We start from the raw sequence: 144,179 nt of genomic DNA on the forward strand, positions 1-144,179 counted from the left end.
CCAGGAGTGCAGGAAGATGTTAAGGCAAAGGAGGAACATCTGGGCAGAGATCTGGCCTCTGCTGAACTCAGTGGCAAAGTGCTTAACTGGCTCTTGAAAGACCAGAATTTCAGCCCTGATGAAGGAGTGTTTTCAGGAACAGGATGAAAAGTACATCTGTGTGGAAGAAGTGGCTGAACTGTTTGAAGATCTTGAATAGTTGTAGCCAAGGACCTTTTATCTTGCATATGGTTGTAGAAATAGACTGAACGTAAGCAAAGAGACCTTTGCATTTTTTGAAGTGCTCTGAGTGTGGAGATCTACAGAAAGAATAGCTACACCCATTAAAACTCTACAGGATGTGGACTTGTCTCTTCATGGCACATATATGTAAGCTATGGAAGATTCCAGAGCAGTAATTAAGGAAGAAAAAGCTTCCTCACAAAGGGTGGAGACAGACAGATGAAGATGCCTCAGAAGGGTCTTAAACATGTTAGGTTTTGCCTGCTCTAAGTACTGATAAAGTAGCAATAGGCAGATGAAAGGCAGACTTCTGAGAGTACTGTAGGAACATAATTAATATCAGAGGAGGAGATGCGTAAATGAGAGCAGAATTCAGTGCAAGTGCCTGAGAACACTGTAATCAAGCAGTATCTACTCTAGAGGTTATAAGATATGCTGTTTCTGAAGCATATGTTAGCTCCAGACTTCTGATGAAACAGCACAGGAAGAGCTAACATCAATCCCGCGCATGTGCTGGAGGCAGGAATCTCCCTTGGGTGTGCACTCAACAATTATGCTTCCGTCCCACAGCGAAGGTCAGGTGAGATGTAGAAACCAAGTGAGAGATACTGCCTCTTAGAAACACAAGAAGCTGTTGACCAGGACAAGGGACAAATGCTTTCTGTGCAGTGTACTCCCTGTGCTTAGCCAGCCCATGACCAGGTCATTATACCAGCGCAAAAAGTAAATCATACCTTCAGATATTGACTTCTAACTGTGCTGCTCTCAGGTTAGTCAACGATTACTCAGGTCTTGGACTCAATTTCGTTATCAGTTTCAGAAATCTACCTCTCATGTACTTCAGTTTTCCAGGAAAAAAAAATAGAGTGGAATTTGGCTGCTTCAGTCCCAGAAAGGCTAACTCGTCTCTGCCCTGACAGTACAAAAGGCATTAAAGCTAGTCATTAATTATACTTCCATGTAATTTAGGTGGCCGTGGCCTAAGTGGTAATCTATCTCTGTCTGTACTTTCTGGATGGCAAATTGGTTGTGCTCAAGAATTTCCATCATTTAGAGGTTGACAAAAGAAAATGTTTGAGAAATCTAGAAATAACTGCAGACGATGAAATTACATTGTGGTTTAAGTTACGTAATAGTCAACTATCTGCGACCACTATGAAAATAACACCATTAGGACCTACAGTCTTTGAATACATCTATAGACCTCTTTGGAAAGAAGAGATGAAGTAGGTTTACAAGAACAATCAATCAGCTATGAAACACCTAATTTTTTCCATTCTAAATTCACACAGTGTAAAGTATTTTATTTCAGCACTCGTCAGGACTTAACTTATATTCCTGCAGTTAAAAGGGCAAAATCATTTAAAGAGTTTATTTTGAACTCCACTGACTACTGATTGCACACCACATTTATAAAGCCAGGGGGTGCATAAATCTGTCTTTCAGTACCTGAGTCTTTTCAGATGCTGCAAAAATCCTACTGCTTCAACAAAATTTATCCCAGAGGAAGTGGTGTAAAGCCTGATGTGATAAAACACATTTGTCTCAGTATACACATTCATTAGTCTGTGCAGAAGCACCCCTCATGGGTCAATACTGAGGACATGTTTACAGGCTGTCTCAAACATCATCTTGTACCAGTTAGTGATTTTTACAAGAGGACTGCCTATAGGATCATGAAGACAAATGAGTGGTGGGTAGCTTTGTTGTACATGTAATTGGCTGATCAACATCAATGAGTTAAGAGCTGGGAAGAAAGAGCAAGAAAATAAGTCCAAGCAGAAAACAATTATGGGATGGCATAGCTTGCGCTGGTGGTATGCAAGAGCTCTGCAAGAAATGCTGTTGCAGTGGGTAGAGGGATTGTGCCTGAGATATTTCACTCAGGGCAAGGAAAGACTTGCGCCCTGCACAAAAGCACATCTTTCATGCTGATAACAGGTCCACAGAAAAAGCTGGCAGCCTTGGAAAGGCATTTTGAGAAGAAGCACCCTATGGCATAGCTTGAGAGGAAAATTGGAAATCACTTCTCTGTTCTGGGAGTAATAAGTAATTATCTCTGTGGTATGAGGTACATATAGATAAGCAATGGGAATGTATTTCTTACACAGTTTTTACTGTTTACAACTGCACAACAAGACAGAAAAAATCTGCCTTAAGAAAATAGAAGGATATGAGCCTGGAATTCAGATAACCTCATATATTTTTGCCCTGAGAATATTTGAGTTTTTTGCTGAGCTGAAGCAGGGACCACACACAGACTTTTCTGGGGAACGGCCATCCATTAAGAACTGGCTGTGCTAGTCTAATTTGATGAGAGACAAGAGAAATCAGGTATTTCTTATCCCAAACACAGACTGGGGTGTGCTCAGGGCCTAAGGGACAGGCAATAAAACCTTTGGAAATAAGATGAATTATACATTCTGTGGGTTAATTTATGTTCCATTGCATCACAGTCTCATCCAATTAAAATCTTGATGAAACTGACCCCTTGTAAATAAAAATTAGGATTCCATGACATCTGAGCTATAATCAAGATCACTGTAATAGTTACTTCTTTTTCAGCTTCTCTTCATCAGCAGAGAAGTATTGAGGCTGCAGAAATCCACTGCAGCTGCTCATGGCCATTGTTCCAAGGCTTCTTGGCACTTTCCTGGATGCAGCATTGGCCTTTGGAGGCCCTTTGGGATAGTTTTTGTGCTGTGCTCTGCTAACTGCAGTCTTGAGCCAACTCTATAAACCTTATTCTAAAATAAAACAGGAACACGCAACAGTTGCGAGAAAGGAAGCAAAGTGGGTTGGACTGAGAAATCCCTGGTACACTTCTCATTGTCTGTGATTTTCATCTGTTCCTTGGCAAGTCACAAAATAAAATATGTATGGAGGTAGAGAAGAATAATCTAGCTGGTTTGCTTAGTAGAAAAGGTGTGGAGGATATCAGTCCCATTCCTGGCCCCGTGGAGGAGGGTTACCCAAGACATCCCCCTCCCAGCTTCCCTCCAAGCAGAACACAGTTTGTCCTTCTTTCTTTCTGCTTCTCCCCATTCCATGTCTGCCTACTCCACCATCTCTGGGACAGTCACTTAACATGACATTGCATGAAATATGTCATAGCAAACATTATCTTTCTTTAGGAAGTTACCTGCAGGCCAACCATATCTCCATGAAGCCTCATACTCACAAATGAAACCTCACAGTGGCTCTCTGGTCTCAGTAGCACCATTCCCTGCTAGAGCAGCTCCAAAAGGCAATTCTGGCCCAAGAACAGTGGTCGGGATTTTGCCCCAGGCATGGTTATTGGGCTGATATATCTTTCTGGGTGCCCTCCAACTTTTTTTAAGGTTCTAAGTTCTACTGGGGGCTGCAGGAAAAACTTGCCCATGGGAATGGTCCTAAACACTATTCCTTCACCCTATCACAAATGCCTGCAGTGCAGTGCTGCAGCTCTTGTTTCAAGCAACTTAGTTCTTGCTATGCTAAGGTAACTTTTCCTTTTGTAGTTACCCTCTGTGCATTTGTCAAGGACGCATTTGTTGTGAAATTCTAAAAGTTAAGTGGCTCTCTCTTTAAGCCTTTGTTTTTTCCTGTAGGGTTGTTTTTGTATTTTTTTTTAAATGTAATAATCTCCAATAAAGACACATTTTTAAATTCTTCGTATGTACCAATGTCATTGCAAGTGATTGTTTTTTTAGGCTGCAGTTGCTTTCCAATTAATGACGCCAGAGCAAGAGTGACAGAAAAAAAGAAATTAGTATCTGTAAATAACTTTTCTAAAGCTGCTATTATTATCATAAAAGAAACGGACAGGAAATACAGTAAGTAGTATCTAATGCACTTTTCTTGTAAAACACAAAATGCCCAGTATTTCAGAATATCATTCCACTTACTCAGCAGTCTATTAGATGAGCAATGCAATAACTATACTGGTAAGTGTTGTCTTGACTTTTAGAACTAGATAGAAGGTTTTATTCTGACCAAAAATTCCAGGGGAAAAAATATGTTTCCAAAAGGCACCCTTTGGAAGGTTCTGCAGGCCAGTACAAAGAGAAATAAAGGATATAACCCAAAGCTTGTGGATCTGACTTTAGCTACAAGAGATTTTTAGGGGAAAACTTTGTTACTTATGTCTGTAGCTGGTGCAAATTGCATGCAAGATGTATTTCAAATGACAAATATCAGGCTTCAAAAATGTGAGACAAACCCTTTTTCTTCTGTACAGTGAAGCCTATTTGTGAAGTTCACAAAGTTTCTGTTTTCTGCTGTTAGCCATACACACCCAAACTCACTTGGCTTATTGAAATAATTGCCTGGAGCATACATCAAGATCAGTATAGAAAAAACATACGCGTGTCTTTCTCTCATTCTCTCCTCTTGTCTAAAATAATCTTTTCTGCTATTTCCCAGTGAAAGCAACAGAGAGTTTTCCTTGAGTGCTTCCCCTGTGGTCACTTGTGGGTGGGCATAAATTAAGTGATTACGCTGCTACATAAATCTCTTGAGGGAGGGATTAAGTCAGACTTGAAATGCAGGGGAGGTCAAGAAAAGGAAAATGTAGCACCTGTACCTTAACTAGAAGTGCATGCTGACCTCCCAGTTGCCTCATGTAAAGTGTCAAACACCAGCTGCACTTTGCAGGCAAAAACTCTTGTTCTCCAGCACTATTCAGCAAAGGGGGATTTAGAATTAGAATGGGATTTTTCTTCCAGTTACTTTTTGCCTCGTTGTGCAATGCAGTACTTAGTCCTATAGACTCACAGCCGGCTGTTTTCAAATTCTGTAATTCAAGGTAAGTCAAAAAATGGTTGCTGGAGAGGAAAATCATCACAAATAGATGTTCTGTTTCGACATGCATATGTGGGCAGTGGTTTTCAAGAGGAAGGGTGTGAATAATTAAAGCAAACCCCAAAATTAATCAAAATTCAGATATTAGGATTCAGCTTTCTGTGCTAAAGTTTTCCTTTACACAGGGATGAAGCAAGATCACTGCAATCAAGCCCTCTCAGATTCTCAGACATAATGAACATTTGAGTCAGTCATGACCTTTCTGGCCCCTGCCAAATTAATAAAGCCATTGTTAATAGCCTATTAATAAACCTATTACTGCTTCTACATCTCAGTGTAGCTAGAAATCATACAATCGTAGACTGGCTTAGGTTGGAGGGGCCTTAAAGATCATCTAGCGCCAACCCTCTGCCATGGGCACCATTGCCACCCACCAGCTCAGGCTGCCCAGGGTCCCATCCAACCTGGCATTGAACATCTCCAGGGATGGAGCAACTACAGCTTCTCTGGGTAGCCCGTGCCAGTGCCTCACCACCCTTTGAGTAAAAAAAAAAAAAAAAAAAAAAAACCAACTTCTTCCTAACATCTAACCTAAATCTCAGCTCTTTTAGCTTAAAGCCATCCCCCCTTGTCCTGTCACTATCAGACTGTGTAAAAAGTCAGTAGAAAGCCAGATTCTCCACAGCCTCCCTAGATCGTAAATGCAGTCTTGTGCTCATCCTTTCTCCTCACCTTTGTCAAGATGGGAAGATGTTAAAGGATCACTTTTAGTAGCTAGAATATGGTGCTTTGTTATTGATAATTCAATTCCCAGTATATTAGTGACTGCGGTATGACAAACTACTTTAATATCTCAAAGCCTCATTCTGCAGTGCTTTCCATATTGTACAGAAACTCCTTTTGAGGCTGGTGAAAAGTACCCAGATCACTACCTTTTATACTCATTACTCTCATAAATGGCATGTCTAGGTGTTGAATAAGGGATATTCAGGACCTGCTGTATGGACACAGTATTTTCTTGATCTTGTTCAGGTTGCAAGATGAAACAGTATATACAGATTGTCAATGACTCAACTTCCTCACATCTTCAAATAAAAATAAAATAATATACATCCAGGATGGATCTTACCCTGTCACTGGACTTTCTCTTCTCTTTCTAACACCATAATCCTGTTGCATTATACCAAATCAGTACACAATTAGCTGGATGAACGGTGCCAGCCTTCTTAATCTCACATTTCAAAGAGTTACTTTCAGGGGGAGACAAACATAGCTGGCTTTAAACACCAGCTATGAATTTAAACTGAAAAGGAATGCAAAAGGATCACCTTGTCATCTGACAACTTGAATTGATTCTTATCTTGCTGGCAAAGGGTGCATTGTTTCTGAGAGTGCATGTGTGCATTTTAAAGCAGGTAATTCTGCTTTTTAAGGAGAGAGGGGGAGTAAACACTATTTTCATTCATGGGGCTATCACCGGCCACTTTACAGATGGAATCAGATCATCTCTGGAAGACCTTTGTGCCAAAACACTTTACTCTTTTCTCTACCGTAAACAGGTTTCACTTCTGTATTCAGCAGAGCTAGAGACAGATCTAATCTTTGACATCATTAAAGTGCCTGTAGAGCTAAATTTTAATACCCTACAGGACATTAATATATGTATATTTTATAAGACGATATCCATAAACATCAGCACATAAAACTAACTCCATAAAAACATATTTTGAAGAACTATTTTCTTAGACACTAAATCAGGTGAACGTGATTTGATATGGTGTGTAAAATAGATCCCTTTGTTAGAAAAGACTTGAGCCGCTTAGCTCAGATCCAGGTTGGAATCCAAACAGTCCAAAGTACAAGGCACTTGGGTTTAGTCCAAGTCAAAATTCCTCCAAATTTCTCAGGAGCATGAGTAACTTGCCTCCCCCTTTGCCTTGGTGTGGGCAGTTCAGACTCCCATCGGTAGGCCCCTCCACAGAGCACTGTAGCTCTACCTCATATCTCATGCTTGTGGCCACAAGCAGCTGAGTTGTACTTCTTGATCTGCCTGAAATTTACACATAATGCCTGCCTTTCTCACCACAGTCTTGACAGCTCTTCAGCCCTGTCAGGCAGATTGCCCACAAAAAACTTCCCCACCACTCAAGTCCCATTTCTATCTGCAGATTACTGCAGAGTGGGTCTGGGCCAGGCTACTGTTGAACACGCTAGGATTTTCTCTTTGATCCAACCTGTGGAGAACAATGGGACTTGGAAACTAAAAGGTTCAAATCCCAGTTTCTCTGACTGTGTAACTGAAGATCATACTTTCTACAAAAGGAACTTTTGTTACTCTCTCCAGTGCCCAGAGGTGGTAGTATTCCAGTTACTTGGCATGGTAACAAAATCAGACAGTGTTAGCTGAAATAAAATGATGCCAGTCTATGGCTGAGCAGCAGAGAAAGCAAAGCTGCCTTCTGATTCTGAGTGATTGACAAGATGTAGTAAAATCTCTCTTTAGCTCACATGGTGCTCTGTAGAGGCTTCACCACCCTGCAAGTACACAATGGCTGATTTTCAGAGAGTAGACTTGAGTTGTCTTGGTGAAGGAATAAGGCACCACATGCTCATTAGCAGCATTTGAAATGCCCTAGCTAACTCCTAGGTTGGACATGAACCTCCATAGCTTGTGCTTAGCAGACGCCATAGCTAGCCATCCCATTCTGCATGCAAGAGTGAACCCAGCAAAATAGGAATTGCTGTAACTCTGGTGCAACACTGTGAACGTGGCATTATGGATGAGCCTCACAGTAGTACCTGAGCACCTAAAGGACGCTTCTCCTGCATAGCAATGATTTCCTTCCTCCTCTTTCACCCACGCTTTTGATTATCCTGCTTGATTCCCTGTAGTGAAGACCACCACATATGATATTCCGTTCAGAACTTGTCACCCTGCCCGCAAGGACTACTTTCTGTCCCCGGTCACCTCGTCGCATTTACACATCAGTATGATGAGCGGCAAAATGGCGTTTATTGTTAAAAGCTACAAAACTATATAGTATATCTTATCTTTTACTAGACTGTTCCAGAAGCTTACGCAGGCCCCTGGCCAATCATATTGAATATTCCGCTCTGGCCACTCTCTTCCGAAAGGCCATACACGGAGTTGTTGTACACCTTGTTATGAAAACAAAGAAGGACAGCCTCTCCTTCTTACGACACGGGTTCAAGTAAAGTAGGTGAACCAATAGCAAGCATATGAGGAAGGACCTTCAGCGTTACAGCCCGAGTACTCAGTAACATGCCTACTACAATTCCCAGAACTCATCTGATGAAGAATCTCTCCCCTTATCAATTACAAGTCACTTCTGCTTGTATTTCCAACCACTTGCTCATGATCCCTTTCACTCAGCAAGGCTTTTAAAGAGGTGGGAACTAGACATTCCCCTCTGGCATCAACAAGGGCAGAGTCCAGCAACAAGCCACTCCTGCTCTGTCAGCAGTTTGCAGAGTATCAGCTATGCAATTAACATAATGCCAGAAATGATAATATGCCCAGCCCTTGCCTGTTCCACCCATGTTTTGCTCCCAATGAAGTGTCATAGAATTCATTGCTAAGTAGTTTACTGAACCTTCATTTGATCCTTACTCTTAGCTGAGGATTTGTCATACACAGTTGTCTTCATGTCATCTTGGATTCACAGTAAAAATTAATTATATGAACCAAGATAAGAGACTAGGATAAGTGGCATAATACAGCTGACATGATTTGATACTGATAGGTGTTCCTGCTCTGGCAGGGGGCTAGATGATCTTTGGAGGTACCTTCCAATCCCTAACATTCGGTGATTCTATGATACCTGTGTTGCCTTCTCAGGTTATAACTGGAACTTCCTTTTTAGAGGTCCATTAGCTAGTTCTCCTTTCACAGTGTCTTTCCAACAGTTTTCCTTATGGGCTCTTTCATTCTGTGCAAAAACCTCTGAAGAAGGAAATAAAGAAGAGCAGCGGTCCAGGTGTGGGTGTTGCACGATAGGAAGGCAATCCACAGCAGCAGTAACGGCCATACGGACACACAAAATGTCTTTGATGTTGTCCAAGGAATCCAGCCTTCTTCCTGCTCCTTCTCTCTCTTTGCTCTTTCTGCCCTGAGGAGCATTTCCAAGTGTTATCAGTGCTTTTCAGGACTGACTACCCAGGGATCGCGAGGTGATGTGCACACAGTAAATAACTGTGTCTTCCTCTCCAGTCCCAAATGCTATCAAAGATGCATGGGATCAACACCATTGCTTTAATCCGTGAAAAACCTACGAGGATCCAAACAGTCCATCCAAATGAATGAGGGTACTTCAACTCTAAGTGACTCATACAAATCTGAATCTAGCTAAGAGAAATATGTGAAGATGCCATTTAAAAGAAAAGTGGAATACACCCACCAAGAACATTTTAAAAGTGTTCCACAAATATCCTTTTCAGCAGTAAGTATGAAATTCTGAAGTGATAGTTCAGGAGGGAATGAACATTCACAAAGCTGAGATGGAAAACTCATAATCCCTGTTTATTACAGGCAAAAGTTCAGATACTTTTTGCTTTTTACTTAGCATCAATGAGAAGATCACAGAGTACACAAAAATAATTATCACGCCGCTGGAGAGTTTGCAAGTTAAATTGTAAATAAGTGCACCCACAGCACTGATATGGGAAATCCATACTTAATTTCCATAGACAGTGCCTTTGTACTGGATCTAACTTTCAAGTTCCAGCATCTCCTAATGCACATGACATTAATGGTCACTACTGGAAGGGTTTTCCCTGTGCCTCAACAGAACACTTTTCTGCTGATGCAAGAACAGCTCTGTGGAAGGGTAGAAGGATTCTGAGCACGTAGGCCCTGTAGGGAAAGACATATTTGCATTTCATTATTTCAAATGGAGCTCTGAATATAACTGTATTATCAGATGACTGGTTAGACAAAAAATGAAGTTATTCATTTTACCTCTTAGAAAAACTAAGATTAGGCAAAACTCTGCACAAAGAATGATTCCAAATTGGAAAGCAGGAACATGATGAAACTAGGGAAAATGAGTACATGGGCTTCATTTTAAAAAGTTCTCCTGCTCTCTATTCCCAAAAACACCAAACCAAAGCAAAACAAAAACTACCATCATCATTTAACATGTTTTATTATCTAGCTTTGGTCACATTGAATCTGGCTATTTTTCTGTCTGAAAAATTAAATTTCTTCTTCTGGTACGTGGTTTGTTTTTTTTTTTTAAGTTTTGTTTGTTTATATGTTTGCTAGTTGTTTTGTTTGTCTAGACTCATTTTGAATAAGCTTTTAAAGTATTAGATTCTCGTAATCCCTTCTGAGAATACAGATATTTTTATCCTTGGTTTTAGAGTGAGAAGGAAAGGGAGACCACAAAGAGAGGGTTTAAAGCCAGCATCCAATTTCTTTTCGTTCATTCATCTAAGTAATATTTTCCTATTTCTAGCTTGTGGCTCTCGCCTCTTATATTATTCTTAATATATTCAGCAGAACAAAACCAAACTCTTCTGCTGTGTATCTCGAGTCTGGAAATGTCCAGAGCAGCTGCCTGCACTCCTGCCATCCTAAAAATCCAACAGTTCATTCTTGCTACGGACTGAACAAAGACAGCCATCTTTGAAAACAGATACTTTCCAACTGCATCTATTTGCCTAGAAGAAAAAACTATGAATTATTCTGTGTAATCATGCTCCCGTATTATGGCTCCTGTCAGCTTATATTATATGTGAATAACAAACCAATCTCAGTCCAACAAATTTTAAAGGAGAAAAAACCCCATGAACTCATCTAGTAAGGAGAAAACCACACTTGTTCTAGGGAAAAGGACTGTATTCTGCCTGAATAGGAAAGAAAATTTACATAATTTATAATACCAAATAAAAAAAGCATCAGCCCCAGTGCAGAGGGGAAAAAGACAGTACTTCAGAGAAACCTCAAAGGATAAAGTCGTCACTCAAAAAAAATCCTATGAATATTAGTCCCCGACAACAGTTTTCCACTTGTCACTTTTATATTTTTCACATTAATTTGATGTTTCTGTGGTTCAGTCTGATTGTATACCCTGTACATTAGGGCTCCATAAAACATCCCGTGGCAAATCTTGACGTAGAAGTTTGAGACAATGCCACCTCCAGATGTCTGCCCACCACCTCTGCTGCAGGCACAACCCAGCAGCAGACACGTCCTCACCAGCAGGCTCCCTGCTAGGTGTATAACTGTATAATCATATTACATGCACAATGATGAGTTCTCTTAGTTCACAAGCTAACTCAGCCACTGAGAGAGCAGAAAATGGAACTGGCTTAAAACTTTTTCTCCCTAGGTTTGTCTTCATATGGATCTTCTCTCCAGCTGGATGGATAAGCAGTTCTGCTGGCATAAGGGAATAGATGTACAGGAGGGAGACGAGCAGCCATGCTCTACAAGACAGAGAAACATTAGTTACCTCTTCAAAGCCCACACTCTGAGTGGAAACTCATGATGCACAGCCTTTGCAAAGGTTTAGTGAAGTTGTGTTAGATACATTAGACAATACTATAGTAACCAAGGCTCAGACCAGAATAACACAGCATCTTTATGCTTTCTCCTGCTCTAGTCTAGACGTCACTCTGAGCTATTCTCTAAGGATAGGTCAGATCTTCCTGTAGGGCCATTTCCTTGCTGCATGCAATTTCACTTCTTCTGTTTATTCTGTATTTATTCTTAGCCTTCTGTCCTTCTCTCTTAAAAAGTAGCCAAGAGGATGCTTTTTTTCCACCACAATCATTTTTGCTTTCAAAGGAAGGGACAATTTGAAGGTTTAATAGCTTAAATACAACTAATGACTAAGATTCAAGTGCAACAAAAACAAATATCTTCAAAAACAGGCCACTATCATTTCTGGACTCCTTGACTAGATTTACAAGTCATTTACAAGTTAAACCATTTCCATCAAGTGCTAAACATGACTAGGGAGACCAAGGAAGAAGAGTTCATTCTTCAGTGAAGCTTAACACTTTCCAGTATTACATCTTCATTTAGTATGAAAATGAGAAGTGATCCAAAACCATGATAATCTTTACCAATCAGCCTCCTGTGAAAGAGCTGAAAACTTGAAGTGCGAGACCACATCAACAGAACCTTACTTCTCTCCTCTTCTGCCTTTTCTCCTGCCACCAGTTCTCTAACAGCCATTTGTCCCTTCAGCTTGAAGATAGCACCTGTGTCAGTGGCATTTTCAATAGCTGCGTGGAGCAGCAGTTTAGTTTGGAAGGGAGATGCGTCAGCAAATCAGGAAAAGTTTACAAGGAGCATGCACAAGATTTCATTCAATAATTTTGTCAGGGTTTCTCACAGCAAGCCTTCTAGTCAGCTCTGAGCAAGATGCACTGATGTCTTCTGACAAGGACATGGGCTTTTGATTCTTGGAAAAGAGAAAAAAAAAAGGCACAGTCATCAGGTCTAAGCTCTTTCACTAGAATTTCTCACTTCCCTGTTTTTGTTGCCAGGCATGTTTTTGCTATCAAACAATCAAGTCTCAGTGGACAACAAGAAGGTTTTTGTTTTTCCACTGAATTTAAGTCTTTTGTGAACTCCAAATAGCTCAGCAATAACCAAGGTTATACAGGATTTTCCACTTTCAAAATGCTGGTGAAGGCTTTCTTTCAAGCAACAACGCTACCATTGCAGTAATCAAACTGACTGAAGGCATACATATGCTGTGCTATAAAGAGAGGGCCGGCATCCGCACTCCATTTATATTAAATTGATATTTGATTTACTATGAATAGTCTTCTGAAAAAAAATGAAATGACAAATCCTGTATATTGGTCTCAGAATTGCATGTTTCTCATACAATGTGCTGCAATATTTGTACAGCACACACAGAAAGGACAGATGCAAATCTGTACCCATATCCCCTTGTCTGCTTCAGACAACGCAGTATGAGAGTTCATTAACGTGATCAAAAGCAGAAGTCCTTTTTCTTCCCAACCCATTAGGGAGATACAGATTCAAACTGGCAGAGAACCTGCTCTGTACCTGCTGAAACAGCCCTCTAAATCACATCCTCTTCAGTGGCACTAAGCCATGGAGCCCGACTGCAGTTCCTATAATGCCAGTTTGTTTTCCAGACATTGCTAAACTCATCCTTCAGCCCCTAGGGTGCTTCTGCTCCAGAAGGCTGGAGGATAGCTGCTGCTGCAACACAACCTAGGCTCACCTCATGCAGGGGACATGGTTGGAGTTAAGAGTTAATCCTCCTGAAGCCTGAAGTGCATTGTGCCTTATCAATCCCTTAGAAAACCCCTATCAGTCCCATAGAAAACCCTAAGCTGCTCCTTAGGCTTTACTTTTTTCAGAAGTTTCTGAAGAAGACGAGGAAAGTAATCTGAAGCATCCAAAACACTGGGGAGCTGCCACACCTCTCAAAGGATGCAAATGGTCTCTGTGAGACAGAGGAGTGGGGGCTGCCAGTTGCTGTTCTGTGCAGAGACCTGGCCCCCAGCTGAGGGAGAAGGGAGGATACCTGGCCCTGAGCCAGAGCTGGGGACAACTGAGCAGGGACAAGAAGGGGCCACACAATGCCACGGGCAGGAGAGATGTGCAGTCATATCAGACTGCAAAGTGCTTGACTGCATCCCAGGTTTTCTTGGATGGAGGGACTAGCCAGGACATTCCTCCAGCTGTGGTTGAGTAGAACCACTCAATCCACAACACCCCTGGAGGAGGAAACTGCTCTGTTCTTCCCCAGCTAGCCAAAAGAGAATAACCTCTTAGTGGGCCCTTTTATTTACTATGGACACACCACAGGAAGGTGCTACATTTTGCAAAATGCTTGTGAGTGCATGGCAGAACAGAAGCCACCTCCCCAGAAAATTAACAGCACTGTAAGCAAAAGTGGCTACAGTTGTACTAGCAAACTGAAATTATCCAGGACATGGATCTGATCACTGGCATGTGAGTAGCTGTGCTATTTCACTGTTGGTGTGCTTACTGGCACAGTTTTGGCCTATGCTAGCTGTCCCAAACAGTGGCAAGGCATGTTTCAGGGCACAGCATGGGCTAGGGATTTTTCACAACAGGCAGTACTGCTGAGGCTCCTCTGGTAGGGGAGAAAAGGCTACCTACATGACTGCAATCTGTGCCATGTGTCCTTAGGGCCAGAGGAGCCCTGATCTGGTCTATATGCTACTACAGACACATTCACTGAGGCCAAAACTGCCTGCAAAATGTTGTAATTACTGTTTTTGTATTTTCAGTGAAAAGCTATAGCTGCTACTAAGAAAAGCAAATGCAACGTACTAAAAAACACATTCAGACATTAATTAAATTGGTGAAAGAATAAATCAGATATATTTGATGCTGTATAGCATGTATTAGTCTTCATGCTAAAAATACCTGCCAGAGGCTAAATCAGGTAGTTTATAAATCTGTGATTCTCTGACTTTACACATTTTATTTTCTTGTCTGTCAGGCTCTGGAAGAAGATAGGCTGTTCCTGATATAGGGCAAGCAACATTTAACATCATAGGAATCAGCAGTGATCAAAGCTGCTTCAGCTGAAAGTTTGTTTTTGTCTGTGATACCAAGTCTAATTTGCCACAGAGCACACTGGCTGCATATGATCCTTTCCTCTGACGGGCTAAGTCCTCAGCAAGATACACAGCATGGAACATGTCAACTTTCTTTGTTGTTTATGATATCTGCTCTGAGAAGTGGCTCTACTGGCAGAAGAAATGCTGCCAGGGGCAAGATGAGTTCCTTAAAATGTCAAATTTATCATTACTCTCCCTTCAAAGACCTACTTCAGACAAATCACTAGGAAGCTCACCCTTTTGTGAGGATCCTTCCTGTCAGAAGACTCAATTCCTCTCTCTCCCACACCACAAGTCCCTTCCCATAGCTTCACATGACACTCCTGTGACATCCTCCACTCTGTGAGCCACCACAGTGCAACAGGAGGAGAATCTTAGAAACACTAAGACAACATAGAATCATAGAATCATAGAATGGCTTGGGTTGAAAAGGACCTCAAAGATCATCGAGTCTCAACCCCCCTGCCAAGTGCAGGGTCGCCAACCACTAGACCAGGCTGCCCAGAGCCACGTCCAGTCTGGCCTTGAATGCCTCCAGGGACGGGGCATCCACAACCTCCCTGGGCAACCTGTTCCAGTGCATCACCACCCTCTGAGTGAAAAACTTCCTCCTAATATCTAACCTAAATTTCCCCTGTCTCAGCTTAAAACCATTCCCCCTTGTCCTATCGCTATCCACCCTTACAAACAATCGATCCCCCTCCAGTTTATACGCTCCCTTCAAGTACTGGAAGGCCACAATGAGGTCTCCCCGGAGCCTTCTCTTCTCCAAACTAAACAAGCTCAGTTCCCTCAACCTTTGCTCATAGGAGAGGTGCTCCAGCCCTCTGATCATCTTGGTCGCCCTCCTCTGCACTCGTTCCAAGAGCTCCACGTCCTTCTTGTGCTGGGGGAACATATTTCTTTCCTCTTTAAGTTCTTCCCTGTGAATTTTAATCACTCTTTAAAGGATCTGCCTGCTGTGGTGCTTACAAAAAACAACCCAAAACACCATCAATGTGAAGGTTTGGTGAGCTGAGATGAGCATTTGTCCAGTTACTCTGACTCCACCAGACCGGGTGTCCTTCCAAAGGCCTCCCTCAGGGCAGTCTCCTCCATGCCTGAAGTCTGATTTTCAGAGTACTCATAAAAATGCTCCCCTGCACCCCCCATCAGCAGAGTCCTGTGAGATGAGTCTCTTTGGGTCAGAGCTTCTCTTGGGGAGTTCTTCTCTCGTTTCCCCCCCACCCTATTTCCTCTCACCTAACAGTGTTTGAATTCCTCAGCAGGCTGCAAATAGAAATCAACAGGAAGGGCAGACAGGGTTGATCAGCTTTGCACACAGCAGGAGGTGCTACCGCAATCATCAAGAATTATCACATGAGTTTCAGCCCTGCGACAGCGGCGGCAAGGATGGTGCACCACACAGGCAAATACACAAAGAAAGTTTCATCTTAGCAACACTAAAAAGACTCCAAGAAGCAAGGTTTGGGAACAGGTAGCACACTGCCTTCAAACCAACCATTTCAGATTTACACCTGATCTACCCTATGCATCCTTTCTTCTAGAGGAAGCATTCTAGCCTTGGATAAGTGATTCCTGTTAAGAAAAATAGAGTGATATCGACAGATCACAATCGCCTGCAAATCATTTGGAAAAGAGCTCCTTAACAACTTATATAAAATCATGAAATAAATTCAACATGTTAATTATTCGCTACAAAGATAAGCAACTCATGTATTCATTTGGGGGTATTCTGTGATAACAGAAGCCAATTTTCTCCATTTTTGCTGACAACATTACAGTCCAGGGAGGCTTTTCATTGACTTGTTTGTTTTCATCTGTCCCAAATAGTCAAAGAACAATTGAAAACAATGCAGCACAGCAGTGACACAATGGAGTAATTCTGAAGGCAGATTTTACAGACATTAACATCGATAAAGGTTGTTTGGTGATTTTTTTTTCCAAGCACTGTACAAACTTCCTTCCATCAAGTGTTTCCAAAGGCAAGCTCTTGGGGCTTGTGTTGGATGTCTCGACTGTAAGTTTTGCAAACGTGTGTGGAAATCTGATGGGTTATTTATAAAGGCCTCCTATGTAAATATTGATGAGCCAACTGTTAAGCTAATTTACTCAGCATAGATTTACTGTATGTGTGAGCCAGAAACACAAAAAACTTACCAATAATTAAAATGTCTGGATATGGACAGATACTCTGAGTTCTGCAAAATTCATAGTTGTAGTACCCTAGCAGGAGCAGTTATCAATATGTCAAGACAGCTAATTTCAGTGCTCAGTTCTTTCTTTCCTACAAGGATATTTCAAACCTTCCTTACACAAGTATTTGATATTACAAAACATAAAATATAAACATATTTGATTGTTCACATTGTTTACTTTCCCCTAGAAAACTTGATCTTTGCCTGCTGTGATCCAGGAATGCTCTTTCAAGACTCAATACCGCTAAACTTTAGGTTTTTCTCATAAGCCCACCTGCAAATGGACCACAGTCCACTTGCTTGTATCCTGTCCATAGAAATCAAATATAAGCAAGTCATACCCAGGATATGTTGTGCAAAGGCCTCTTATTTTAGTCACAGCTCTTACGTCACTGGCAAATAAAGGAATAGAGAAAGAAAAAAGGGAGTTTGTGGCCCAAGGAGGAAGCTAAAGAGCTAAAGAGTTCCTTTCATTCACATTGTCTTACCTGGCTTCTGGCCAGCGTGCTTCTTCCACTGATGTAGCCTCCAACACACATTTCTTTCTCTTCCGAAGCAGAATCATTTTCTTCACCTTCCGTTGTCCTTTTCTTCTATCTATTTTTTGCTTGTATGTAGTTGTTTGTCTGTTTTCCATAGCAGAAATCATTCTCTAAGATTTCTACCATACATGCTCCTAACGTTTACTGCCTTCTTTTTTTATGAAAGTGTAAAAGCAAAACAATTCCTCATCTGCCTGATGATGCCACTAACCTTATTCAATTTTCTCACCATTGTGTTGCAGCCATGTGAAGTGATTTCATGATAAAATAGGCATTTGGCCCTAGTTTCATAACAGCCTGATGTTAGGACCTAACAAGAACTACTCGAATGCCTCAAACACTTTCTCTTTCCTCTCCTCCTCCCTCTCCAGCTAGCCTAACCCATGATCACAGTAAAAGGTGTGCTATGCCTTTCATTTTCCTTCTGCTTGCTTATTCCTTCCACTATGGAGGGCTCTTCTGCAAATTACAGTGTTTTATGACTGCTACCACATTTCATAAACCATATATCAAAGTTAGTATTAATTGTCTACAAGCCTTACTGGGCTTGTAACTGGTACTTGATCTTCAGCCCTTCAGTGACACTCTACCTAACAAAGCAGAGAGCAAGCCCAGCATCTACCCTGCTTTTTTTCTACAGTATCTTTGTTTTTTCCTTTACAGTGGTTTGAGTGATCCAACTGTCACACACCAGCTCATCCTCCCACCTTCTTTCATATGCACATAACGGTAGTTTTATCCTTCCCTTTAACTCTGTGTTCTCTGAGCACCTGTCTGCCTTGACACTGGCTATGCCTTCTGATTTTCCTTATGAGGCAGCTGCTTCCCTATTAGCTTCACCTGGGATAGCAAAGACCTACTCAACAGGCTGGCTATTTTGTAGCGTGTAGAAGACTTCCATCTCCTAATTGTGTAGCACTATGCTGGGCAACTTCCCATCATATTATTTTAATTAGCCTCTTTAACAAAACTGCACTAAAGATATTGGGATAACTTTTGTCCAGAGATTCAGGAAATGCATTGCATTTCCTTTGGTGGAAACTTTGGCTTATCACAACAAACTCAAATCCTTTGGGTCTTCATTGCAGTAGTCCTGCTGGTGAGAGTTGAGCAATAAGACCCCAAACAAATAACAGTTTAATACACTACACAACAAGTAAGCAGGCATTGCCAAGATACAGAAGGCAGAATGCTGACCAAAGGGTATTTTTCCTCTGAAATAGAAGATTAGATGTAAATGCTGAATGGCAGAACCTTAAAACCTAGATATGAGATTGTCAAAAGACTTAGTTGCTGTTGTGCTCTTACTTGTTCTGGGCTTAAGAGGAAAAAAGTCACTTATCATGTAAATGAATACAAAATGTCCTACTGACAATTGATCAATAAATGGTGGATGTTGTCTTAGAAAAGATGTTAAGTTGTATAGATTTCATTCCTGTCTTGGTAAACTCCTTCTGTTTGGATCCATAAATATCTGACATTGATCTGCAGAAATTAAGCAAGGATGCTCGTTTGCTAGACGGGATGACATCATGTTTTCAGACTACAACCTCATTTCCTCTTGGTCCTCTCCCAGACAGGGCACGCACTGAGCCTCTGCATTGTTAAGCTATGCTTGGCGCTCTGGCAAGCAAGCCAGCCAGAGACCAGGAGAAATTCCTATTTTCAGTTTGTCTTCTTAAAAAGAGGCTGCCACACTGACATAAATAAGCACAAATATTTCCAGAAGGCTGCATTTCCAGGGTTTCTTTCTCTAATGCAAACAGCAGCAAGCTATTATTCAGTCAATGAGCAAACAAGAACACCCACAACCATTTGGTTGAAGCAGCTCCCTGCCACCATCACGCAGAACACGCTCAAAATGACGGCTGTGCTCGGTGACATACATGCATAATGAAAAAGAAGAGAGCAATCAGCCTGCAACTCCCCTCCTGGAGATCAGTCAGGAGGGCAGTGGGTATCTCCCTCCTGACACCTTGCTAATTTGAGCAAATTTGCTAATTTGAGTTTTGCTTGCTGGAAGAGATATAGGAAGGAAGAGTTAGCAAATTCTTCTGAATCTCCACTGCGCCAGAAATTCTCCTAGAAGACTTTATGTCACATACTCTCCTTTATAGTGGTCATTTAAGAAAGAAAAGAAAGAAATAAAGAAACAAACAAAAAAAAACCCAACAACCAACCAACCAACCAAAAAAAACAACAAACACCCTATGTAACAAGTACAATCAAACTTAGTACAGTGAAACTACATGTGGAGAAACTATTCTGCAGATGCGAACTAATATGCATTCTTTGGCACACTTTAAGTTTTGTGAGAAGGGAGGAAAATTAATTCCAGAAATATGAAACTATATTTGTTGTGATCACCAAATATGTTGTAATCAGCCAGTGCCAGTCCAGTCTATCCCAGTGCACGTGTTTTGGCAGTGTGGCTTTCCTTCCTCACAGAAGGACGGGATAACAGAAAATTCGTATCTGGGAAATAAAGAGCAGAAGGAGCCAACGCTTGTGTCTGACAGGAATTTCTGCAGCAGCAGAGAGAGCCTCATTAGAATTTTTCCCATGACACACCACAAAAGATGGCTGGAGAAAACAAAGTGAGATGCTGGAGCTCAGTATATTTCTTTGTCCTTGAGAAGCCCAGTCCTGCTGAATCTCACGGGCTAATGCATGCATAATTTGGGGCAGCTGATTAAGTTTATTGTGTCCCTGACTAAACCAGGAGGAGGGAGGGAGGGAGGGAGGGAGGCAGAGAAGAAACAAAGTTGGCTTTAATTAAAGCTTTGCAATTGTCTTTTAATATTTACATTATGCAATATCATAATTGCCCCTGATTGGAGACATAAGATGACAGAAGAAAATGACACACTGGAAGTCCCCAGCTGAGGAAAAAAAAAAAAAAAGACACTCCCCCTCCTCCACTGTCCCCTGAAACCAAATCAAAAGCTCTTGAAAAGGAACTGTGTAGGGGCTCAGCAAAATGGCAGGCCCCGCAGTGGGCTCAGGTGGGCTCAGCACACTCCACTAGGCTGCGGGCAGGCAGCTGCACCTCAGAGGCTGTGATGCTTGCTGGCTTCGCACAGGGAGCATGCTGTGGAAGGCTGCTGTGCCTGGTGCCCCTTCAAACTGAAGAGAGTAGTTGCCCGGGGAAGGAGGTCATGAGCTGCTTGGAAGGAAAAGGAGTGTAATCCTTTCCTCACAGTCACACCACAGATCTGCTGGTGTCTGAGGACAGGGGCTTGTAACCATTTGTGCTTGCAGCACGGGCAGCTCCCAAAGAGGCGTTCTAAGCATCTGTGTGAGCTCCCTCTGGATTTGAGATGGTGGATATTTTGTTGGTAATTACATGCGAAAGCAGGTTCCATTCTGATTGCAGTGCTGCTGCAACCACTTGGGAGGAAAAATATTCCTTGCAGTCTCCCCCATGGAAAACTGTTCTGTTTTCTCTGTTCGAATTTCCTGATAGAAACAATAAATAAACACATTTTATGTTCTTTTTGTGAAAAGAAGTATATCAAGGTTGCTGTTGATAAAGAGAATTTCATCATCTGGGAGCAATAATAAAGTTTCCATGACAATGGACACGTCCCTTCACTTTGTAACAGGCCACAGTGGCTTGTGAACATAAGGTTTTGTCTGCATGTTTTTCTCAGACACTTAAGATCTGTATATAACAGAACCACAACTGGATCAATGAGTGCAGATTGCACAGGTCCAATCTGTACCCACAAGGTCTTTCACAGGTTCCCCTGATAAGAAAATGCTGATTTATTTTCATGATCTAGTCTTAGAAATGTCATCATTGAAATTTTGCTACAGAAATTTTCCTAACAACAATGGAAAATCATCATTTCATAAGCTCAAAAAGTACATAATTCACATTTAATTGTCAGAGAAGCCAATAAGTCCATCTTCTTGATCCAGAGTGGAAGGACTCCAAATATGTCTCTTGTAACTCTTAAGCCACAGCACTCTTTTGCTTTAGCAGTTGTTTGCAGCTGAGCTGCAGCGAACCTAATAGAGTTTTTCTTTTACCATCTGGAGCTAGGCAATAGGTGACACATTTGGTTCCCAATGAAAAGGGGACAATTCTGTACTCTTTTCAGATCTCCCACCAGCTTCCTTGAGAGCACTAACACGAGGAAGACCAAAATTATCAGGGCGCTGCATCTTTACATCTGCTTCCTTTGCAGTGACAGGTTCCTGGTGTCTCCACATAAGCAGTCTTCAGTCATCTTGTGCTGAACAGCCAACAGTCAAGATATGGAGGCAGAGGAGAGGGTTGATCCATCACTTCAGCCAGCACCTTTGTTTTCCTGGCAGAGAGCCTGTGCAATGCCTTTTTGTTGGATTGCTGATTATAGCAATTTTTCTATCAATGGTATGTAAACAATAGCAATGAAGCAGCCAGAACATACCACTATCAACCACTGTTGGAGCACTAGGATTAAAGTACAGTAATTCAATTTACTTTTCAGCACTAACTTATTTTTTCATATGGACATCAGCATATCTACTTTCAGACTTTGATTTTATGTTTTGTATTGGTTTGGTTTAATTTTCTAAGTAATGCAGGACAGAAAAAATGTGTGTCTGTCCCTCCCTTCAGAGCACAGCTATGACTCATGAATTTTGTGCATTGACTTGGAAATATGGTGCTGCATCATTCTCACTATGTAACAGCAATAACACACAGAAAACACACTGATGCTCTAGGCACCAAATAACCTATTTACTGGCAAGGAGTGCTTATATATGCAGTGTTTTCACCAGCTCCTGAGTCAGAATACAGTAGGGACTACTAGCAGACTTGGGAACTACTTCCATGTTTATAATACTGGTCCAATCCATTACATATATTATTTTCTCTTCAATATAAAAATGACAATGCTAAAAAGTGCATTACCATCATTAGATATGTAATACACCATGAAATGCCTGGGAGACCATTTACAACATCCCTCAAGATCCTGTACTATGGTCATTGTGACAGTATTCAAAAAGTACAGTTGCTTGTACCAGCAAGAACTTTCTTCCAGTAACCATAGACCTTGTAGAAACGAATGCTGGTAGAAAAAGATAAGTTTTCCAAGACACCAGTATTGCTGAAATTCAAGAATCAATCATTGCTTTTTCCTTTTCCATTATTCCATGTGAAATAGTCAGGCTTAGGCTTTTCTCCATGTGGTCACCTTTTTGCCTATAACATAACCTGACAGAAAGATATCTTGACTGGAATGTGAGCAACATTTCACCAGAAAACTCAAGTGAGGCACAAAGAACAGTGTGGAAAGAGCACCTCTATCCTAACCTACACTATTGATTTTGAAAAAGAAAGGTGTACCATTTCAAGCATCTGCCTGGGCATGTGCTTTAGTCCAGGCCTGGGTACCAACTCAATTTTGCAAAGGAAAAAGGTAATGACTGGCTAGAAACCATGCTGTAGGTAATAGTCAAACTGTCAGTGGGATAATAGCCAAACTTTTTGTGGCAAGTAGTTTGTTTCATCCTAGCTGTTTTTGTGTGGATTGCATTTCCAGACAAATAAGAGTGATATAGGAATAAGGCAGCTGAACAGGTAGTCCTCTTTAGATCTCTTTTCTATTTAGGTGGTATTTCAAAGTGGAGATGAGTATGGAGAACTGGTTGAGGTAGAATCTCTTGCTGTAACTCACCATCTGCCATCGCACAGTGCATTACGACATTTATTGGCTTTACTTAACTGTTAATGAAAATCTACCATCAACAGCTGCCATCACTCCCACTACAGATTGTAATAAATAATAGTCTGTTTGGCACACAGACCTCTTTCTCATGCTCTACAGAAATAAGAGCTAGAGAGTCTGTGAAGATTCAGAGGAACTGGGGTCAAGAAAAGATGGTTAGAACATTCTAATCAGTTTGACCTATTGGAAGTTTGTTTTGCTCAATCTTGACAACCATTTAAAAATACGCATATGTTTATAAAAAGGTAATTAAGAGGATCCCCATTCTGTTTTTCCCCAGGGTCTTTTGCATTGATTGCAGTGGGAACAGGGATAAACCACTGGCCTATTACAGAAAATCCACTGGTCTGTTAAAAATGTAACCATTCATAATTGGCTATGCACTCAATCCATGACACAAGAATTTTGTCTTGTTTTGATGGTTTTTTTTTTTTTTTTCAGAAATCAGCTATATTTTACCTCTCTTTTAAGAAATCATCTGTTTCTTCATCTTGGGGGTTTATTGACTAGATTTTCAAAAGACCTCTCCTTCTCTTCACATGTTTCAAAGAAATTACTAGGACCTCAAGGGTTCTCCAAAATGGCTACTGGAAGTTTGGCTGACCTATATCAATTTGGCTGGTCTCATTTTCAGACTAAGGAAATCCAACTTTTGAAAATTTGTCTCGAAATATCTGCTTGTGGGCATTGTTTACAATCCTGATCTGGAATCTTTTGTTATTCACACTTAGAACAGTAATGCAAGTATGTCACTGTCAGTGTGTTAAAGTAATAGCGTTTAGTTGTATGTGAAATCACTGTAAGATTAGCAATACAGACACATTTGCAGCTCGACATCTCCTCCAAGTGAAAAAATCCACCCATGTTATTCACAGATCAGTGAAAAGATTAAAGACTGGGTTACAGGAAGAACCAATTGTAAAGTAACATGCATGTAAGTATAAATTCCAATAGAGATACAGACACAAAGTATGGAGCTGTCTGGTACCCTGTAGTAGGAACATACTGTCTTACTCAGACTCCACTCAGACCTCCCTTAACTAAGAAACTGTTGAGAGAAGTGCACTATGAATTCATCCAGTAAATGGCCAACCTAAGAATAAGTTGAGAGATACAGAAAATGAGTCATTCTCAGATCTATTTTGGAACAGGTGGCTATTTTAGGGCTTGCCTTGTTTTCTTTATCTATCAAGCATATTTCTAAATCAAGTACATTTCCACTTTCCACTTTGAGAAATCCACACCAGGTATTTCCAAACAATTACCTATATTGGGAAGTAGGAAAAAAAAGGATTTTTCACTTTGATTTTCATGGTTCTTGACACTGTAAGATGAGAGCAATATCTAAACAGAGGAGGAGTGAGCAGATGAACAATTTTATCAGTGTATGCGAGACTGGCAAGACCAATGCTGGAATACCATAGACAAATCTGTTATCTAAGTTGTGAAAAAGATACTTAAAATTGAAAGATAGGCAGAAAGGAGAGAGAAACATTTTCTATGGCCAGAGAAAATGTGCTACAGTGGGAGAACGATGGAGTTCAGACTGCTTAGAACAAGGAATTCAAGATAATGTGACAAAATATATACACAGAAATGTTTTTCCAGAGATAAAAAAAGCAGCTAGCAATATTGTTGACTGAATGGCCAAACACTGAATTTACACCATTTCAAAGGTACAAATAAACATTATTTTCTCTCCTTCCTCCTGCTGAGCTCATCCCCATCCCCTCTAGCAAGAGAGATTAACTCATGGAATAAACTACCAACAGCAATGGTATTTTTGTGGCAGAGAACTGGAATACTTCCCACATTTCCCCTTTTATCTTTTCAATAGAGACAGATTATCTCTTCCTTCGTCATTTCCCGTTAAGTTCCTAAAACGTATACTTGATCAAATCACAATGACAGAAGATGTAAAGAGCTAAACACCACACACTCTCCTCCCTAAACTGGCCACTCTGTATGATCTGCTTTTCTGGGAGTTTATGAACCAGGAATCAGCTTATAGGTATGAGGCTGAGTATGTCTGATGTCCCAAGACTAGCGCTGAATTTGCTGCTCAGCTGCAAAACAAGAAGCTGAGGCAAGAGAGGTCTCACAGCCCAGAGTCTGGTGTGTCAGGACCCTGATGGTTGCCCAAGGGCCCTTCAGGCTGGCATTGCACAGATCAGGTGGCTTCTGAGATATGTGCACTCCAAGAGAAATGCCCAGATTCCTATGTAGTAGTCATATCCATGTCATCTCAGAAGTGATCAAGTACAACTCTAAGAAAATAAAAGGGATGCCTAGAAAGACAATAGTGACGTAATTTTTTACCCATGTGAGAATCGAGTTTCAAAGTTGTGCCTACAAATTTCAAACAGTCAAAATTCCCTAACAGTCAAAATTCTCTCTGATCTCTTGTCCCCTACTTCACTGATTACCTTTGAAGACAAGGCATGTGTAAGTTGTCCTGTAATAGGAAAGCCATCTTTAACACAGCACAACCCTTAATTTGGTACTAGCTGTACATGAAGAACCTAAATCAATGACCATTTCAGCTGCCTGAGGACTTATCCCTGCCTGTAAGGCACCTCAGTTCCCACATCTCTTCTCAAGCTGAATGCCTGCACTAACCCCACGGCAGATCCCCTCCAGCCTAGAGAGCTGCAGGCTCCCCAGTTGTATGGAGGGGAGCACAGGCATTGTGGGCTGACATATTTTGGGCACAAAGATATCTCCATTTGATATAAATCTGGAGAAAATCAGTTAAAGTTAATATATTTTCCTTTCTGTGCAAAGACAATGGAAATGGAAATAGTGGAATAAAAAATAGCAGAGCACTAGTTCTAGTACTAATGCTATTTAACTAAAAAACATGCACTTTGTAATACAGTGATTGATGTTTTTATTAGCAACTTCAAACAAATATTCCCCTCTTACTGTGATCAAAAGCTTCAAAATAATAATTATTATTTTGTATCCTCTCTGTTTTAATTATAATGCACTTTGCACTTCTTTAGCAGTTTTCATCTGAAATCTTAAATTGCTTTGCAAGCATGAATTCATTAAACCTTACAACGCCCCTCTGAGGAAGCTGTTTAATTAATAAACCCAAGTTATGGGGAGAAAATTCAGGCTCACAGACAGTAAGTACTTTTCCCAAAGTCACAGAGTAAATCATTGAAAAGAACAGAAAGATAATTTAAGGACCGCATGCTGCTAGGCCACATGGAGATGAAGACGGAAAGGAATCTGTAAAGGTAACACAGAGCTTGCAGGTTTCCACTGATCAGAAACCAGTACAAGGTCTCCTGCTTCCCTGGTGCCAGACCATAGACTCCTGTGTCAACTCTGATTCCTTCAACCAATTTGGGGTCAAAGACGCCTGGGATAACCGTAGCATGGTATCACTGAGGAGGTGGCGCTGACCAGAGAAGAATAGGGCTAAGTGACAATAGGAATGAATTGTGACTGCCAAAGCCTCTGTCCCCAGCGGATACACTGCCACTACACGATCATCTGGTATGGTGGTATGTTTCGGGGGCATTTCTTCTGCTCAGAGCTCTTTGCATTTTAGGAATGGAGCTCTGCAAGCCAGGCAGCAATGCAGGTGGCAGTGCCTGAGCAGCATCACAAGTGCTGCACGTGTGGAGCCACTCTGGTGCATGCAGCTGAGATATCCTGCACACACAGCTCTGGTTGAGATGAATGGGTCCTAAAGGTGCCTAGTATCTCTTCAAACCAAACACTGTCCTCTAAAAGCTTCAAAAATAATTGCGGTCATGTTAACAAGGTTCCAAGTGCTTTCAGGGTTGGACTCATTCTCAGTTTTGAATCCTATTTTCAATTAAAATCATATATTTACCTCACCCCAATCCTCCCTTGTCCTTTTTTTTCCTCCCAATTTTCCTCTTAAATGCTACAGAAATTGCTTTCCTGGGACATGAAAACTAATGTATGCAAATTGTTACACAGCATTACTACTGCTGTGGTGCCACTATATTGCTGAGATAGTTAATTACCAGGATAATGCAGTTTGTCTGTTCTCTATACCCTTGTGCTGCTCCTAACAGGAAACAAAGGAAACAACATCAGACAGACAAAAAGGGAGAGAATTCAGTCCCCTATTAATAACTGCCATAAAGGAAATCAGGATTAAAGGCTACTTGCAGCACACATGGCACACAGCTTTGAACTGCACAGATGCCAAAGAGGGTCTTGGAACTGGGTCTGCACCTGGTCATATTATTCACCAAGAGGTGACCCTTGAGACCCTTCCTTAATTTACATTGAACTACTTCTATGCCGAAAGGAATTTCACAGAAATAAGATCCAAGAGAAAAGCAAGGCAAGTGGCAGGAGGGTTGCTTGATTTGCACTACTCCTCTTCCAGTCTCAGTTCTGCCACTTCTGTCCAGTCATCACAATAGCAGGTGAGTTGCTGTTGCCTTCTTTGTAAAAGCAGAGACAACTTTCTCCCGCAGACAGTATTCTGGGATTTACCCTAGAGCTGAAATTCTACTTCCATAGTGCCTTCCACCAGGGCAATACGTTCTCTGCAGCTGAGAAACAAGGTCCTCACAAGAAGTAAGCGATGCTGTAATCATCAGGTTTTTCATGGTCACTGCAATCATTGCTGACTTTTCTGAAAGCCCGTGACAGAAGGTGGTCCCGAATTAAAATGACATGATTTGGCCTCAGGAAGCATATAGAGATTTAGCAAAATAAAAATCAAGAAATCTTATAGATTATGCTGTTCACATCATGTTTAGAGCTGTTCTGTGGGATTTAATAGCAGTTTTAAAAGGATGGTTAATATTGCCATATTGAACACACAATCGTTTATTGTGCTTAAAGATTTTTTTTATTTTTAAATTGTTTCTATTGATCCCATGTAATCTCTTTCTGATTGCATTTGTGCCGTCCCTCCCAGGTTCTATATGATGCATCCATAAAGGGGGGCTGTCCCTATAGATGACATCCATTAAAAGGATCAGCTGGTTTGGAAGAAAGAGGAAGAGATAATGAGAAAATTCAGCTCTCACCATGTGGGTAGGCAATAATTCCCCACCTTCAGTTATCTCCAGCCAATAACACTACGTGGCAATGAGGTAATGCTTGCATTTGGTATCCTATGGCAGTGCTTGAGTGGTTTGCAATTCCTGTTAAACCAGACAAAACTGGGAGGCTCCTCTCTCTGTTGTGCTGGTACAGATCAGCATCCGAATTCAGATCTTCACAGTTACAGGGAAGGGGGTGGCAGGGAAGTGTGCCAGTGCTCCAGCTTCTCTCCCCCTCCCTCTTTTGTAACACATAAGCAAGCTGAAGTGTTTTATGCACACAAGTTAAAGGCAATCTAAATGGGTGTTTTGATTCATGATGCTGTCAAATCCCATGATAGGCTGGTTCTGGAGGCTTCCAAATTTATTTAGAAAACTGCCCTTTATTCATACTTGCAAACCACCTTACTGTCCTCTCATCATTCTAATGCAACCAGGGAAAGAAAAAAAGATTTTGTGACTCAGCAGTGGGAGAAAGGACCAGAGACATGGCTTTGTTTTCCTCTGCTAGTGTATCCTGTGTGCGTTTCAGTCATGCCTGTATATTGTCTTTGACATAAGGACTAGCTTCTATCAGGGCCAGTGCTGCTGGGACAGCAGTCAGTAGGTGGGGACTCCTCCAACAACACAGCATTGTCCACTATAAACCTTAAAAGCAGATAATTGCCTGTTATTGGCAGCACCTTGAGAGGGTGAAGATGATTTCTTTATTCACTCCCAGACCCAGATTACCTCTGCAGAATTTACAAGGCAGGAGAAGAGCCTTGTTACTGAGTGCATATGGTGGGAAGTCACAGTGAGGAAAAGAATGGCTGTGCATAGCAAGCCTAGTCCAGATATCAAAGAAGTCTCTCTGCCTGCACCCAGAGCACAAGCTAGCCTGGTCGCATTTCAGAGTTGCTCTCCTGACTGCAGGAGCAATTTAAAATGGATTAACTGCCCTCTGTACTTGTGCATCACCGGCTGGATAATTGTCCTCGGCTGGCCGAACATTTTTAAGTGCTTATTTTTCTGCTAGAAAAAGTATATCTCCTTTCAATCAAGCACAATTACCCCAACCATCTCTTTTAATTGTTGTCTTTCCAGAAGATATACTCCTTAGGGGCTTTCTTGCCAATACCAGCGGACGTTTTATTAGGGAATTATATTGAGCTGATGGAGCTGGTGCCCATCTTTCATCAGCAGCAAGCTAGTGTTAAAAATGTATGGACACAGATACAGGGATGGCTTGTGGGCATGGGGGGATGGGGCAGAATTGGAAACCTAGGCACACACATGTGAGTAGCAGTCATGCCTCTTGAATTAGAGCCAAATCTCCACTGTTGCCCAGCTGGGAGAGTCCAGATGGAGCCTCTGGGGCTGGGAGCCATGAGATGTTACTTACTTCTGAGATGTCTTCCAGTTTTAATTGCTGAAGTAGCCCCTTTTCTTTATCCCAACAGGACTGACAGTGGGAGACTAGAGATGCACAGCTTGGCTGTTTTTCTAGTAAAAATTCACCCTGACAAGAGCAGTGGGAAATCAAAATCCACAGCCCTTTACACAACTCTCAGCTTCAGTCCAGTCAGGAAGAAACAAAAGGAGAAATGGAAGCATGTTCCCTATTTGCAGTGCATCTGCTTCAGTGGACCAAGAAACACAGATGTAAGTATGGTGAGAAGAATGCAGTGAACATAAAGAAATCTAACCCAAAATGTAGAATCAGTGACCCTCCTTAAAGGCAGGAGATACACTAGTTTTGTACAGCATGTTGGAAGAAGATTCAAACACAAGAGACAATAAAGCCTTTATAAAGCAAAAAAAAAAAAAAAAAAAAAAAAGGAAAAAAAAAAAAAAAAAAACAATATTATATTCAATCAACCTTGAAAAGTGATTTAGAACTTCTCTTTTTTTTTATCATACTTACATTACAGAAGGCATTTTAATGTCTGTCTTCTTTCTATTGTAAGTAGAAGAAAATACGTCATTGTCATTGTTTGCACAGGAGTTTCTCCTTTTCCTCCTTTGCCTCTTCCCTCTCCCCCCAGCCAATAGAAAAGGCATTTTGAAGAGATCTCCTCACTTCTTTCCACAGCAGTTGTTTTGCAACATGAATGCAGCACTACTCTTGGCAGTGACGACTTGCTGTAACTCCACAAAACAGCACAGAATGGATGTGCAAAGATGTGATGAGGATGCTCTTCAATATGTTCATGGTTATCTAAGTAGTATAATTCCATACTGGTGAGAATACTTGTCCATCTACTCCGTATGGCCCTGTAATACTAAAGGATTCTGCGTTTGTGTTGAATACTGTCTCTGCAGATGCTGCCAGTTGCTAGTTCAGGACTGCTGTAGCCTGTTTGAGCTCATGTGAAGCTGCCTGAAAGATAGCAACTACTGGAGAGTATAAGAGCTACAATTGCCTTGATGCAGAAAGAAGTTGGGAAATTTGATATACAAAAGAGCATCCTCATGTCTGAAAACACAACTTTATGCTAGGCTGCACAGCTTCTAGAAATGGAACTATGGAGGAGTTGAAGAGCTGTGTGCATGCAGGGGATGGCATGGGAAGGAATCACCAAAATTTTTTACAGGGGAGTGTCATGCCCCCTCTCTGGAAGCATTCAAGGCCAGGCTGGATGGCGCTTTGAGCAACCTGGTCTAGAGGGAAATATCCCTGCCGATAGCAGGGGGATTGGAACTGGGTGATCTTAAAGGTCCCTTCCTACACAAACCATTCTGTGATTCTATGACTCTGATTCTATTAGGCCATTGACAGGGAGACTAAGGGTATCACAGGGAGAGGGAGGAATAACACACATAATCCTAGATGTCAGGTGCTTGGTGCATGAGTGTTAGGATGCTGTAGTGCCTCCCCCACACATTGTGAAAAGTATCTCTCTCACTAGACATGGCCCCACATGCCTGCTACGTGTGGTGGCAACAGCCAAACCTCATCTCAGCTCTATCACAGCAGCAATCAACAACAGCTCTCTAAAAAGTGTTCTACAGTGTCATAATTTGGAACTGAGCTACAAAAAAAGCTAAGCATTTTAGTTCTATGTTTACAGCATAGTATCCTGTTGTCCTTATTCTATATAATTTCTTTTGCCACTGATAAGAATATTTTGTCTTTCTCCATACCCCTTCATCCTCCAAGTGCTAATTTAAACAAAACTCTTCAGAGTCTGTTCATTAAGTGCTAAACTATGTGTGTGCCTTTCCCTCAGCAAAACAATCTAATTTCTGAGATCCTTTGCTCTGCAGGGTGATTCTTATGTCCTTGAAAGATGAGGAGATAACACTATGAGAAAAGCTAACAAGCAACAAGGGGAAACTCGGTGACCACAGAAACTGGACGACTGTAATGAGATACAAACTGAAAATGAGACGGCACTGACATCGTGTTCTTCTACACACAGAGACAACATCATTCACCTTGCCTAATGAGCAGTGCCACAAAAATGGCAGAAACTGGGATTCAGCTGCACTGCATGATCTCTAGGGCAAGCTGAACTAATAGATAAGCATCATCTGGAGGTGGGTGAACATGCTCAGCAATAACAGCAATTACCATACGAGAGGGGAAAAAAATCAAAATGCATTTATATAAAGGGACACAGACAAAGAGCCTTTCAAAATTTTAAAAATAATTATCTCTTTGCTATTTTTACAAGTCACTTCATGGAAGATGGAGACCGGAGCATGGTTCCCTAATAACATCTCTGCTCCGCACTGCAAAGCTTGCTTTGCACTCCACATTGCTTGCTGGGCTGTGTCAGTACTGATCACTTCACGATCAGGGGTTACATTTGTGTTTTGCACCAGCTTGCGAAATACAACAATTACATTTATCTTCCTACTTTTATAGTACTGAGCTGCACATCTATGGTACCTTTCATACCAAACCTCTGAAATGAAACAAGTCTAAGTACAAGAGCTTCAAATCCTTCCATGTGTCTCACCGCCAGGCATTTCAGCAGGAGTTAGGTGTATACTTCTGCCCTACTCTGGAGGGAATTTGTGCCATTTTGCCCTGCTAAAAATCAGCAGGAATCCTGGATGTGCAGCAGCGTACCAGAAGATCAAACTCCCATTAATGTTGATGAAAAGGCTTTTATTAGCTTCAGTAGTTTGGCCAGGGTGCTAGCTTATTCACAAAACAGTATTTTAAGCATTTTGGCACAAAGGCTAGTTTATACACAGGCTGCTGAATGACTGAAATGCATCCTTGATAAGAATAATATGGTTTGCAGTAGCAGAGAGAAAAGGTGTTTTTGGCAAAAAAATGATGAAACAAATAGCTACTCCCATGCACAATGTCAGGAAATGCTCTGTGAGTGCATGGGGTTGGGAGATCCTTGATGCCAAAACCAGCATCCAGAGGACACCTGCACCATGCAGCACCTGGTGCACTTCAGCTTCCACAGGAAGAAGGGAGGCTGAGTCACAGAAACGCAGGGCGTCATGTTCTGAAAATAGCTCCTGCCTGCTGGTATGCCCCCTGCGTGTGCTAGAAGGAAATAAAGGGGAGACAAGCTTGGAAGAAACCCAGATGCAGATTTGAGATCGCGGAGCCAATATTGGTAGCCCTTAAGGGACCCTGATATGTAGTGCATAATACAAGGACAGAGATTGCCTCCTTCTTAACAAGAATTGCATTACTCTTATCAGAAATGATTTTTATATTTATCAAAAAAAGAAGAAAGCTTTCAGCTCCCAATTCCTCAGCACTAGTGTTGCTCACAAGACTCTTAGCTCCAGCAGTGACGTTGCTGCTCAACTCCCTCACACCTCTGGGTCAGCACTTCTACAAAAGGAGAAGTGTGTGTGGGTGGAGAGGGATTTCTGGCTTGTGTGAGGGCTATGTACCATTTACACAGCCCTTCTGCTCTCCTGCGGTGTATTTCACAGAAAAGAAGCAGCAGGACTGTGTGGAGACCACGCAGTATGAGTAAAGAGGTTTGATTTTCCAGGTTATCTTTGAAGGACAAAGCAGAGAACAGGAAGAATGGCTTCAAAGTAGAGAACGAATTCCTAACATCATTTAAATGAAACAAGTTTCTCCTCATTTATGCTGTTAGGATATTAATGGCTTTTAAAATAGGATAATCTAAGAAGTAACCAAGTGAAAAGAGAGGACAGACACTGATGATACTCCTTTTATACCTCTATTTCTGTCTCTCTGACTACAAGCCATTTCCTCCCAGCTGGAGGAGACATGGTAGCTGGTGCTGGCCCCTGACTCATGCCTGCGATGGGCTGGGCAAGACCTTGGTGGCCTCAGAGACCAAGTTAACATTCTTCCATCACAAAAGAGGAAAGGAACAGGCAGACAGCCCTAACCAAGGCACTGCTCCACCCTTCCCCTGCTGAAATAACACTGGGGACAAACCCAAGGGAAATAGAAGAAGCCTTGAGGATCTCTTGGCAGAAAACTTGCCTTGGGATTGTTCACTGAAGGGGATGAGGCCTTCTTGTGTGCAATGTGGATGGGTGGAACTGGAAAAAGATTGGCACAAGCATTGGGAAGAAGGGGATGCTGAAGGCCCACAAAGCTCCTTCCCAGGCTCAGAAGGACTCCTCAGAAACATGTACGCAGGGCAGGGTATGCAGGGCAGCACAGAGAGAAGGCAGCTGTCACAGGACAGTCACTTGGCAAAAAAGTATCAGGAGTTCATCACAAACAGCACCCCAACCAAGGAGGTCTTTTGGAAAAGGCTCTCTGCTTTAAGAATTCAACTGAGGAATAACAAAAACCCAATAATTTCCATCTTACATCAGATTGGGATAAACCTTGGGAGCAAAATATTTTGTATATGCACAAGTATTTATATATGCATCCTGCAGGTGACTGCCTTCTTACCCAGCTGGTAATCCTTCCCAGTTAGAAAGCCACTCATTCTCCAGACTTGAAGGCCAGACTGACAGAGTCTAATGTCTGCTTGCCACATCTGAGACCCCCCTTTTTTTGCCAGAGGCCCTCAGCCTCAGTTTATACAAAAATATTTTAAAATATTTTTTGGCATTTAAAAAATAGAGATCAGTTCACTACTAGAGAAGTAGTATTTGCACACATATAAATGTGTCAGCCAACTTGCTTTGCTTCATTTTCTTCTACTTTCAGAATTTAAATCTTTGGAAAATATTGGCAACTCTTACTTGAAATTTGAGTTAAAAAAAAAAAGGAAAAAATCCAACACACCCAACAGTGATCTTGATAATAGGATGATTATTGTGTGACTCACCCCTGTAAGCACAACAACTGAGAACTTATAAAGTATGCACTTGGGCTCTGGGCTGCCCACCTACACTCAATTTCCTCTGACTGTGGAATGTCCTTTGGCAGCTTTGCAGCTAACCGATACCCAGGAGTCTAAGGAAAACACTACAACTTGTACAGTATTATTGGTCTAAATGCTGTGTGCTCATATTTCAGCCAGCCAGAGCAAGGTTACTTGTAAAACACAACCATTCCTTCTGAGACCCAAGGATTCATATACTGGAAATTCTGTACTCTGTTAGTAGAGAGATAAATATATTAAAACTGCCAGGTAGAGATGACACCAAAAGGTGTCTGCAAATTTCTCCCTTTCTACCACAGCCTTTTGGCTCACAAGCCAAGCCATGTGCTAGCTAAAGAGGAATGGCTATACATTCTGTACACAGTGACTTATGAGTGCTAATGGAAACACAGCTCCTTAACACAGCCACCCTGTGGATCTGCATCACTCAAGTGCCACGCTTAATGCACATCCATTGCTCCTATATCATGCTCCACAGTAGAGCTGTGACCACCCCTGTAGAAATCCCTTGCTGGACATTCAACACGCTTCTGTTGCATGGTAAGCTTCCTGCGAGAGCAAGCGAAGGCTGATGTAACAGTATTTTCCTTCACTTCTGACATCTTTCATTATTCAGTGGTGCACACACCATCCTAGAGAATAGACCTGTGTTTAGCCTGCTCTCAGCCCTCCTGAGCTTAGAGGTGGATCACGGCTGGACTGGCCTGAACCTAGAAGAATCCTGTAAATCCACAGGGACAACATCTCAGAAAAGACACACAGTAATATCAGCATGAAGAAATCTAAACTAGGACTGTTGAAAAGCCAGAACAAGCAATTTGTAGAAACTGCAGCAGAGTACTCCAGCACTGGAGAGTTTGGAGGTGAGCATCATCCATCTGGCACACACAGTGCCACAGTTGCCTTTAAGGAAAGACAAAGGTTCGTTTATAAATTTGAATGTTTTAAAGCACTGAGTGATACCACAGTTAGACAGTCATTGGTTTTCAATTCTTTCTCAGCCATTAACAAATAAAATCTCAGTTGTTATTTTAATTTTTCCTTATTAAAAAAGAAAAAGAAAAGGACAGAATGAATATGATCCCAATACCGGTTTTGCTCCCAAAGTACTTATAACCATAAAGGTCTGTCTGGAAAACATCCTGACTGCTGTGGCCCACAAGCAGATGGTATGATGGGAATGAGCGGGCTTGGTTGACTGTTCTGCTGCTGCTTCTTGCTTCTCCCCTTTGTCCTCTGTAGAAGGGCAGGGAGCAGGAGGCATTGCTCTGAGGTTGTAGAGCAGCTGGGGAACTTTTTGCTGAAGAGCTGTGATCTCTAAGCTAACAACTTCAACCCCCAACCGTCTGCTCCGCAGAGAGTAGAGCCCCATGTTAAAGCCGTTGCATGCATGCTGCGAAGGAACCTGTATCATTATGGGGTATGGTTAGGGCATGCCTCTGCTCCCATGGTGCAGCTGGCTCTGAAGGAGCCTCACTCAGCAGGATGCCCTGTTCCTGCCTGGAGTCCAGTTTCCACAGGGCAGTGTCCCTGCCACTTCCTCTGCACAAATTCCTTTGCTGAAATAAACTCAAAAGTAGTGTGTGCACATAAATACTACACTGCTGGGTGCACCTATTCACTTCACCATGTTATCATTTGTACTGCAGCTGTGCAGCTACAACATGTTGGGTGCTACAACACAGAGGAGAAACTGGTGCTTCTCCCGAGCAGCCAGCCTTAGGCAACAGCGCAGCATTCACTCAAAGCAACAGGTAAGGACCAGCAACACAGGCAATCAGATGGGGCTGATGCAAAATCCTGTGAAAGCAGAGGAAAGATGATGTGCTGCACACTGCACATTTCCCTTCTCCAGAACCCAAATGTCTAACAGCTTGGCAAATGCAGTAATGGCCTTGACATAGGACCAATGACATGGGGATGGAGGACTCAACAGGAACACAATAGATCACATTCTCCTGTCCTGACAGCTGTCTGAGCAGTGAGCTGCGCTGAAGCTAGCCACACTTGTTCCAGAACAAACAACACAATTTTGCACAGGGATTACTTTCTCAAGGGCATTAAATGCTGGGGAAAAATAAATAAGTCCTGGAATCACCTGCAAAAAAGACCACCCTCATAATCCAGGAGCTGCCTTCCCACTTCATATAAAAAAAAAAAAAGTATTTTTTCATTTTTCAAAAATAGAACAGCACTGAATGTATGTCATGCAGGTGTCTATGTAAACACTTATATGTGTGCACATGCACATGCTGCAGGTACCCCAGGATCACGTGCAGGATGATTCAGCCGTGGGGTATACAGTGCAGTGCAAGCCATAACAAATCCTGCAGCATGACGGGAAGCCCATCTGACTGGCAATGACGTGAGAAGCCAAGCAGTTCTCAGAAGCCTTTTGCCTCCTGGAAGGCTGTAAATAAAGCAGGAACTATCATCTTTTGCCTAAAGATTGTGGTGTTGTGATAAACAGAAAGTCTAATTAATCAGGAGCATTATGTCTGATTTGTGCAAACTTGTGGCTGTGCAGCTACAAATTATATCACCATATTCAATTACTGGAAACAACATTTCCTGCATAAACCAACCTCTGCAGTCTGTAGGGAGATCTCCCAATTTGAGATGTATATTTGTTAATCACTGCCTTAAATTTTCACTTGGAAGGAAAGAATAGAATCTGTGCACAGCAGGAAGTTCAAAAAGTCTTTTAATCTGGAGTGTTAAACCTTTTGAGTATCAGGATATCTAAGTTCAAAATGAGAATTGCACAATTTAAACAGGCATCTTAAAGATACCAAACTAATGGGAATATTTTCAGTTAAACCCATTCCATAAGAGTGCTAATAAAGTCAAAGCCAAAATATTTCACCAAGATACACCAATTTTGATGGATTTTTTAACTGAAGCTCTGAGGTGGACTCTGGCCATTTCTTGAGTGACAACCTGAAGTGAAAATCTGATCTATTCCATTGAAAAATTTTGAAGTTATTCCATAATAGAATGCAAATAGAATTTAACACTTCAAATGTTATTCCAAAAATTTGAAATCTTGTAGTTCAACAGTGCACTGCTGTTCACTAGTGTCGAAGTTCACCTTCAATGTATATTACCACCAGGAATTCACTTAGGATCGTATATACAGACACACACATATGTCAGCGAGGGAAATCTTTGGCCTAGTTGAAAGAAGCCAAATGGACACTCCTGAGACTACTTTATAAACCATCCTATTACATATCTGGCCAACAACTGAAGAACATCATTACACTACAGGCGAAATCTTAGTTAAAAGCAAGAACTGACTGGATTGCAAGTTAACACCTCAATACAATCAGTGCTCCAAAAGGTACCAGCAGATTCAGGAAAATCAGGTACCTGAAAGTTGATGCTGTCACATATCTCTGCATTTACCCCTGTACATTTGGTTTTACTAAATGCTGATGTGAGCATCTCTGCATTGTGTCTTGCTGTATGGCACTGCATGAGCCTTTGCTTCAACTCCACTTCTCTCACCCCAGAGCAGCAGAGTCCTCTCTTTAACTTTCCAGCACTTAATTGGTATTCATAGCACTACAGCAAGGCAAGTGAGACAACACAGGCAATGGACAAGTGGTTATGGCAAAGATTTTGTGAACAGGAGAGTCCTAAATCTCTTTCTTGTCTCATGACATTTGCTCTATCCGTAACCCCGGTGATTTATATCAACTTCAGCTGGCATGACAACAGTAAATCGTAGTTGATTCTCTTGGTTTAACTCCCAGGAGTTAAAAAACTTACTGCCCTTGCCTACTTTCAATTTCTTTTCTTCCAACTTCCTACCACCGTATCTTCAGCACTGGCAAGAAGAAAAAGTAGGGTAGAGAAGACAGTTGCTGCTATTATATTACCAAAAGCCACCTTGAACAAGAGTATGAGCAGAGGTGGCTGAAAAGCTGGCAGAACTTGTGCTTTCATTATTGCTGCCACCAGAACAGATTTTATAGCAGTGAGCTTCAGTGGTCAGACTCCTCAAGCTTTCATCTGAAGAAGAGTTGTCATAACACAGAGTCTGGGCAGAGAGGTGGAGTTAGCTAATCCATGCTCAGAGAAGCACCCAGACATCTGGCGCTTTGAAGTCTGAAAGCACTGAGTTGATCTTTAATGCCTGTACCACAGTCACTGCTTTTAAGATAATCTTAAGATTTTCTGCAAAACTGTGTGGGAATGGGCAAACCATTGGGAAGTGAAAAAAAAGCAACAGGACAGATTGCTTTCAGCAATGTCCAAGAAATGACATGCTCAGCAGAGGGAGTCCCCTTGTTCCTCAGGCAGCTCTGGACTTGAGCACTCTTACAAATGGCACTTAAAAGGGGAGTACTCACTGGGTCAAACAACAGCCACGCTTCCTCACAATGTTTAGGGCAGAGTACCATTGGGAAGGACATACCTTGCTGGCGCTTCTCTTCAGTTTCTGGGATATTTTTCTGTTATTTTTCGTTAGCCCTGCCATGGCTGACACATTCAGCCAATGTTAAATAAAATACTGGCAATAAACTAGATAGCTATGTAAATAAATAACACTTTAGCAAACCAAGCAAAATTTCAAATACTGTCAGGGAATGACTGCAACTGCAGTGAAGCTATCATTAGGCATTTATTAAATAAGCCCTCTGCCAAATACTAACAGCAGCAGCTAGGACTGAGTTCAAAGCACCTTTTTTTTTTCCCCTCTCTGGTAAGCAATGACACTGGATCAAATGCCCACACAAAATGTCCAGGGCCAGGCAGAATTCACAGATGATGCTCTCCCTAGTCCAAGCTCTGGGACTGTATATGATAAAGGAATAAAATTACCGGGAGATGGAAAGATCTCAGCAGTATCTTAAGAAAATGCATGAACAATGTATATACAGGGTTGATACATGCAGCTCTGTCTACTGATTCCAGTCATCTTTGGCAGTCATCTGTTTGCACATTTCCCTGCATATCGATACAAAATCCAACAAGCAGATATGTCCCTACTAAGTGTTCCTCCCTTTGTAAGTCTTCTCAGAGCTTGGTAATGACAGCACCTACCTTGCAACTGTCATCTCTGGAGGAAGTCTAGGTAGGAAAGACATTACCCCTAGTTTCAGCAAAGATCCACCCATCTCCCATTGACTAGTCCTTCTAGGACCAAGTCTCTCAAGCCTCCTGCTTCTTGTCAAGTCTGACGTCTTCCTCTCACCTCTCCCTGAGTATCTCATCCTTATCCATACACAAAGCTTAGATGCTAAGATGGTCTTCTTTCACTATTCTTTGATTATTTCTCTTTCCTCTCTCAAGCCCACAGCTATCTGCTATGGAAAAAATCTCATTTATCTGAAGTCTGCTCTGCACCAAGTAGGATTTGTGAGCATTAGTAGCAGATTTAGTTTTAAAATATAAGTATATATTCAGCTTTCTACATCAAGCTTCCTTTCCCGTACAACTGTCAGCAGAAATTCAAGTCACTCAACAAAGTAACAAATTCATCCATGAATATAATTTTTTTTATATCTCATCTGCAGCTTCTCTCACAGTCCATTTTGTTTTGTCCATCATTACACTCTCTATGCCCTTTTTGATCCCCATTTTGCTTAAATCATAGTTCTGGTAATATGTCTGTAGGAAAAAGTAAACATGAAGAAAGCTCCTTGACCTTTTTTTTTTCCATTAGAACTTCTGTAGTACCTGAATGCTGTGTCATAGCTTTGGATCAAGACTCCTATCTAGAGCCTGAAGGAAAAATGCTCTCTGAAGAATTTTATTATTATTATTAGTATTACAATTTTCTTAACGTAGGCTACAGCATCCATTTGCATCCACTTTGCAGATTCAGCCAAGGGCAGGTCTAGGTTTTGTCTCTTATCCAAGGCTAAGCCTAGCCCTAAACAGTGACTTCGGCAGAGCCTTAGCTCAAGACTCTCAACTACAAACCACAGAAGAAAAGCTCGAAGTGAAAATTTCTGCAGCTTATGCCACCCTTAGGCAATCCCTTTGCAGATTCACACCCCTGCAGCTCTAGGCTTTCTCTCTTACTCAGTGTTATCCCTAGGCATTTGGCATTTGCCTGGGCCTTGGAAGCCCTATCCAAAGACATTTATCCAGAGAACACAAAAAAAAGCTCCAAAGGGAGACTTTTCTTTTGCAGTCTACACCATGCTTTGGCAGCTCCCTCCAGCCTCACACCTGATGCAATTATAGGCCTTGTTTCTCACTAACACTAGGCCTTTGCCTAGGCTTCATCTCATAGAGGGTGACTGTGCTCAAGGAAGTGAGGAACAGATCAATAACTGGAGTGAAATGTCTCATCTAACACAGATGTAGGAAATGAGGCTTTAGCTATACCAAGAAAAAAAATGCTCAATAAATAACTCCGTTTACAATTCTATCACATTTTTTTTCTGAATATTCTGAGATCTACCCACAGATCTTCAGAGAAGTAAGCAACTATATAGAGGGACTTGTTATGGGTAATGAGCACCTCACTCTTTGCTGCTGTGCTGCCCTTCCCAGAGTGTCCCTCATTAAGCAGACCAGGCTCTGCAATAATGCACCTGAGTGCTGGCACTCTCCTGTTCTGTCAGTCCCATCCACAGCTTGGAAATAGAGAGAACAATTGACAACATTAGGGGAGATGATGCAATACACCAGGAATGAGAAAATAACCAGGAAGCAGGATGGTTACGCAGATTTCAGCTTCCTAGTTGCACTCTTCAGCCTGGGCAGATGCTTAGAGCAGACTCCTTCCCACATATACTTCTTCAAAAGAGCAGCTATGGCGCCTGCCTTGTGCTGAAGCTACAGAAGATTTGCTGGAATAACTTGTTGAGTGCAGCCAGACTGCAATATGATCTTCTTTCAGTCACAACTGAAGGTCAGGATGACCCTTTCTGGGGCTCCAGCTGACTGCTGTGTGGCACCAGTGATCGTTACACAAATACTCTCTATTACAAATGAGTGCTTGATGGGCTCTTATACAAGGTGCTCAGATATGTGGAAAGAGACAGCTGGAATTAGCCTGTCGTGTTGATGACTGCATATGACAAGCATGACTTTAACTCTGGTACACAGAGGACTTCTTTTATCAAGCCCCACACAGCCTTACAATTTGGGGATGAAAAGACAGAGTTGCCCTGTAAGCTTCAGCCCTCAGTAGCCTCAGTAGGAGATTTCTTTATGAAGGGAATACTTGCTACAGCTGTATGTCTATAAGAAGAAAAAAGACCACAGAAACTTGAGAAACAAAGTCACAAGACCTGCCCTGGGAAACAGCCTGGGACACAAGACAAGATGGGAAGCTCCATTTTCAGTTGACCTCCAAGACAAAAATGAAAGGCCTTTAAACTATTAGTTAGCATAATTAATAATTATCATTAATTATAATTACTTCAATTATTATAATATTTAATTATAAATACTGTAGTCTTTAAGGTGAGAGCCTCAACATGGAGCTGGAGCTACATGGCTTTGATGGGGGCAATGCAGAGTTTGGCAGCATCTTTTACATCCCATTATAAACTAACCTTCCCTCTCTTCAGAAAATGTCAGGCTAGAAGCAGAGGCAATGGATAGGTTTTCTGGTTATTTATGCCTTTTGCTTCAGATATTTGTATTTAGAGCTGCCTGTGATTTGCCTGACGACTGCTGACAGGTATGACAGAGTGGCTCTGATTACAGGAACATTATCAGTTGAAGCACTGCCATCAAATGCTGCACAATAAGTGCCTACATCCGGGTGCCCTTCTAAGACTCTCTGTCTCTTATTTCTCTCCCTTTCTCTTTCAGTCATTTACCTTTCAAGCTGATTTCAGCATCACTGTTCCTCCCTTTTCTTCCCTGAAAAGGATATTTTGGAATGTATAGCTGATCGCTGTCAGCTGTAATTGCTCAAAAATGTAAATGTGCTTCAGAAAAGAGGAAATACGTTATCTGTGACTCATCCACACTTCAGGCAAACTCTAGTTCAAGGGGAAATTGAAAAGACTGGCCTTAAAAAAAAAAAAGGCAGGAGGCAGGAACAACAAAGTTAAACAGGAAGAGATACTGAATACAGTCAACAGGCCTTAGAAGTAGCAAACTTTAGATCCAAAAGAAAGCAACAGTAGGCTGAGAGATTAATTATACCAGATTCCCCATCTATCCTGCACACCAGTAGAACACCAGACTCCTTCTCACAGGAACACAGACTATCTCAGTTTGCATAAGAAGAGACTGGCTCATGACACAGGCATCACATACAGCTCCTAACCCCAAGCAGCTCCACCGACGCACATGTGAGCCCAGGTACCAGCACCTGGCTCTCCACCAAAAATCTGCTTGCTTGGAAAACAATTGTGTCATGCTCTGGCATTTCCTTTCCCTTCTGCTGTTATCCCTCATGTTGAGTCACTGAGGTCACAGATGATTGCTTTAAAGGGACACACACTGTGTGACAAAGGAGTGGGACAAGCCTTTGTCATCCTTCCGTTACTGCTCATGACCATGACTTTCGGTCAGATGAAACAATGCTGCTGTGTCCCTGCCAGCCGTGCGGTGACAGCTCGTGCGCTTCGCTCCCTGTTCCCGGTGTCCCAAGGGCGGCAGTTCAAGCAGTACGCTCACTCCAAGCTTCTGGGCAGCTGCTGACAATGCCTGGGGTGGCCACTGTGCTGTGTTATGCAGCATGTAGTGCTGTTCTACATGAAAGAGATCAATTATTAAACTCAGGGTTCAGGTAGATGAATCTACCTGCTGTTGCATAAACAAACTCTCAAGTGATATAGAGGAATTTATGCCAGATTTCACTGGCATAAACAAGACTGATGGCAGACAAATCTCAGAGCAATGCAGTACTTGTTTCATGTTTCATGTATCAACGCATGCATCTGCAATCCATGTTTTAACATCTCTGTGATGACCTAATGAAAGCACAGTTGCTGGTGGGCTGGAAGTGTTTCCATGGAAGATTGGCTTTGCAACAAAAAAGCATAATAGGTGGTTGCCCAGGGCAGCAAAATATTAGGAGCTGCAAAATGTCAGTGCAGCGTGTGAATGGCAGCAGGTCCAGACAGTCTGGATGTTTTCCAGTAACAACGCTGACCTCAGCATTGGATGCTCCACTTGTACACACCTCTCCTCAGTCCAAAAGGTGCAGGGTCACCAATGAGCCATTGCAGCAAAAATATGGCCAGTAAGTACACAGAAGATCCCAGATCACTGAGCTTTGACATGCTTAAGGTGGAGCTGTTGCTTTAACAGATATGCAAGAATAATTTTTTCTAGACAACTGAAAAAGGCCTGTCCCCAGGGCACACTGCCACCGTCCCTTCCACTGAGCACTGAGTGCCTGAATAGTGCATTACTTAAATAAAATTGATTTACTGCAGAGAAAAATTCAAGTCACAAAGTTCACATCTGCATTTAGATGCAAGTTTTCACACTGTGTTCTGATCTAATGCTCATTGTGCTCCCTTAAGGCAGATGCCATTTTAAGCATCTCAAATCTTCCCAAATTATTGCCCAGGCCTGGTGTGTTTGTTTTCAATATAAATCCAACTCCAGTTTTTGCATTACTATTGAATGTTATATTTTATTTTTCCCTGGAAGAAGTGCAAACGTGATCTCCTAGTACTGTGAATTTTATAGCCAAGTATCCTGTGCTTGGGGAATTCAGAGAAGAGCTGACATACTGAAATCGTGAAGGAAGAGGCTTCTTCCCAGTGCCTGATCCCAATGTCTTTCACATCACTGCTGTTATGACACAAAGCACTCTCTGCTGAGTCATGGCCTTGGTCTGCCACTGGGGATTACTGTGCTGCAGAAAATCCCCAAACTTGAGGAACATCACTAAGCGTGCTTCCAGACAAGCACAGGGATTGTCTGCGCCTCGGCATAGATCCTCCCACATTATTCCAAAAATGCACGGTGTCCTTTGTTCTTCTTTGTTCCTCATAGCTCTGTTGGCTGAACTAGAAGTACTGAAGAAACCTGCTATTTTGGTTCACTTGGAAAGACTCCCATTGCCCTCAAAGGGCACCGGGTGGCAGTCTTTGTACTTTGTGCATAAATGAGCACGGCTTTACTCCTCATCTTCCTTTTCATGAAAGGCAAATCAGGCAATTTATGTAGCGGGAACAAAAGGCTTGAGGATTTCTGCCCTCCATTCCCCGCCAGCACTGTGGAACTGTCAGCAAAACCTCTTCCTCCACGAAACACAGGCAATGGTACAAGCTGGGGAAACCCAGCACCCTGTATAATGCTGCAGCAGTGCTACCACAGACAGCAGGATATACACATATGGATATACTCATGCATATATTACACATTTTACACACAGATATTTATATGTATACGTATGCATATGTGTGCGTGTGCACAGTAATAGCACAATATTACTGCAATACTCAGGACTGGTGATGTTTGCATGTATTCCCCTACTGGTAGAAGGGGAACTGAGTAGAGAGCTGTCCATAACCAGTGACTCTGCAAGGAAATTGACTTGAAGTGACTGTTTCTTACCCAGATTTTAAGAAGACTGTTTGCCATGTAAAGCAGTGTCCAAAAAGGCACCGTTTGCTGCAATACAATCTACTTGAATAGCTAGCTGAGGCAGCAGATTACGCCCACTTTGGCTGATAACTTAATGTAAAGATTTACTCTTTGAGGTGGTGTTTGGGAGTTGGTTAGCATCTCAGTTTCCCGTCCGGACTCTCAGTATAGTTACTGACACCTTTCCAAACAGGTTGCAAAATCCTTCTGGGAAGCAAAAGGGTAGCAATTTTTATCTCATTTCCCCATGGACTGTTGTAGGTAGATGAAAAGCCTAACTGGAGAAATAGCCCTTTGGGTGAAATACATGTAAGCTGTCTACACAGCAGAACCCTTCACAAAGATGATGTAGCAGTAATTGGACTGCATTTTGCTTTTCAGCACTAATACCCTGAGAATGCTGATGGTAGAGAAACCCATCACCAATTCTGCTAGCTACACTTGCTATGTATTACAAGAAAAAAAATTTAAAAGGACAATCAGCTACAAATATGCAGACAGACAGCTCACTGGACAGGCAATAGTGCTTGAAGATGAGATCAACTGAGGGCTATCGAAGAGCCACACCTTTCCATCAGATTCAGGAAACTAACCTGAAAACAACTACATACTGAAAAAATACATAACAGGTGCATTACATTCTCTTGCCTCCACCTTATTTCTTCCCACGTCTCTTTCTATGACACAGTCAGAAACCAGACAGTGGGGCAGAGGGACCCTTGGCCTGACCTGATACAGCTGTCCTTATGTCCTTACTTTGGTGCATCAATTGTGCAGTGAACATTCATTTAATAACCCAGCTGGAGAAGGCACTCATCAGAGATACATGGGGACACCCATTTCTCAATATGAAATGGGGATAAAACACCATTCTTCTAATTCACAAAAGCAGAAGTGATGGAGCAGGTCGTGCGGGATTCTGCTCTCACTCCTGGAAATCTGCTGACACTCACAAATTGCTCCGCTAGGAGATCAGAAATGAGGCTGAAGGTACAAGGAATTGTCAGATTAAACCCAGAGGGTTTCTGAATTACTTGTTCTGCTTCATTCCTACACTTTCCTGTTTGGCAAATTCATTCCAGTTTTGAAAGGTCGAGAAGTCTTGCAATGTTATGTTTGACTAATTGACCACATAAATTTGTGTTCAGCCTCCTGAATTGCTTGGACATGGTCAGGAGTGTCAGGCTGATTTCTGGTAACTGGAACATGATGTCCAGATTTGAGGGGAGGGTTGTAGCTACTTTTAGAGCTGGAGAGCAACAGGCTGGCCTGGCTGTTCTCAAACAGAAATGTTTGTTTCCAGGCTGCACTGGTGGTAGTTGTGCCTCGTTTGCTAAAATAAGTATTTAATATCACAGATGGTTCTTAAAACTTCTTTGCTTCCTGCTGCTTCTTTCTGGGGACAGGTTTTCCTTATTTCTCTTCAAGGACAGCCTCTCTTCAGTCTGCCCAAGCAGAGTCAGACCTGGGTAACTCCAGGAATGCTGAAGTGCCCTCTGGCCCTACCGCCCTTCCAGGTCTCTGCTCCCACAAGAAGCCAGTTTTCCTCTCACACTGTACCTCCACGCTGCTGCTCCTTACCCATTGCTGGGAAGGGTGGGTTATAAAAACAGCCATGCCACCAGAACACTTTCTGGAAAGGTTGGTTTGTTGCATGTATTTTTTTTTTTATCTGAAAAAAGAAATTCTCAGCTGATGGATGCTCATCTCTCTCTAGCTTTCACGCTATTTGGCATTTTTACAAAGTCTCAGTTTCTAGAATTTTGTACAAGGATTGCAGCTCTCATATAAAAAATGACAGTTAGCTGTTATCCTCCTAACTATAAAAAGAGAAGCTTGTAGCTCTAAAACCAGGTGGCAAATGACAACTTACAGTTTTGATTCTTGAAATCTTGAAGAAAAAAATGATGATGTTATCAGTTGCAGCAACTATTCTTGTTATAATTTTGAATATTCAGAAATCCTAGGACTGTCTTTGTGATTTCATGAGCACAGGGAATGGAGGACACTGAAAAATTGTTTCAAACAGCCTGGGGCTGAAAGCAGTACAGCCTCTCCTTCAGCTCATCCGCTGCTAGAACAGAATCCTCCTGCATGAAAAGGCACCCCCCTGCGAATAGCATACATTGAACCTAAGTATTTAGTTTTCACACGAAACAACCACCAGAATGCATATTGCATAATAAGCCTCCCAGAAAGTTAACAAGAAACAAGCATTTTACTGAAAGCCTAAGCAGGACAGGGGACTAAACTGGAAATCCTGGGTTACTGAGTTCAGTCTGACGGTTGTCACAGAATCATAGAATTTATCTGGGCACTTTCTGAGTCACAGAAAGTGACTCAGGGCACTTTCTCAACAGGCACCCCAGAATGTCATTCCTCTCTCATGGTTTGACAGCCTACTTTCATGCAGCTCTATTCAACTGCAGCTACCTTGTAGCTATTTGATTTTACACCATCTTTGTCCTTTAACCTACGCAAATCTCCTTCTGCAGTGTGTTTATTTGTAGATTTATTTGTAGATAGCTTCTCATCCTTCGTTTTGCTTTCTTTGTTTCTTCCTACCTAGCAGATTCTCCTCCCCCACCCCCTTATCTTGCCTCTTTCTTCAGTATGGTTGTCTGGGATTGCATGTGATGTCTCCAAAAGAGGTTTTGTGTTGTTTTTTTCTTTGTCTGTGATGACATCAGTACTATTCGAATTGAGCATGATAAGTTCTTTAGGAAGGAAGAGTAATTCCAGTTCACAACGTTAAAATATATGACAGCTCAGCTCTTAGATCTGAAGTAGTCTAACAAAACAAAAGAGAAGCAGCTCTCATTTAAGTGCAAGTAATCCAGTCTTAAAAGGACATCAGGAACCTTTAAAACCTTATTGCCATACCATGGCCAATGAGGTTTATGGATAATTGAGCACAGTCAATGTAAACCATGATAGTGTCTGATTTTACACAGTGCCTTCCAGAGCAAGAGACTCTTATACTGCTTTAAATAGTGTCACTTTCCAGATGGCTGCATTTAGTAGATTACACCTATATTTAGCAGTAAGAGGTTAGAGAATGCTTCCCATAGCATCTATCTCCTCAGAGGGACTGCACCCAAGCTGTACCCAAGTATCCTGAGATGTACCTAATACAACTGTGTAGGACTGGCAACCAGAAACAGCTGGTATTCCTTCTTTCTTCAGGGATTCCTGCCTATTTCTCTCACCTTCTGCAAGCAGGGAAGATGTGCCTGTCTTTATACGCAATTCACACAGTCCCAGTAATATACTTCAGCTTTCAAAGGGTGCCAAAACAGGCAAGACAAAAAACAACAACAAACAACACAAAAAACACAGATTAATTCCATACAAGCAGTAATGGTCAGCTACTTTGAATGGGCCTAGACTCACTGACTTTAGTGAAGGTACGTCGGTTTACATTAGTATAGATCTGACCTCTGAGACTGAAACATTAGATTTTTCTTCTCTTATTACAAACTTACTGGAATCTCTAAGATTACAGTCTAACAACAGTGCTTGCACTTAGACCATAGGAACTTATCAGTTAGCCATATAGCTTCCCATTGATTAGCTTTTAAGAGGAACAGAGAGGAAGTGCCATGTATGATTGTACATTCAGTGATGCTCAACCCACGTAACTCAAATTCATTGTATCTACCACATTCCATATCATGAATGCTCCAAATATGTTGTGCAGGTCTGTGCACATGGACTTTCTAGGTAATTAGTAACAATTCACACTGGGGTATCTGAGTAAACATTAGAGAATTACTGCAGCATGTAATTCCCAGAAGGCTTCCATAGAATGGTTTATCTTGGAGGGGACCTTAAAGATCATCTAGATCCAACACCCTCTGCCATGGGCAGGGTTGCCATTCACCAGATCAGTCTGCCCAGCGCCCCATCCAACCTGGCCTTGAAAGCCTCCAGGGATGGGGCAACCACAGCTTCTCTGGGAAATATACATATTTAATATATAGAGATATTAATATATTTGTATTTGGCATTTATATTGTGGGATGTATTTTATTTGCTTATGAAATAATCCTAGGTATCTCCTTTACTAGAAGATTTGGATAAAATAAACCTTGAATATGGATGAGTGTAATTATTTATAGAAGAGTGACACTTTGTTTTGTGGGTAACCAAGGATAACCAGAAGCCATACAATAAATTATTCCCTTTAGTACTGGACATTAAACACTCCCCTGAGTGTTGAAATTCTCCATTTGGAGGAAACAAACAAATATGTTCACCTTGTTCCAGTGGTGACTTGCCTATGAATCAGTAAAACTCCATAGCTGCCTAGGCAGGCAAGACTGCCCAATGCAATAGATACAAAGATCCTTTGTCTTTATCTGTTCTTACAGATGGAACGTTTGGATAAGGACGTATTTGAGACAGCATTACTTTCATTCCCATTCCAAATATGTCCTGTGTCCTCAACGTCTAAGTGAGAACAGGATGGTGCTCTGCCAAGCCATTGGTGTCCAGCTTCAGGACTCAGACCATGTTAGGTTTCCTCCAGCCAAAGTACCTTTTGCTTTATATGGGGGCTGGGCCTTCAATGCTTGGAAATGAATGGCGCATTTGCGTAGTGCCTCTTCTGCTGCAGAAGAACTCCTCAAAATGAGTGCTGCAACTCCCAGCAGTTCTCCTGGAAGGTGGCTACATGGTGCACATGCATGGTGACACTTGAAAGACAAAATGGTGAAGAAAACAAAGGACATGAGGATAACCACCATATGCCAAGGAGGAAAAGAGACATGCGTTACCTGTTTTAACGTGCTTCTTGTCAAAGGCTGGATTGCAGGGAGCCTGAGTATGTTTTCAGTGAAGAAAAGATTGCTTTTCTAAGGCACCTCTCAGTGCACAGTCCTAAGAGGACTTTGTGAGAGTTTTCTTAAATTTGGTTTTCCTGATGAGAAGTGATAAATCATGCTTAAACAAACAAAAATCAAATCCTTTTTTTTTTTTCCTGGATGATGTTGTGTTTATCAACATCAAGAGCAGTAACTTCTGTATTTCTAATTCCAGCACTGCTATCTCATGATAAGAAGGGCTTTTAGTACTTCTTTCTATTCTCCAATACACAGGTCTATTAAGTGATGCTCTAATAACTTTTATTTCAGATAGTTTGTTCTACTATGCCAGCTCTTTCCACCTATGCATTTAATTAGCTGTCCTTAGATTTGCCTATTTCCACCCTTTCAAATATAGAAGAGTTATTTAGAACCTGCAGGTCAGGAAAAAGAAAAAGTAAATCTATGTGTTACAAAATACTTGTTGAAGGGAAAATGAAAATAAGGAACAGTCAGAATGGATTTGTATGGAAAAAAAAAGTTGTGGCATGCCATTATAATTTCTTTCCTGAAATGGGTAACAGGCTGCTGATTTCACTGAAGTTCTGAAGATTGGAATAAAGAAGGAGGTGGTAATGTCTGCAGAAGATTTGATGTTGGAAGAGACCATAAATAAATAGAATTAGAATTCAAGATGATTTTACAAGAGTCAAACAAGGTTTTATAGACGGGGGTGTCATCTGAGGATATACAAAGTCATCAGTCTGTCTGTTTGGCACTCATGAAGCCTCAGCAATAGGTTTCTACAGAATCAAGAATGACTTAAGTATTCAAAGAACATTATAAAAGATCTGAAACAGATTGTCAAGGGAGGCCTGTACCATCCCTTTCTTTTGATGTCTTTAGTAACAGATTAGGCAAACGTTTAAGAAATGACCTAGGTACAGATGATCCATGGGACAGATGGATGAACTAGAGGAAATCTCAAAGTCATATGCCACATTTCTTTCTCTGTTTCAACTTTCCTCCTTGACACTCACATTCTCACCCTTTGGGAGCAACAGAATCCAAATGTGCTATTTGATTGCCTCATTTCTAAACACAATGTAATTCTAGCAGCCACACATAAACAAAGCAGTACTTCATGTTACCACATCATCAGATTCCAGCCTTGGTTTTTAAACTCATAGCTTATCTAAGATCAAAATTAGACCACTTGATTGGCCCAGTCCAGTTTATAAAGGTTTTTGCTGTATTAGTTGCTAAAAGTAGTAAATGCCTACAAATACAAAATGCTATGACACAGTGCCTACGTGTTAACCCACTCACATCCTTTTGAAGCTGCTTTGACCCATATGGATCTTCACACTGACTATGCAACATTTAATGTGATGTCTGGCATCCATTTTCATGAGGCCTCTGCTAAAACACTTTTTAAAGGGAGTCTTTGGAGGGCAGCTTTGTTTGTCATTTTGTATGCTTCATGATACTACATAGGTTTTTGAAAAATGTTCTTAGGGAAAAGTAGAAAGTCAGAGGCAGAGCTCCCTTCGATAAGTCATGTTCAGGCTTAGTTAAACAGCACCTGATGCTAGAGGAACAGGTTTCCAAGTTCAAGTTGACAGGTCACCTGTATCTGCTCTGTTTAGATTTGTCTATATCAGCTCATGGCTCACAGGCTGGAGGGGGAAGATGATATGATAAGCAGAATAAAAGAAATATTGGCCATGGCACAGGTGAGAATCTCAGCCTTTGAATAGATGTGGAAGAATCACTGTGAAAGATTAGTATGCTGAGCAAGTCAACGAAAGTAACTGAGGCAAAAGGTCAAAAAAGTTCAACTACATGAGAACTGATCTGCTGGAAATCGTTCGACCAGACAGGAGCGCATCAAACCTGAGCAGCAAGTTAAAAAGCGCTTCTGAATTCTTAAAGGAAGTTCTTAAGATCCAATAGCATTTGGAGCATCAGAATGCTTCGCTAAAGAAAAAGGCCTAGTGTGAACCGTATTGGAAAAAAATGACAATAGGTTTTCACCATAATAAATATCCTACTTCCATATCTAGATCTGAATTCTCAGTCCTCCAAATAGCAAGCTATTCAAACCCAATGGTTTGCATTGGCCCGTCACCTGCAAAAAGATTCAAAGTATAAACTAAAAATGAAGACTAAGGAAAGATTTGTGACTATAGGCCTAAATTTGCACTACTGACAAGTGCTTATATCATCAGCTACTTGTCATTAATTTCAGAATGGATTCGGTAGACCAGCTATTCCTTTCTCTGTGAAGCCACTGTACTTCATACTGCGTAAGGCTATATAAGGTATCTAAGAAGTCCATAAAATAACGAGCCCTCTCCATAAACATCTAGCAGCTAAACACATTGCACATTTGTGTGTTGCTGGGAAAAGATTAATCTGCAGAACCATCCAGAGCCACTGCCCAGCATCATTTCACTGGAGCCAAATGTTGCAGTGGTGCTTGGTATGGGAACCTTAACTTCAACCTAGGTTACATTTTTCCAGGCCTCTTATCAGGCTTTTAGCTCATGTTTCATCAGCATTCCAGGCTGTTGCACACAATGAGCGGAAAACATCTTTAGGTAAAGTCCATCTGATTTCATAGACAAACCTACCATGATGAAATAGCTGAATTTCCTCTGAATCTCCATCTGAAAATGCCAGTTTCTCCATTAACAGAGAGGGCATTTAAGAAGCCTAGCTGATTAATTGAGTAGCTGAGGTGCCTAATGTCTGGCATTTCCCCTGTTCCTTTGAAGTTTGTGCAGGTGGGACTATTTTTCTCCTAAGAGAAGAACATTAACATAAAATTGAAAGCTGAAAACTGGAAAGTAGAAACCACAAATGATTACTTCTGCATTACACAGAGGAAAATATTTCCCTACTGGGAGTGTAATATTGCAAGCATTCTTTTACAAGTCAAGGTCCTGATATGGGCTTTTAATTAATTGTATTTTAAAATCTTAAACAGCAGAGGAATAAGTTACTAGGAAGGCTGTGTAGTGTCCAAGTTTGGAAGTTTTTCAAGTCTAAACAAATTCATAGCTGATCTGACCTCTTACTGTTGGCAGCAGTGCTTAGAGTATGATATTGGAGCAGGTGACATCCAGTGGTCCCTTCCAACTAAATTGTATGTGATTCTGAGACTTTTATCCAGAAAGATCAAGCTCTTTCAGACCTGCAGAAAACACACAGTATAGTGGAGTTTCATTTTTGCTTCCCTCAGATATACATAGATTTTCAGCAGTCTCTCAATTATAAAAGTCAATTTTGCAGTCAGCAAATGGTTCATTTATTGATTCTCATCTACCAAATCCAGGTAGTTCCACAAACAACAATATTCTGCTGATATACTGAAGGCTTAAAAAAAATTACATTTACAGGAAAAAAACCACAAAAGTACAAATTCACAGCCTCTCTTCAGTACAGGTGCTGTAATTTCAAATGTCAAAAACCTTTGACATGCTTCACAGATTACATCTTTAGGAGAGATGTGCTTCTGTTTAAATGCTGAAATAAAAAGACTTTTACTCATTTTGAATTGCAATTTCAGCAAACTATTTAGGCTACAACATTTTATCTGTTCCTCTGAGGTTTAAGTTACTATGCACGCTGCCAACAAACTCTATCCATGCTGCCAACAAACTCTATCTTAGCAAAAGCTGATCTCTATTGGAATTCTGCATATACATTCTAAAATTAAATAGACAGAAGATTTAAAATATGATTAATTAGAAGTCCATATCAGGACTTTGACATGTAAAGCATAGAAGAATGTTTGCAACTCAAAACACAGGCTTAAGCTCCACTCATTGCAAAACCAAGCCCTGGATGCTTTCATCCCCTACGGTTACGGCTCTCTAGTGGCTCTACAGTAATGCAAAGGACAAAAAATAAATGACTCTTCTAGTTCAGTTTTCATACCTGTAGAGGATTTCTTGCGTAGCAGACAGCTAGGTTACAGCTATCTGGTTGCACCAGGTTGCACCATTACGTACCACATCATGTCATTACAGCCCTGGTTCCAACTCAACAGCTACAACAAACTAGATTCATACTGAAGTCCCAGTGTTTTTTACCATTCCTCTTCATGATAGGAGGGCCTTCTGGGGAAAAAGCTTGGCCATGGTATAAGAGAGCCTCAAGCTCAACACAGGCTCACCTCAAGAGAGCTGCATATGTCTCTTCTATGGTTCTTTCCCTTTGCCCCCATTTACCCATCCGGCCACTGTTCTTAGCACTTACACAACCCTGAGATTTCTGTGGTAACCAGGTATTTTCTCCGTGTCTAGTTCCACTGGCAGGGGATACTTTGCAGTTTACATACCTTTAAGTTATACATGAGTTTAAACAGTCCTTGAGAAATGTCATCTCTAAACCATTCCAGGGAAATGCAAATACTGCTACGTGACAAATCCAGTGCCACCAGTTCCCTGCTCTCCAAACATACAAAACTCTGCTAGCTACACCACATACATTCACACAGAGATTCACCAGTGAGATCCCAGCTCCACAGTGTCCCCCCTGCCAGCTTGCTCAATAATTTATTGCAACACTTGTTCAATAAACACAGGAGTTTCTTGGCCCTTCCAGTGCTGTCCCATGTGTTCAATGTAAATGGCCTGCAAGAGGAGAGCTTCAACCCTTTGTCCCTCCTTTGAGATACATCAGGTAAACAACAGAGCCCTTTACAAGGCCTAAGAAGCCTTCACGTAAGACACTTGTCTAAACTGACCTCACCTTGTATGTAGTAGGTTCTAATTCTTAATGCTCCAACACCCTTAATGTCAGCAGAATGATAGCCAGAGACAGTCTAGCTGGGATGTCTAACCTTCCTAGGGGTGCTGCTGGTGCTGCTTTATCTGGTGCTTTCTGCAGGCTTGTATCTACCAGTGGGCCTCAGCTTGCATTAACAGTGTTTAGTCAGTTTAGACAGGGCTGGGGGAGATAAAAGCCAACAGCTTTCAGTCAAACGTATAGGAAACAGCTGCAGTTTCCAAGACAGCTGCAGCCCCACCTTGTATTTTACAGTAGGTACCCCAGGGGACTACAGCCCTGAGATTTAGCTATGTTTGGATCCAGTGAAAAAGAAAAGATAGGCCAGAGGAAACTCGGCATATTTACACACAAGCCTAGAATCATTTGTGCTGAAAATCAAAATTAATTAGCATTAATTTGCAGTATGGATTTTATATGTTCACTGAAAGCCTCTTCATGCATGTTCGGTTCCTTTAAGAAACAGAGGAGCTGTGTGTGTCTGTCTCCTACCTCTGATCATTAAAGGAAGATGTGAGGAGTTTGATTGTTTAGGGGTCTGGTAATCAGAAAAATCAGAAAAACAGGTCACCAGTTTGTCTGCTAGTCCCTAGCTGCCTTAGTAAGCTCCATGGCACTCCTCCATGTGATGTAGCTTTACTCCCTGATTTTCTTCTCCCATCTTGCAGAGAAGAGGTCTCGCAATGAAAAGGCACTGAGGTTTTCTGTAGTATACTCTGTATTTCTCTCTATTGGACTAAGAAAAACACTTAAAAAGCTATCTCTGGAAGATGATGTTTAAGATACAACTTAATTAATTCAGTGTCTAATGATGAATAATTCAAGCTACCATACCTCCAGAGAACTAGAAGGGAAGAATAAACATTTACCATCATTTTTATAATTTCTGTGAAATTAACAGTATTGAAAAGTCTTTTTAAAGTAACAAAAGATTTACTTAGTCCACTCTGGTCTGCTTGTTGGCCTTAGTCTAGCAAACAGAGATATCTTTTCTCACAGTTTACTGAAACAAGCAGTCTGTTAGAAATTAGATATTGCTTCTAGATTTCCTACCTGCTGTTCTGACAGTTTTTCCTGCACTTTTCTCCTGAGTTGTTCTACAATGCTCGGAAGTCTTTAACCTTCTTCTTAGACTGATATCACCAAGCTTTAACTGTATCACATGGGAAAGCCAAGGGCATTCTGCTACAGGAATATGTAAGATTGAAGTTCCTGTGAGTCCTGGAACAGACAGAGTGACTCTTATTCAGAAATAAAAAAAATAAAAAAAAAAACAAAAAAAAAAAACAAGGAGGTTTTCCAGAGGTACAATCCAGGCTCAAACTATCTATACACAGTAAGTGTCTGAATGGTATTGATTAAGGAACCAGTGGTAATAGACTGATACTTTTCACCTTCAGGCCCCCATTATGCACCCACCATATAATGTAGGGAGCAACTGCTAGATCCTATCATCCTGCAGTTACTGAATGGCTTCTGAGATTTGGGCAGAGTGACCCTCATGAGCACTCTCTGCAATTCTCTGGAGGCGGGAGAACTTCAGTGTAATATTAACAGTTCATGAATATGCAAGCAAGAATACAAGTGAAATAGTAACTACTCATTTCAGAGGATAAGCAAGAGGTGGAGTTCTGCGTGCCTTGTCTTCCTAAATAGTTTGCTTCTTAGTTTGAGGCTTACATTAGTAGCTGACAAAATGAAGAGGAGTTTCCAAGCAAGCATAGCATAGGAGCTTTGCAACCCTCGTAGGCCTACTGGGGCTGTTTCTGGGAAGATAGAAGCAAGATTGGAGAGACGCAGAAGGCTTGCTGATTACCACAAGGGAACAGGAGGCGTGGAGTTTGTTCAGAAGAATGACTACCAAGACGTTTCCAGCTGGATTCCGGTACCTGTTTCCAGAGAGGTCTATCATAATTTGAATGTACAGGAAGCCATTTGAAAAGGTAATTTGATTTGATTGAACACAAGTAGCTGCAGACTAGTAAGACTGCAATTAGAGGAACATGTGTGGAAGAAGGCAGATGGGAAGAAAAGGGTCAGGGACAGCTGGTAAACAGCTGTCCTGGATTGCTACATAATTTACCAATGATGGGACAAGAGAAGGGCTCTCTGGCTGAGGCATGGGAGAAACTCTCTGTCACCCTAGGGGAAAATTATGGAGCTTCGTTTCTCTTTTGTGCCACAGAAAAGGCCAAGTAGTCAGCTTCCCCACTCACTTGGTAATATCTACGGGGATAAGGAAGAGCTTTTATCATCATAATTTACTGCATGAAAGAAAACAACAACAAAATCACGTATTCTGATTAATTTTAACATATTTTATTTTTTGTCTATAACAACTCCTTTCTCTGATGCCAATCTAAACATCAGCCTGTACAGAGCTGCCCTTTTTTCATGTTTTGCGCTCAAGCACCATGCCTGCACTTTTGCAGCTTGATAACTCCTGTCCCTATATGTGGTTATACTCTATCCAGTGGGAGAAAGCACAGGTGAGTGGCAGCCAAGCTTGCAAAGGAAGAGCCATGCTACCTTTCCTTTTACCTGCCAAAGGTACTTATATCAATGGCAAGTAGGTGGTAAGCAGATGGCACATATTCTTCTTAGGGGACCTCAAGCCATGGACGCAGACCATGGTCACATGAAAGGCAGAAGGGACTGGAGAGTCAGCCTCCACAACCCAGGGCATCTACACAGACATGCCTTGAGGCAAACCAGCTCTCTAGGATCAAGCCCCACTCCCCTTCACCTTTTATTTTCGCAAGGAGATAAACTGGTCACAAGTCTGCGGTAGCTTTTCAAAAGCAGAGACCTCCTGGCTGAGCATTACAGAACCCTTTATTTTGCTGGCCATTAATGGACTTTACTAATGTGATAGTTACTAACAACGTGAGCAGCCATGCGAACCAAAAAGGAAAGTTCACACCTGGCAAAAGGTCTGGGCTGCTGACAAGTGTCCCATCCTCCTATCCCACCTCATGGGTGTGTCCAAGGAATTTCTGATGCATGCTCTTGTGAACAGCTAATGCGCAGTCTAGCAGTTTCCAGTAAATGGCTCTTAAGACTCCAGAGCCGCTGCCATACAAAAGTCTATTGTTCATATGCAGGATCCGCCTCCTTACCCTTTCATTAGAAAAGCACGGATCTCAACAGTGGCATGTTTATCTTAGCAGGGTGTTAAACCTTTCTGCGACAGCCGCTAGTTTAGGATTAGAAACAAGTTTATCCTGGCTATTCTGAAGCATTCAAAATGCAGGGTAAGGCACACATATGTCAGCAGTGCTTGGGAAACAGATTTAAGAAAGTAAAATGAACCAGATGAGAGCACCTTTATATATCAGAATGAGAGTAAGACAATTGCAGTGGAGAAATGGGGTTGCTGCACAGGGCAGGAGCTCAGCTTCAGAATGCTTGAGTCTCCCCGTAGGCTAGAATTAGGGTCCGTGAATGCCTTCATAGACAGTGCTTCATGCACTGAAAACTCCACCCAAGAGAGATGAAAACCCCAGGAGGCTAGTAACTTCTTATAGAAGTCAAACAATGTTAAAGAAACCGTTTCTCCAAGCTTATAAAAATTTGTGGGTGATCCTGGACTGGCATCACATCATCCTAACCCAGTCTGACTCCTGCCTTTACTACAGAGACAATACTGGTTATTTTGGCAGCTGGATTCAACAGAACAGACAAGTGTCCTATGAGAATAGTCTACAACAAGGACCCACAGATAGAAACGCTGCAACTGCATTCAAGTCTATGGCCTGCACCCTCTGCAAATTTTCCATTTGCCTCCCATTTCTCCACACCTTGTACCATGAGCTGACTTACAGTGCACAAGACGGGGCATCTCTCCTCCTCTTCCTTGAGGGATAGGTAGTAGAGCTGGAAAAGGTCCTAGTGAGATATTAAGAACAGCATTGAGGGAGATGGACCTGAAAGCCCACAGAGATAAAATTAGCGAGATGGGACACAACCAGCAGTTTTCAGGTGACTCCCCGAATATGCAGAAAAAGCAGAAAGGAGGTAAGGTAGGGAGGGAGAAGCAGATATTAAGGCCAGGGATTGCCAAAGCAGTAATGGAAGACAGGATTCATGAAGGACAGAAGGGAAGATTGAGATAGACAGTCTGGTGCCTCCAGAGAAAGACAGAAGATGTCATCAGGTAGGGTGCAAACAGAAGAGTCATCCTAATGCCTATGCAGCCACGCGTATAGGAGGGTCTTGGGAGAACAGATAAAAGGACAACATATTGCATGATGGAAAAGGAGCTGTATCTGAAAGGAAGGAAAATGCAGTAAATTTGGACATACGAGCTGGTGGACGAGGAGATGAGTGGACATTTAGAGGAGTGCAGAAGCAACTCATACTGCTGAGATTTTTGGCACCACAAAATTATTATTTTTTTCTCACTTTGTGGGCAAAATGAGTTAACTGACTGGCAACCCTTTCCAGACCAACCTCCAGCTTTTACTTCCTAATTTGCTGAGTATTGCAATTCCCACCTCTGAGCTCTGACTCTCTCAGCATTTAACAGCCTTTTTTTTGCTACGGCCACTGACCATGGGTTATTATACCTCAGTTCTTTCAGCTCCCAACCAGCACTCACCCTCATGGTATTGTCACAGCCTCACAAATACCGACAGCAAACCTAACCTTTGTCAAGGTAAACAGCTAAAATCAAGGCCCCTCATCAGGAGTGGCTTGGCTTCACAAGTCATGAACTTCAGCTCCAAAATCAGCAGGACATCAAAGCAGGTGAAGGAGGAGGGGAAGAACAGAGCCATATAGCCAAATTTTCACAGCAAGAAAGAAATGCTGTGCAGACAGCCTGGACTAAGCAGCCCTGAATTTTAAGTAGCCCCTTTTCTTCTGAATGGAGAACTCAGACATTGGCCTGGTGGGTGGAACACAGCAGACATTTCAGGACAGGCCCATTCCCTGGGAGGACTTTGGAAAAAAAGACTGGCTGCTGTAGAGTTAGACTAATCAGCCATGCTCTCCTATGCCAGCTGCAAACTGTGAAAGATTTTTCCTATTTGGATCATTTAATGTTGTGCAGTGCTTCAACATTATGGTTTACAGGTACCCCACTCTTTGGAGGAGTAATTTCTTTCCTCAGGACACTCACACTGCTACAGCAAATGAAGAGTGTCTTCTGTTTGACAAGTTCATAAGGTGAGTGTTTGGGATGATGGTAGCTTAGTCAAAGGAGGGTCCTGATTGCCCCCCCAGAAGTCTCTGGTAAGAGAGCTCACAGCTGTTGTGTCTAACAGACTGGATTAAGTAGCAGCAGCATGGGATTGACCAGCTGGGAATGTTAACAAGGTAGTTTTCTGCAACTTGCCCAGTAGGTCCATGCAGTCTGCTGGCTTTGCCACCTTTAAGAGCTCCAGCACAAGCCAGTATACCAAGGGCTTTTCAGTAATGCTAGGACTCAGGACAGTAGGCTCTGTCCTGGTGCTTCCCTCCAGGGCATCTGTAATGCCTTCACCATGGAAAAGATGCAGAAACTGGATTCATTTCTCCAGGTGGGAATATGCAGACTGTCTCCACTCTCCTCACCCTTGTGTTTGGAGGCATCCAAGGGCAACCACTTGTCCTCTGCAGCTCCTGCTACTTGTCAGCTCCATGGGGACCAGCGTCACTTATACTGCAGCTGCAAGCAGCTCTTGCAACACTTGCCCATACTGCGTGGGTGGCCAAACCACTGTCCAGGCAGCATGCAAAAAGACTCATCCTTTCTACAGGTAGACTCAAGGGACAAGCAGCTAATCAATTAACAAAGAATACCACAGTGAGTATTCTGGGCTTCGGGTTGCTGTCATTAAAATAATTGCTTAAACAATATATCTAACCAGCAAAGACTAAATAGGGAAATGATAGATAATTATGAAATTAAAAAACATGAGAGATTAGCCTCCAGTGCTACAATCTTTTAAACAAAGTGTGCCCTCATTTACATTCAGAAAATGAAGACAGGAGAATAAACACGATGGTTGAGGGACAGAGTCATAAATGCAACTGGACTGCTCTATTTCCTATGTTTGTGATCGCAGTCCATGAGACATTTCAGTTTGGTGACTACAGCTTCTGCTGCAAAAGCTAAGCCCAAAGTGCAGTGCACATCTCCTGAGGTTCACTTAATCTCTGTTAGATGAACATAAAGAATGAAAGAGGTGTCAAGGGTGATGCACAGCAGGCCTGCTGGAGACACTGCTGCCTGGTACCAAAGGAAGAGTTCCTCAGCCTTATCAGATTCCTTGGTAGAAACTTAGTGCATTCCTAGGGAGAGGCTCAGCAGCAGGCAGCTGGATAACCCAAAGCTCAAGGCAAGAGAGACGGAACAGGCATAAATGTCTTTGATCACTGAGAAGAGAAAAAAGAAAACTCAAACTTACCATCCCCCATATGCTCTCCAACATCGTGCTGCTAAGAGGACGTGACAGAACTGAGAGTTCAGAATTCCCCCAGAACAGAAGTGCTGATCAGATATCCTATCTAACACTGCATTTTAAAAATAGTGTCAAGTGAATGTTTGTTTTTCTGCCTTTTTAAGCTGAGTTGTCATTATTGCTAATGCCAAGACAGAGCACTGAAAATAAAGGCTTTTAGAACTGAATGTGCTTTGCACTATCCTTGGTTCCTGCTTCTGCAAGAGCAGGTCAAAACTATGCTTTAGCTTAGGAGAAATATTCTTTTTATATTTTCTCACTTACTTTTTCAGTGTTTTTCAACCTGTGACCTCAGTCCCCTAGAATTTTGCAGACTAAGTCTAAGGGGTCCAAGAAAAGAACAACATGTTGCCATCAAGTACAAATATATTATGCAGAGCTCTGGACTGGAAGATGGTAAGGGTCTATAAACCTACAAAAAGTGAAATCAGGAGGCCAAAGTAGTACCAGTTTGGTTTATAAGCCTCGTAGAGGATTACGAACACTGCAAAACAGGAGCTGTATTTTGCATGCTGAGTATGGCCGTCTAAAATAAAAAGCCAGTATTTCACTATCTAGATTTGAAAAGTGGAAGTACCGTCAACAAAAGAGAATTAAAAGATTATGCTTTCTGCATTATTTCATTCCAGGAGATTATAAAACAAAAGAAGAAAATGAAAAGGCATATCCTGGAATTTTCTCCAAAGGAGAAACTAGCTGTGACCTCTTTAACGTATTAAATGAATTAATGATCTACAACTTCCACCCCTCACCCTCGTGCTTCCCTCTCGGAAGCAAAACTGTGCCATCTAGTGGGATTTAGACCCAGACTTAACTGTGCATTCTTGCCAAACTCTGTGAACACTGTACAGATCACCATTGTTTGAAGAGGCTCACGGTTCAGCATGGGTCTTGGATCCCATTTTGCTCCCAGGTTAAAATCTATCCCCTACCAAAGCTGCAGGAACCATCATTTGAAGGTGATCTGCTCACCCTGCCTGGCTTAGGAGAGGGAGAACCTGGTGCTTGGACATAGAATATCCAAAAAGTGTCTTGGGACCCATACAGTGGCCAGTGTGTCACTGACAAACAGAAAACAGGGAGAATAGGGTAAAATGGGGTGAAATTTTCACCCCTCAAGGCAGGCAGTGTTGGGAAGATTAAATACATCCCACAAAGGCTGTTATTTTCCAGGGGTCACAGAAAAGGAAAAGAAGTTGATTTTTCATTTAATTGCTAGATTTCTTCTTGACTTCTGAGTTGATAGAGAAAAATGATTTTAATGAGCACTACTTGGTAAATTTGAAATGTCAAAGCCATGGGGTTCCCCCTATGGATGAAGAAGCTCCCATTTGCCTGGCAGCCAGCAACCATGTTTTGACACACAACACAGATATAGAGAGCTGCTGCATGCAGATGAGACTTGATTGAAAACAATCCAATTTCCTTGTAATCTCTTGTAACCTTAGTTAAGCAATAGGCCTAATATAGATTTCAATATGATCTTTTAATCTTTGCCCTTTATGGATTAGTGTTATCTTTATGCTAGACAGGCATTTCAGTGCAGTTTTTTCTTCTGTGGAAAGCCCTACCACATATGACTGTAATACTAAACTCAAAGTACTGCAAATGACTTATATACCTGAGTATCAAAGGCAAATCTAATAAAACTTGATAGATTTCCCTTTAGAGAACACTTTATTGCCTCAGCCAAAACAGGTGAATGAGTAACAACTCTATAAGGAGTTTTGGTATCAGAAAAAGTAAAGTTCACTGGACAATCCTCAAATAATTAACAACTCTTTCCTCTACAAACACAGTGAGAAGTGATCTTTCCCAACAAAACATAAGCTGTTTTTCTCCATCTCAAAGCATCCTCTGGAATAATTGGATCAACTCTGTGCACTGAGAGACCTTTGTCTCATTTGAATCAACATGGAAAGGAATCTTAAGAATGTTTTGGTCATTTCTTTTGGATTTTTACTTCTCTTCACTGCTTATGGAGGGCTCCAAAGTCTACAGGTAAGTGGAGCATCTTTAAGTAGATGGCAGAGAGTTGGCCCAGAAATGCATCTGCCCAAGTGGTAGTGTGAAATCCCTCAGTCTTTCCATGGCCTCTGTGAGGAAGGCATTTATATATACATATATGTAATATATGTTTATATATATATATATATTTATGAGATAGGTTAAGATATTAACATGGCATGGGTTATCCCTCACCTCAGTCCATAGCATCTACTAAATAGAATGTTCTAGTAGTTCTTCATCAGTTGGAATACTTGCATCAGTGTACTTCTTTAGATCCACAATAGCTGTTTGAATAAAACTGAGTTTCTCTGTGATATTTCTCAAAGGTACTGTAAAATTGAAAACAAATTTCTTTTCTGGAAAAGTTCCTGGTTTTGGAATACTTCTTAATTGCTAACATTTCATTATTAAAATACAGCAATATTAAATAATAAAAATATATTCCTAATTCATTCAGTAATGTTAGCATGAAATAATACTGTAACTCATGATAAAACAGTAATTTAAAAAAACCTATTTTATATGAAAGGCAGGCCACAGCTTGTACTGACATTAATATCTTAAAACATGGTACAGTTGTAGGTTTTAACAATGGCTTGAATGCAGCGTACCATACATCAGAGCTGGTTTGCTTAGCATAGTTAAAAAAGACCGAAGGGATACTGCTGCTTTCTACAAACACTTCAGGACAGATAAACACAAGGAGAAGCTTTTCAGACTAGAAGACTGTCAGCCTAATGACAAACAAATGCATCTCAGCTACCCACAAGCAGGGTTAGGTAGGATACCAAAAGATGCCCCTGACCAAGTGGGTTCTGGAAGGATTTTCCAACCAGTGCAGGAATATGAACGCTTAAAGGTGGAATTAAACATTATTATTAAGGCTTTTTTTTAAAACATGATAGTTATCTGCAGTAACAAGTGGCTAAACTCATGTGAGAGAAGGTCCCTGCTAGCTCTGTACATTCACCTCTTCTCCTCTCTCAGATCAGTTTCTGTTTGCTAACACTGTCAAATTCCAAGCTCAGGGAAGTTCTACAAATGGATGGAGGTGTTACGAATTGGGAAGACTAACAAGAAGGGCAATGATGAACCTCAGAGGTTGCAAGTCAGCCCCAGCATCTGAAACCACACGTGTTCAGGTTAAGTGCTGCAACATTGATGTCCCCTATCCTGCAAGAGGGAGTGGTGCTGACTTACAAAGTAAACTCCTTCTCTCTCCACTTTATTTTGGTGGCTAAAGAGGACTTCCTGCAACACAATCAAAAGGTTATTTTATTGTATTGTAGTCTGCAGATGAAGAATTGAAAATAGGCAATGTTTATTTCAATGTTTCTCCCATTCATCCCCAGAGAAACTCTTAACAGTTAAGTAAATTGTATGATTCTGAAAGCCTGGCTCCACATTCTTGGAGGCTGTAGCTGACAAAACCAGACACTCAACTTCTGTGATCAGGAAGTCTCTTTGCCTGTTGACAAAACAGTCGTTCCAGTCTCCAAATACACTGACACTGTGCAACAAAGAAAATTCCCTCCTCACCTCCCTGTCCTGACAGATGACGAATTTGGACTATATCAGACCTGCAGTTTAAACTAAAGAATTTTTCACCGTTGCCAAGTCAGCCCTTGCAGTACAGCACTAAGAATATTCTTGCTTGGGACAAATAAAGAAGAACAAAACCAAAATGAGATTATCATTCATTTAGCTTCCTTTCAATGAGAAACTCACATTAAATAATCTAAAATTGGATTTACCAAAGTTTTGCATCTGAGTAGTCCTCAGCTGGTTCAGTACTATATCTTCTAAAAAGGGTTATCACCGAGAAAACAACAAATTCACAGAGTCCTTTGGGGAAAGGAGTTGGTAACACTCAGACCCAGCTTCCATCTCCCAATTTCTGCCCGAAGCCACCCTCTGTATATCACAGTGGCATACACCTGTAGTAAAATCTGTCTCAACCATTGTTTTTATCTATGCAGAGCAGTCTCAACTCCGAGGAAGGCCTGGGCGTTGCTTCCCTAAGCGTTCTCTATGCTGCTCTTATTGTCTCATCCATGTTTCTCCCTCCAATTCTCATCAAGAAACTGGGGTGCAAGTGGACCATCGCAGGCTCCATGTGCTGCTACATCGCCTTCTCCCTGGGGAACTTCTACGCTAGCTGGTACTAGTGTCCAGTCTAAATACTTGAACCCACTCTATTGTGTCTGGGCTTGATAACAGTGAGGGCAGAGTTCTCTTTTGTTTCAACCCCTACGCAACCCCCATGTTGTGGGTTTGAACATTAGGTGCAAAAAGCATTACCTAAAGGAAGATGGATAAATAAATGCAGTAACAGAGCAGAAATAAAAAAAAATGCAATAAGACAGAATGAATACATCCATCCACCCAACTGGAGCTGCTTCTCTAGCTCCTATATGTTGCAGAGATTTCCCTTTGAGAAAAAAAAATAAATCACAACAAAAGCAGAAGTTCCATTTAAAATGCAAATGACTATTTGGTCTGTTTTTGAAAGGATTGAAGAGAAGTCTGGCTCTGGGAGCAGAAGAGATGAGTTCCTACCTTGCCCTTCTAGAAATAGGTGAACAATTTACTTCTGCTCTCTAGCAACAGCGGATGCAACTCTACAGAGTAAAGTTGCTGTGATCCATCTTCTGAAGGGCAGGTGCAATGTAATTCTCAATTACAAGGGAATGGAGCACATGGGCACAGAGCCAGCCAGCCAGCCTAGCCTAGCCTTAGCCCCAACACATAGCTGGGAGTGCTTTCAGATCCTAAGATTTGTAAAGTTGGCCCTTTCTTGATTTCACACTAGATTTGCTGAATCATACACAGGATAAATCTTTTTCTTTGATGTCTATTTTTTGCCTCTGGATCTTTGGGCAAATGATTATTATGCTAATGGATGATAATTCTGCTAAATAAAGTGTTCTTTGGCAGGTACACACTAATCCCTACCTCTGCGATCCTGGGCTTAGGAGGAGCACCACTCTGGTCTGCCAAATGCACTTACCTCACCATTGCTGGCAATTCATATGCTGAGAAAGCAGGAAAAATTGGGAAAGACATTATCAACCAATACTTTGGGGTCTTCTTTCTGATATTTCAGTCCTCCGGAATCTGGGGAAATCTTATTTCATCCCTGATACTTAGCCAATCTTCCAGCAAAGGTAAAATATATTCTAAAACTTGGCACTTCAACTATATACATGAGCTAGTTTTAGATGATTGAAGAGTAGATTTCTGTAGTTGAGCTAGTGACCCTCAATTCCCATCACAATCAGTGAAAAGCACTTCAGATGTGAGTTAGCTCATCTGAAGCATATCTGCTAAATTGCTCTGGAAATGTCTATCTTCTATCAACACTTCATCAACTATCAAGAAAGTTCAGACATCTAGCTCAAAAATAGATGTCTATTGAATTCCTCTTGTGTCTCTAAAGCATAGATAGGCTGCTGGCAGTGACAGTCTTCTAGATCTGATTAAAGTGGATTAAAACAAAAGGCAAAACACTGGAGAAACCTTTCCACAAAGCCTGTAGTACTGAATTTGTTTGCTGTTAAACATTCACAGTTAGTCAAGCTGGTGTTGGTGCTTACCAAAAATTAGTGCTTTTCAGAATTGTCAAGAAGAAATAGAAAGAGCTGTTGGCAAGAATCTGCATGCCAGGACTCCTCCAGCATATTTCAGGCTCAGACAGCAGATGTTTATGTAGTTTGAAGAAATCACTCAACGGCACTGCCCTCATTTCCCATGCTTGTAATTGGCATAAGCTTTAAACAGGCAATTGTGAAGATAAATTAATACTTGGACACCACCTTAGAGATTCAGAGCACTACTGTGTATTATTTTTATTGCAGTCTCCCAGGCATTCTCTATACTGTCAAAGTCAGAGCAGGATGGACATGGAAGGAGCTTTCCACATTCACTGCTACTATGAATAGCAAAAAGCTACCTCTCTTCCTGGGCTCAGTTAAATTGTATGTTCTTTGGAGGGTATTCAAATAGGTATTAGCTTAAACCCAAGTGTCAGAGAGTTGGCATCGGGTTTTAATCTTTGAATCCTTGGGTTTATAGCAAGATGGTTGTGATAATTGTGGAGAATCAGACATCTTCTAAACCCAAACACCATCAAAGCAGAATGCTAAAGGACTTTATCACTTGCAGCAGAGCCCTGCTGACCTGATTACTGAGCGACATGACGTCTCAGGAGGGACCAGCTGCTCTGATTTCATTTGCAGGGCAGAGAATTTGGTGCAGCTGTGGGGTCTGCAAAACATTTTACTCTCCCTTGCCTCACAGTACACATCATGTTAAGTGACGTTAATAAGATTAAAATACTGGACATCTTGTAAATCCCCCATCTTTTTACATCTGGGGATGTCCCTTAAACTCCAAAGAAACTCTAACTTTCACTTATTTTTTATCAGTTACATGGGATTTCAGGAAAGGCTGCTCTCCTGGGAGGTGTTCAATGACCAGCTCTCAAAGCCAAAGGCCATGTATGTCTCATTGACGAGCAGCCATGCTACAAGCCATACTTCCCAGCTATGCTCAGTCAGCAGAAGGGAACTTCTGGCTGGGGGTAAGAGTCTCCAGGCACTCAGTTCCTTGTCTCTCCTCTGAGAGTGCAGCAAAGGTACCTACTACCTGTATTACTCACTTCAAATGTGCTTAAAATTTCATGGAGCAGTAGAAAGATACAGTATTAGTATACAGCATTAATGTATCGCCTGCATCACTGAATCCAGAAACAGCAAGGCAAGCTGCTCCATGATGGAATACTACAAGAGACAGAAATCAATGTAAATTAAGAGTCATCCTTTCTCGTTCATCAACACTGCAGACTTATTGCCAGAAGAACAAAGCAGACCCTGCCTTGCAGCTCTCATACCTCTAATTGTGTGTGCATCTTCAGATTATAAGTGAACAGATTAAAAGAAAAAAAAACTTGTTTTACACAATTCTGTGCTTTAGTAGTGTGAGTCGCAGTTTGCACATGGTGACTTGGCTTAGGGTTTGCTCATCAAAAACCATGTAGCAACAGCCACTGATTATAATAAGGTAATTATTTTCTTTAAGTTATTTCCATCTATATTGAACCTAAAGTTCTTTATGAAGTTAAATGAACAGCTACTTCACATTGCAGCAGCACTGATTGGAAGCAATGGGGAAAAGCACGCTAAACGTTGTTACTCAGTAACTCAACTGAAAATGTACGGACCAAGTCCTGTTTAAGGAATCAGTCAAGGTACACTGTATTGCTCTTCACTATGCTTGGACCAATGGAAAATTCTGCAACAAAAATATTGAAATAATTTTGTTTTTTTAATCATCCTTTCTCACTGCAAAGCTTATTCATGCACGCACTTTGGGTCAGTATTTTGCCCTTACAAATGGGGTCCTGAAGGAAGCGGGCACAGTGTCGTGGGGACATACAGGGTGTGTAAGCACATGTGTGTGCAGCTTTGGCACAAGCCCAGCACAGGGCTGAAGGGATTAAACAAACTAAGGTCTTACTTCAAACCCTGCCACACTGTTCTGGTTTCAAATATGCTCTCAAATTGCAATAAAGCCAGTAATAAATTAATAAAGCCAGGAAAAGCCAGTTTCTTGGAAGACTGCATTAATGGGTAATCACAATTTGAATTAATAAAACAGAAGATGTCTCAAGGTGGTTTCCATTCCTCTAACATACACAGAAATTACCTGGAGAGGGGCAATGTGCTCTGCTGGAAGAGCAGTTCACCATTGTTGTAATGACCAGAAGGTACAGATAAACACTGGAACCTCAGATAATGCAAACTGAGATTGGAGTTAGACATAAGAATCTGGTTTTAGCCTGTGTCCCCACGTAACCATTAATTCCTTGTTCTGTCTTGAGCAACTATTTCCATTAAATCAATTTTTTTGTGTGTGTTAAGCTTGGATTCTGAAGTTAATATCTCTAATGGGAAGAATTTGAAACCACGACTAGGCACTCAAGTGCTGAATTCCCTTCTCATTATATCCTTATTTATAGTCTGCATTCATCTGATCTCTTCTCTGTCTTGCCTTTTTTTTTTGTTTCTTTGTTTGTTTGTTGGTTGGTTTTTTTTTGGTTCTTACTAATTAGTGGAAATCTCAGAAGAAGACCTGGCATGCTGTGGGGCATATGATTGCATGAGCAGTACTACTAACACCACTGCCTTGGCAAAACCCTCTGAGTCCTTGGTCTACACTCTGCTAGGGGTCTACACTGGTAAGTAATCCACACAGTCTTTGATGAATAGCACTGACGGGGAACTTACTATTTGTGAAACCAAGCATGATTTTGTGGATTAAGTTTCCAGCTTCCTTCTTCAACCCAATTTACTGGGAGAAAATAAGATAGTGAGAGCTGTAAACTACCCCTCCCTAAAAAGTTTCAAATGCAATGTACCAGTGCCACATGATTATTGTCTAAAGGAGCAAGACTTCTCACCTGGAATAAAGCTGATTCAGGCTAGAATTGAAAGTATGCTTACATGGCAATTTGAGGATTACACAAGCTCATCTAATTATGCAAGGGAGAGTTTTAAATCCACCATTTTTAGTATATTAGTAATAGCAAACTAGTTACTGATGGCATCAGGTTGATTTATGTAGGCCAGCAGAGGTCCACAGTGCTAAGAGCAGTCTGCTAGTGGCACTGCTGATGGTTGGACTAGATGATCTTAGTGGTCTCTTCCAACCTTAATGATTCTGTGATTCTACCTGAACTGACCAGCTGCCAGCCACCTTTGGATGCTGATCACAACAGGCCCCTGTACCACACAGTTTAGCATCGGAACTGTACTGTAATTAGAAGTGGATGTGAACCACGGATCCTAGGACATGCAGTCATTCAGGGGGAGGTTTTTGGATCCCTACTGAGATTTTACAACTTCAGTCAATTCTCATCCGTTATGCTTAAATTATAATGCCATTGTGTGAAAAGCAGAGATAAAAAGCAGCAGTAGGTGAATCGGCACATCTCTCATTTAGTTACTACAGCTGCTATTGACCTTCCTTGCATAAGGCTAGAAAGAAATCAAAGACAGAGAAAACTGATGCCATCAAAAACTGCAAAGACAAAAACAGATATGTAAAAACTCACTCAGCAACATTTTGTAGCACTGAAGAAAGTGCAACATGCATCTGGCTCTAAACAGGTTCATCTCTAGATAAAGGAGAAGTATTTAGCAAGGCGGAATGTAGCTTTACCTCTGTTAAAATATCTTAGCAGTCTCTATACACAGATAGACTCTCAATGCTGAGACAGATACACAGAATTTGTCGTACACTAGAGGGGAGAGCATGCAATCCAGCCAGCACCAGCACTCACGAGGCAAGTCTTCCACAGCAAACCCTCCCTCCTGTCCAAACCTCCACTCCTCAGAGGTGAGGAAACACAAAGAGTATTCCCCCATTTCCCTTCCAGAGGGTGCTGGTGCTGATGCCTTTTTGTTAAAGGCAGGTTTCGCTCTCAAGTTTAAATTTAAATGTGATGACTAACATATACAGCAGTCCCTTAGGCTTTGCTCATGCAAAATGAATGCAGCCTTGCTGTCTACTGACCTTGTGTCAGTAGGGTTTCATTTTTCTTTTAAGCTTTTAATAAAAGATATGTCTTTTCCTACCTCGAGGGAAACCAAATAACTAAATATTTCATTTACAGACATTTTTTAAACGTCTCCCCTGTTTGGTTGCCGAGTACACATTTTGCCTGCTTAGGTGGAGCCCATAATAGATAATCCTCTTGTTCATTTTGTGGATGTTTCTTTCTATGTTCATACCAATCACTATTAAGCCTTGCAGTTACTTATTTCCTGTAATCACTCTTGATACATTTAACGTATTTATTAGAATATTTGCCCTGTGAATGCAAATATCCTATTCTCACAAGTCTTGCCACCAGCCATGAACACACTGGCAGAATATATACCACTACTGTTTTACAGTCCAGCTACAGTGGAGAACCAGTACAAAGGAGAATATAATTTCATTCTAGGAGACAGGTGAGAAATAATAAATGATTACAAAATGTAGCAATTTTCCGTAAATCTGCAAAGTATGTGGGAATTAAAAGTTCACAGAAAAGGGGATAAATGCACAGGAGCACATCAAACGGGCCACGTGGAAGAGAAGAGGTGCTCAGTTCTCCTCTTGCTCTGTAACTCCACTTGTTTCCATGGATGGCTCTCTAGTCTACCTCAGTAAGAGAGGAAATACACTCATGCCTTTTATCTGTCAGAAACCAGCTGCCAATTTTTGTTTTCATGAGTATTACGAGCCACAAATATCCTCTTGATAACATGAACAAAATTGTTGTGATTCACTCCACAAACAGCGTATGTAGACTGATCCATACACAATCATTTTTTATTAACTACCCTATGTATTCTTTTATATGCTGCTTCTGATAAGAAATTATAGGTTCAAAGCTGTAACGCATCTTTTTCAAGTCACCTACAGTGTCCACTATCATCTTTAAAACAGCACTTACTCTGTACTCAAACCACTGCTCAGAGCTGATTAGAAAAACTCAAAAAATGGCTACATATACTGGGATCCAAGACAGCAGTTCTACTTCTAGCGCTTTATTTTTCTTTCCATATATTTGAAGGAAGATCCACCCCTAGCCATGAGTGCCTTGGCACTGGAAGTGAATATTCCTCTCTTGTGTTGATTTAAAGCCTTTTGATAGACCCAGAGGGAGCACTCTCTGGCCAGCTCCCTGTCCCCATGACCTTGCCCTGGAAGGGTGAGCCATCACCCTCGGTGGCTGTGCAGCTGGCCTGGCAGCTGTCACAACAGGCAAGTCACAGCTAAGCAGAGGGGATTTGCAAGGTGTACAGCTGTATGAAGAAGATGTGAGCATAGACCAGGCCTCCTTGTTTACACAGAAATGGCCTTTACTCTGAAGCGGAATCAGATTCATCTGCCAAAACATCCCATGCAGAGCTAAGCACTAAGTCAGAACAATAACAGTAACAAGCAATTTCCCATCCTTCTTCCAGCATTCCTCATTTTTTTCATGAACTTTTTGTTTTGTTTTTGCAGCTAGTGGTGTGCTAGCTGTGTTGCTGATTATTATATTTCTGGACCAGATCAAATCTGACCAAGCAGAGACTGAGAAAGAAATACGAAAGACACCATCCTTTTGGTCTACGTTCCTAGCAACTTTCCAGCATCTTAAAGATAAAAGACAGTGTCTTCTAATCCCTCTGACAATGTACAGTGGGTTTGAACAGGGATTTCTTGCTGGTGACTACACAAAGGTGTGGATGACAATGAAAATCTATTTCTGTCTGATTGTTGTTTGTGCCTTTGTGTCCTACTAATTGCATCTGATCTATATTTACTTGTTAAATGAAGATGTTTTCAGTGGTGATTTGTGGTTAGCTAAATAACTGCTTACCTCTACTTGAATGAACTCTGAGTGACATCTTCAAATGGGATAAGCCAGTGGTAAATATGTCCCTTGGAACAGCCTAAAAAAAAAACACATTGGAGAGCTTAATTCATCAGCAGAGGCCACAGCAGAGAGCTACAGGTTCAAACTCTTCAGTTTGTTGTAAATAACAAAGTGGGAGAAAAGCCAGAGTCTGCAAAGCTTTTCTATCTTCCTTCCTTCTGGTTTCCCTAGAGGTTTTATAAGTGCAAGTCAGCACACATATCACATATTTTATTGTGAGAACTTTTACAGTAGGAGGGCAAACCCTCAACATTGCTGGCTGAAAGCCTTCGCATTAAAATGATCAAAACCACCGTTGCTCCTCCTCCTTCACTCTACAAACCTAGACACACTGCAGGTGTGTTCTCCACACGTTTGTTGAGAAAGCCTCCAAAGAAAGGGAGCAAAGTACCTGAGCTGATTATTTGACACTCAAGCTTTCAAACCTAGCATATAGGCAGACAGAAGAGGGCACCTGCTGTGGGTTTGAATGGATTGAGAGGGGCACTCCATGGCCATGTCCACTGCCTGGCTGCATGCTTTTATAGGCGAGGTCCTCTTTGCTTCCTGGGAACTGCTCAGTAATGACCATAGCACCAATTGTCAAATTTCAGATCTTGATCTATGAAGGCAAAGGCAGAAAACTCCTAGTGTCACTGCCAGGAGTTTTATTTGCATGGTTAGCAGTGCTCCAGTTTCTTCCCCTCCTTTTTGCTACTTCTTGCATGGCATCAGGCTGACTGGGAGCTGGGTTAGGAATATCACTGCTGAAGTCCAACCATGTACTCAGAGATTTGTCAGCAAACTCTGTAGCTGTGCTCATTTGACCTTGTCTGTGTTGGCTGTTTACAAAACACTCATGATAAGACCCTTGAACCATAGCTGCATATATTCACTAAAGCCAATGTGTCATCACTGTCTTCTCTCTTACAGACTTACGTGACCTGTGCCCTGGGGATTCATTACGTTGGTTACGTGATGATCTGCTTTTCAGCTGTGAATTCCCTCTGTTCTCTGCTCTTTGGAAAGATCTCTCAATTCACGGGTAGAAAATTTCTATTTGCATTAGGTATGTAAAAGGTTACTCAAAGGACACATAATACATCAAATCCACTGCTCGCCCCTTGGCATGCAGGACAAAGTGAGAGCTCCCTGTTAGCTAGCAATTAAAAACAATGTGGAGGCAAACTTAATTCATGAGAAGAGAGGCAGCACAGCTAACCACTGTGCTCAAGTCACTGTCTTATGTCACATTGATGGTGGTGTAGTTCACCCTGCTTTTGAGGGCACTGTCTACTCAGAAAATGTCCTACAGCTTTGAAGCTTCCTAGCCACAATGCAATGGGTGATACATGATCCTACAGTACAGATTACAGATGTTGAGGTTTACACTGAACCTGAAAAGGATTCCTCCATTGCCCCACCTTTTATGAAGAAAACCAACCAAGAACCTAGTAACTGAGAACCTAGTCCCCTCTCGAGAGAACAATGCTCCAGAGAGCAATAGAGTAACAGGGGCAGAAAAACACCAAGAAATATTTCATTTCAGCTCCAGTATTCACTGAAGTATCCATACCAAGGAATACTGATACCTTGCTTCCATCACACAGGCCTACGTTATTAAAAACCTGTACTATTAGAAACTTCACCAACTGAGTTAATGTGCATCACTAGAGGAATTTCCTCCACAGGAATTTTTAAATCTGAGCAAGAAAGAAGAAATTTAGAGTTCATTACACTACCGTCACTAAATCATCTGTGATTCTTCTGTATGTGACTGTGTGGGACTCATTTCAGATGTAAAAAAAAAAAAAGAAAGCCAACAATAACTTAATAAAAAAATAGCATTAGTAATGCAAGGCCTCTGAACCTCTCAGGTGTGTTTACTAGTCTTTGTACTCAGACCACAAAGGTACGCCAGCGTCAGGGACTAAACAGTTCCCCATTTACATGCTACTTTTAAGAAGGCAGCAGACCCTCAGGACATTCTTAATTGTCTTCCTTAGCCCTGAAAGGAAATCTAGGACTACTTAATCAGAGCAGAACACTGCTTTCTCTCCCCTGCCACATGCCTTGCATTTGGATTGCGAGGTGTTCAGCAGCCCCTTCTCCTGCTGAGTGGCAGTTCTGTTCCCCCAGGATAACAGCCACGTCAGCTCCCAGGATCCCTCAGTTTAGGACACTGCTCAGAATTATTAACTGAAGACTATTAAAGGATTGCATTGTCTTGTATTTCAAGCGGTATCAACTCAGTCAGCACAAATCTCAATGAACCAGAAAGATTTTTTGGATTGCTTTGTGCTTTAGTTGGAGGAAGAATTTTAAAGTGCATCTACTACTCTCTCTCCTGCATATAACAGCATTTATATTTCCCTTCTTTCTTTCTAAATTGACAGCCACAGTTACGAACACTGCCTGTATAATAGCACTACTGCTGTGGAAACCTCATTCTAACCAGCTTGTCGTGTTTTTCATATTCCCTGCTCTTTGGGGCTTATCGGATGCCATTTGGCAGACACAAACTAATGGTAAGTCTTGGTGACAATGAATTGAATTCTCCTGAGATATAAAAATCTGCATGTTTATATTTATAAGCAATCTGGTTTAGGATGTGCATAATAATTAAAAAGGGTTTAAGACAGCAACTGAAAGACAAGGATTAGCTCTTTAGAGACTAGAATAAATAAGAAGCTGGGAATGAGAAAGTAGAATACTTATTAAGTATATTTTCCAAGATGAAGAGAGGAGAACATCGCAAAAGATGATAACAGGTATTCAGAATAAATATTCTGGAGGAGCGTATTTCACAGAAAATTAGAAGATTCAGAAGAATGTTACATTTAGTCTGTCTTTTGTAAAAAAAGGAGAGCGCTCTGAAAAAAAAATCAACTCAAATCTTAGCAACAAAAGAAGCAGTAAATTGGCTTTTAGTTGTTATTAGAAAAAAATGAGGGAAAAAACACAGAGAGCAACATTATGCAACCATGTAAATCCACAATTCATGCATTTCTGATTTGCTCTATTTAAAAATCATAATCAAATGTGATAAGGTACAAACAGGCAACAAAAAGGAGCAGAGTCATGAGGGACTTCCATGTGAAGAAAGAATAACGAACTAGAATGCTTCAGCCTGGACAAGTGATAAGTGAGGAAAGCAGTCAGTGAGATCATGAATAATACAGGAAAGGTGATTAGAAAAGGATTTATTCACTATTTCTCTTAATAACAGAACAAGTGGCATCAAACAGCGCTGTCCTGCAGCAGGCTTCCTAGAAAATGAAGGAAATGCTTTTTTCAGAAAATACGTAATCAAACTGTGATGCTCACTGCCAAAGGATTTACAAGAGCCCGAAAATGTAAATGGTTTTAAGTTGGCATTACATCATTTCAGGGGGAAATGTTCTTGGAGGTTACTAAGCCTGGTGGTACAGAGGAAATTTAAAACTCAGAAAGTCCCTGTGCCTTCGGTCGCCAGACTCAGAAGGCGAAAGATCATTCTGCACTTGCCCTATTTCTTACACTCTTATCCTATGAGATCGTTATGTTTGGATTTCTTGTCTGATGCACTACAGATGTCCTTAAAATCTTTTATGATCTTCTGCTTTGTGATACAACAAAATTGCTAAACCCAGTATTATACACAGTACAGATAATGAGCCGATACAAACTTAATTCTGTAAGGGATCACTTACACTTACCTTTCATCGGAACTAGAGGAAGTGCTCTTCTAGAGACTGAAGACAGATTATAAAATGCTAGAGAGAGCAAGAGAAAGCTATAGCATCTGATGACTTGAAGTATATACAGTCTGCTGAAGACTGTCAGTCACAGTCTTTTTAAATCAGTGCCATAGCCTGTGTCCACAAGATACTGTTAAACGCTCTCCAACTTGCTCTCGTACTTCGCTTATTTCATGGGTATTGTTTTCTCCATCTCAAATTCATATTTGGCAGATATTGTGGAATACACAGGTGGCAGAACTAGCTCACTTGGGCCCACATCTGCCTGTGCATCTGGGCCTCCCTTTCTCTCATCCCTCTGGTTGCCTCAGTAGGTGATTTGATGATTTTGCTCACTGGATAAATCAGTATGTGTCTCCTAGAAAGCCAAAGGGAAATCACCATAGTCCTTTGCCTGGCACTTACAGCAAAACTCCTAGAGTCTGCAAATAAGGAAGGGACCTTAGTCAGATCACTCTGTCCTTCCAGCAGTTCCAGATCATATCACTTAGAGCAGAGCTGTTACACAAGTCAAGCAACAACCCCTCAGCTTCTCTCATCTCAACCCACGGCCTTGTGCCTTTGGTACAATTGTAAATCAGTGCTCTCATGATTCAGATTTATAAAGGGAGAGCATCAGTGATGATCTGCACTCTCTGAAGTAAAGTTGGTAATTTATTTCCAGCTTCTCCTGCCAGCTGTCTCCCTGGCTGTCCACCTCTCTCCTTCCCAACATTCTTGAGAATCATTCTCCAGAATCTTGTCTCCCACTGTGATGAGGGACCTTCCCAGCAGTTCTTGTCCTCTGATACTTGACTTCCCTGAGGACATCTCAGTGCGGTTCCTGCATGCCTGAGGAAGGGGCACGTGGTGCCCTCATTAGGAGAAGGGGGTAGGTATCGAGGGCTTCAATTTCAGAGACAGAGGCTGGAAGATAGTGCAGTTCCTAATGCCCACACAAGGCACAACTTGTGTTGTGTGGACAAATCTTTGCAGCTAGTGAGCTCTGCAGTGCTGTGACAAGGTCAGACCCGTGTTATGGGTCACCCATGCTCCCAGGCTCCTGCTTGATACTTACGAAAACTTCAGATCCGTTGCTAACTGGGAAAAAAGCAAATTTTCCTTATGCTTGCACAGTATCTTTTTTTGTCACCTTTTACAGTTATCCTGCAGCTCTCAGTAACAAAAAGCACAGAATTTGCATTGTCACAGTGATGACAGGAGATTGTGCAGTGACATTGCTCTATAATGCTGCATCCCAGAACAAGATCAGCAGTTTGAAATGCCTGTTTAGGACAGAATCTCTTCTCTTCATCAGTTTTATAGAGGGAAAGCAGCATTAACATCATATGAGAAATTCCTGACTCCAAAGGCTATGAGGTGAGACTAAGACCTCTAAAATAGCATTAGGGACTAAGGTCTGTGGTGCTTCCTTAGGCAAGCTCCCATGAATGCCCCTTCCGTTCCAGCAGACTAACCGCTGAATAAATACAATATCATTGCACTGCGTACTTCAGGCGTTTTATGCTAATCAGAGATGATTTTATTTTGGCTTGCTGTGGATAGTTAATGCTAGAGTACCCCCTAGAGGTATACAGGCAAACAACAGATGAGTCATTTCATCTTACAAAGTTTCCTAATATGTTTGTGTACATGTGTGCACTCTATTTCCAGTTGAAAGCTGCTTCATTTCAGAGTATGTACTTCCCTCTCTTATCTAAACTGAGCACGGTTGCTGTTATCACCTTCCTGGCAATAAGCACACTTCAGGGACAATTGTGCAGCACAGTTCTGCAGTAGACTGCAGTAAAATAAAGCTCTCTCCAGCATGACTCATGCCTTTAGAAAGGATGTGAACGAGTCTGGAAAGTTTATAAACCTGGGAAAAAATGACCTTCAGCAGTCCTCTTCCATATCAGTGCCTACCAGAACCAGAGGAAGGGGATGAGGCTGTAGAAGTGGGAAAGCAGGCAGTAGTAAGGACAGATAAGTTCCATGAAAGTGAGACCCTATGGCTGCCAACAAGAATTCAGACCTAGCAGCTTGTGCACTCAGCCAGCCCAGCAGGCCCTTCCACTGCTCCAGACAGGCAACTGGTGCCATAATGCACTCGGCAGGGTTGGTGATAAAGACTCAGAATTCTAGAGAACTTTGTACTCTTTGTCTTTTGGCTGAATATGCGTATTTCAAATATACGTGTTGTCAGACACAGAAATGAATGAGAAAAGTCAAGGTTCGTCACGTTCCTTCCTGCTCACCACAGCTGAGTCAGTGGAAACACTGGCTCCTTTATCACCACTGATGCTAACTCAGCACCCAGAGGAAAGTGAGCCCTCTGCCCTTCCCTGGGTACTCCACCAGTAGGACCTGGAGGTGGGAATCCCTGCCTGAATCCCAGATATGGGTGTGCAGCTGACCAAACTCAGCAGGAGCTTTCCTGTGAATATGAAAGTATGTAAGGACTTGCCTACAAACCTTCCACTTTTCTGGCTGATAATTTGAAAAACAAACTTCCTACCACTTCACTTCCACAGCATACATCCTTTCTTCCTTCCTCTCATTTTCATTCCCTTTTTCCCTGTTATTCACTTTTTTGCCATTTTTGCTCCGTTATTTAACTTATTACAATTCATATGAGTGCAAAAATATTCTACGACAAAGTTTGTACTTTCTTTCTTCTGTTATTTAAGAGGGAGGGTTTATTTTCCCTGCTGTCACCTATTTATCCCTGTTGCAGAAAATACATGGTTTCAAACTTAACCTTCACAAGCCTTGTCTCCTTGTTTCCAGGTCTTTATGGTGTTTTATTTGAGAAACACACAGAGGCTGCCTTTGCAAATTACCGTCTCTGGGAATCGTGTGGATTTGTCATTGCCTTTGGTTACAGCACCACACTGCGAGTCTACATTAAGCTTTATATTTTACTGGCTGTGCTTATGTTGTCTATTGTGACATATGGAGTGGTTGAGTACCTGGAAGCTAAGAGATCCCCTGGGACACCTGCTGCTACAGAAAAGGAAAATGTGGGACCTCACACCCAGGAAACACATATGTAACCCATCAGGGTCAGAGTAATCAAGGCCATCTCCTAAAGGCAGGTCTCCACAGGTGCTCCAATGTGTACTGTCTCCAGACAGAGGGTGAAGAAACACATTTTGAGGCCAATATAATACAAATGTCTTAGGAGTAAAAATTTCTTTTGACATTTCAGCCTTATAAAGCAAGACTGTCGTACTTCATCCTTTCATACAACCAAATGCCTCTTTTTTTTTTAATTAATAAAGTCTTAATAAATGTATACAAGACGCTTAAAGTCCTCACATTTTTGTATTTGTGGATCAGGCCTGGTACCACAGGTTTAAAACCAAAGCTGAAAAACCCACATACAACATGGCGTTGCTAACCTGACAGCAGAGAATACAAGCAATGATTCCAATGATCTAAGATCACGGAGCCACTATTTATAAAGATTTGTATTCTTCTCATCCTGCCTTTTTAAACACTTGCTGTTAATAGCATTCTGCTAAGCTGGCTGTATCTACAGTTTGTACCAGAACGTCACTGTCAGGCAGCAAGCAGCGCAGGTCTGTCTGCACTCAGGCCTAGCAGCAGGGCACAGGGACACTCACCCTCATATTCCACTACCACACAGGTTCTGTTCTCTCCCACAGCCACAACTGTGTTCATCCTGCAATGAAGTAGTAGCTCTCATAAGCTTGAGGCTGCTTGTGTGTGATGAGTGAGAGCCATCTCAATGGGCACAGGCACTGGGGTTTGAGCTTGCAGCAAGATGAGTCCCTTCACAGCCACGTGCCTGATACCTTCATGAGCTCTACAAGCTAGTTCTTCTCCCAGGGAGCTCACGGACTGAGCTAGGTCACACGGTGACCGCTGCTGAGGAGGCAGGTGGTGGGCAGCCCATGTATTACAGCACCATCTGGAGCCTAAGACAGTCAACTTCAAGTAATTAATATTGACGCATTAATAGCTTTCACCGTAACGGGATGAAAGGCCGGGGGGTGCGGCACGACGTGCCTCCGCAAGGAGCCCGACATGGCGCTGAGGCCGCCGCCCGCCTTTCCCCATTGCCAAGCAACGGCCGCCGGCCCTTCCTTCTTCGGGCCCCCGCAGCCGGCCCCGCCGCACACCCGAGTGCCTGCGGCAGCGGCGGGAACGGCCCTGGAGGGGCTGAAGCCGGCGGAGGTACGTGCAAGGGCGGCGGGCAGCGGGCCCACAGGGCGAGGCAGACCCAGGAAGGGGTGCAGGGCAGGGGGTTCTGCCAGGCCCCCGGGCTTTAAACTCTTAGCACTTCTGCTTAGTCAGACACAGTGTGCACCTGCTCAGCCTTGCCCCTGTGTCTGCAAGTTAAGGAGCATGCCCTCGTTGTAGGTAGCTGTGCTTCAGAGCCCACAGCCACTGCATGTAAGGGGCCATGTGATGTAGCCAGATGGGATGAAGCTGGATTAGCGGGCATCCTTTCTGGCCTTGCAGTATGTGGCTGCTTACTGGAAACAAGACCTAAAGGAATGATTCTGATGGTTGTTCCTGAAACAGAATCCCAAGGCAGGCAGCTTGCAGGCCCACATTATGGTCTGTGGCCCTAGTTTAAGTACGCTTGTAGTCAGTCTGCTGAGTTTAGTTATGCAGAGACAGTCCACTTTAATGCTGCAAGCAAACAGTTTCAATGTCTAACCATTAAGGATTGTATTTCCACAAAAATCTGCCTCCCACGGGTATAAAGATGAGCAACTGTGATGCAAAAACTGCCAGTAGCAGCCAAGGCAGACCTGGAGTCTTGGCAGAGGCTAGGTCTGCCCTGTGGCCCCAGGGCCACTGCCCAGCTTCTCTGGAACAGTGAGGTCACAGCCATGGCCTTCATTCCGACGGGAACATCTGCAGCAATAGTAGGTGGGTGTTGGATGCCAGCGTGCTCACAGGCAGCTGCAGCCATTTTCACTCTGTGGATGAACATCTGCAAACAAGTGGTTGGATTTTCGGGTTATTGAAGAATGGGTCAAAAATTGAGAGCTTGGGGAATGCAGGCAAAACTCTACTAAATGATGAGGTAGGCATTCATCCAGGCACACATCTGTACAGAGGAGTGAAATTCACTCATTAAAGTCACTGTGTGATTGTGGAGTTACTTTTGTAATATTACTGGAAGATCTTCTGCTTATTTGCAATAGGACTTTTTTAAAAGCAGGTAACTGTTCTGTTAGTTAAAATGTTTTGCTTTCTTTGCATTTAGTTACATGGAAGTTTGAAGCTCATGTTTGTTATATCCAGGGTTGGTGAGGCAGTTTCCTGTATGCTGCTCCCTGAGTGCCAGAGGTATGAAAGATGTGCCATTAATACAGCCTGAAATGGAAAACCACCAAAGGCAGCTTCATTCTTCAGACACTACTAGCAGCCTGATTTATGATTACCTTCCAGAGACTGTGATGGCACAGTTTACCCTGCTCTAGATTCTTGTGCAACAGTGCCTTTCACTGGAACACTGCTAGTAGGAACAATTAGCAGTGCAAAAAAGATAAAACGAACTGCAATCCTAAACTGACTCATCCAAATACTTAGTATGGTTATTTTCAGTTATATATGTCTTTCTTAATTTAATAATCTTTGCCTAACATTTTGAACCAGCTACTGTAAAACTTGCTTTGTTTTGCATGTATATATCTAGCATGTGTCATACTGCTATTTAATAATCAGGCAGGAAAAAACTCCCAGGAAAGAAAGCAGAAGCAAAGACAACAAACATTTCCTGGGATCACCATGCCACAAAGTTAGGTTTGTGTGCAGGCTCAGCAGCAAACCCTCAGCTTCCTGGGAAGCACTGCCTACAAGAGACACAGCAAGACTACTTTCACCTTTGTGGTGTTAGTTATCTAAGTCCTATTACATCATTACTGCAGTGCAGTACCTACCATGTTCCTTTCCTGTTCCCTACAAACCCTTACCCAAGGAAAGCTCTCACTAAGGAGAATTCAACTACAGTCTGTAGTTGAGCCTGCTAGCAGCAGCAAAATGTATTGGACAACCAAGACACAGGTACATCATACAAGAGGATCACCAGATGTCGGAGTGGGAAGTGAAGCATGTTTTATGTCATACAAGAATTTTTGAGTTGTTTTTCACATGCAGATGAAATAGCCTTAATCTGTTCTGTGACTGACAAAACTTTTAAATTATGTTACTTACGTTTTGATAATGGTAAGACATTAAATAGTCTTTCTCAACCAGAACTGAGAAGTGTGGCTTTAAAAAAAAATGAGATATTCTGACAATTTCAAAACAAAGAAAATTCAGATTTTTTAGAAATACCTGGCAAAGATTACTTTTCTTCTGTGGAAAAAAGCTTCCCATTTCAGGAAATTGTAATATTCAGTAAATATTCACTAATTATAGAATTTTTAGGACAACTGCTACTGTAGTAGGCTACCTCAAAGAAAGAGTAAATACAACAAGACTGAAGACATACAACTTTTCAGCAGTCAATGCTTTGTACTGTCTTAATAGCTATCTGGAATTGGTCCCCTTCTAACATACCTTTCAGCTTAAACGAGCCCTTGACTTCTCATTCATGGGCAATGGAAACACAGAAGTGATATGCTTCAAGAACATGTTGAGAGTGACAAACATTAAGAATACAGCAAGGCTGATGACTTTAGCACAACCCCTAGCATTGTTTCTTTCCTGACAATTCTGTTTTCTTTCAGCTAGTAAGATGGAAAAGATGGCAGATGACGATGATGCAAGGGAAACCTTGAAGCCTTTGGTGTTCCGTCTCCATGAAAATGCCCCAGCAATAGTCCGTGAGGTTTTACTGGAACGTGGTTGGACTGAATTTGACCAAAAGGAGCAAGATGACACAGACTGGAACTTGTACTGGCGGAACTCACCTTTTCCTATGACAGACCACCACAGCATTAAACCATGGCAGAGACTCAACCACTACCCAGAAGCTGTTAGGATTACCAGAAAAGACTATTTGGCAAGGCATCTGAAACGTATGAAAGGAGCATACGGATCAACACTGTATGAATTTAGTCCAGTGGCATTCATCATGCCCAATGACTACATCAAATTTATAGCAGAATACAGCAAGGAGAGACAGTCTGTAGGCAGAAGACCTAGCTACTGGATTTGCAAGCCTGTGCATCTCTCCCGTGGAAGAGGCATACTCATTTTCCAAGACATTAAAGACTTAGTATATCACTGTACAGTCATTGTGCAGAAGTACATTAGCAACCCCTTGCTCATTTCTGGGTATAAATTGGATCTTCGCCTCTATGTGTGTGTCACCAGCTTTTGCCCCCTCACCATTTACACTTACGAAGAGGGGCTGGTGAGGTTTGCCACTGAAAAGTTCGACCTCAGTTCTCTAGACAATGTCTATGCCCACCTAACAAACACGAGCATAAACAAATATGGAGCTTCATATAAAACGTATAAAGAAGGGATTGGCTGTGGTTGCAAATGGACATTCAGCAAATTCCGCTCTTACCTTCGAATTTTTGGGGTTGATGACATGCTACTGTGGCAGAAGATGAATAACATCGTGATTCTCACCCTGCTTGCTGTAACCCCTTTACCGGAGGCTTCCAATTGCTTTGAGCTCTTTGGCTTTGACATCCTGATTGATGACAAGTTCAAGCCGTGGCTTTTAGAAGTGAACTACAATCCAGCCTTGTGTTTAGACTGCTCCATTGATGACACTGTGAAAAGAAAACTTCTTCATGATATTGTTGAACTGCTTAACTACAAGCAGAATGACACTCACAGGCAGAATGAAATGCCTGGGTCAAAAGCTGTTAGAAGGCAGGTGCCCTGGAGAAGAACTGGTCAGAGCATACCAGAGGGGGCTCCTGACTTACTTTCTTGTCAAAAAGTATCTGCGTGTATTTCTGCTTCTCCAACACAACCTGCCCTGCAGTTTGCAAGAGGATCAATTCGTAAGGTGTCTACCCTGACCAAGAAAACTGCCAGAGCACATCCGAGGGAAACACTGACTTCTCAGCTGCGGGAGAAAAGGAACATGCCAAAAGCATCCTCCCAAGGAAAAACTGAAGCTAAAAACAAACAACTCCCAGCTGTGCGTTCTCCACTCATTTCTGCCCAACTCAGCCGGTGGTCACCTTCACCTGAAGCCTGTAACTACAAGTTAAGCACACGCCCTTATTTCCTCTCTGATAAAGACCAGATGCCTATCCGCCAGGTCGGAGGTTTTGTCCTGATTTTTCCTTTTAATGAAGCCGCACTTCAAGCTTCCAAGGATGGCATAGATGTGAAGAGCATCATAAAGGAAATAAACAAATTAGTGAGCAAACAAAATAGCACAAGACAAAGAAAGGCATAAGCTGTTTGACTTCACGATATGTATAACTTCATGATGTTAGATCATACAGACATCATTAGTGTCATCTGTAGCTTGAAGGACGTAGATGTACTGAAGTTGTATTAGAAAGAGAGATATTTCAAGGCGTACACAATATAAAAATTGTAATTTAGCAATTACCACAAGATTATTTTTGAAAATGAAAGAGAATAACTCTTAAAAGTAATCCCAAAATAAAAGTGGTGAATTGCATATCCTCTGAAATACTTGTCATTATTTATTATTTATCTTGGAAGTCTTTGCTTCCTTTCTTTTCCTGGCTTTGATTTGAAAAAGCTGGTCAGTTTACAGCAAGGAGGCATTCAACATGCCCTCAGTTTACAAAGATGTGGGTGATATGAATCACACTAAACATTTTTGAAAAAATCCAGTGAGCTTCCTGACATCACTTTCCACAGGTTAATTTTGCACTGTATGAAACAACAATTTGAAACAACTTTCATTTTATGACCCATAGGATTCTGCAGAAATTGTTACTGAAAGTGAGTTTTTAGAAAATATGTACTGACATACACTGTTACAGGTTTTTTTTTCCCCCCCAAATAAACTCTTGATAAAGAAGGCTTCCCAAGGTGAGAAAGAAACTTGATATAGGAGGGCAGGATATAAACTGCAAATACGATGTTCAGAAGAGTAAATCAAACCTCCGTCTCACAGACTCTATGTTAGCCACCTGAGGGGTGCAGCAATTAGGCAGCTTTGTTTTGCTTTCAGTAAAACCTCTTCACTGATCAACTAAGCATGGAAGATTAATTAAACACTGAACTGAGGCATCTGAGATTGTAAGATCACTACTCTTCCCTTGTAGACCTTTGCTGCCCCCAGCTGTCTAAAACTGAAGGTACTGTTCAGAAGTCACCCACAGTGTTTTCTAAATTTGTCTCAAAATTGAGGCTAAATACTGGCTGTAACATGCTTCATCTAGTGCCAGAAGACCTGTGGAGAGAAATAGGATTTCCCAGCTGTGTCCCACCTCCCCAAAGGTTTCATAAAAACATGTTCACTGCATACCTTCTATAATAAAAATAGTAAGCTGACTTTTCCAAAGTAGGTTGTCAACGGTTTATGGGCATTCAGCCCGGTTCCATGATGAAGGGGATGGGGGATCCACAGGCCCATGCCCCAGGAAAAGGGAAAAGGAAAAAAAAAGGGTTAGGAGATGGCCCTGAGAGCAAAGAACAGCGGCAACAATCTGAGGAGAAACAAACTAATTTACTAAATAAGATATCGGAATGCAAAACAACACGCTATAATACAATATAATTACAATTTAAGCTGATAAATCCAATACAGAGAGAGCGAATGTCCCAAAATCAAGGTAGGCCTTACTCTACTACCGACGATAAGACGGCTGGAGAGCGAGGTGCTGCCAAGACAAGAGACAGCGGAAAAAAGGGACGAGGTCTCGTGATCTGCAAGTTTTTATACTGCGAGCTTTTATCTTTTCCCTCTGGCTGGAAAATGGTAACAGAGGAGAAAACTACCATGGGGACTGTAGTAGTCCTTCTCTTCTGAGAATCAGGTACATCCACTACATGATGTTATGATGTGGAATACCAATAACCGAAAATCACAAAACCATGACATAGGTGAGTGTATTGCTATGATCAAGGTAAATATGCATCACAAAATTTGGATTATTAGTGTTCCTTTACCATAGCTGGTAGAGCAAGTAGCTTCTGATTACCTAAAGCAAGTGGAAGGTAAAGGAGACAAGGTATGAAAAAATAGTATGACTTGACATAATTGGTCTGTGAAGGGCTCCTTACCTGACAAAGCTCATCATTTTTTTCTTCTCTCCTTTTCAAAGGAAAGGAAATGGCACCACTTACTTCAATAATCCATTTGCTATTGCACTATAAAATATTGCTTGAAAAATGTGTTCTAGTAAGACCAGTGGTCAGACACTGGTTGACCTAAGTACTGTGAAATCCTGTCTCACCGTTTGATTTCACCAGTGGAAGTTTTCCCATTGATTTGCCAGGTAGCAGAAAGTAGAATCAGGCCATACTTACATATCAGCCTCCTTGTAGGCAGGAATTGGCAAGGTGAACACATACATTAGCAAGGTGTTTGCATGCGTACATTTCTGTATTCACATAGTTTCAGAGACCTAGGAGACTACACATATCACTTATGTGTTACATCTATGCAGGACTGCATGCCTTTTATTCCAGAACAAGAACACTTCCTGCAATTAGTCAGGAGTGCTTGATGAAGCAAGGAGCAAGCAGCCTACAAACAAAATTATTCCTTATTGAACTTAAAATTATAAAGGATTATATATGCAGATAAATGAATGGCAATCAACAATTTAAGGCAAGTTTATATTTTACTATTGAAACAAAGAGGATGTAAGCATAACAACTGGAGAATAGGCATTCCTTGTTAAAAAGAATTCCTGAGAATAAGAGCACTTTTCCCTTAAACATCAATTTTCCTAACCAAATTGAAAAAGAGAATTAATCACATTCACTGTTTTTATGATGGCCAATTGAAAAACAAATACAGACAGATTTGTTTTAGTCAGAATGAGGCTACTCTAAGCAGAAATTCTTAGTGAAACACATGGAAAAGAATGATCTCTTGGATTTCTTTTGATTAGACTTTGCTTTTACAAAATATATAAAATGTATTAAATGTTTCAGTAGTGAAGAGGGTAGGTTTAAAATTGTTCCTTTGTTACAATGAAGCAAAGGTAGAACAGGACGATTTTATTACCACATGATCTGACATCAAACTACTTGGATATTTAGAACATCATAATTAAATTCATGAACTACAGCATGAGTATGATCAATATTAACAACATTTTCTACTCTCTTCAATCTATTTCTTCCAAAGATGATCTGCAGTTTGAATGGTGATGTGTTGGCAGTCTGGCCCACTGGAAGGTAAAGAGAAGAGAGAGAAATTCCATAATCATGCAATTATTTTGCACGTAGGTGTGAGAAAAGGCCAAAGCAGCATTCTATGAATATGTGTTTGTTGCAACAGGAATTTGAAGGGCATGAGGAAATAATTGGTCTTTCCAGTCACTGGGCAGGTAATGAGATGAGCTCTACAGGGGAAATGCTTCACTACTTTGTAAGAATTCAAGACAGATGATGGACAGTGAGTCTACTGGGAAGGGAGCTGAAAGTAGTATCTGGTAAATGATTAATCCCCCTAGGTATTATGTGCAATTCAAAGAGGCTTAAAGCTGTTGTGATTCACTGACCAGAAATATTTTTATACTACTGGAAGAATAAAGGCAGTAGTGGGAAAGGTTAATTCAAAAACAAAGCAACAAAAAGGAGGTCTGAGAAAATAATGATGGAGGAAGAAGTGTCACTTTTATCTGGAATAATGACCAGAAAAGAATGAACTTTACATTTTGTCTTCAGATACACTAGACAGTATTCTTTTACATAAAGATTATGATCTTATCATCTCATGTGTTTCAGCGGATGCCTTTTGCCTCTTGTCTTGTCAGTGGGCAGTGCTCAGAAGAGACCATATTCCCTCCCATCATGTGTTTATATACATGGATAAGACTGAGCCTTCTCCATTTTCAAGAGCTCCAGCTCTCAGCCTCTTCTGATATACAAAAGGTACTTGAGCACCTTCCAATTCCTCCTCTTCCTCCATAACCTCAGGACACAAATGTAAGCTAGTCTCCATCTGCTAAGCTGTTTATATATTATTTTCTTCACAGTATATGATGGTAATTCATAGTTGCATAGAACACAGTCAATTAATAGTATTATCCTTAGTTTATTTCATTAGAAATAGTGGTTTTCACTGCTGCACATGTTCTAATCTTAATTATTAACAGCAACAGAAAAGCATCAGAGACACCAGGAAAGAATCTTTTAAACTGGCATACATGTCCAGAGGGGAGAGAGATTAAATCCTACAGACAAAATTTGTTGAGCCACTTACATACAGTGCAGCTGCTGAAGGGAGGAATCACTTCCTATCTAGGATGATATTGCCCTCTTCGTCTTTGATTCGAACCTGTCCGGACGAGTACTTGGTTTCTTGCCTGCCATTGCAGTACACAGTCTTCACAGTTCCATCTGGGTACTCCCTCCTCTTGAACTGTGCAGTGTGAAGCTCCTTCTGGCCATTACTGAATACCACTAGTTTATCTCCGTTCCTGAAAGCAATAGCCATAAATGAATGGGCCATAAAGCACTATATGTGCCTAAGATGGCACAGTGGAAGTAGAAACTTTCACAGGTTATATAATTCACCCCAGAATTTACATGCGGTAGTATGAGAGATCAGTTATCACAATCCAATTTCAATACAAAGGTGCTTCTATACATAACAATAACTAATGGATGGTAGGATCTGCATTTTACATGACTTCTGCATGCAGGGATCTCAAAGCATTTTGCTAACAGAAAATCTCTTTTCACAACAGAATGTTCCCTAAACACAGAAGATGCATGTGTAAGTAATTCCTATTGTTATTTGTCCTCATTTTATATACTGGAGTAGAAACAAAGTATTGAAACCTCTCGGCAAGAACAGAAAGCAAGTCAAAAACCTAGGAATAGAGCCCAAGAGTCCTCCTCTTGAGTCCTACGTTGTTAATACAGACAACTGGCTCCATTTTTGCTTGCAAGTGACACTGTTACCCTGTCCATACGTAGAGAGTGACTGTAAAGGTACATGGAACTAAATGAGAAATATTTCACAGTGTCTTTGTTAATGATGTATGGTCACCTGTGATTCAAAGTGGAAGCAAACAATTTTCAGTTCCTCATTGTAGCCGAAAACTTGTTCTCTTCCAAATCTCTTCTTTCATATGGAAGTTTCCCAGTCACGCAGAATCAAACCACAGTTTTATAGGCTAGTAACATTGAACTTGTGCCCAGTGCTGGTTCCTGTCTCTAAAAGGAGACTTACTTTTCTACTTTTACTATTGTACCATCAGGGAAAAAAGTTTCCTCGAATCCATCAGTATACAGGCATTTCACTGTGTGATCTGGGAACACAATTTCTTGTGTGCCATCAGGATAATGTTTTTCTGTGGAAAACAAGTCAGAAACCATCTTTGGAATTCTTTCTCATAGCTTTACACAGAGATAAATGAGATTTTCTTTAGACATTGTAGTGAGGGTGGAAATTCTATCCAGTGTACTGCTAGAGAAATTAAAGAATCAAATGAGAGAGTAAAAAAAAATAGAAGGGATGCATTTGCACTCCTTTATTATCTTTCTGTGTAGGAGGAAACTGAGCAGTAAAATGATAGATCATACCAGAAGTCAAAAGCAAAGACAAAGCAAACTGGAAGAAAAAAAAAGCAAGTCTGCTGGAGTTAGGCTCAGGCACTACTTTCACAATAATGACATTTCTGCACATATAGTTCACATTCATGAGTTCTTGCATACCTATCTGATTATTAGGGAACTGCAGCACCTCTAGGCCTTCTGGATAAGCAGTGTGAGTTGTCTGTGCATCTGCATAATAGTAAATCTGGAAGGAGAGTGAACTGTTTGCAGCATAGTCATAGTATTTGCATAAGCAGATTCAACCATAGCAATGTGTTTAAAAATAAGCCAACTTTAAGAAGTCATTTCAAGGCTATTTTCTGTATCTGCCAACCATATAAACTGATACGTTTGCATTTTAATTCCTCTCTTTCATTCACACCCCTCCTCCTGGCTGTTTCTAGATGTTGCCACTTTCTGTAGCACAGAGCAGAACAATGCACATGAGAGTGATCATCCCACTTCCTCAAGGATGGGATTGCTAGCACCAATCCACACACTACTAATTTAAACCATTCACATTCTTACCAAGACCTTACTCATATCCACTTTACCTCATGTTCTTATTAAACATATTTACCTAATGCCAAGAGGGAAGAACTCCTGTGCAACCTACTCTAAGATATATGAGAAGTAGTCCTTTCTTCAGATGGCTTCCCCTACAGTTTGACTTCTTTCAGTTTCTTTTGTTCTGCTTGGGCCACTCCCTACTTGTCCCTTCTTCAGCTGTTACCTTCACCTCTTTCCGTTCTTGTCCTTATAGATGGAAAAGCCTCCCTGATCAGGGAGGTGGAAGCCAACACCCTTCCTCATCGATTTCTCCCAGAAATGATATTTCAAGATTGTAACACTATAATACAGTGACAACATAGTGGCGAAGTCCTAGGCTACAGCAGATGAGGATATGCTCAAATGCAGTAGCCATGGACACAAAAACAACAAAAAGGATCTGCTTACCCTTAGAAAGCCTCAAACACAGAGGGATCTCTGGAGAGATACCCTTACCTCCACTGCCAACCCTTAAATGAGGTCTGGGAAGGGGTGGATCCTGGCTCCACCCCTTCCAGTCACTCAGGTGCATTGCATGCACCTGAGCTCCCCTGGGTAGGCCCTGCCTTCCCACCAGGTGCTCAAGCACTGCTTTGAGCTGTGACTTAGCATTTCTGCTACAGAGATAAACAGTAGGAACTTGTTTGACAGATCACTTGGCCATATAATATTCCTTAAAGAAAACAAATGCTACATACCACTCTCTGATCTGGCATGATCTTCTTTACATCTCCATTGAAAAAGCTAATTGTTGTCATCCTTTTATCAGCACTGATCTCTTTTTTAGTACCATTGCAGAAAGTTATGATTCGACGTCCATCAGTGAGCACCTCTTCAACCTTCAAAAACAAGGAGCACCCATTGTAAATGAAGTCAAAGGATGCGAGTAACACTGCACTGCCTTCCAATGAAATTGGAACTTGAAGTAACTGAGTGTACCCACTCAATGCCTTTGCATTTCAAAGCCACCTTGGCAGCATGTGTACATTTTTTTGCCTTATTTATGTGTAAAAGAGAAAAAAAAAGTCTGACATTATCTGCTAGCAAAATGATCTCTTTTCAAGCACTTGGCTCAAATTCCCACCCCATCATCTTCTCTTCTTTTAAGCAAGATAAGACACATGGCCCTGTGGCAATAATGAAGCAATACAGGTTGTTCATTGGCCAACTTCAGTTAGTTACTGTTTCTACTAATTTCATGTACGCTGGTACTCATTCTGTACATGTTGCCCAAGAGGCCCAGGTTCTTTATTATGCAAACTAAAATGATTGAACTTGATGTATTAACAGAGACAGCTGACATGTTAACAACCATTTTTTTCCAAGTAACATAAGCCTGAATGGACAGTCAATACTACAGAGTTAAATGTGCCAGCATGCAGAGATTCCTTACAGAATTGATCAAAACTTCTTAACAGGTGGCAATAATCTCATCAGTGTGCTGTTCTACAAATAATATACTGGTCTAAGAAGACTTCCTTCCTAACACAGCCTCTAGTTAATCAGTTTTCCATGATGACTATGGCAGCTAGTTCAGTTCAGCAAATATAAAATCCCATAATTTAATTCATTTGGTGAAGTCCAAAAAATTGAAATCAACCATAAGTTGTGCTATGGCTTTGCCATATTGTTCTAATGTTGCCATAGACACACTACAGAAGGAGCATACCTCCCAGCAATACAAAAAGGAATAAGTATCCTCGGGGGAAGGGGATGAATACTGAGGGCAAGATTTTAGTTTTTTGAAACAATTTAGTTTAAACATTGCTAGTTAGTAATAGAAAGATGTTCTTACAGATACTTACTACAAAAGGCATTCTTAGAAAAATTTCCACTTAGTTTAAATAAGAGTTAATGGCTCAATCCCCCTTTTGACCACTCTAGAGTTAAACAAGCCTTGTCCAACACCGTTATATGAATCAAATACAGTCGTAAAAAGGACTTTTTCACAGTTATTTTTCTTTCAAGGTTCAAAACAACAAATAATGTATTTTCTACTTCTATTAGAAGGCAATGTGACTGGTATAAACTTCCACACAGTCTCTCTCAGCTCAAGCTGTAAAAAAATAGGTATCCAACCAGTATCCCCTCAACAATGTTATACTGCAAAAGCCTTTTCCATGTCTGCTTACCAGAAAGTATCATTAATCAACACATGTATTGACAGGGGAAGTTCTGAACTGAATAGACACAGGAACCTGTGTCTTACTTTACTGTCTTAACTTCATATAGCCAAAAGGCTTATCCAGAATTGACAACTGTGATTGGACATGGAATACCCTCAGTCAGCATCAAGGAAAGATTTTAACAGTGTAAGCCTGCTTGGAGCAGTGTCATATAAGAAGGATGCTACAGGCTGCAGAACAAGCCTCATTTGGGAGCACTAGGGGAATCACTTAGGAGTTTAACAAATGTGGTTTGAGCAAACCAAGCTGGCTACATTTAACTCAACTCAGCTACTCCTGGTGAAACCAACTCTGTGTAATGAAAGACTTCTCCCACAGATGGTGTCCAGCTGGCACAGCTCACTGCCATTAGATTTACTTCCAAGGAAAGAAAAGAATGGCCTCAAATCTTTCACTACTGAATATCATTACTACCCAGATAGCACATTTTTATCTTGAAATAAGTGTACCTCCCTTCTCCCAGCTCACAAAGGAGGCAGCTAGAACAAAAATAACTTGTTGGAAGTCATAAGGCAAGTCACAGTAGGAGATTAGAAAATTTGCTCACTTGATTTCCATCCCATCAGCTATATATATTTCCTGCTATTCATAATGTAAACTTTACACTTGAGCTCTTCATTAAGGAAAGGACTCTTCATTTGAGACATAATTCTGTATGGCTACTTGAAGTAGTGATTCCTTTCTGTTGCAGCCCTGCTGGTGATCTCTTCAAGCACCCTAATTTATCTCACCTTTCCATCACGATGCTCTATTTTTTCCTGCACCACATCCTTATTTTTCCTTCTTTCTTGATATAACATTGACCTTCTAGACAATATTGATTTTGGAGGCAGTATCTATGAAAACATCACAGTTAGATTTATATAAACAGAAAGCTATAAAAATATTTTCACAAATTTTCATCAGTTCTTCAAAAGACATGTTTACTTTTACACACAAAGAGGAAAGTTGCCCTTCTTTCTGGTATTGTCTTGCATTTGCAGTGAATGTTAATGTTTTAGTCATAACTGCAATTGCTGTGCATTAATTCTAATTAACTTCAGCTATCAAAGGAATATCAGGGAACGAGTGCATTCTGGTGAAACTGCACTATGGAAAACAGATGGAACAAACAGAACAGCAAAGAACAGCATTATCTCTGATTGCTGGGTTAGTGATTTGCAAAGAAAGGCACCTATACTAGCAAGATTCACTCTTCAAAACAAATTACATGGCTCAAAACTGTAGTAATGCTAACTGTGTAACTAAGGGTTATTCAGGATGCTTCACATTCTATTTACTGTTACAGTGAGTTGCCTCTGCACTGTCTGTTAGCATAAAGGAGCCAGTATCAATCTCAGATTAAAGGTTCTGAGTTTTATAGTGGCCAGGAAGGAAGTGGGAATGGAAGATTTTCTTAGTGTGTTTCACTTCAGTTCACCCATGGAAAAGACAGTTGCTGATCATGTAAAAGCCAGAACCATAAGTTGCTCAAACCTTTGCTTCAGCATCCAGAAGAGCAGGAGAACTGCCTGTAAGTACTTTGTTCTCATATGCAGTTATGCCACTTCTCCTTTGACTCGTTGCAAAAGCCACTTTATTCTGAGGTTTTAACATTTTTCCTGCCTTTTTAAGATTAAGAATCTCTTCTTCCTGAACCAAAATGAAAATACTAACTAGCAAAATAAATCTATTAATGTCCAATGGACATGCAGGAATATTTTGGTAAAGAAATGTACACTGTTACTTCTAAGCCATTAAAATATTGTTTGAAAGAGTGTACACATCGTAAGTAGAGGTAAGAAAATAAATCCAGGTCAGCACTATTGCCAGCCAAATGGGAGTTAGCATGCTGTGTGTGCAAACTGAGGTCACAGACAGTGAATTAGTTTATAGATTTTCTTAGTGAAATACCTGTGTTTCCTCGCTGTTACTGCAGAGTGCAAAGCTGCAAGTGTTATTGCTGTGCTTATTTGAAAGGAGCATGTCTTCTGAGACAACTGAAATGGGTGAAGGTGTGCCTATAAGAAAAAGCAAAATAAAAGAGGATACAGTCATGTTTCTGCACTTAACACAGAGGATTATTTTTAAAGATGGTAGCTCTCACATGCTTGCAACACATTGCTTCTTATACTGATAATGTTGGCTTGCCCATCCTCTCTGAAGGTGCTTTGTCCTAGACCAACGAGAACTGCAGACGACCACCATCCTCCACCTTCTGGGCTTCCACAACATTAAATTCAGCACATAGTGACAGCCAAAAGCACAATCTACTATCCTTCTCTTGTCAAATGCAGGTTTTGTACTTCTGAGAATTGTAGGAGAGTTTTAGTGACAACATATTTCCTGTTAACCAAGTGTAGCGATAAGCAGGACTAACGCGATGGAAATAGCGTTAGAAAAGGTGGAAGGAAAATACAGCGCTCACCCAGATCGGAAGATTTGGGGCTCGCAGGAAAAGGCTCCCACCAAAGAGGGATCTCCAGGAAGAGATTCTTCCTTAGGGGCAGTCAGCCCTTAAATGAGGCCTAAGAGGGGTGGAGCCCTTAAATGAGGCCTGGCTCCACCCCTTCTGGTTGCACAGGTGAATTGCCTTCACCTGTGCTCCCGGGGCTGACTGGGTCTTTCCTGCAGGTGCTCAATCAGTGGTTCAGGCCATGACTCAGCAGTTCCCATACACCAAGGGTTGAGGATCAATCATCAGATGTCTCTAAGGCTGAAAATTACCACAAATTTTACCTTTTTCGTAAAAAGATGACTTATGCCCCTTAGAAACACTCATATGTGAGCCAACTCCAGGTGATTTCCTCTCATCTGTTCTTCTCCCAGTAGGAGAGGGTTGACGTACAATCTGAAGCAACATGGAGAAGTTGTGACATACAGTAATGCCTTGCTGTAACATGGGAGTAATCAGTGATACAGATGGAGTGTGCTCCCCCTTCCTGGGAATGTCTGAGCACAAAACCTGTTCACTAATACTGTGCATGTGTTTAATCTTGATTATGACTGTTTAGAAGAAAGAGACTGTGGTGAAAGGGCTAGAAGAAGCCCATTTCTCCTTCTCTCAGGAGCTATATTTTAGCTGCGGCTCTTGCTCTTGGTCCTCGTTTGGCTGCCAAGACAATGAGGCATAGCATATCACAACCATGAACTTCTTCTGAGGGCAGAAATTCTTTATTTGGAGGGTGACAGAGCACTGGAACAGGCTGCCCAGAGAGGTTCTGGAGCCTCTTTCTTTGGAGATATTCAAAACCAACCTGAACACCTTCCCATGTGGCCTGCTCTAGGGAACCTGCTTTAGAAGGGTCTGGAGTAGATGATCTCCAAACGTCCCTTCCAGCCCCTATGGTTCTGTGATTCTGTGAAATATTTCAATGTATGTGCAGTCCCTAAGACTATTTCTCACAAAAACAGTACAGTATCAGGGCAAGAAGACCAAGCAGCAGCTCTGTGAGAAACATGATCCCAATCTAAATTCTGAACAATACTGTAAAGAGAAAATAGAAGTAGTTTAAATAGACCTTGCCACTGACTTACTTTTTCTGATTCAAAAGGTGTCACTCTTCCCTGGTGAGGTGTTGTCCTGCCAGTTGGTGTTGTACTTCTGCCAAGGGAGCAGTGAGATGGTTTCTTGTCTTGATGTTCTTTTGTTACCAGTCTCAATGGATCAGCCTTTTGCCCAGAGCTTTTTATTGCCTAAAAGATTTAAATACATTTGCATTAAGTTGATATAAACATAGCATTAAAATCCTTCTACAGCAGGTGGCTCATTAAATTTTTAAAACTTTTGGAAGATGTATATTTGTGTATGGGTATACATATGCATATTTTATATGTAATTCCCTCTTTGGACTCTTGTTCCACTTTCCCCAGTCCTCTGTGCAACACTGGACAAGGGTAATTCAAAGTACACAGTGCATAGCCAACAGCTGCTCTTAGGCTCCTATCCTTCAGTCCAGCCACCTTGCCAACCATATGCAAAGTATTCCTCCCCAGGATACCACAACTGAGCTGATCCAGAAAAGTATGTTGTGAAGGAGTTCATTTTTACTTGCCAGATGTCCACCTTTTTTTTTACATTTGAAATGTCTCATGCACTGGACAATGGCTGCTTGGGAAGGCAAGAGTAAGCAGTCCATGGAAAAAAACACATTTGCCATCAGCTTCATTTGCCCAAGCCCATGATTTATTGCTCAAGGGATGAGGCACTAACAAACTGCAAACACAAAAGACCAGCTTCTCCAAAAACAGTCAGTGGGGGCCAATTTTCTATAAAGTCTGTAAAACTTTCTGTATTAAACTCATAAAATTTAGGGAATTTTTGTTGTAGATGATGATCTCCCCATCTTTATATTAATAAATCACATTAAAATGTAACAGCCATGCTTACAAGAACAGAGCCAAGAAAGAAAAATTATTTGAACACCAGAAGATGGTAGAATTTTCAAAAGCTAAATATTTTCCTCTAAGCATAAAACATCTCTGAGCAGGAGATAGGCTACTGAGTAGCTCTTTCAGACAAGGATTCTAAAAGATACAGAAATGAATAGAAATCATTGCTAAAGGAATACAATTTCCATTTTAAATTCAGAGATTTTTTTTGAAGGCAGATTCTGGGAATATGCTGAAATTATCCAAATAGAATAATTTTCATAGAATCATAGAATCACCAAGGTTGGAAAAAATCTCCAAGATCATCCAGTCCAACTGTCCACCTAGCACCAATATTTCCCACTAAACCATAGAATCATAGAATGGCCTGGGTTGAAAAGGACCTCGGAGAGATTATCTAGTTTCAACCCCCCTGCTGAGTGCAGGGTCACCAACCACTAGACCAGGCTGCCCAGAGCCACGTCCAGTCTGGCCTTGAATGCCTCCAGGGATGGGGCATCCACAACCTACTTGGGCAACCTGTTCCAGTGCGTCACCACCCTCTGAGTGACCATGTCCCTTACTACAACACCTAAACATTTTTAGAGCACGAGGTTTTAACTATACATTTTAACTATAGGTGAGTATGCAGTGACAAAATATGATTGGGCCTCAGCTCAAGAAAAAAGATTTAGTACTAAAGATCTTCAACATTATTTTTGATGAAGTGATATAACTCAGAAATTTCAGACTGAGAGAAGGAAAGAGCTCCTAAGCCATCGTTATATTACTAAAAATATTAAGACTGAAACTACTAAGTGATTGAACAGAACTCAAAAAAACAGAGGTGCAGTTTCACAGCAACTCAAGCCAATCTCAATTCAGATTACTGTAGTCCCTCTTTGTCTTCAGATGCATGTTTCCAGCCCCTCCCATGTACAGCACCAGGAACCACAGAGCGGAATGGGGCTGGTTTGGCAAGTACAGTTAGGCAAAAATGAACTGCTTATTTTGCCCAGTTAGTTTTGAGCTCACCATCATCAGAAGTGCCAAGAGGGTCACAGCAGTGCAAGTTATCATCAGCTTCAGCCAGATACTCATGTGGCAACGTTTTTTTCTTTTTTTTTCCTGAGGTATATTATATAGAAGACTGTTGAAAAATCAAGCTTTTAAAGAACAGCATAAGACTTATAAATAGAAAATACTCTATGGCAAGTCTTTATACATAGAGCTGCCTAAGAAGCCTATTTTAGAAAAAGCTTCATCATCTAAAAGCACCCTTTAAAAAGGATATTCAGAAATCAGCATATACTGATGCAATGCAATGGATGCCACCTTAGCCAAGGGGCAAAGATCTGTATAAGGCTTAAAAATAGAATGAGAGGAGGCACTTGATCTTTTTTACTTAAAACACTAACAAGTTCATGAAATAACATGTGTTGGAGTGCAGAAGGGAAGGAGAGAGATGAAGTCAGAGAGAAAGAAGATATGTTTCCACATAACACGGTGAGTTATGTTCACTACACATCTAAACAAAAACCAGTTCTGTTGAGCGAGCCACCAGAGTGCTGTTAGGTTACTACATATGCCATTGTGAAAACTTCCGTTTTCATTGTTTTTTTTTTTTTTTATGTATAGCATAGATTAGAATTCTTAACTTACACAGTAACAACTGTTTTTAAAGAAGTAATGTCAGAGAAATCAGTAGAGGCTTACTGAGTTGTCTGTGATCTTTTAATCATAAAAATGGATGTCATTCTAAGATCATTTCATAAATCATAGCGAACACCCTAGCCCAAGCAGCTGCTTCAATTTAGCTCTGTACTTTTCAAGAGATTCAATTACTTAGTATTTTGGTTAATTATGAATGATTAATTTCTTGGTAAAGATTCCCTCAATTCAATCACTCTCATAAGAAAAGTCATCAAGTTATCTGAATAAATAGTTTCCCTTTTCTTCATTGAGAATAAGTGGATCACCAATAAGTTATATAAAGGGACTGCAGGGACTGAGGAGTAATCAGCCCTACAGCATGTACAAGATACACCAGTTGTTTCCCATTTCCACTGAGGACAGAATAAAAATTAATCAGCCGATTAGTTTGAGATGTCAAAGGGAGTGGAGTTTAGTTATGAAGTAAAACTTTATGACATAAATAATATCTAAATAGCAGAAGATGCCAGCTCATTTTGGATCTTGTGGGAGCTGGTGAAAGATTAAATAGCCATCAGTGACACTGATCCTGCAGTCGGCTAAAGGAGGGACCAGATGTCGTCCTGAGGTTTCTTCCAGTCCTACAGTAGGGTTTGCTTTCTCTCAAAAAAACTGGGAAAAAGCAACAAATCTTCACAAATGAAGCAGTGAAAAGTCAAATGCTACAAAAGACTGTCTACATATTCTCAGAAGTCACAATTCCCTGCTTCATAATTAGTCAGTTCTCAGGAAGAATTTCCATGGACAAGGAAATAACATGTTTAGATCTCATCAAAATCCACTGCAAAATTACACAGCAAAGTCCATCTAGTAAGATAGGAAGTATGCACATTAGACCTTGGTTGAAACTTTCCCAAGAGTAACTTTTCAAAAGTTGTATCGGTTTGCCTTCCAGTAGAACTTTCCCTTGTGCAAATGAATTATATCTTTCTTAGTAATCAGTATCATTTATCTGTAAGTGCATGTCTGGCCGGAAACTGGCAGCTTGTTTCTTCCCAATTTCTAGTGCATTCAGAAATCAGCTCATTTGGTGATAATTCAAATTATTAATTGTTTGGGACAATCTATGCTTCTTTGAAGCCACATTCTGAAAGAATCATTAATGACATACAGTTAAAATTGATGCTTATCTTGTCTGACAGCTTGAAGCAGCCACTACTTCAGCTAGATCATGCTACAGCACAAACAGGATTCATTGTTAATAAAAGAATTACAGGCCAACAGAATATATCATTTTTGTAGATGTAGAACAAGTGGCATATCTCTCTCGCAAATATTTTTTTTCATAAAATATGTCCTTCTGATTCTTTAACCTGTACCAATCATTACTCAGCTTGCTGCCCAGTCATTTTTGTACATATCCTCAAATTCTATTAGATTTGACAGAAATAAATTATGTATTAGGTGTTGTTATGCCTTCTTGGTTACAGCTGAGGAAACTCACCATTCCTAGCTGGCTTAATATAAAATATCTTACGAAGCTCACCACACGTCTCTGTGACATGTATTTCTGCTTCTGTTACTCAAGGTGATCCCTTCACTTTGATTTCTCCCATGCACAGTATCTCAATTCTAGACAGAAAAATGGCATGAGAGTTTGCTTATCTATATCCAAAATTTAGAGCTGTCCAGAGTCACAGAATCATTGAAAGCTTTCAACTATTAGTAAGACAGCTCAAAGAAACACAAGCGAGTCACCATTTTCACATTTATGACTACAACACTGATTTTGTGCTTCCATTTTATGTTCCTTTTCCCTGAGCCTTCAATTATAGATTCAAATAATCAGCAGCCACTCTATTCACTGCAAGGCCTTCCTCTGCCATCAGATCAGATAAAGAACACATGTTTCTGTCAGACATTTCTGAGTTCACCCAGGACATCCGGGCAGTATGCCCACCAGTCTAGCTCATGCTTGTGCTGGATTCCAGTTGGACTGGATCCAACACTGGTTGGATGATGAAAGCCCAGAAGTCTGCTGTCCTCAACTTCCTCCCTCCTCAGAACTGCTGCTGAATTCCCCCCCCCCCCTTTTTTTTTTGTGCATGGCTGCATGCCATGGGAGTAAAAGAAACTCAATAGATCACAGGGAGACCCTGTATAAAATACGTATTTCTGGTTTTAACTCATTTGGCAAGAGTGCTCGAGACATTCAGATAAGACATACTCTTTCATACTGTGAAAGATTCCAAGGTAAGCTACCAAAGCTACCATTCCTGCTCGCCTTAGCTGCAAATAGTTTAACCCACATTACTTGGCTTGTTTATAACTCTGCCAATTGAAGCACTAGGCAATTGTGAAATCCTGGCTGTAGGAGTGACTGAGGCGATCCAACATTAACACAGAAAAAATAAAACAATTTCCTACAGTTAAACTTTCCAGCTTCTGGGTAGCATATACTATTTAGAAATACAGTCAGCCTTAAAGGCTGACACTTAATATCTGCTTCCTATTTGAAGTTACTATTTCAAATGTAGTTGATTCTGCTCTCTTAAGCATATTCAGTTTAGAAGTTGTCTCATGATTCAATAAATCCACCATCTAGTGACTTTCAAACCATACATTGTCATTATTAATAAAGTGGAATAGTTGCCTCTTTTCTCACCTGACAAGTTTTAAATTTCATTTCAGTACCTAATCAGGCAGAGAGAGCAGTGCACTGGCTAATCTGAGCTCATTTTAGTTCTACTCAGTGGAAACAGGAGATTAATTTCCAATAGATACAAGGAATTTCAGAAACTGTTCATTTGAACAAAGCACAGATTTCAGCTAACTGTTAACAGAAACAGTAAGGAGGATTTGTAATAACCGGTATGCTCATAATAAGAAACAAGGTATATGAAGCAAAAAAAAGCAAAACAAAAATAAGGCAATGAAATATTTAGGTATCTATATACTCTAAATGATGAGATGTGTTTGACAATGTTGTAAGCTGGCTGTGGAAGAGCTGTCCTAGAGATATTAGAGAGAAAAAAGCCTTTCACTCGACATACTGAGTTAACTTGCCACAGCTTGTAAAAAGCTAAGTGATTTTGTCACTGATAGAATCATAGAATCATAGAATGAGCTAGGTTGGAAAAGACCTACAAGATCACCTAGTCCAACCATCCACCTACCACCAACAACCTCACTAAACTATGTCTCCCAACACTATATCTAAATGTTTCTTGAACACCTCCAGGGACGGTGACTCCACCACCTCCCTGGGCAGCCTGTTCCAGCGGCTGACCACTCTTTCAGGAAAGTAGTATTTCCTAATGTCCAGCCTAAATCTCCCCTGGCGCAACTTGAAGCCATTCCCCCTCATCCTGTCACTAGTTACAAGAGAGAAGAGGCTGACCCCCAGCTCACTACAACCTCCCGATCAGGCAAAAGGCAGTAGGAACACATACTTTGCTATTAATATCTCGGAAGCAGTGTTTCTGCAAAGCTGCCTTTGGCCCCACATGAGAAGTGGTATGGCTCTTGTGCTTCTCTCTCTGTGCTTTTTCTTCTTGTTTGGACGAAGATGCTGTCTCTCGCAGGATAGCTTCTGCAACCTAATGAAAAATATGTTATACATACATAATTTTAAGTTCAAGTCACAGCTAGTAGAATCAAGCAATTATCTAAGCCACGAGGCTTTTCTGTTTTCACAAAAATGAAGTAATCTAAGTGCAGTGATAACCACTCCCTCGCTACTCTTGAGCAGTAGGTAACTTCAGATTTTCCTTCCAACAGAAATACCAACACAGTGTGTTAGAAATAATAGCACCTGCAACAGAAGCCAATTGTCTTTTTCTTACTCTTGCTTTTATTGCAATTTTTATCATTTTACATGAGACTAATCTCTTTTTTTCTGACCTTCACAGTCTATAAAAGAATGAATTATACTAATGTGTGTGTTTGCGAAAATTCAAAACAAACTGAAACATAACATGAAAAAACAGTTTCAAATGGAATTTATTAGTCTTAGATGAAAAATCTCATGAATGTGTACATTGAAATCAAATAAAGAGAGATCAAAATTTCTCTACTCCATGAAACAAGGGACTGGTTAATTGGCGTTTCTGACTTCTTCAAAAGAGACATCACTAGAAACTAGATTTGCACATTATGGAAATACCTAGGAGTAAAGGGCTTGATTTGTTTTTCTCCTAGGTGTAGGCTCTCTGTGGAAAAATAAAATTCATCTCACCAGACTGCACCATCTGGAAGATAATGATCTGTTCCAGTCACCTCAGTTCACATAGGATGAAATGAATCCCTCTTTAAAGGCATATATTTTTCTCCCTTGAATATGTAGAAAGATGAAATGACCCACTCAAACCAGACCTCTGTCTTTTGATTTCTAGTCTGAACCATTTAATTTCCCCAAAACTTGCTGTCTCCTGTGTAAGAAGGAGGTAATGGAATTCTCCCTTCCTTTATCTCCCTTTAAGGAAGTAAAAGCAGTTACATAGTAAAGTAACAAGTATATTAAACAAGTTGGACATTAATAAAAAAGAACAATAGAATCTATTCAACTATTATTAAATCTCTTTGATTTCAAAAGTTCATCAGACACATTTGTACTAGCCAGTTACATTTTCCAACCTGATTGTCTCTCCTGCTCCATCCCAGCGTACCTCCTATTCAGGGGGTCCAATTTGTGCTTTTCTAATGCAGGCCACTGACCGTGTTTTCTTCCCTGAAATTTTACTGTACTAAATAAGAACTGAAATGAGGTTTAATTGAAGGTCCCACTATATTTATTGCCAGAAGCCAGCCTGCATCTGGCTACAGAGCTGTTTTGTTAAAAAGGCCAATGACATACACAAAGACCAGAGTTAATTTCAGAAGACTTTAATTGGCTTAATTAGGCCAATGCAAGTCTGTTACCTGGACTGCCTCCCTAGTTAGTGGAGTAAGACAGGCACCATCTGCCCCAACGTAAGTGTCAGACTGGTTAAAGACTCTTGTAGAGGCACCCACCTCATGTATAACTAAGTCTAAATGGAAGAGGACCACACAAAAAATGTATTTAACCACGGCTTAGTATATACCTGATATTTCTCCCCTTCAGGCTGAGTGTGGCAGGAGAGGATTGACAGTATTCATGCAAAAGAAAAACCAAACCTAAATTATTGAGACAGTATTAAACACAAAGTCTTCCAGTACCAGTGTCTCTGATTTTCTGTCCATGAGATTCACAGCTCCTGTTTTTCTTTCTGCTTTCAGCCTCTTATGTTCTGAATCTCTGAGCTCATCTCGAAGCTCCATGTTCTGCCTAGTCAGCATCTCAACCTGGTCTCTTAGCTTGCCATAGGCTGCATACCAGCAGGACTCATTTCTCCTGAACTCCTCCTGCAGACCCGTAATCTGCTGCTTTAATATCTATCAGAAGAAAAAAAAAAGTGTATCATGTCATTGCCTGCTCTGGACTAGGCATGCCAACTTTACACTCACAGAAGGAACCATCGAGTCTTTTGCATGCTTGAACTTCTGCAATATAAAGACAACATATTTGAAGTAATATTAAAAATATTGCAAACACCTATAATCTTACAAAGAGGTGAGACGTACTTGCCCTGTAAAGAAAAATCGGGAGATGCAAATTAATCATTCAAGAAACACCATTAAATGCGAGTGTTTCCAAATAAAAAGGCAAGGATATATGGTATGTTTTAAAGTCAAAACAAGGTAGTTCTTCGGATCTTATGTAGTATGATTAGTCCTTACAAACACCAGGGGATTGCAAAGACTTTTTTATCTGAGTTCAAGGAAGTGAATTAATGAAATTTGTTGCATTTTGATGAGGACCTTTGCTATACATGTCCATTATTTTCTCCTGTTCCCTTTTCTTTCCACCATTCATGGTGTATCCAACACTGAGTCCTCTTCCTTTGGAGCACTGATGCTGGATACTGCAACATCAGTAGAGTTTAGCCAGAAGTGTGCAGTTAGCTCTGTAATTAACCATCATGTGCATTCCTTCTTTTTGACTTTCCCTTCACATGTGTATTTGTCCAATGTGATCATACAGGTCAGTTTGTTACATACCCAACTAGGTATCACAAAAGCACCTCAAAGCCAAAGGTCAGGATAGTTAAAAAAAGAAAAAAAAAAGAACAAAATCCCAGCTCATGGATAATAATGCAGAATAATGGCCTCTGAAATAACAACACTTGATATCAAATAGTTGTAAAGCACACTGTGACAGGAGATAGAAATGTTTCAAGACTCAGCTTAGATATGGGAAAGCCAGTACAAAGAGGCGCAAAGAACAGGGGGACCTCTCATGCTTCTGAACAAAAGAGAAGACACACTTCTTCAATCTAATTTTTTTCTTATAGGAAGAGAGCAAGTTGTATATTTAAAACACAGATCAAAGCAATGTTTGTTAACACAAAAATCTTCACTGTACACACAACCATCTTCAAGAAGTAGGATCTATGAGAAATGGAAGGACTCAGGTATTACCATATGATGTCTGAACACAAGAGTGTTCATTGAAGAGAACAGCATATTTATTTTACAGCTTACTTGTATTTCCTCTGATTTCACGCTTTCTCCAGTGACTATAGCTGTTCCTTTGAACTTGCTATGCATAACATTTTCCTTCCGAAGTGTGTCAGTTTGCTCTCTAGTGTATTGCAAGGGGTGAGTCGGCTCCTGGCTCCTGACAGTCTTGACTTGGTCCATTCTTGCTCTGCTCAGAAGGTTTAAAAAAAAAAAAAAGAGTATGAGGTTGGCATAAGGACTATAACAAACAACTGTCTCTAGATGTGCTTTCTCTGAGCATGAATTTTGGGAGGCTTGGGCATGTCCCAGATAAACTAATACTGCTAAGAGTGGCAATTAGTTATTAGCACTTCTCAAAACTGAGGTTGGAGAACTCACACATCACTTGGAGCACCTATACAAGATCAGTGGCAAAATTTATTCTATCAAGCAGATGGAAGTACTTTTAATTGAAATTTTCTGACAACCTAAAGACTACGAGCTTAGAGGCTTTCAAACACATTTTCTGTGTGCAGGGAAAGCTAAATTAGGGCAGACCTACAGAAGACACAGCCTGTTCCCTGGCACCACACCTATGAGGCACCTCATCATGCAAGGCTGGAGACTGAGGCATACTTCCAGTTGCTCGGTCATTCCCACAAGTGAGAACAGGCACGGACCCGCATGAAAGGGGTTGAGTATATTACTTGTAGGTAAGTAAAGTACGAGAGCAAGATATGAGAGGCCATCATCCAGAAGGCATTTTGCCTTCATACCCAATGTATCAAGGCATGAGTGGTCAGGGAGTGTGCTTAAAAACTCAGCAAAAGCTGAAGAGTATAAATATTTATGTAGAGCATATTTGGTATGACCAGGATCCAGCTGCCTAGTTCAATTTTAATTTGATATCAAATTATTTGCTAGTTTCTTGCTTCACTTCACTTCATGACTAACAGCCACCATCTGGCTATCCCTATTACTTGATAGCTACGGGAGGCAGCCATGACCTCATGTTTTCCTCTCCATAATGGAGTTTAGCACTTTGACAGCAAAATATGCAAGCTCACAGTAACAGTAAGAGGCAAATGAGCTCCCCATATCCTGCTGCTCTTTACAATTTACTACTTAATTTTTTTGGCTGTTTTCTCACTTAAATAAGCCAGTCTAATATTCTCATTAAATGCATGCAAAAAAAAAAATCTCATCAATGCCACTGAAGTATTAATTCTTTTTGCATTAATCTGGTTAAATTAGTATATGCAGCCCTTGCTTAAGTATGTGTAGCTTGCCACTGCTCCAAATCCAGATCAGTTGCCCTGAAATACAGTGTACTAGAACAAAAGCAAGATGGAAGATCTACATAGAACATCTTCCACTGAAGAGTACTCTCAAGTTTCTGCAACACAGAAGCCAGCTAGCTACTTCCTCCAAAATCTCAGCTAATATCAGCCTTTTCAGAACTGCACAAGAGTTGCACCTGTGCAAATAAACTTATCAGAGCTGGAGCATGAACCCAAGTGTACAGTCACTCACAGGCCATATTACTAGCATGACCACGGGTCTCCAACCCGCACTGCACAAGGCAATGCCGGGCAAGGTCTGGAGGCCAGTGCAGGACAGGGATCATGCCTGGCAGGAAGCTCAGTCGCAGCTCCCCAGTCTCTAAGATAGGTTAGCTGTATGAAAGTATTGTGCTGTGCCTCTTTGACTCAAGGCTAGAAAACAGCCCCTGGCCTGGAAAAAAAGTAATAACCGAAGACACCTGGAGCACACACGGTACTTCTTTGGAGCCTCAGACAGTCTGTTCATACGCCAGCTATAAACTATAAGCTAGGGACAAAAATGTAAAACATTAGAAACGCTATGTGATTTATGTCCACTCAAATCCTTGCATGAATCCCAGACATACCTCTGCCTAATGCACATCCCAGCAGGCTGGCTGTGAGGCAAAAAGCATACATGGAGCAAGACATTTCCAAGAAAAAAGACCCCCACTGAATCCTCTGACAGATACTAAAAGCCAGAAACAGCTCTCTCTGCAGTGGAGCCACAGGCTGTGTGTTCCAGGCTCCTTCAGGCACTAGGTATGCACCACAAGTTGCACTCCAACTGTTTTCACTTTCTTGTCTCTATTATTTGTGTCTGCAAAGGTCCAAAAACAAAGCACTTTGAAACAAAAGAACGGATGGACTAGGCAGGTCCAGGCATGCCACATTGTTCTCAAAAGGGTTTTCATTGCTTCCAACAAGTGTAAGTCGCCAACATAGCCTAAGAAACGTGCTTTGGATGTAGCTGCCACGTTGTGCTCCTTACTGGTTTGAACATAACAAAGCAGACTGCATTAATCAGCACAGAGCAACACAGTCTGGGAGGATAAGCTGCTTTTCACAATTGGTTTTAACTCATAAATTAGAAAAATGCAATGAAAAGATGAACACATTACTTTAGGCATGTATATTTGGATAAATATCTGTGCGGACATATAAGGGTGTTACTATGGCTAATGACATGAATAAACCTTGTGAAAGCTCTTTATGAACCTTCGTTGTTGAAGGTAAAATCCTACAGTGGAAGCTGAGAAAAAAATGAAAGCCAAGTCATCTGTGATGCAGCACTGTCAGCAGGCAGAGAATCCTGCACTGCAGTAATTCTGTACCAGTGCGACACTCCACAGCCAAAATTTACACTAGTAAAGGGAAAAGCAGCAGTTTAGTAGTTTCCTTAACTACCAAATCCCACAGATATTCACATCTGAAGCACCTGTCACAGCCAGCTGGAGATCACTCAAGCTGCTTGCAAGATCACAAACTAGAAGGATCTTTAATGAAGCCACTCATTATTAAGACACTGAAAGCATTTTGCTGAAAGATTCCTATAAGAAGAAATCAAACAAACTGTCAAATGTAAGTCAGAAAATACCATTTGGCACTAATCCTATTGTCTTTGAAATCAAGAGGAACGAACAAGCCCATGTGAAAAATAATATCTTAGTTTGCATTAATTATTAAAATAAAAATCAATAAATTATTCTTTCTTGGCACTAGTTAAGAACCAGAACAGTGAAAAGGGAAAGAATTGCTCCTGTATCACTCCTGTGTTTATGGTAGATGCTGCCCAGCAATTCCGGAGAGTTTTCCTCACATTAAAATAAATGTGTACATTCGGTTTGTCTGTAAGCTTGCTGAATTGTTATTACAGGCATTTGTATTACCTGTAATTAGATATAGTTGTGAAGGCACTTCTGCTTCTTCAGAAGATGGATATTTCTGAAATAATAATGCTGTTGGCATTGTCTCATGGTATGCACTTTTGATAACTGGAAATGCAGAGTACCCTGCTGTGAATGTGACATGGGAAGTTTATACTTTACTCCAACAGAAGCCTAACGCCATAACACAAATTATTCTGATTTTTACAGATTTCAGTGTAATCTGAAGACATCCAGCAACTTACACAAAGCATTTGGCATTACTTGGCTTTAAGACTCAAACTGTACAGCGGTTTTCAGAGCTGACCCCTTCGGTTAGGCTCCTTACTTTTTATCTATGCATCCAAATAAGTGTTTCAGTTCTCAGAGAAAACAGAGATGCCCTTCAAACAAAGCTAGCTACTAATTACGCATTTAGCAACCTGATTTTAAGGTTCCCAATGGAAGCATTGGCCTCACGACACACTCAAATCAGTTTCTTATGTATATAGATTTACCTGAAGAAATGCATTGCTTTGTCCTGTTCTTCTTCCACTCCAGGAAGGGTTCCTCCATGATATACACCAGTTTCTAACCCTCTGGAAAGGATGTTCTGGGTTTCTTCTACAAAGAAATCTATGTTAGCACCGGCTGCATAACTGCAGTAAGTTTCACTGCTGAATCTGTCAAGCAGAATTAACTTATCAGAGAATAATTACACAAGTATTCAGACTCCAACATAATTCTTAGCAGTGCAGTCCAAGCCCTGCAGGTCATGATAACTGAAATGGTTTTGGGGGGATATATCAGTGTTAGCAGCTGAATTCCTTATCGTGAATGTGGTTGTCGAGTGATAATTCAACCTTATTTTGAGGCTAGCTTTTACAGAGGCCTTGAGTAGTCTTTTTGAAACAGTTTAGCAATCTGTGGCAGAGTAATTGATAGCCGTTAGGAGTAAATATTTCTTCCCCAGTGATTACTGCAGGAAAGACAACAGGTTTTGACTGACCCTAAAAAAAAAAAGGAAAAAAAAAAAAAGAGAGACAGCCAGTACTTTGGGGATGAGGAGTCAGCCTGAAGGAGGTAAAGTCCTACAGTGGAAGTTGAGAAAAAAGTGTAAGAACCAATTTAATAAAAAGGTCTAAATCCTTCCTCAGCAGGATGCCAATTCTTTGCCAAAAGTAAGACGACCAGGCCAAAAAAGAATAGGAGGATTTATGGCTGAAGAACTGTGACACTATCCAGGACAAACTGAGAGAAGATGCTCATAGGAAATCATCATTTTCCACTGATACTGGGCTCTCTCTGTCTCAGAAATAAAATAAGCAATTGTGAGAAATTATTTTGCCCAGCCTGTGTATCTCGCATTGTCTCTGAGAAGGGTAAATAGAAAACGAGAACTTCTCACTCCCAAGAGTTGGGGGGGGGGGGGGGTGAATATACATATGCTACCAGAAACTCTAGCACTGGATCCAGGGACTTACTGAAACTTCCACAAGTCTCCCGGGGTCAAAATTCTGAGCGTGAAACTACATCTCTAAGTAACACAATCAGGAAAAATGGCCAGTGACATAGAGAGTCAAGCATTACTAGGGGCTTGCAGGTACTTCTTTCCCTTAATCTCTGTTCTTAACAGTTGAGGACTGAGAAATACCAGCAGAGGTGGGCATATACCTAGGGAGCATAAACAGAATGAGTCATAAACTAAGAGAAATCTACTTTCCATATCAAAAAGAAATGGAAATGAAAACTCAGGTAGCTCTTACCTAGCACATTTGTAGACACTTTATTCTGTGGTTGCTTCACTGCAGGGGTTCCTTTAATACCAAAAGCCACTACTGAGGATGTCAGATCACGGCTTTTAACATGCCCGGCCTTTGATTCAGGTTCATCCTCTCTCCTTTTGGCTTTTGTGAGATGAAATACAGAACGCTGAAGAGAAGAGTGAGCCTTGCTCCCTTCCAGCTTGACAGCTCCAGTGCTGGAATCACTGCTGCTTGTGCTGAGAGAGAGACTTCGCTGTCTTGAGAGCGCTTGAACATCTTGTTTCCTTGAGGAGGAGCTGATGCACTTTTTCACTGACATATGTTCAGTTTCACTGGGCTCATCACTAGCATAATCATTTTCAGAGAGGTCCAAATGTCTGTCAGAATGATCTGCTCCCTGAGGCCCTTGCTGGGAGGGATATTGAGTGCAATGAGACTTGGGGTCATCATCACTGTTGGAGGATAAGCAGCCTGACTCACAGGATGAAGATTCAACACGCCGTGTCACGGCAGCTGTTCCCTCCCTCTGCCTCTCCTGCTGCAAAACCAAGGATGAGCTTCCTTGCTCCACCGCCTCAAGCGAGTTACAAGTAATTTTTATGATCTTATCATTGACCTTCTTAAAACCAGTATGGATTTCTCTTTTGCTTTCTGGTCTCTGGCTCCCTGAAACAAGTTCTTGTGGGCATACCTGAACATACTTCTGGCCCTGTGTGAATGCAGGGACTGCACTCCACTCTGCTTTCCTGATGTGCTCTGATTCTAGATCCTGAAGCATAGAATGCTTTTGCAGGACTTCCAAAGGGCTTTTTTCTTCCTCTGCGAGCTCACCCTGCAGAAGCTGATTTGCTCTATGTAGGCCTATTTGCAGGGTACCCTTCACAAGTCTCCCATCAGTTCTGTCAGCTTGCTCTAGAGAATCCCTGTGATTAGTTTCCCTTTCCCCACCTAATGGTAGGTTCATTTCTGTTGTTGTTTCAGGACATGAGCTCAGGATTTCAGTCCACTTTATATGAGGTGAGCCAAAAGCATCTTCATCTCTCCTAACCACTACTTTTTCTTCTGCACTTTGCTCAAGTACTTGCACTTCACAGTCAGTCTGAGCCTTAATTTCCTTCTCAGCTAAAACACAATTTGCTTTTTTTCCATGCGTACCCACATGCACAGAGCTGCCGACCTGCAGATTTACATGAAGGCATTCCCTTGGCTGCAGTATCCCTGCATCCATTTGTCCAGGCTGGGAGAAAAGACTCCGGTGCTCCATATTAGTTCTTCTGGAATGCTTGCTCACTTCTTTTAAAGGCTTCTGTTTAGTTTTCTTGACCCTTACAGTACATTCTTTTCGCTTCAGAAAACTCTTCCGAGGTGTTACTTTTGCCTTGCTCTGAAAAAAAAAAAACACCAAAAATAATGACAGTCATAATCTGAGACTCATTCATCAGAAAGGAAAATATTTATGTTAACTGAAAAAGCTGAGATACCAGAAGTCTTAAAGTAACTGGCTATGGATAACTGAGCGCTTGAATAACAGCTTGGAGACTACAGGGAAGGTATGAGAACTTTTAAAATCAGTCACTGCGTGACACCTCCATTAAATCCCAAGTAGAGTCAGGCACTTAAGACACTTAGTGCTAAGTGTTTGAATGGTCAAAGATGAGAGAATTTTTGTCTTTGTTTTTAAAGGCAGTTTGAGTGTTTCGTACAATGTGGCAGAAATATATGAATGCATCAGTCTAAAATGTTATTTTCCCAGTGAGACAGGGAAAATTTTTGAGTGATAAAACGTACCTCTTCCTTCTAATTCAACAAGCCTAAAATAATGCAGGACCTTACACCCAAAGGTTTCTGCTGAAGAAATCCCTATTGTATTTGGTATTAAGGTTAAGGCTGTTAAAAGTACTGACTAGCCTCTAACAGAACAGTTACCCAGTTCCGAGCTAATTTGAAACTCTGGCCATTAACTATTGCCAGGTCTGGCACAAAGAGCAACAAGAAAAAAGTATCTTCTCAACTTTTAACCATTAACACAGGGAACAATGACAAGACAACCTGTGAGATGCTCCTAAGCTATTATTTGAGATATCAGAGAATCACAGAATGGCTCGGGTTGGAAGAGACCTCAAAGATTATCTAGTTTGAACACCTATAGAGTAAAAGACAGAAGGAGGACATGACAAAAGGAGAAAAGTCTCCCCAGTGAACAAAGTATCTCAGCCTTTGGGCTTTGTAGAACAGCTGTTCACAAGTCAGTAGAACTTGAAACTGCCAGGTCGGACCTGCACATAAACTTGTCTTAATCTCTAAGCATCCATATCGCAGCATCAAATGCCACTTTCACACTGCCTATAGTCATTCCTGCTTCTAATCTTGTGACAAATATGCTATGAATCAGTGAGGTTACTTGTTTAAACTGGATCTGCTAAAGCTTAACTTGATATAGCTTTGTGAAAGGCAAAAAGCAGAAGAGTTTAAAAAGAAGCCAGCAATCTGGAGATGGTCAGTATTAAGAAACCAAAAGAATCAGTCTTGAGGTCTAACATAGCTGGGTAAGTAAGCTGAGTCTCAGGCACAAATTGTGTCCCAGAATGTATGTGGGCAGAGAATAATAAAGTGGGAGAGAGTGGAAACTGTGACTGAGTAATAAATGGTCCATGCAACCTCTTATATACCAATAACATGAGGATGGGGTCTTTTCCAATTTTTTTTTTTTTGGGGGGGGTGGGTGGTGTTGAAAAATCTTTTAATATCATCTGAAAGAACAGTGGAAAAATGTGCTGTTATGCAGTGAGCCAAAATAGCACCCGTACAACCTCCAAGTCCAAGAGAACTCATCAAAAACAAAGTAAATGCACCAATGGCACAGTACCTGCTGCTTCTGCTCCTGTTTTTCTATCAGCCGAGTGTCTACCTGAAGTTGTTCAATAAATTTTCCAGACGTCTTCTGTCTATCATCAATTCCTGCTGTGACTGGCCTAGGCAAGGAAAAAAGTTACTTATTTGTAATGTTCTCCAACTAACTTTCATTCAGTAATTCTCATGGAGTTGTTATTGGGATTAGAATTGAAATATTCTCTCCTTTTTCAACATGGAACATGTTAGTAAAATGTACGGTGTTATTTGTCACCTAAGACTCTCTTTAAAACATCCTGTTAAAAGTAAATATGAATTTTGTTTGCCTTTACAAACTTTTTGGCTGGTATCAGTTTCTCCTTAAAAATGGAAAATAGAAAGTAGTCAAAAGTAAAAATATTTCAGGCATTTTTGCTGACAGAAATTTTATCTGCTGTCTGATCAAAGACTCACAGTAGCATAGCTACAGGTAAGGCAAGAAAATTGCATAAACCAGTATCCTATTATATAAAGTAGATCAACTGCCTGTCTGTAGCCTTGTCCAGTCTTTGCCCAAGCATGCCTTCCACTCTCAAGCAAGGAAAAAAGCTTTTGTGTTGCAAATATAACACATACAGTATGTTTACAATCAACAAAAACATGCTTTTGTAGTTTGATTGACTAAAATCATTTCTTACCTGTTTCCTAGGTTTTCAGTCTTCATCTTTACCTTTGTGCTGAAGGGAGATAGAGGAATCTCCTTCATTTGTTCTGTTTGTTCTTCTTTGACTGCAGAAAAAGTTTCAGGGAAAGTGCTTCCTTTTAATTGACTGTTATCTAAGCAACAGGAAAAAGGTCAGTGAAAACAACTTATGCAAGTTTGAAAATACTTCAAAGAATATTTTTAAATTAAATTGGAAAAAACCAAAACCCACACCTACTAATCCTCAAACCTATCATCTGGGAAAAATGAAACAAGAAATGGTGATTTGTACCCCTTGCCTCAAAAGACTTGTAATGCATAGTTAATGTGCTCGCTGCAGAATATTACGATGGAGACACATCTCTAGACAGCACTGAAATTCTGTATCTGTAGACCATACAATCCACAAGTCAGTTCTTTAAACATTTTAAATAGCAGTATTTGTAGGCAAGAGGTCTTCTAACTGTGCTTTTTCTATTCTATTTCACAGAAGTGTGCAAATTTGTCCATCTTTCCATTTAGGTTTACTGCCCGTGTTCCTTACAACAAGAAGGGTTCCACTTCATTTAATCATTTTTCTAAATATCAGCTAATGGAGACTTTCTCTATAACTCAAGTTGATCTGTCAATTTCAGGAAAGTGCCTTTATTGGCTTATTCACACCACCCACTGTTGCTGTTGTCGGAAACCACGCAGCTCGCTTTTTGACACTGGCACGCCCAGTGCTCGTGAAGGCCTTGGCAACACACTGTCTTGCAACACAAAACCGTGCAACGTCCTATCAGGTCTCATGACTCAATCTAGTTGAGGAAGTACGGGGGGTAACATTTAAACCCATTCTTTTCAGTGACTTAATGGAAGTGATTTCCTGTGGAGCACTGACATAGGTGATGCAAAACCTTTATGTTCTTCCCTCAGCTTTTTCAGCCACATACCAAAAATCTTCAGTCCAATGACAGATAAAGAAGTATTGTTTCTGCAACTCAGTCTCCTGCTGTAGACTAGTAGGTATTGGAACTAGGCTGCCCAGGGAGGTGATGGAGTCACCATCCCTGGAAGTTTTCAAGTAAAAGGCAGACGTGACACTGAGGGACATGGTTAGTGGGCATGGTGATGATGGGTTGATGGTTGGACTAGATGATCCTAGTGGTCTTTTTCAACCTCAATGATTCTGTGAGTCTATGATGTAGTAGAAGAACTGAAGGACGCACTGCAGTTTGGTTCCAGCAAGGGATGCAGAACCCATGTGTCCTCCTTATGTTCTCATCTGTGAGTCTGTGCTTTATCCGGTCTTTTAGACAATCTATTTATCTATCTAATTCTACCTATCTATTTGTCTACAAGAGAAGTGGAAATGGGAATGTCACTGGGGGGAAGTGCCCCAGCACTGCAATTTGCAACTAGTTCTTCCCAGTACATGACAAGAGCAAAAGTGTCCAGGCAGCCTTGTAATTCACCTTTGTTTTCCATTCTGATTTCTTCTTGAGTATCATGTCTGGAAAGCTGTCTTGTGGGGCTCTCAGTACACTGAAGAAATGGCTCTGTGCTTATCCCTTTAAATAAGAATTGGAGACATTAGACATGCTGTTGGTGTGCTCCTGTTTATGTTCCCAGCATTAAAAACACACCCTCGTCACAATGGTCAGCAAGGCTCTTTTCAGCCTCATCATCAAGCACACGATCAGCTGGAGGACATTTCAAAGCCAAGTGCACTGACAAGCTTCCAGTCAGGTGTTAAACTGATGTACTGAGGCCTCTGCACCTTCAAGCCTTAGTTTCTCACACACTCTTTACTCACCTCTGTATGCTATATCCATATCCTACATTTTATGGTTCTTCCCCTAAATGTACCTTACTCCCTACCTCATATGACTTACTTTTTCCAATTTAACGACCTCTGCTCCATATATATCTACAAGGCCCAATTTCTCTGTTAGTATCAGAAGCAGGATCACTGTGATTCAGAAATTTAAAAAAAAGAAATTAAAACACTTTCACAGCTTTTGTAACAAACCACCATAAAAACCAGGCCTTCCTCCACCCTTCAGTAAAGCCAGTAACAATCACCAGCAAGGGCAGAAATTCAGAAGATTTGCACAGCATCCTTAGATTTGGGTTTCCAGTGCTTTTCACCCACCTGAATCTGACAGCTGGAGGTGCTCTCCTGAGATTTCTGAACCACTCTCATTTGGCACCAGTGGTGGAGAGCTGCTCTGCAGGGCAGGTCGCGTTGCTGAGAGAGAGGTCTTTAAGCATTCTGAGCTCTCAACTTGTGAAGAATTTTCTGATGGCAACTGGGGAGGAGTTGAAGTAACAGGAAAGCATGGAAGGGGTGACATCTTGGCTACTAGATGGGAAGGTATCCCAGGAGAAACAGAAAAGCCTAAAAATAATTACCAGAGAAGGAAAATTAGAGAAATTTAGGAAAACTGCTTTGCACTGAACTGGAAGTCTGTGCTAAGTTGGCACTGCACTACAATGCTGTTGCTTTCATGCTCCCCGGTGTTTTCCAGGGTCAGAGTGAAGTAATGAAATTATGCTTTTGTTTTATACTTTTTCTTTAATTTTAAAATGTGCTTGTTGCACATCAGTCATAACCAAAATTACCCCATGCCACAGAGATGCTGAATTAAAGAGAATTTACAAAGTACACCTGAGCAAGTAAAACCCATATTTCCCCTACGCCCTCTTAAGCACATTAGCAGGTAAAATCTAAGTATTGCCAAGCATCTCTGAGGCAGCCCTTATTGTAAAAGAGGGAATGTTTTCCTTTTTTGTTCTGGATGAATGGTTACACATTTTATCAGAACTGGAAAAGATAGAAATAGTCCTGCAAAGGGACAAGAGACCCAGCCTTGTTGCTTCCAGAAAATAATCCTGTATCGGTCTTATGTGGTAAGGTTTTGTGGCAGAGCCCTGCACTGCCCTGTGTCAGATCAGAGCATCTCCAGCTACTCCAAAGGGACCTGCTGCTGCCAGAGTTGAGCCCTCAGTGATGCTGGATGTGCTCTGGGAGAGCAGATTTATGAAAGGGAAAAACTACAGTGCAACAGCAGCTGGGAGAGAGGAGTGAGAAATAGGAGAGGAAAGGCCCTGAAGATACCAAGGCCAGCAGAAGAGGGGGGCAGGAGGAGCTCCAGGCGCAGAGCAGAAGTCTGAAATCTGTACTTCAAAAGAAGTCTGTATAGGAGGTCTGTTATTAAATATAAAAGACTCCTCCTCATGCATCTCCTGGTAATTTGAAGTGAAAAATTGAAAGAAACATTTTCTGAGGTTTACGGCTTGTGCAGAAGTCTATGTGGAGAAATAAAAGTTTTAGCCTGACTGCCAGAGGAAGAGCCCCAAGCTACTGAAAACAACCACGAGACCTCTTTCTTCAGGGAACGGCTGCATTCCACTGCTGGAGTACAAATATAGGCAGGCAAGGGTGCTGCAGCATCAGGAGGGATTCTCCAAGTACCTGGGTTGTAAAGAGCAATGATTTTCTGCTGCTCAGCCACCAGCCTCTGCAGCTGCTCCATCTGCAGCCTCAGCGCTCCATCCTCCTGCCCTGCGGTCTGAAAATATCATGAAGAGACAGTATCAAACTACATTTCTAAACGCTTTTCAATCAGAAGGAATCACGATATCTGGCCTTTGGGTTTAGGGATTTCTTACAGTGTACATTCTGTTTAATGTTGACATTTGCATTTAAAAACTTTTGCCATCTCACAACTCAGAGGGGATACTGATAGTGAGGGCAGCATGTGCCTCAGCAGGTTTTCCTATTCAGCCTCACATCAGCCAGCATTTTATTCTAGTCTATGTGCCAGGATTTCCTCCACACAGAAGCTAAAGCATATATGAGCAGGAAGTGTCTGTGTCATGCACCAGTAAGCTGATTAGCATCAAGACAGTTGATATCTGTCAGGTCAGAAACTTTAAAATGTGCCCAGTCCAACATTCAGTGGCTGGTTGAACTATTTGATAAAGGAAACTACTAGAACTGTTGATGAAAAGAAGCTTCAAAATTCTTTCAGTTGCAATATCTTTCCACACAAAGAAAGAAAACCTATTTTGATCTGAACAGCATCCTCTCTTATTTTTACTTTCTCTCCTTTACTATCTAATGGCATTTTCTTTTTATCATGGGAAATGAGAAATTTAGAACAAGTTTAAGACCAAACTTTTCCCTCTTTTCTTTCACAAATATGGATGGTTGAACAGACATAGAAATAATAAAAGATTATGGCAACATAAAATGTTATGAAATGTACATAGAAATAATAAAAAAACTATGGCAACAAAATGTTAGGAATTTTTCTCAAGATTACAACAAAAATGATAGAAACCCATAAACTAGAGAAAATACCAAAACATATGTGAAAATCAAATCAAATATTGAGTTTACTTTCCAGTTTTCCACTCTGCCTGTTAAAAAATACACCAAAATCATAAACAATTTGGTTAATTGAGAGGTTTGTGAAATGTTAATTTGGTCACTCAGGCCGAAATTTCAGAGGCATTGGACACAGAAAATTCCCCCCAGAATTTGGGAACTGTCAGCAGAAATTGCAGTGCTCAGGTGGTGTGAAGATAAAACAGTGCCTTTGTCTATATTGATTTTACTTGTTGGTGTCTAAGCAAAAGCAACAATCAACATGTGCTAGATACGGGCCTTTTTTTCTGCTTTATTTTTTCTTATGAAGTGCCAGATCTCTTACAGAACTGAAACTTACAATGTAAAGACACCTAATCTTGTTGCTGTGCCTAGAGTTTCCCAAGATTTGCCTGAAGGAATAATTTAAACTCTAACAGTTCCATCTGGTATCGCTTGATAAGCACAGTATAACAAAGTAAGTCACAAATTCACTTTTTGTTTTCCAGAGTCTTTAAGAACAATTCCAGTACTTCAGATACTCAAGTGCCAGAGGCTACCAGAGAACAAATAATGCCCAATTGTTGACAATTTAGAATATAACAGGATACATTCTGGTCATTGAATTTAATGTCATCCTGGAAGAAACTAGCAAGAAACCCTATAGACAAAGTACCAAAAATATTCACTAGACTGGGAGCTAGTCTAGAGATAAGGTAATGAGGACTCCTGACCAGTTTTATAAGCATCTTCTTTATAAAAGAAATGGGGAACTGGATCCCAAGGCAGCCTCAGCACCACAGACCACAATCCTCACTTACAGGGAGTTTAGATTAGCAAGAAGCTACTGCCTAGACACAGCCCAACTGCAAATCTCTTGGATTATGACTGAAGAACAAAAAAGTTTTCCCAGCTCTTGTTGTTCATGTAGCTGTAATGCTAACAGTAAGAAGAGAAGAAGCCCTGAGATGAAATATGCTTACAGCAAGATATATAATGCAGCTTGGTTAGCACAAATAGATTTTGATAACATCATCAAAAAAAAAAAAAAAAGGTTAAAATTACGATAAAACTTCAGTAGATAAATGATTGAGGACTGGCAGCATAGATGCATCCTAAATAATAATTCAAGTGTACCAGAAAAGAGTTCATTTAACATGCGCAGTTAAGACATTGTATTGTTTGTTATCTCCTAAGAAACACTTGGAACATTCATTGGAAGAGCTGCAATTTGGTTACTCATGTCCATCTCTCTTTAATAACTAAGAGAATGAGACAGAAAAAGAAAAAAATAGATTAAAAAAATAGATGGAGGATAGGAAGAGGACTAATGGAAAGAGAAATAAAAATATGAATACACCCCATAATCATTACATGTGAGGCCAGAATATCCAAACTTTTTCTCTAAATTGAGAGAGACAGCAGAAACTATCCAGCACAGTGAAAAAGGGGAAAAGTGATTAACTGTATCACAGGAAATGAACTTTATTGCATGGATCCATTAGAGCAACATAATCAGTCACAGAGTTATGATCCACTTCCCACTGGCAGCCAGTACAGCCTCCTGCCTACAGACAGAGATAGGTGTTAGCAGCGTTTTCTACCTGAAGAGGGTCAGCAACTATCAGAAATATGCAATTATAAATTCAGTGTTTGTTTAAAGCAAACTAACCTGTTCCATGTTTTTGTCAGTGGGAGCACCCTGGTTCGTTCCAGGCTCTGAGGCAGGGAGCAGAGGAGGAATCATTGTTTCTACGGTGTCACGTGCATCATTAATTCCAGCCTCAGTTATGCTGCAAGCCAACTTGTGAGGAAGCAAATCAGAGCTGGCCAAATAACATAATTGTCTTGCATGTAGAATATCTTGCTCATGGCCCAAGTCACCTATTGAGTCATTACTGCTGACCATCATAGTGCTGGCTTCCAAACTGTATTAAAAGTGGACACTGCTTACCAGAGGAGTCACTTGTGTTGTCAACCAAAGCTGAGGATAAAGAGTTATTTTGTTGAATTATTTTGTTGGAAGATGATACCACGTTTGTTAGATCATTTACAGTCTGCTATAACATATGGTCTTTTTCCTTAAAAGCATCTGCTTCCATGCTCTGCTTTCTGAAATCCACATTAAGAATGTGCAATAAAAACCACCACAAGCAAATGTGTTATAATGGCATGGTAAATCCCATAGTCTGATGTTATTTAATTTATTTTCTTTTATCCAAGAGATTGTTTTTTTAGCCCAGGCTGAAGGCAAAGTATCTTCTGACTTCAGAAACTGTTTTATATACGTATATATATACACACATATATAAAACACAGCTATGATACACACAATATAGAAAACTATAAAATCACAATATTTCTGTCAGTTGCAGTGGATTAGAAGTGCTATTGCCTTCTTGTTATTTAATTGTAAGGTCTCAGACAAGAAAAGGAACAGATGTTAGATTATTATTACAATAAAAAAGAAAACAGTAAAAGAAGCATTAGTCAAAGATACTTGTCCTTGTCTTTTAGCTAAATCTTTAGCCTTTAAGATTAGAAAATGTAGCTTAATGGCCAAGGTAGCAGAAGAAAAATAGGGATTGGGGAGAATAGGTGGAAACAAGAGAACACAAATGGCGTAGAGCGGAGAAAAAAAAAAGCATCATTAGAAAGCCACCTGATGTTTAAGTAGCTCATAAGAACGTTGATCTCAAAAAGATAAAACTACTACAGTTTGTATCTATTTGCCATAAGACCAGTAGGAGTGAGAGCAGCAGAACAAGGGATAAGTACTTGCTACTTACCTTAAAAGATTGGGATAGGGGTGTGTACTTCAGCAGCTGAAACTAGTAAGCTTCTTCATGCTGTCTGGTATGGGAGCATTCAAGATCGTTTACTTGCACTCTTTAAGAAATGTGAACTCTCCAACGGCTTCATTCTCAAGAATTTGATTTAATGCCCTCATCCTACTTTAATGTAAGTGGTTTACGTAAGATGTATACGCAGCCTACCAAGTTCATGTGTAGCTAGGATACATGATGTTTACAGGCTTATACTCCCTATAGAGTAATCTACAGTTCCATTGGAAACATTTTAGAAATCTACAAATGTAAAGCAACTGAAGTCCAGGCTGCCTGGGCACTAAGATGAGAACCATTCAGAATGAATCTTCAAGAGGAGTGAAAAAAAAAAAAAGAAAGAAAGAAAAAGGAAATAGGTGTAGTCACTTCACTACTCATGCTACTCAGATACAGAGTTCAAATGCTGAGCAGTTAGCAGCTGCCAGCAAGAAGATTACTGTCATTAGCGAGGAGTGATACTGAGGCAGTTAGTGCTCTGGCTTACTGATATCACGTATTGTGCCAAGGGCGTGGAAGTTCCATGACCTGGTCATGCTTTCTACAAAACATAAGTGACTAAGTACAAGGTGACAGCTATGAAAGACGCTCTGAAAACAAGTGATGCTTTTCAAGAGTCTCTCCAACCTCATACCTTGCTTCTAGCACCACAACCATTGGAGAACAGTTAAAGAATTGTGAAGAGGAAGCCTCTCTGATGCTGCTAGCAAGGAGAAGATTTTCAAATCTGGGTACTGAGTAAGAGGTCTCTGACTAACCTGACAATATCAGCTTTTATCCCAAGAAATTATGGTAACTGTTCATCATAGTTGATTTTCATCGTTATATTGTAATCTCAGAAGGTGTGTGTGTGGGGGGGGGGGGGGGGGGGGGAGTATATTCTTAATGTATGAGGTTTCATAGGTAAGAAATTTGTTTATAAAAGTTAGCATTGCCTCAGCTAGTAGCTGACTTTAGATAAGAAACAGAACACTAACACTTGTTCTATTGTGAAATTTTTGATGTTTGCTTTCTCCTTGTTGGGGATTGCCAAGGTATTAAGCCAGTGAGCAAACAGAAACTCTTGTTCACAGCCCTGGTCACTGTGGGTCTTCTGGAGGCACCACTCAAACAAAGCTACTGGGAGCTTCCCTCTTCTCCAGGCAACAAAATCATTCTTCAGTAAATGTGGCCAAAGCAGTCAACAGCTGCTCCCTGTGAGGTTGGCACAGAGCACCTTGGCAGCCAGCAGGAGCAGACAGGGAAGCGTGCTACAGGCTGATGAGTGGCTGGTTAATTGTTTGTGAGGGTTCTCTATTTTTATCAGATTCCCCTGCAGGCAAACTGAAATCTAACTGAAAGCCCTGGTGGTTTTAGATATGTACAGGGAATGCACGTGGCCAGCCACACAGGCAGACAACACACAGCACTTATGCAAACCACAGCAGTACGAACAGCCCAACTCTGTTCTCCTCTGCCTGATTACAAACAGCAGGGATGCAGGAGGGGACAAAGCATTTTATGAAGCGAGGAAGGTGTCTGCAGAATCTCTTGCCAGTAGATAACGCTGAATGCGAAAAAGATTGTAGATGGGCCTACACACATATCTCCTTATGGAAGCCAGGATTTAAGCCACTGTAAGCTGCCCATTGCTGTTTTCAGTCGCCAAATTGCTCCCAGCAAGCAAACCTGAAATTCTGAAATGAGTACGTGTGATTCTTTGTCCCTTGTATTGTCTGCTGCTGTGCCTTATAAGAAAAGCAGTCTGCAGAGTAAAAAAAAAGACCAGAGTTTAATTCCCTGCAAACATAGAAATCTGCTATGAAACAACAAAAGATTTTTATTAACTGGAGAATAGCCCCTGAGAGAGAAATTTCAGCCAATTGGTAATGTGTACTGATACAAACAGGTCCACATTCTCCATTACATTAAGACAACACAACCCCACAACAATGGAGAGATGCATGGCTTTTGGAAAAAAAAAGATAATGTGTAAATGTGTGACTGCATTGTGCTCTGAACATATTTCTCTGTTCATTTAGTTTGCTAAGAAACTTATGTTAGTTCTAAAAAGCAAGAACATCTATACAAGATCTGACACTCCTGGGCATTTCTTGCAATGTGAAATTATAAAAACTAGACAGCATATACTGCATTATGCTTTCACATAATTTACATGGTTTTCAGCCACTGGAGGGAAACCTTGCACTATTCTGAATGAGAAAAATCCCCAACAATTCTAAGGTGGCTGATGATTTTTTAAAATGTAACAACAAAAATTCTTTTACGCTTGAAATAAACACATGGTTCCTAAAGTAATGGAAGGGATTCTCAAGATAGTATCAGTTTCTCACAACAGGCCAGTTTCAACAATAAATAATCCATGAACAGTTGTATTTTGCTATATTTTAGTCTACTGAACTCTGATGAAGAGACCAAATAGTTTTCAGATAAACTCAGGATTCCAAACCTGGGTCAAAAAGATAGAAACCATGATTTGCAGACAGTTTTTAAAATGGAGCATTGCTCTATTTCTGAATTAGTTGATACTACATAGTTGTCTCAATCTGCTTACAACATGCTATCTTCTCCAACTGGAATCATCAGTGCACCTTGAGCCAAATCCACAGCAGGGACACTGCCAATAGAGCTACACTGGCTGTAACAGATGTGAGAGCAATAACGTGGATGCAGCTTACACCAGCAAAACTGACTTTCCAGTTACCAATAAACCCTGCTTCCTTTGCAAGACAGACAGACATCCATCAGCAGTTTTATTTTGAAAGCTGAGCCTTCAGCTCTTCATTAATTAAGGATTTTTTAAAATCCCACTGCAAGTTCCCAATTCTTGTGTCTACATTCCCCTACCCAGACAGGATGCATCTCACAGTGGCAGCCACTACCTGGGAAACTGGGAGCATAAAACTCTCTGTAAAGATAGTTCTGTCAATGTGAGTTTGGTTCAGTTGATGCGAGATCATATAACACCTGATCCTTTTAGCATTTTTCCCATAAAGTTTTTCCAGTGCCTAGTTCTATGGAATATTAAGATCTGTGGAAAAGAAATAGTATATGAACATATGCTAACAGTGTTATCCAGTATATTTGTAGCTGTCAGATCCCATATCCTGCACTGTCATGGGTAGCTTTTGTTTATCCTTTCACTCCACTTGAATACTTCGACTCCTATCCTGAGGCAGGAAGGATATGAACTAGTCCATGTCTAATAAGATTCCTTTATGCTCCAGTTATCTATTGGAGATATTCAGGACTTTATCAGGCTTTATAGAATATCCAGCAGTTTGCCTGTGTCTTGGGTATGTTAGCTGTAGGAAGCTGTAGAAGGAAGATTTGAAGGAACATCCATTTCTGATAACTGCATTTCCAAAAAATTCTTTCCTGGGGTAGAAGTCAGCAGAGAAACTAGAGTGAAGAAAATTTCCTAATTACCTGTTTTTTTTTGTCTTAACAACAAATGCTTATTTTTCTGAGGTGATCAAAGGTAGAGGCAACCATAGCATCCATGCAGGATTCCTTAAGGAGCTGTTGGCTTTGGGTTTTGCTACAAGTGTCTTTACGAAAGTCTATGAGTGTAATCTTTACACAAAACTATATATTTTTACTAAAAGTGAAATACATTTAAAACACACTAACCCACCTTAATTCACAGCATTCCTCACCAAATAACCATTACCCGATCCAAGATTACACAGTATGTAACAGAGCAGCTAGCAGAACTTCTTATATTGTCTGACAATAATTTCATTCTATCTATTCTGTGTCAAATTCGTGCAGATTCACTTAAATCTCTAGAGTATTTTCACGCTTAGTAGTACAAATTGCACTGAGTGCCAGATTCTGAAATGCAGAAATTGAAATTGTCCTTCAGTATTCTCCTATAATGCAATCAACTGGGAAGCCAGTGCGAGAGATTTCAGAGAAGAAAAATGTAGAACATGTGGCACTACACAGTTATTTTCCTCTTTGTGGGACTGCACTGTATCATTAAATCAAATTTGTGAATTGAAAATATAAACAACGCTAGTCACCAAAAACAAACTCAGTCTTCAAAAGGATCTGCCCAATTAATGCAGAGATGGCTGGTGTTCTCCTTATTATATAGTTTTACAAACAGAAGACAGCTAAGCAAACTGCTCATTTCAGTCTCCTCAATAGAGTCACAAGTAGATGGTTAAGTCTGTTGGCACCTCTGAAGATCATCTAGTACAGCCCTCTCCTCAAAGCAGAGCAAACATATACCATGACCTGTGTTGCATTATCCAGAGAATTATCTAAGTTATACACCATTTTCATTGTGAAGATCTTAAAAAGATCCCTTTATAACACATAAAACAGTGCTATTTCTCAAAGATTTGTTGGCATGTGCAGCTGGAGATTCCATATTTGAAATAATTCTAGGCAGTCGGTAGTAAACCTGTGCTTCAAAAGCCACTGACAAAACTTTCAGGCTTTAGCATTTATAAGATGTGTCCTTAAACTCCTTAGCTTGGAAATTTTATATTGTAATTTGCTCTTCTGACAGTTCATTCTGGTGTTACTGTGCTTTGCAAGTAAAATACACCACAAGTTTTACTGGAATTAAAAATGTCTAATCTTCAGGGAGAACAGTCTACAGTACTTCACACTAACCTTGAAGTCTGTTGACTACTTAGAATAAGGAACATCAACTGTGCCATGTTACATTTGCAGATAACTCCAAAGGAAAACATTTTGACTATGGATAGAGGGAAATAAACCTTCCTCTTTGCTATCAGAATGCCTATACTTCTTTTGCTGGCTACCACGTAGCTGAGTACATTACAGCTCTAAAACCAGCAGATCAGTTTGCACGGAAGCAAATTAATGGATGGATTTTATCCTTCAAGGAAAGAGAATTCTACTGTAAGAGCTATACTGGAAATAGTTTGGGGCTTGGAAAACACTATTATTACCCTAGCTTGCTGATTTCTGAAATGTAACGTGAACCCTCATTTAAATGAACAAAAATGCACCCAGAAAACTGAGGTTCCAAAACAATTTTTGTTCCTAATACTTGTAGTGATCCTGACCAGACCATTTTACACTTTTAGTATTAGAAAAATGAGCTGCAGAACTGATGAGAAACTTCAGGATTTATTTCAGTTGTTTGTTTTCCACTCTTCCTTGTACCATTTTCTGGGATTATTTTTGGTCGCAGTTTGATATCTACTAGGGTTTTAAAAATTGCATCCCTTTGGGAGAGTCACTGGTGCCCCTCAGCTAGGTCATGATTAACCTCTCCTGAAACACTGCTAAAAGCTGTTAATATAGATTAAGTAGATATTAATTACATTATTTTCTGTTAACTATGATACGTATAATGAATGTTTAAGATTGACAAAACTATAGTTACTGAATAAGTGCTTTAAAAGTTTTGATAGAATAGTGTTATTTCAGCTGGTCTAGCTTGCTTTTACTTATAGATCAAATGATAATTCAGTAAATTAGTACATATTTCTAATATAAAGGCAAAGAAAATAAATGGAAGATGATAATTTCATTGAAAGTATGAAAGGTGCATCAGGATATACAATTGAGTTACATGATGCAATCAATCCAAAGAAAACCAACCATGGTTGTCAACTACAAAACTACAAATATCTGATATATCTGTTTGACAGGGAAAGGATCATGACTGGATCAGTAAGAACTCTCAATATTGAAATCACTTTTAAATGAATAGGTCTTGTTTCCTTGACTGAATAAAAACCTAGACACTTTTCAGCTCAAGTTAGATAACGGAGGACTTTCAACCAAAAATGGAGAATTTGTTTTAAGGAACTAGTGACACAGGGAACTTAACTATGTTTAAAGTTGCCTGAGAACTCCTTGCCTAGTGGTCGTATCTTCACCGCCAGGTTATGTCATTCACCCACAAGAGGAGATGTTACTCAATTCCCCTTTGGCCTGAAGGACCTGCAACTATACTGCCTGGAAGAGAATTAAAAATATTTGTGTAGTATCCTCTGTATAGTTTTTTTCTTTTCTTTTTTTTTTTTTTTTGGAGAGGAAGGAAGAGGTGGGGAGTGGGGCAAGGAAGGGGATCTGTACTTTACTTGGGCTATCTTCATGAGGATATGAGCACCTAACTCATGGGCGGGTAGTGGTGAGGATACCCTGGTTGCTCAGCAGCAGTTTGAAAAAATGAGATTATGAGACTCTTTCAGTGGTTTTGTGAAATCATTTCCTTCTTTTTTATTGCAGTATTTGAAAACTAACCAGATAGGTACAGGTATTTGAGATGCTTCATGAGATACACTGTTTTGACATTTTGAAAACTTTATCATTTTCATTGAATCAAAAATAATTTTTCAAATTCAGTCCCAATTCTCAAAGCTTCAGTTACAATCTTCATGCTACTTTTGTCAGCAAGCTCAATAACTCCCCAAACGTTCCTGATTCTAGTCAACAAACTTTCCCTACAGGGATTAAAAGTAAAGTTTTGTCTAAATAATAAAATCACTTATATCTATCATGTACTTTATCATTACCTGTAACCTTCTATCAAAACATTGTTCATCTCTAGACTGTTTTGTTCCATTTTTTTCCCTTTTTCTACTCATCATCAACTCTAAGCTCTCTTTGCATGTAACTGTCATTTTCTTTTCTCTGCCTGTCCTTCATACTAGCAAGGCCCAAATGGTTTTCATGTCCTTTGTTCAATATGACTCTTTTGCATGTCCATTAGCTTATAGTGATCACTCTTCTAAGAAAATGAATTTATAAGCAGAAAAGACAGCGCATGAAATTTAAATATAATGAAAACTGACACTTTTACAGAAAGCTGATTAACAAGTTAGTTCAGTTTTTAAGATACGTGTCAGAAAATAGATTTAACTTCAGGCTGTCTATACTGAGATGCTACACCTTTATTTCACACTGGGCAAAGAGGACCTGCCTCCTTCTGAACTCCTTGAATGAAAATGTCAAGCAAGGCTTCCATGTAGCAAGCAAAAGCAGAATGGAATCCACTCAGGAACAAAGAATTCGTATGTGAAGCCAATACCACAGCCTAGCCACAGCCTCCAGCTGGGGGAGGACATGAATTGTCTTGTTGAAGCTTATCAGCTGCATCTTCTGTATATATGTCATGACACAGCTCAGTACGTATCCTTCTGTCTTTAAAAATGATAAAAAACTAAGACTCTTCTTCAAAGATAACTGATGGGATATATGTAAAACAAAAATAAACTTTCACCATGTATGTACTATGCCATGCACTGCACAGGTATCCTAAAATTATTTTAATAAAAAGCAGTATCCGCAGCCAGTTCTGAAAAGTTTTCCTGTGAGTAGTGAAAATGCTGCCCCATTTCCTGCAATTCTGTGCCCTTTGCATTTCCTAAACTCCCAGCACTGACCTGAGCTCACCTGTCAGTTCTTTTGATGTATCTACTGAAAAAAGACATGAACAAACATCTGGTGGCGGAGGACCATCAGGGACATCCGCTGACCGGCAGCCTCCTGCTGCCCGTCATCTCGCAAGTGGGATCTGCCCTTCCAGTCATTTCACTCTGAACTGGTCTCACTCTTCTGTCTGAGTGTATATTTCACAAAACAAATTTAAGAAGGTAATGTGTGTAAATTAAATGTTGTATAATCCAAACTTCCATTCTGTAGTTGCCTACAAAATTTAAGTCAAATCTGTAAGGACATGAAGCCAGCACTGTGCTGGTTGGAGCTGCAGTTCTACTTCTCAGCAGCCTTTTGTGAAATCTTCCCAACCCTTTCACCCACTTTTGTCCAGGAAGACACCATGGTGACTGAGATTTCAGCTGTACTTCAAGTGGTGTCCTCAGATGGGGGCTTTTGGCAAGGTCTTGATATTAGCACAATCTGTAACTCAAGCACCATTTTAATCTCATGCACGCACCATGTTCTTCTTCCCTTACTAACACTTATAGCAACAGCCCACGGAGAGCCCTTGCAGGATTACGCCAGGCCAGAGCTGCAGCCCGTGGGAAGCAGCCTGTGGTGGGGCAGGAGGGCTAGGGGAGCTGCTGCCTGTGGGGACCTGTGTGGAGCAGTGCCTGAAGGGTGAGCCCCATGATACGGAGTCATGTTGGAGCAGTGCTTGGAGAGCTGTAGCCTGTGGGAAGCCCATGCAGGATCAGTTCAGAAAGGATGGTGTTCCATGGGAGGGACACCACGTAGAACAGGGGTGGAGAGTGACCGTGAAGGAAAGAGAGATGCTAAGCCTTCGGGTATGAGAGATTTTGCACTGAATAAGAGAATTTTCAAGGTAATATGTGTAGCCAGAAACTTAGAGATGAGATTTTTATCTTTCATCTACATTTTTTATTTGTTGAATTATCATGCAGAAAATCATCAATGCTATATACAGCAAATGCACACATATGCATTTACACAATTTTGAATCATATTCTTGCCTAAGTCATTATTCAGTGATGATAAGTAGGCACATCTTTATAACACCAGGCATTGACATTTAAGAACGTCACAGTGCACTGTAAACAAGGATGGATTACGCCAGCACAAGCAATACTCATTTCATGCCATACCATATAAACACCATTCCTCAAGCCTCTTTTGGCTCCAGGACTATAGATCTTGGCCCTTTGTGTTGCTCTGGAGGATGTGGCTACTGACTGAAAATCCTCTGTCTCCTCATCCGTGAGCATAAAAAATCCAAGGCAAACATCCAGCTGCATATTGCATTAATTTACTCCTGCCATAGGAGTGTAATATTCCACGTAACAGTAAATCAGTTTGCCCTCCTTGCAGAAGAACCGCAGAAAACTTGTAGGAGCTTCAGCACACTGCAGTCGTGAAGCAGTGGGGCTCTTACTGTTACCTACATCCAGCTCTTTGATATGCATCAGCTCCTTCTCTTGTCTACCTTGCCACCCCACGTATTGTTACAAGGTGGTGAAGTTCTCTCAATGAACAGAAATTTCACTGAGGGTCTACTGGAAAATCCTGGCTGCTTAAAACTATCTGCATTTATTAGAAATATCCCTATCTATCTTCAGAGCGAGTCAAATGCTGACTAACTCAGTCAAAAATTCTGGCTGAATTAAGTCATATGTACATATTTGGTGCCAGTAAATCCCTTCCCGTGGAAATTTTGTGAGTTGTAGCAAAACACAAAGAAATAAAATTTCTATGACCAATCTAGTTACATCAAAAAGAGTTGGAATTTAAATAGAGGCATTTCTGTTCAGTTTGCTGGCTTCTAAAAAGTGGACTGTGAATTTCAGCTAGAAAGGTACAACAACACAAAGAAACAACATCACAAAGAAATGTTCACAAGGTGATCAGCTTCGAAAGAGTGCAAAACCAGAATCCAGTGCCAAATGAAGAGAAGAATGTCTCAAGTAAAGGTCTCTTGTCAGGTCAGAAGATAATCTAATGAGATGTCAGAAAACCTTTCTGCGCATATATCAATTATAGAATCATAGAATATCCCAAGTTGGAAGGGATCCACAAGGATCACTGAGTCCAACTCCTGGCTCTGTGCAAGACTATCCCCCCAAAAAAATGAAACTGTCCTTCTGAGACCATCATGCAAACACTTCTTGAACTCTGTCAGGCTTGGTGCCATGAGCGCTGCTCGGAGGAGTGTTCTCTCTTTATTTTGTAGTTTTCTTCTTTTTTATTTGTTTTGTTTTTGGATTTTTTTTTAACATTCTCTTTGATAGCTTTGAACCCTTAGTTGGCTTTGATCAGTCTCAGCCTTGGTATAAGCTTCTGCAATTCCTGATGAGCAGGTGGAGTATAGAACCAGGCAAAGATTTACGAGACCTGACATCTAAGCCCAGCTACTCCAGCTATTCCTGGAGCCTGTTTCTTCATTTCTCTGTTAGCTTTATTTGCCATGCTTTGCTCAAAATGCCATCCATTTAGGTTAGTATTATCATAGAGTGACCTGTCTACCACAAAAGTACAGTGGAGACCTACACTTAAATAAGACTTCCAGGTATAAATACTTAATAGCAACAGCACAAATGTAAGCCTGGGCATAGCCTGATCCATTTCCTTAGTACTTTTGAGATATTTCAGTGACAAAGGACAGACAAGACACAATATTTTTCTTAGAAACAAGGAGAGTTCCTCTGTAAACTTCACTTTTCTGATAACTCTAAGAGAGTGCACTTTAGAAGAAGATGAATGTCGAAAGAGGTAAATAAGATTTCAGTTTCCCACGGGACAGTGTTATTCTTTCATCTCAATTATTTTCCTGAAAGGAATTGTAAGTCATGGGAGCTCCCCTTGAGGTATAGAGAAGCTCCAAAAGACTGTCTACTACAGACACAGTGAGACTGGTTTGGGTTGCTTGGTGAACAGAGTCCTTCAGTAATAATGTTGTAAAAATCATATTATATAGTAAAAGAAGATGCATTGTCAGTCGGAATTTCACTTGTCTGTCTTGAATGATTAATGTCAGAATTTGTCCTTGAACTACGTTTATTGTATTTCTTGTACCTCATGCACCAAAGGTCCTTCATTATCTTCACAAAATAACTTCTAAACTTCACTCCAATAAATGCATAGAGTACAGGGTTCAAGCAACAGTGTAGAAATGCTATGGTCTCAGTGGTATATTTTGCATAGGCCATTACCTTTTCAGAGTCACAAGATTTCTCTGCCTTGCCCATATTTGCAACTGCCACGAGAAGAACAGTGTTATAGGGTACCTGGCAAACTAGGAAAACAGCTACAATTAATACAATCACATTGATTGCTTTGCTTCTTTTGGAATTCTGGGCTTGTTGTAAGGACTTGACAATGAATGCATAGCAAAAAATCATGAATATGAAAGGTATAAAAAATCCAAATCCCACTTGTAGACAGAGCAGCAGTGATTTCAGCACAGTGCTGTCAGACGTTTTGTCGAATTTGTGATCACAAATCTCCTTGGTTTCATTAATGGAGAAGCTATAACTTTCACTGTATAGAAAAGAGGAACTGGAGATTAAAATAGCTGATGCCCACACAGCCAAACAAATCAGTTTACTGTATGCGAGCGTTCTTGCCCTGAGTTTAAATGACTTTGTTGCCTGTACAATTGCAATGTACCGATCCACACTGATAAAGGCCAAAAGCAGCATGCCGCAGCTGAAGTTGATTGCATAGATACCTCTGGCCATTTTGCAAATGAAATTACCAAAAATCCATTTGTCAGCAGCATAATTCACTGCCCACAGCGGGAGAGTCAGCACAAACAGTATGTCCGCGATGGCCATGTTGAAGAGGTACACATCCGTCATGGACTTGGTTCGTTCATACAACGCAAAGGTCATCACTACAAAGATGTTACCAACTAGGCCAATGATACAAATCAGCGAATATGCAATTGGCAGAAACACTTTTGTGAAGCTCCTGACTTCCCACTTGGAACAGGGTGTTGTAATTAGAGAAGAGTAGTCTGCATCAAACGGATATTCTGTGGTACCGGAATCTGTCTGTAAAAAGAAAAGAGATCAACAGTCAACTCATAGGTGTTAATCCCTTCTGTATATGGTTTGTCATTTAAGTACTTACAGAATTCATTTTGTTAGTGCACTTCTGAGAAGGAAATAAACGTGGAGAAGAGTTTTAAAATGCTCTCCAAAGATTTCTGAAAAGGAAAAAAAACATTGAATATTGGAAAAACAGCATGAGAAATGTAAAGAAGTAGAAAAACTTTAGGAAATGAAACTTGCATTCCAAGAAGAACCAGCTCACATCAGCTGTATCAACAAGACAGTATCTAAACAAAACACACATCTCTGCAGCACAGTGTACAGTTATGGAAGGTGGGTGGTTTGTATCAGTATCGTTAAGAGCACCGTCTTATATTCTCATCCATCATAAGCGATGGATGAAAGTACATGTCCTTTAGTTCACACTGACTTCACTCCTTGGGAAATTTCAGTAAATCAAATTTCATTTTCAAAAATGCAGTATGACAGTTTAAATCAGTGTACTGAGATAGATATGGAAGAGTAATCAGAAGAATCTGGCATCTTACTATTCTCCATAATAATATGTACCATTTTAACCTTTTTTTTTTATATGGGTGATGAAGGAATATTATTGACTCTCTTTTACAGAGAAGAAACTCAAGCATGGAGTATTTACAGTAAGTATTCACTTGAGATGTTCACTTTGACATACCTGTCCCCCCCAACATCCCTTCTAAGAGTGCTTATCATTATGCAGGATTTCAGTTATGTAAAGAATCAAATCCATTGACTGCGATTACAGAGAGGCTCAGACTTCTGCAAATCAAACCACAGGATCTAAAGTTTTGACTTTAGATGGATAAAATGGGGAACATGCCATTGGTGGGAACATGCCTTTGGTGGCCACAAGCACAAAGCTGAGTGTAAATGACTTGCTTAACCTCACATAGGAGCCCACAGGCAGGAGACGTAGCTCCCCAGCATTGCCCTGCATGAGATCTGTCTTCTTTTCCTTATCTGCTCCAAGAGAACTGCACATAGCAGCAATGCAATAACTGCAGGTACTGGATGCCATGAGGTTCCTTATTTGCAGGAGGGATGAATGTTGATTCTATTCAGAGTTTCTCTAATTTTTGTTAGTTGTGCTGCTAATTGGGAAAAGCATGTAGGTCAGCGTTAAATCCAGATTAACAAATCCTTGTTGTTTGGGAATTACTCTCATTTTGAAAAAGGGAGACAGATAATCTGTAAAAGTGGGGCAGATGCAGCCCAGATACTACAAGGAAGCTGGGAGAGGGAAAGGACAGGATACTCTTCACTCTCCAAAGGCAAGAATCACTTTCCATGTGACTCAAGCAGGGAGGCTGGCTCATGTTGGAGGTCTTTGGATGGGTAAAAGAGAATCTGAAACCATGTTGTTTAAGCATCACAGCTTCTCTGGCCTTCCTGCCCTTTAAGGAAATCTTTAACCACCACTCCAGCTTCCTCTGTGAGCTTTTCAAAGCTGATTTTTAGAAGCTGCAGGGGTATGACAGCCTAAATGCCCTTGAACACCTGATACAAGCTTTAGCAACTTGAAGTGTCTCTCTGAAGTGCAGAGGTATACAAGGCAAGCCGTTAAGTCATACAGTACACATAGGACTGTGGCCCCGCATCTGTCTTCTCTGAGCTATGCTAGTCTGCAGCAGCTGCTTTCCCTTCCTCTGCCCCAGCCAGCCATATGCCCATTCTTGGTGTCTCTGTTACCCTTTGCACTGCCTGTACTAAAGGGTTACCTGTCTGGATTATTATTTTAGAAACTGTTACTTTACTGTTGATAAATAAATAAATAGGAAGACATACCTTTCTGGGTTATAAAAGTAACTCTTGAATATAAAGTATAGATGGAAGAAAAAAGTGTGAAGGCATTTAGAAGAAAGGGGGTACAAGTGTTTCCTAAAGTCTGTAAGCACAGAGAGCTGCATGCTTTCCTTAAGGATACAGAAATTTATAAAGGCATCCCCATCCATGTGTTTCTTTACAGGAGGACCAGCAAAAGCCTCTTGAGACTGGCTGGTACAAGAACAGACAAAGACTCAAACTGAAACCAGAATAACAGAGATCAGATTTGGAACCTGATTTAAATCTCTTGAGCTTATTTCCTTTTGAGAATTTGAAACAGAATTCACTGAAGTTATTAGGAAGGTGCACTGACTGCAAAGGAAGCTGAACCAGAACTATACACTTGACAATTTAAATCCCTCCAACAGTCTTCCAATAGGCAGCTTTACTTTGCACTAATATATTAGAGAATTGTCAAAACTAAATTTCTGTATTTCTAGAAGTGAGCATGGTTGGGTTTGTTTTAATATTGTTTATCTATTACATATGGGCACGTCTATGCATGTCTATGCACATGCACACAAACCTACTTCTGAACATTAAATGTCATATAAGCCTTCTATTTTTCCCTCTATCTACATTAACGTTTCTTTTAGCTATAAAAGCAATATGTGAGTACTCAAAAGTAAGACTAAACTACAGTCTTAAGTACAAACAGGTTATTTGCAATTACAAGACAATGGCTGAAGAAAGACCTCAGGAAAAAGATGGATTTTTGTAGGGAAAAAATTTCTCAGCACTTGGAGGAAATCAGAAAGTATTAACCAAGCGTTACCTACCATTACGAGCACCCTCCTGCTAATGCATGTGGTTTAATGCATTCATCGTGCGTACATATACATAATCTATTTTAGTACTTACCAGATTTGAAAATGGTCTGTAGATCAGATGATACTGTACGACTCTGTTACATTCTTTTGTGGCTGGCTCAAGCGCATTTACAATCAGCCTCAATAGAAGCACACTTTAATTTAAAAAACAAGAAATAACACCAATAGTCAAAGGTACAGAGTTAAATTGAAATTATCACCACTTCCTCCTGACTAGCAATAGCCTGCTTTTTTTTTTGTAAAGGAAATTATTTAACCGTAGCTGTGCTGGAGACGTGCAAGGTGGGGGGAAGTAATTGAAATTTAACGAGACTACCTATATAATAATTCTGTTTTTAAAAAACTGAGCTAGCATTAGAATCATTAAAAATAAAGTGTTAAGATGATCTTTAAAGGTCTCTTCCAATCAAAATTATTCTGTGACTCTTTGATCTGTTTACACCTGTTGTTAAAGTTAATTGAAATCAGAAATGAAAATACTTTATTTTGTGATTCATTAATTTTTTTAAATACATAAATATCTATATATATTTCCAGGCTTTAGCTCTTGATGGCAATTTTGATTAGTAGGTAATTTGCATTAGTAGAGAAAAGTAAAAAAATATATTCTTTCTTCTTTTTCTAGAAATTGTTTTTGTGAGCGTTCCATTGAACCTTGTTACCTCATTAGAGGCACCGGATAGTATTAATACAAGCAGCCTTTTAAGCTATGCTTAAATTAATAGAGCCTAAAGAAGTGCAGGATGATAGATGTCTTGCTCCTATTTTCCTTCAAAACAGAGCATACCACAGCGCAAGTAAATCCCTAGCAGCTTAAGTATGGTACTGCGTTTCATGAACCATAACCAGGAAATGAAATGAAGATGTGACTGAGTAGATTCAGAAATAAGTTACCATCACTCACAATCAATTAAGCAGGCATATTGCATTTTCTTGAATGCATGTTTTCATTGGAACCAAGCCCATGGGTTCAGCTATAATAAAATCCCAACATATTTGCATGAATCACTAGCATAACACATGGATACTTAAAAACCCTGAAATGAGGGTATCATTTTTCCTATATATTAATGTGTATGTTGACACACACATGGATGTTTAGATTGTTACTGCTGAAAAAATATATTTGCTGCTTCGTGCATATAGAGCAAGAAAGTGTGAAATCAATCTGGACTGTGTCTCAGCTAACTTCAATGGACTCAATATAAAATTAATTTGGACTTCTTATTGCTGTTTGGAACAAAGCATTGCCTGTCATCCCAGGTCTGGGGAAGGTTAAGATTAAATCAGAAAAGTGATTGAACTGTTGAAATATGGTTAAGTTCAGTACATGGAAGAGAGATTTAAGAGTTTCAGTACAGAGAAGATGATTTAAAGACAGAAGGTGAAGAGAAACATTTGTAGCAGACCATTATGATCGTCTCCATTACAAATTTCCATTGATAAATCAAGATAACAGCTGCAGCTAGAGAACCGAGTTGCAGCAGTGGTCAAAAGGGTTGTTAATCAATGGTGACTGGATGGGCATGAAGTTTTGGAATCAGACTACCACACGTGATTCTGTTGCTCACTGTGCAGGTGGGACATCTTTTAGAGATCTGCCGCTCTTCTCCAGTTGCCTGTGATCTTCTATTTCTTTTCAAATGCATTGGTATTAAATTATAATGTCCTAAGCAGCCAGGAGGATGTTCTACCTGACATCAATCTCTACAAAACTCAGCATAAAATAGCAACTTTTTTATTAAGAATGATTAAAAAATCAAGAAATGACAAAGCAGAAGTTATGGTAATGCTTCTGTAAAAATCTGTTGGGCTCCCACCACACAATTACAGCATAGTTCTGCTCATTCCTGCTCAGGAGGCACATGGTAAGGCAAGGCTGTTGCTATACAGTCATCGGGTGTATGGGAAGAAAGATGGAGAAAGTGGTCAGGAAAAGCGACTTCCTAGACATGACAGAGTTCTATAAAACCATGAGTTCTGGGAGGCTTTGAATGCAAAATGATTTACTGAATCACAAAAAAAACCCAACAACATATAGGGAGCTGCCTGTGAAGCTATCAGGTAATATCAGGTAAAACACAATGTCATCACACATTGGTGGATTTTTTGCTTCTGGATGTTAAAGAGGAAAAACACACACAAGAGTTCAAAGAGAGATTAGGCCAATGCAGATCTGGTAGACCCGCAGAGGTTATTATTCCTAATAGCTTGTGGGAAGCCCCCAGATCAGTGGCATGGTTAGAAACAGATTCCTGAAAGCTGCAAGGATATCTCTGGACAAGTGCCATGAGGCAGAAGTTCTCTGACCTGGGTGTTTGCATCTGGCCATTTTCAGAAGCAAGACATGGCCCTGAGTGGATCTTTGGTCTGTGGGACCGTTCCTTCATTCCTAGCAGCTGCCATGCCTGGCCACATGTCCCAGCTTGCTCTGGAGCTACCCAGGTTCAGCATCTCGCAGCAGCTGCAGAAGGACACCTATGTTTTCATTGGCCTACAACGCTCAACATGTAGAGCTGAGCTGTGGGTCAGTGCTAAGGGCAGTGCAGAGGCAGAGGTGTGAGCAGAGGGGATGATGCAATGGAAGGCAATGATGCAGTGGAAGGTGCACACTAATTGCGCTGGCAAGCTGCCCAGACCCTGTGACTCTTTCGAGACATTCTTAATCACAACAACAAAGTACTCCTCACCATGTTATTTCTTTCATAACAGTTTTCATTGTTAAAGCCTTGGGAATTTTTGGGCCACTCAGTTAACCTTATCCCTCTAATATGGGATTTTACATTAAAAAAAAACTACATTATTGTACTATTCCGCTAACTTACTGCTATTTGCATTTCGAAATATAGTAACAGAAATCGCCTGATTAACTTGATTTGTGTTTCGTATGAGGTTCCTAAGGTATTTTCTGGACTTTCTTGGAAAGACAAATGTAAGTTTCATTTCTAATTCTCCTTTCCCTCAAGTGCTGTGAGAAATAGTACATTTACTTTTGATAAGCTGAAGTGCTTATACTTCTTTTAATAACACAGCTATATGTGACAGCCTAGATCTTGCATATAGATAACTCATTTTCTGCCTAAATACTGTTTGAACTAAACCACTGATTCCTGCTCACTGTATCTGACATTTTGAAACACGTCCCCCAGTCCTGTTACAAACAGCACATACAGAGTAGGAGCACATTCTGTGTTGGTGAAAGGATTTACAGGCGGCCCATTCCTCTGTGCGACTTTAAGTGCTTCGTTCTCTTATCCCTGGGATTGATGAGATGGATCTGAGTCTCACAACACAAACTTCTTTGCACAAAGACAAATCCATGCTAAATGACAAGTAATGGAAGTAGAAATTCTATCTATATTACAGAATTGGATGTGACTTCATATCACCAACCAGGTCCATGATGACTGTACTCCATATTCAAAGAAGCACATTTACTAGTAATAGCTTCCAGCACCTCTTTCAGACAACAGCCTGCATTTGGAATACTAGCAGTTTAGCTTGGGAAGCAACTGAATGCTATCAGGTGTACTTCACAGCATGAGATTCGGCATAATGAGATGGTTTGTTTCATTAAAAGGTAAGTCAGGATTTCAGATTATCCACTACAAAAACTATTTCTCAATTTTTTTTCATGTTCAAGAGCTTTTTAATTTCAGTGTATCTCATGCTTTTTGTCTGCAATAAATTCAGTGTTTAGCAAGAATAAGTATTTCATAAAGAGAAGAATTAAATCCATTTAGCTTAATGCCAACATTACTACAAGATAGCTAGCGCAACTTACCTTCTTAGCACATTTTCTTCTGACCCAGTTACAAAGCTCAGACAGCCTTTCTTGCAGACAGTTTGTGCTTCGCCTTCACACTGTGGCAAATGGAAAGAGTTTTTTCTTTTTAAGACATCTATTTGAAAATCTGCCTGGTATGCAAATGAAGCCCCCTCATCTAGCTAGTTTTTGCTTGTATGTTAGAGCTCTGAAAGGAAATTTACTCTCGTTTAGCTAATACGGTTATTGTGGTTTCTCAAATCTCACCACATGTTAGTTTTCTGCCACCACTAATTAAGGAAAGAAAATACTGAAACCTAAGGAAAACACTGTATAAGTTATTCCAGAATCCACGCGTTTCTTCTGGAATGACTCAGACTGTCTTTTTTAATTCTAAAAGAGGAGCATCACACACAACACACCCCATTCCTTCTTGTTTTCATGTTCATTCAGTTAAACTTAGATCCATTTAATCTGATTCAAAAACCTAGCCACCAGCTGAGGTTCTGGTCTTTCCAACATTATGTCGGACCACAAAATGCAAACTGTATTTTTACATTGATGTTGCTTATGTTACCTGTCCATTTTTTTTTTTAAGTTATCATCACATATTGTCAATATGTTTTCTCATTATTTTCTTTAAAATTTCCTCCGTTTGCCTCTGGATTTTTGCTCCCTCTGAAGTTTTTCTGTATTTGGTACTTCTATATTTAGTTTTTTTGTTTTCTCTAATTCTCCCTCTTTTGTTTTCTGGTGTTTCTATTTTTCTCTTATTTCCACCTCTTGTTTCTCATCATTTCTCTCCAGCATTACATCTCATAGTACCACTCACCTGCTCCCCCCTCAATCTTTATTCTTGATATTTTTGACTTCAGTCCCACCTGATTCCATCCACCTACTCATGTCTTCTTGTATACTATGGGTTGCCAAGGTCCAACCTAGTATCCCAGTACACGCATCCATCAAGGTTTTAGTTACTTGGGCCTCTGTCAAACCAGTCAGAGAAGACAGAGCCTTGCTAAGGCCTTCTACAAGGTTTAGTCAAATGAGCGAATAGGAGATCAAATGGGTAACAATGGTTACAGAGCACTTGGAAAGTTAAGGGACTGCACAGTGTTTAGGTCTCACCCCTAGCCCAATATGTATGACTGCATTTGTAAAACCTCATAATCTATCCATTTTCTTCGATCAATGTACGTGGTATTTAATTTCAAAATGGAGACGGAAAAATAAATAAATAAAAAGATGGGAAACAGTTTGTGGTTCATGTGAAAATAGTAAAGAAACTGAGGTGATTTCTTATGTTGAGTCTGGAATTTTCTGAAGGAGGAGCACAGTCATACTCAGAGCACTTCTCTGCTTTATGGCAGCCTTGCTTCTCGCAACAGCCTACCTCCTAACTGAGCTAGGCTAGGAAGAAGCACAAGGAGCTGCAAGTGTGTCCTCCCATTGATAATTACTGGATTCAGAAAAGCTTGTTAAAACCATTAATTTTCTGAAGATAACGTTGGTGGAAATCAAAGTTTTAAGCAAACAAATAAAAAAAAGTGTTTTTTTGATGGAAGTTTGGATACATGATATGCCAGTTTAGAAAAAAAACAACACACAAAACAAACAGCAAAAAAAAATCAGACAGGTGAGTTAATGTATTGTTGCTCATTCTTTTATTCTCTTTTGTAGCCTGAGGTTACTAGTCAGATTACATTTGCTCTTAGAGAAAGTAGGCAATGAGTAATGTCATTCAATAGCCTAAGGTCTTGTGAAAGCCTAGGCTGGAGAAGGACTGGGAATCGTAAGGTTTTATAGAGGTAAGGAAGCTATTCAGTAGTGAAAGGAATGATACAATCCTTCCACTGCCAAGGGGCAACTGACTGAAGATGCCAGGAGCTCATAATCTGAATTACCTACCTTCTCTGCCCATGAGAAAGTATTGCATAGACTGGAAAATAAATGCTTGTTCCTGAAATCCCAAAGAAGCGCGTAACACCAGTCCCAGCCCCTTCCCCTCCACCACCTATGCAATGTTTTGCATAGAGCTGTGCATCACCCAGACATTTTCTCAGCTGCTTTAATTGAGATGTCTTTTCTGAGGTCATGGAGAGGGCAGCTGGCTCAATACTTGTCTCCCCACTGGAGATTTAAATATCAGAGGTAGTTATTACAACATTCTTTGACCTCACCTGAGTTAATGAATCCATGAAACCTAGCCCACATTACAACACTTACAAAATATGTCATTATGACACCAATCTTAGGACAGCAGCAATGCTGAAAGGCTTAAAAGCAGATTCTTCTTAAAAGAAGAATTTTTTTAAGTGAAATGTGTTGCTACAAAGAAGACAAAATATTGTAAAATATTTCCAAATAACTGCTGCCTTTTGAAGCAAATGGTGCCCTGGAAAAAGTTCTGCTGAATGTATGACTAATTTACATTAAACTGTGGACAATACATGAGTTTCCATATCAGAAGTGCTGCAAGCACCATGCAAAGAGAGAAATAGAGTTAAATGTGCAGTTGTTGACTTAATTTCTATGTTTCTGATGCTGTAGTCAGATGATACCTTTTGTGGTAATGGTTTTTGCTTGCTTGCTCACTCACGCGCTCTCTGTTTCAGGTCGCATTGAAATAACTACCAAAGTAGTTTCTCAAAGCATGTCATCAGTCTATACTCCCAAGCACTGACATTTCAACCTGAGTATGTTGAATTCATTGACCTGATTTCTTTTTAGAGCTGTACGTTCTTTGTATGACTGTACTTACAAGAGACCCACAGCATGGAATGCCCCAGTCACCTCTGTTTCCACAGCAGTAGCCTTCACGGCCTTAGTAAGCGCTAAAAGCTAGAATTTAAAAGGTGCTTATATACCTATTTATGCAATTAGTTTCTTAGTGTGGAAATTTTAAGACGTCTGTGATCCTGGTTCCCATGTAAAGCCGCAAGTGCTAAAATGGAAGAATGAAATCGGTAATTGTGCCTGCACAATATGCATTCCCTGGGTGGGCTGGATACAGCTCAAAGATTTGTTTCAGTCTGTGTGGGCCAAGATGCCGCATGTGCTTTTCAGCCCATGGACTGTGATTTTCCCTGTCATAAAGACAGACTGGGGGCTTGGCTGACCACTTCAATGAAAGAAGTCTCCTGTCAGTCAGCTGACAAGTCAGAAAGTGATCTGTTTGTTGGGAAAGGCACACGACTGTGTTAGTCTGATACTCACCATCCCACCCATACACATCACCCAGGTGAACCAAGTCTGTCACTTAATTCAGGCTGAGCAAAGAAGAGAGCATACATAAGAAAAGGGTGTAAGGGAAAGCAAAAAAGGACAGTGCAAAAATAGAATTCAAGGGAGGCATCGTGTAGTGGGGAGAAAGAGGAGAAGAGATATAAACACCAGCTGAGGGCAAATTACTTCCTCATATTATTTGTGCACCATAATGCAAGCTGTAACTACTAACCCCACCAGCAATCTGAGACAACTCAGGCAAAACCTCCCGTAAGAGATTGCTCTGCTGTGAGGAAAATCTCCTTCCAGACCTTCCACACACCAGGCACTGCTGTTCCTAAACAGTTGCTGCTGAGGTGCCACTTGGGGCAATTCTGAGGGAGGTTGTGTCTAGAACATGGATCCTCTCCATGGTCAGATGTGGACTGGTGAAATAATCAAGCATAGTCTAAATCACTCTCCTTAGAATAAGCTTTAAGTGTATTGGATATTCAGTTCTCATTGCAATGAACCAAAGCTATGTACGCCTGTCCCTTTAGAGACTTGAGCGTACTTTTGAATTTCCATGTGAATTAGGAGAGAAAGTGCACACTGGCGTGCTGTACCAAGCATAGACTGGGAGAGCAGTTCCTGATGAAGGATCCCGTACTGTGCCCAGCTAATGTAGCTCTCTGAACTCACGTTGCAGTGAATAGTTCATCTTTCGTTCCCTTCCAAGAGCGGGCAACTGCTGTTATCATTGAATCTCCAGGTCCTTGTGCACGCACTTACCTGCTGCTGGTTAGTGCTTTGATAAAACTGATGTTTCCAGTGTGATTACAGTACTGGCAAAGAGAATAAGAATCCAAACAAGTAGCAGGATGCACGTCACTGATCATTTTCTCAAAGGAGCAGTGAATTGACAAGTGCTGTTGCTTAGTTCTGCGCTGCTCAGAAAATACAAGCACGTCCTTACACCTCATTCCTGAGAGACAATGTGTGTGTTTCTGTAAATCTAATCTAGCCCACACTTGGTCAGGCACCTGGTAACACTGTGGGCAGATATGGTGGAGAACCACGCAGCACAGCTAAAGCCACTGAAATGCTATCAGAGAGCAACAGACTGGATAGGGAAGAATGGTCAATGATTACTCCAGATACGCTTGTGTAATTACTTCCAGGTGGCACTGGGAGCAGAAAGAGCCAGATTCGGTTGTGTTGGTGTTCTAGCATTGATTCAGAAAAAAAAAACAACCCTGAAAGTTGGTTATGGCTCTTGGCCTTGACAAGGAAACTTCTCAGTCTGCAGTAAGTTCAAGAATTTTTAACTGGTCTCTGGGAATGTCTACTTTATGCAGGTGTATCAGATAGCTCAGGTACCAGACACAGGACGGCTCTAAACCATCCATTCGTCTTGTTCTGAAATAGACTGCTTACGATGCGCAGACACCTTACGCAATATATTTGTAGCACTCTGTGCGCAGCACAGACATGTTTTTATGCTGAAGGGAAAAGACAAGGGTGTCTATGAGAACAAGACTGAGACAGGCAGCAACTGATAGCTCCTCTGCAGAATGTTTTGGTTCCCTCTATCATTGAGAATTAGGAAAGTGTGCCAATATTAACCACTTCCTGCTTCGCTGCAGCTTCCTCCCAGTATGTTAACCAGTGTTGGAAGACACCACAATTTTTACTGGTTCATCGTTCATCTCCAGAGGGCTCTCACTACCCTGAAGCTTTAGTGCCTGTCCCAGGAATCACCACGTAGACACTAGGCAGGATGCCCTCACGCTGATCTGCAGCTGCTCCCTATGGCTGGTCTCTGTGGCCTCATGCAAAAGTCTCGGCTGTCTGCTTCCTCCTAGAAAGAGGGACAAGGAGGAACTGATTTTAACATGCCTCAGCATAGTCCACCCCTCCAGAGAGGTGCATCTGACAGACTTGTTTTTCTTTTATCTCTCACAAAGCCTTCTTTTGTACTGCTTCCAACTGAACTCACCACTCTGCATTAGGAGTCAGGATCATGCCTCAGCTGGAAATATTTGAGCCAGCAGACTTGTTCTTTTGTTATTTCACAGGCACAATATACATACAGTATAACACCGTGTTCCTTGCCCAGAATTGCACTTCCCACCACTGCTCCTTCTGCAAACAAGGGGAAAGGCCTCACCCAGGCAAGTAAGGGCTGTGTCCACCCTAACCCTCAGTGACACACAAAGCCTGGAGAGAGCCCCTTGCCCTCACAGCGGCCTGGTACTGGAGGGACAATGGCTTCTTCCTGGCAGGGCACAACATGAAGTGT

At 40.8% G+C, this 144,179-nt stretch overlaps 4 protein-coding genes across 23 annotated transcripts; 2 read left to right on the forward strand and 2 right to left on the reverse strand.

The window, feature by feature from the left end:
* LOC110395657 (centromere protein J-like) lies at window positions 20,126-121,069 on the reverse strand. 16 transcript variants are annotated; one of them, XR_002436555.1, is made up of 26 exons: window positions 120,717-121,068; window positions 119,600-119,911; window positions 117,031-117,127; window positions 115,708-115,953; window positions 115,028-115,123; window positions 113,566-113,704; window positions 112,905-113,010; window positions 110,039-111,422; window positions 108,791-108,896; window positions 105,128-105,293; window positions 103,763-103,978; window positions 102,016-102,162; window positions 97,946-98,038; window positions 96,077-96,235; window positions 95,279-95,390; window positions 94,454-94,560; window positions 94,037-94,192; window positions 93,292-93,396; window positions 91,073-91,213; window positions 89,946-90,030; window positions 89,461-89,581; window positions 88,486-88,702; window positions 72,412-72,484; window positions 55,591-55,758; window positions 52,817-52,939; window positions 37,096-49,632 (listed from the first exon to the last, which is right to left on the reverse strand). XR_002436555.1 is itself a non-coding variant. In XM_021390318.1 (23 exons), the coding sequence occupies exons 2-22, from the start codon at window positions 119,837-119,839 to the stop codon at window positions 88,513-88,515; spliced, it is 4,212 nt and encodes a 1,403-aa protein (XP_021245993.1). In that variant the 5' UTR covers window positions 119,840-119,911; window positions 120,717-121,068; the 3' UTR covers window positions 86,023-86,682; window positions 88,486-88,512. The 16 variants fall into 16 exon arrangements, 7 of the variants coding, with proteins under 7 accessions (XP_021245993.1, XP_021245994.1, XP_021245995.1 ...); XR_002436556.1 differs by lacking the exons at window positions 37,096-49,632; window positions 52,817-52,939; window positions 55,591-55,758 and adding exons at window positions 23,464-28,058; window positions 30,028-30,060; XR_002436552.1 differs by lacking the exons at window positions 37,096-49,632; window positions 52,817-52,939; window positions 55,591-55,758 and adding exons at window positions 23,464-29,906; window positions 30,028-30,060.
* UNC93A (unc-93 homolog A (C. elegans)) lies at window positions 58,471-79,789 on the forward strand. The gene is made up of 10 exons (XM_021390333.1): window positions 58,471-60,325; window positions 61,256-61,379; window positions 62,783-62,984; window positions 64,973-65,154; window positions 65,931-66,160; window positions 69,106-69,231; window positions 72,054-72,271; window positions 73,381-73,516; window positions 74,844-74,975; window positions 78,957-79,789. The coding sequence occupies exons 3-10, from the start codon at window positions 62,898-62,900 to the stop codon at window positions 79,220-79,222; spliced, it is 1,377 nt and encodes a 458-aa protein (XP_021246008.1). The 5' UTR covers window positions 58,471-60,325; window positions 61,256-61,379; window positions 62,783-62,897; the 3' UTR covers window positions 79,223-79,789.
* TTLL2 (tubulin tyrosine ligase like 2) lies at window positions 79,797-85,564 on the forward strand. 5 transcript variants are annotated; one of them, XM_021390325.1, is made up of 3 exons: window positions 79,797-80,369; window positions 81,453-81,497; window positions 82,883-85,564. In XM_021390325.1, exons 1-3 carry the CDS (start codon window positions 80,171-80,173, stop codon window positions 84,520-84,522), a joined length of 1,884 nt encoding a protein of 627 aa, XP_021246000.1. In that variant the 5' UTR covers window positions 79,797-80,170; the 3' UTR covers window positions 84,523-85,564. The 5 variants fall into 5 exon arrangements, with proteins under 5 accessions (XP_021246000.1, XP_021246001.1, XP_021246004.1 ...); XM_021390329.1 differs by having other exon boundaries at window positions 80,306-80,369; window positions 81,415-81,497; XM_021390326.1 differs by lacking the exon at window positions 81,453-81,497.
* On the reverse strand, window positions 129,073-138,775 carry CCR6 (C-C motif chemokine receptor 6). The gene is made up of 4 exons (XM_021392570.1): window positions 138,692-138,775; window positions 134,939-135,041; window positions 132,294-132,369; window positions 129,073-132,214 (listed from the first exon to the last, which is right to left on the reverse strand). The coding sequence occupies exons 3-4, from the start codon at window positions 132,300-132,302 to the stop codon at window positions 131,129-131,131; spliced, it is 1,095 nt and encodes a 364-aa protein (XP_021248245.1). The 5' UTR covers window positions 132,303-132,369; window positions 134,939-135,041; window positions 138,692-138,775; the 3' UTR covers window positions 129,073-131,128.

Source organism: Numida meleagris, chromosome 3 (genome assembly GCF_002078875.1).
Source record: "Numida meleagris isolate 19003 breed g44 Domestic line chromosome 3, NumMel1.0, whole genome shotgun sequence".
Classification (NCBI taxonomy): domain Eukaryota; kingdom Metazoa; phylum Chordata; class Aves; order Galliformes; family Numididae; genus Numida; species Numida meleagris.

Coding starts and splice junctions, on each gene's coding strand:
- TTLL2 (XM_021390325.1), top strand. CDS start 80,171: ATGAAAGGCCGGGGGGTGCGGCACGACGTGCCTCCGCAAGGAGCCCGA. Junction 80,370..81,452: donor AGGGGCTGAAGCCGGCGGAG/GTACGTGCAAGG, acceptor TGTTATATCCAG/GGTTGGTGAGGCAGTTTCCT. Junction 81,498..82,882: donor CTGCTCCCTGAGTGCCAGAG/GTATGAAAGATG, acceptor GTTTTCTTTCAG/CTAGTAAGATGGAAAAGATG.
- LOC110395657 (XM_021390318.1), bottom strand. CDS start 119,839: ATGATGGTCAGCAGTAATGACTCAATAGGTGACTTGGGCCATGAGCAA. Junction 117,128..119,599: donor CTGACAAAAACATGGAACAG/GTTAGTTTGCTT, acceptor TGATATTTTCAG/ACCGCAGGGCAGGAGGATGG. Junction 88,703..89,460: donor ACAATAGTAAAAGTAGAAAA/GTAAGTCTCCTT, acceptor TATTGCTTTCAG/GAACGGAGATAAACTAGTGG.
- UNC93A (XM_021390333.1), top strand. CDS start 62,898: ATGGAAAGGAATCTTAAGAATGTTTTGGTCATTTCTTTTGGATTTTTA. Junction 66,161..69,105: donor TAGCCAATCTTCCAGCAAAG/GTAAAATATATT, acceptor CTTACTAATTAG/TGGAAATCTCAGAAGAAGAC. Junction 74,976..78,956: donor TTGGCAGACACAAACTAATG/GTAAGTCTTGGT, acceptor CCTTGTTTCCAG/GTCTTTATGGTGTTTTATTT.